The sequence below is a fragment of the Melospiza melodia genome, chromosome 8 (genome assembly GCF_035770615.1).
Source record: "Melospiza melodia melodia isolate bMelMel2 chromosome 8, bMelMel2.pri, whole genome shotgun sequence".
Lineage (NCBI taxonomy): Eukaryota > Metazoa > Chordata > Aves > Passeriformes > Passerellidae > Melospiza > Melospiza melodia.
In genome coordinates, this window is record NC_086201.1 from 30,234,695 (window position 1) to 30,351,557 (window position 116,863).

Consider the following 116,863-nt stretch of genomic DNA (forward strand, 5'->3'; position numbering starts at 1 on the left):
TTGTGTGAATGCATGATCTGAAAGGTCTCTGACCAAAAGCCCTGGGGAAGGCAGGCTGTTCACATGAAATGACTCAGGTTACAGAAAAGCAAAAAATTGTTTCTCCATATTACATAGGTGTTTCAGTCCTTCTCTGGGTTTGCCTGCTGTTTGAGAGTGAAGAAACAGATTTGCTTTCTGCTTATTTCAAGTCTATTTCTGCTCTCAGTGATGTCCCTGGAAGACTCTACTGCAGACCTGAGCCTTTACTATGATGTACCGAAGCTGGCACGAGGAAATTTCAGCCTGTGTCACTTGTTTTCAAGAGCTGTCAGCTGAGCCTGGCCTGAGAAATAACAATGTGAGGATTGTTTGTCAGCACAGTAATAACCAGTTAGCAGGCATGAACTGGAATTTTCCCCATTCTGTTCCTCAAACCTTCACAGACTCGTTTTCCCTTAACCTTCACAGGCTGTAAGGATGCACTCACTCCCCACACTTACAGAAATGAGATGCCAGCTGTCAGACCAGCAGAGGAAAAGACTGGATTTACAGCAAACCTGGAAACAGCAGCATGGGACATGATGAAGTACTTGTGCCATTTATTATCTGGTCTTGGTCAGCTACTCTGGGAGCTCTCAGAGGCAAATGTGAGGCACAAATTAATGTTTAACTAGGGCTGAACAGGTGGCACACAGAATGCAGCTGAGCTGCTCCTGGAATCCTCCTTGAGAGCAAGAGCTCCCACATGCTAAAGTTACATGTTTTTCTGGAAAAGAAACAAAAAAAATCCCAGAAAAACCCACCCAAACCAGAAACAAAACCTGAAAACATCTGCTCAACTCTGCAGACCTCCTACAGTCTGCAAATTGTTTTCTCTTTTCAAACCTGCTGAAGGTGCTGCCAGGAAACTTCTCCAGGGGGAGGAATTACAACCTGCTTATCCTTCTGGCTATTGCACTTACACACTCTCAGTTCCTGGCTTGGTCCAGTATTGTGCAGCCCTCTTTGCCAACAGCAAAATAATCCATAAACTCCCAGGTTAAAGATCATCTCATTCTGCTCATTCTCAGGCAACTCCATTATTTTCACTCTTTTGCCACATCCTACTTAGAAAAGTCTTTTATTTACATTTTAGAAAGCATTTTCACTTGGATATTCTGAAAAAAATGGGGTGTGCAGGAGGACTGTTGAAAAATAAGATGATATCTGACGTGCTTTTTGGACAGGATTGCAGTCAGCTAAATGGCTGTGAAAAATGGCAATTTTCTAACACTTAGGAATCCTCTGCCCCTAAAAAAACTGTAGGTAAATTCAGGCCAGGAAAGATTTTAAAGAAAACATTAAATATAAATTCAATATCAGCACCGTGGAGAGAAATCAGTAGTTGTCTCAAAGCAAGGCTTGTTGTTACTTCATTGTTTACAAAGGAGGAGGCCCACTTGTGTCCTAAATCAGACCTACAGCTGGAAGAATACAAAGGGTTTACACCATTACTTACACTGAGGACAGGAGGAAAAGAGATCAAAATCAGCATAAGTGAAAGATGAATCAGATCACCAGCTTCTGTTTTGGACCCCCAGAAGCAGACATCCCATACAGTCATTCCTGATCACAGCCTTACCCACGTGCAGGTGGAATTTATTAGGAGATTTCCAGGGCTCTCAAATAGCCTCCACCTGCTCTTACCCAAGGTTAGCTTCCACACACCCATGTCTGCATTTTCACAACATCACTAACAAAGAGATTATCCCACAGAAAAGTTCTTTTTGTATTTGTCTGTAAAATGTAGAGACTTCCAGTCACAGGAAATGAGAAACAAAAATGTTACCTGCTTATCAAACCCTCTAATTAGTAATGCCTGGATGAGAGCTGCAGAGTTATCCTCAAAAACAATTTTAAAAATAATTATTTAAGTCAGGGTTCAGGTTTGCCAACTGTGATAATTTGGTGTCATTTAGCCTGGTTTAGATTTAATTGCATGGCACTTGATATAGTGCACACAAAATGACACCAATAAACTGCATCATTGATTATCATATAACCTGTAGGTGAAAGTTTGAATAGTCAGAATCACCTAATGAATTCTTGCAATTAATCAGTTTGCATAGACAGTCTCCCAGTGCCTGGAAAAGCACCTCTTGTCCTGTTCCCAGTTATTTTTTGTTCACATTGTACAAGACTGAAAACTGAGACTGTGTTAATACAGAAATGTTCTGTATTCTTTTTTTTTTTTTTTTTTTGTGCCTATTTAGCTTGATTAAAATTTTTACAACCAGATTTAATATACTCTGAGAGTCACTGCAACGGAAATGCCAACACAGATGACGCTGATGTAAGCAGGGGCTGAATCATTTTAGAAATAAAGAGCAAGGTTGCCCTCTGGAGATTTCTCTAGAAGTGCTTCTGAGAGCTAGGACTTTTGGTTGTTTTTTTTTCTTTTTTCTTCCAGCAAAATAAATGTGCTAAAAGATTTTAAGATTTTTTTTTTCTTTCTTTTAAATTCAAATATGAGTCAAGGCAGCTGATGCTAAGAACTTGTTACACCAAGATGTGATGAAGCTACATTTCAGCCTAATGCACTGTATTATCATTTACCCCATGGTTCATTGTGTCTTTTCAATAGCAGTCTCATGTGTCAGCCTAAAAAACCAGTCACGGAATGGTCTTAGTTACTGAAATCTAAGTGAATTTTGCATTATTGACCCCTAGCGTGAAAAATTCTCAAGTGCCTTAATATTTTTTTTTTTAAAAGGCAATTTTCACAGTTGCAGTTTCTGAGTCTATTTATGCTGAAAGCACAGGCTGTGTTTGGGCTCACCGTCGTCTGTAGCTACTGTTGGGGCAGTAAACGTGCTAGCTCTAAATGTAAATACACGTTCTCCATGTATTTACATTTACACAAATACATGTTCTCCATGTATATACCTTCACGGATAAGCAGTTCTTGGTGGGATGTTAATTCTTAATCCCACCTCACCCGCTGCCCGTGTGTGAGCAGCTGCGGGGGCAGTACAGGTTGCCTGGTGCTTCAGGTGCAAAAGGTGAAGAGAAGCCGGGAGGGCAGAAATTAAGAAACCAGTCTTGCAGCTGGAAATAATAATCAGCCTGCATGCAGCTGCGGTGCACGAAGGCAGTTTGGCAATGCGAGCTTTCCCCACCTTGAGCAGCCAGCCCCACGGCTGATGTTACTGCCGCCACACACGGCATTGCTCGCTTCACCCGCAAAGCAGCTGCACCTCCAGATGCCCTCAGACCAGCCGGCCGTATCCAGCACGGGGAGCAGCTCCCTTTCCCTGCTCCGGTAAGGATCTGCCTTGCTTAGCGCAAAAGGGCTGCTCGTGGTGGCGAGCGGGCGGCCGCCCCTCAGGAGCCGCTCCCGGTGCCCCGGAGAGCGCCGCGCATGCGCCCCCCCGCGCTGTGCCGTGCCGCGGAGCCGGTGAGGGAGCGGTGCCGCCATGGCGGGCCGGGCGCTGCAGGCGCTGCCCAGGTAACGGGGGCCGCCCTGAGGGGCGGCAGCGGCGGCCGCGGGGAGCGAGGGGAGCGCCGGCCGAGCCGGCCGGGGATCGCAGCCCCGCAGCTGCTGCGAGCTGTAGTTCGGGCCTAGATCAGCCAGGCCTTCGCTAACTTTCACCTTCAAAAACAAGCGTGCGATTAAAAACCAGCGTAGTGTACCGCGGCACTAACATGACACTAACTGGAGTGGGCTGGGTTTGTGCGCTGAAGTGGCTGAAAGGTGAAGTTTCTCACTCCAGCTCTGCTTCCTCAGTGGTCATTAATAAATTACAGCCTCAAAATTAACCAATTACTGCTCAAAACCAGTGGCGTGTTCACCAAGTTTGACAGCCTGGGTCCCTACTGTCACCCACAGAAGCAAAAGCTCTTACGCAAACCTTGTGTAAATGTATGTGAAATGTGTACGCACGAGGGCGAGGTTGTGTCATTGAAGCTTTTGGAAATAGACGAAGGTTTTGACATGAGGTTTTTTGGTTTTGATTTTTTTTGTTTTGTTTTTTTTTTAATGTTTAAGTTTAATCATGCTCGCAAAAAGGCTGTCACGTACAGTGTCAATTGTATCCCCTACCCCTCTGTCCTGGTATTTTTCAGGTTCTCCTAACTTGACCTAACTTGAAAACCTGAGTAGCTGACACTAGTATCTGCTATTTATTTACTAGTAAGCAAAGAATTTCCAACTGTTTCAATAACAAAATTTTGCCCTCATTTAATTGATTCTTATGAGGTGAATGTCAAGCACTTGTGTTTCCAAATTTTTCTGCCACTGCTTTGCTTAATGTGGCAGTCAGATATTTGGGGAATCATGTGGCAGGTTTATGGTTATAACTAGTTTTTTAATTTTTTTTTATTTTTTTCAGGCTGAGGGCACTCAACAGACTGCAAGTAATATTTCAACATTTGGTAAGGACAGCATCATGTTTGACTGAGTTGGAAGCTTTCAGGACTCTTTAACCCCCCTGAGGCACACAGCACATGCAACTTCTAATGTGTCTGCACACAGTGGTTCTCAACTCTGACATTTATTGCTCAGGCAATTTATTGCCCACATCTCTGAGCACTTGGTTACAGGTGTCTATTATACTGTAAATTAAAGCTTAATTTTTTGGCTTTACTTTATAGATATTTCTTTAATTTATAAATCGTTTCTCTGTTAGCTTCTGTAAATTCCTTAAATATCATCCCACTTGAGTGTGAAAATAGTTGAGATCTTTTCTACTGTTAAAAGTTACTTGAAGACAAAGCAGGGTGTACATTTGGGTTTGCAGTGTCAAACTACCAATAAGGATATGCTGTTCTAATTTTTGCAAGTATTTTCAGAATGTCAGTTTTAAGGAACCATGGATTTGTGTTTTATTAGTAGGGTGGGGAATTTTTTGTTTGTTTTATTTGGGTTTTTTTTTGTGTTTGTGTGTGTGTCTCTGTTGCAAATTTTATTTAACTGAACTCAAAATGTTACTGTGAAAGAATGTGTGGTCCAAAAACTTGCCTAAGTTCTATTACTCTGAAAGACTCAAAGTAATTTCCAAAGAACTGTTTAGGAAATGCAAATAGAAGTTCAGAGGGAAAAAGTTAGCATACAATTCCAGAATGCATGTTTTGTGATCCTAGGTAATGTGTTTTTTGAGAATATATTTCCATAAACACTTTGTAACTATGTACTCGAGCTACCTAACTGATGACATTTGCTTTATTTTTTTGTTTTTGCATGAACAGAAAATGTCTAAGCAGGCAGACTCAGCAGCAGAAGTGTTGTTGGAAAAGAAAGGAGGTGCAGGAGTAATAACTTTGAATAGACCCAAGGCTCTCAATGCACTAAATCTGCCTATGATCCAAAAAATCTATCCTCAACTAAAGGTTAGTAGCTCCACTTCTACCCATCCACTATATATGTGCTATTTGAAACCAGTTCTAAAATGCACTTTGACACTTCTTAGTGTAGTGATTTAAAGCATGAAAGTTTGTGTGAGTACAGTGAGCTCAGATTTATAGCATGGGAAAAACCAGGCAGAGTCAAGCAAGTTAGAAAAAGACACATCAAAGATCAGGCTGTCAGACAGAGTTAAATTTAGCATCTTCATAGGTAAATGCACACACATGTTAATGCCAGGACTGAATTTAGAGCAAGCAGTGCTCACCATTTTCCATCAGGAGTGCAGTACCATTTTCATGATTGAAAATAAGATGCCAGCCCCTAGGAAGCAGGGGGCTTTCAGTGTCATTCCATAAATGAGAACTCATGGATTTGCAGGCACTGTTTCTACAAGCTAGTGAAGTACCACGTGATTTTAAGCATGAAAATAGTCTCTTTTAATTTAATAATGCTATTTATCATATGCACAGAGTCAAATTCAGTAGATACCAATATTTTTTGGATAATTGTCTGATGCCTTTTGATGTTTATTAAATATTTTTGAAGCACAGCCTGAAAAGGTGTCAATTTTTGATTTCTGTCAGGCCCTGTTTTGTGGGTGCTGCCTTTCTCCAGAGGCTGAGAGCTGTGCTCAGGTGTTTTTCTGAAATAGGAAAGGCAGCTTTGCTATTCTCTGCTCTCAGGGTTGAATAGGATGCAGAAGTGGCAGAAAGACATTTAGATTTCAAACTTCAGTTTAAGACAATCTATTTTAAAGTATGGTTTGATCTGCTTTTTGAAAAAGTGAATTGTGTGTTATAGACACTAAACAGATTTTAATCTTATGTGGAAATATTTACTTATTTTTTAGACATGGGAGCAAGATCCTGAAACTTTTCTAATAATTATAAAGGGAACTGGAGGAAAAGCTTTTTGTGCTGGGGGTGACATCCGAGGTAAGGACTATCCTCGCTTTAACATTTGATGTCTTTCCCAGTCATCACTTTGTGTTGATTTCCTTTGTTTACTGTGTCTTGGGTAAGCAAAATCTTGCTACACAAGAGTAAGAGATCAGTTGTGCTGACTCTTAGGACACCTTGATTTGCAGATGCTATTCAGGGTATTTGTCAGGAGACAACTGTCAGGACAGTGTGTAAAAGAGTAAAAATTACATTTTTATTAATAAATTATTATACCAGCCAGTCATTCTGGGAGGAGAGGGTTCTTGTCTCTACTTTTCTCTTCCCAAATTTTCATTACTGACAGTCTCTTTCCAAGAAAGGGCCCTACAGGTAGCTCTGATAGTATTGGGTAATTTGTGTCTAGTGTTTTAGATGGCTAGATACAGATCTGACAAGGGTGATCAATGTATCTGTGATTATTTGTTAGCAGTGTACTGCAGGAAATCTCCAAAGTGTCAAAATTATCAAAATTGTTGTAGACTGTAGGTAAACAAGCAGCACAGGTTATTGTTATTACAATATATGAAAAGATATTTTTATGCCATGCTCTAATTTGCTTCTCATTTTTAGTATTTAGAGTCTTCAGAATAGTCAGTTTTAAGTGACTGTTCTAAATGTTGGTATGAAAAATATCACAATTGAGTACTAGACATTAGGAGGGGTTGGAAAATGGACCATACTCTCACAAGTATGTGACAGTGTCCAGCAAAATACAGTTAAATAAAATCTGAGACTTATGTACATATTTAATTTTGAGCAAATTTTCTCAAATATAATAAAACAGGATTAAGTAGGTCTCTCTTTGCTGTAGGAAAAGACCCAGCTTATGAGGCATTATTTTCTTTTACTTGTATTTTCTGTTAAACTTACAGTAATCTTTGGAATTTTTGTTTCTCTTAAGCCATCACAGAAGCGGGAAAAGTTGGAGGTAAACTGATACAAGATTTCTTCATAGGAGAATACAGGCTGAACAATGCCATTGGTATGTTAACAGCAATGTCTGAAACAGTACAGTTCTCATAACATTGGCTTCAAATGTAAATTCATCTCTTTGATGATCTATTAAAGACTGTGGTAACATCAGAGAAGTAGTAATTTTTTTTTCCAAGTTCAATAGCAGTAATATAACATATCCCAATTTTACACCTTGCATGCAGAATGTGTTTCATTTGTTTGAGTTATTGTGACAGCTACTTTATCCCATCCCATTGTTCTGGTTAATTCTCTTTCCTCTGTGGGAGAATTAGTTTTAGCTGTAGATGCTGCAATTCTGCCCTAAGTATCATTGATCTGCTTCAAAGAAGACCTGAGGTAAAAATAGATGTGTGGAAAATCATTAATATTCAGTTAAAAAGCAAAAGATTAAATTATATGAATGCTTTCCATTTAAATAGACTGCATGAAAGACTAGGGCTGCATAACTCAGGAGTGAGCTGCCTTAGTTTATTGCAGAGACACTGGGTGAAGTATATTAAAGAAAGATATTAATTCCTTAGGGTAAAAGTGAAGAGTTGAAGGTTTTGATGAGAAGAAACTACTCCAAACATATTTTAATTGAATACAGTTTTAGTTTTAAAATATGGTATCCTGTCTTAGTCACTACAGGAGGAGAGTTGCTGTTGCTTGCATTGACAGAAGAGCACAGCTAATAGAGTAATTCTTGAAAAGTTACTTTTGCTTTGTTTGACAGAGTTTCAGGACTGAGCATGCTTGTCATGTGCCTTTCTTTCCTTCACCAATACAAAGCAGAAAAATAGTTTTAGGTTTCAAATAGTTGGGGAAAAAATAGTATTACCTTGCCAGTTGAACTTGATGATGATTCTGTTGCAAGGGTACATAATTTAAAAGTCTGTTTCCATATTTTAATTTTTTTTAATAATTAGCTGTTTAATATCTCTAATGCATGCATGTAATTACAAAACCTAGATTTTTGCTAGCTTTAGTATGAATGTATTCCTTTAAGCCTGAGATTTCTGCTAAAAATATTTATTTATATCTTATACTTCATAACTAAAAAATACAGCAGGAAGCTGCTGTCACAGCATTGCAATGGGAAGGGCTTGCTGCTGTAGAAATTTGGTTCAGGGAGTAGCATCTACAGCCCATGCATTAGCTTGGATGTTTATGTAAGAACAAAGTTCAAAATACAATTCTCTTAACATTTTGTAACTACTGATTTGAAGGATTGAACTGCCTTTTAAAATAGTTTATTTTAAGAACAAGGCTCTGTATAGTTGTTACAGAAAAACTCACAACATGGTTGCAGGGGATACCTGTATCTGCAGTAATTCTGACCTGAAAACACTGAATACAGGGCAGCTGTTTCATTCACAGTCAAGTTCTGAGTCTTTCCATGAATGGTAATTGAAAGCATTGGGATTTAGTTTTCTGCCTTCTAAAGGGGCCAAGAGATGAAGTTGGCAATTCAGGACATTGTCACTGAACCTGCCTGCACCATGTTCAGGGCTGTGTGCAAGAGCTGCCGTGACAGAACACGCCTGCATTGCAGAATTTACAGTCACGCTGTGGCTGAACCCACCCATCCTTCTGGCTTTGTAATAAAGCACTGAAGGGCTGGAACACACCCTGTGCTCCTAATCCAGGCTGTGAGAGGGGGTGAAAGGGCATCTGCTGTGTCCCAACATCAGACAGAGCTATTTGTGCTGGCTGAACTGTCAGGTACTCAGACAACAAGCAATCCAATGTTTGATAGTTGTACAATGTTCTCTTACAACACTCACAATCCAGTAAATCAGAAACTGCTGTTTCTTTTCATTACTTAAGAATTACATTAGCTACCTTCATTGTAAGATAATATGATTACTGCTTAAATTCCCATTTATTTTCTGCTGCTCTTGCTGAAGTAAGTTGTAGGGAAACCTGTCATGTGGCAGCTAGGCACAGGTCCACTCTTGAAAAAGATGAATGATTGTTTCCTTTACATTTTTTACAGGCACCTGCAAGAAGCCATATGTGGCACTTATTGATGGCATTACAATGGGAGGGGTAAGTTAAGGACCTTACCTGATTGATTGATTGTTTTAAAGTCATCTCATGTTGTGTCTGAGTTGAATGAAGCACACACAAGGCATTTCCAACCTATGGATTGAAGAACAAACACCAGAATCAATCTGAACCTTTGTCTCTTGCTAGTCTGGGTACTCTGCTGCCTTTGTAGGACCTCTGCTGTTCCTTGGTAGCTAGTGCAAGTGCTTCCTCTGGGAAAGGAGCAGAATCCCCTCTCAAAGGTTCTAAGAATCCCCAGGGGGAGTTCATATACTATACAAAAATCTGAGAACAGTTCTCCATTCTAAGTGTATTAAAAACAGAATTATATAAAAATACGTTTAAAGAGCAGCTCTTTGAGAAATTGAGAATTCTAAGCTACACCTTAACAGACATTCATGAGTTTCTATATTTTTCCAGCAAATAATCTGGAAATGCATTTACTTTCTCACCTCTGTAGTACTTTTAAATAATAATTTGTGGGGTACTGATTCCACACAGGGCTGCACCTTATTACTAAAGCATCACAGAGAAGACTCCATCATATTGCTAGTTATACTCAATGTTAATAATTTTTCAGCAGTTACTGTCTGTAAGCACCATAAGTAGATAAAAGAGCAATGCCATGCTTTTTTTACATGCTAAAATACTGTTCTAGTGAGTTTCACATCTGTAGGATATATTTGCAGCACATCAGAGAGTGGATTAAAATAATCTTCAGTTATTTTTAACACTGAGTTTAACGATGAAGCCTGTCTGCCATGTCACTGCTTAGATTTGTATTGTTCTCTGGCATGTCCCTATGATATGGGTGTAGAATCTATTTAAATAAAGTTTGTCAAAGATAAATATAAGTGGAACACTACATGATCCATGACCTGTCATGACTCTTTTCATCTTTCCTTACACATTTCATTTGTCTGTTTTGCTCTTCTCAGCTTTTGATCTAAACACACAGCAGCTCTCTTTCCCTTTGCTTCTTTGCTACCAAGTCCCAAAGATCTCAGCTAGAGAGCCATTCCCCCCAGCCTAGCATACATCCATTGTTTCCAGCATAAAGGGCACTTGTTCTGTAGCCCTTCTTGCAGAAAAACTGCTTTATTGACCATAGCAGTCCTGAAGGTTTGTAGATAAGAGATAGGGAGTCCATTTATTTTATGGACTTTTGAATAATAGGATGGAAAGCTATGAATGAGCAAAACTGCCCAGCAGCCAATATCTTTTAAAAGGTCCTGCAGATGGTTTGTTATGACTGTGGCCTGAACAGGAATAGAATTTTGTCCTTTGAAAGGAAAATGTATTTTTGGACTGAAAAGAACATAATGGAGTCAGATGATCCTGCATTACTAAGATTCTTTATGAATTCTCTTTCCTCTGATGAGCTTTTAAAAGACAGTAGTTAGTCTGAAACTGTATTTTAGTGCAGGATAAACCAAATTTTAGTGCAGGATACCCAAATTTCAATGGGACTGTGACACAATTTAACTGCCATTAGGGTCTGAATCATAACTTAATTTGCTTATCATATCCTAGAAGTAGCATCTTCACTTCAGGGTAGGGAATTAGATTTTAACTCAGAAAATATGCAGCCTAATTTAGTGGAAATAAGTAAAAAAATCACAGAAGTGTCTTAGAAGATCAGTTACTATGTGCTTGGATAGTAAAGGTTGCTATTGGTGCACAGATGCCATAGATCTGTGGTAGTGAAACCTGGAATTTTATCCAAAAAATGAACTGGTTCTACTTCCATTATTGGCTGGGCTTGGGAGCTTCATTAGCCAACAGATGGGGCTGTGGAGCTTGTTCTCAGCACCTTCTTGTCTGTTCTCCTGTAGTTCATCAAAAATTGATGAAATTCAATATAAATATATCTTTTCATCTTTTTGTACTTATTTGGAACAGTAAGTTCAGATTTGTAAGACAAATTTGTTAGAAGCAAAGGTGACTGCAGTTTACTGAAAAATAGTGAAATGAGTTACAAATACCACATTTACTGCTAAAGGATGGGCTCTGTTGAAAGGAGCACTGGGCACACACTCTCACATTGCTAAAAACTAGTTCAGATTTATCTGATTTCTATCTGTAAATTTTCTTTTTCTTGAAATTAAGTACCCAGACAGTTGGCAAGAAATTCAGATGTTTGGGGCTTTAAAAAATATTATTGTCTGCAAATGACATCCTAAGTTTGGTCTTTGGTTTTAGAAAAGTCACAGTCTTGTCTTTAGTTCTCTGGAGATGAATATAGATGATTTATAAGATCAGGCCTAAGCTCTGGTTTTAAAAAAGGCTTTGGCACAAAGTAAATTACTGCGTCAGATACTCTCTCTGACAGACAAAAAGATCCATAAAATTGTTTTGAGACCTGTTTCAGAGCCAAATAAAGCACTCTAGACAGACTGAGTGGTGGCTTTTCAGTGATTTGGCTTGGAATTCAAGGAGAATATTTGACAGAGGGGAAAAAAAAAGAAAAAGTGGGCATGGACTTTGGAAGTGGTGAAGATGGTCAAGGTCACTGGAATAACTTAATACAGTTCAAAAATCTGTAAAAAACTTCAGTAGCTTTGCAAAATGAGAAGTACATTTTCAGGAGGAAAGGCCATTACTTGCAGTTTACAGAAGAATCTGTAACAGCATGAATGAAGAACCCTTTTTTGTAGTATCATATTCTAGAGCATTCAGGATTTAGAAACTTGCTGAGCCAGGCTGTATTTCAGAGCCACAGTGCTAAGTAACCATCAGTGGTCACACTCACCTCTCTGTACCTCTCATACTTTTGACGATAAGTAGGCTTGCTGTTCAGAAAGGCCTCACATTTCAAAGCTGAAGGTTGTGCTTTGTGAAAAGCAGCTTGTTGCTCTTTCAGGCCTGTTGTCTAATGCTTATTTTTTTACTGATTAGTAAAGAGACTGTTGCTCAAACATGAGAATTCTTGGCTTTGGACAACTTTCTACAGGATTCAATCCTTTAGTCTGGTCTTTTATGCAACATATTTACTAAGTTTGTTTTAGCCTTGCTTTGAAAATTTAGGCTTTTAGTTTTAGGATGAAAAAAATCTTCCTGTGGGGGAAGTAGGTTTTAACTTTAACTTACATTTAAACAACATTTTCAGTGCAGAAATAAGTTTGGTAGAATTGCTAACTGTCTTAAATCCTTTGCAAAGCACTGTACTTTGAGTTATTCCAAACATCTTATTTTCCAGTCATTACATTTAGGAAGATTAATGGGAAGGTTTTTCTTTAATATAGTTTGCAGTCTGATCAAATTTCCATCTCTGACTCCCTCAGATTGTGGGGCCCAGTTTGTGAGGGCAGTATCAGTGCACAGGACTGACTCCTCTAATCTTCCCTCAGAGGAGGACCTCAGGAGTACAGCCTGGGAGAAGAAAATAGCAACCTATGACTGGGTCTTTGGGTTCATGAGTGGCTTTTCTTGAGTTTTGTCACCACACCTGGGTTTTTAGGCAAGGTCTCTTATTTACACTGAATCAACATCTAAGTTATTTACTTAGTTTCTTTAGGGTGACTGTTGGACAGTAGAATTTTCTTAAGAACTGTTTGAGTGTTACTCTCTTGTGTAATATGAAATAAGTTAAGCTTTAGACTACACAGATGTGTAGAGCTGGGAGGAACATCAGTATTATTCCTTTGCATTAGGGTTAAGCAAGTACAACTAGATGACTGCCTAGCTGATTTTCACCTGATGCACTCAGAGCTCTCCAACAGCAGGAATGCTGGCTTTTTCTAGATATGCCACCTGAGTGCTTAGTTATTCTTTCAAGCTTGGTTTCCCTGGTGTCTAATGTAAGTCTTCAGTGTGTGTAATCAACACATTCCAGTCTTAGTCACAGCTCCCTATGGACATTTTGAGATACTTGCACTCCTTGCTCCTAGTCCTCTCTCTTTAAAAGGGATAAGGATAGCTATTCAGCCTTTCTTATAGATTAAGTCTTTTAGTCCTCTTGCAATCCCTGGAATCTCTCCCATTTGTGTACTTTACAGTTTATTGCCAGAGACCAGACAATATTTTAGCTGGAGGATTCATCAGCACCAAGTAGAGCAGAATAATTATCCTCCCTATATTACAGAGATATTCTGTCACAAATAGTCCATGTAAATAGCAGTTTTGAGCATCCAGTCCTAGGAGGCCACCACTTCTACTTACTCCCAAAATTTTTACTGTCACCTCTTTCCTCATTGCCCAACATAAACTTCCATCACAGTGTATTTCTTTATTGCTTACCTTTTACCAATTTTAAATCTTCTTCCTTGAACTGAACTCATTTGTCAAAGAGTCAGTTTTGCAGAGCCACCCTTTTCTTCAAAGACTGCAAAGGAAAAGAAAGTACTCCTTTTCTCTGAATTCCAGGACCCTGAGTGCCTTATGAGGTGGCCCTGTGCTGATGAGGCTGCCCAGGTGTAGGGAATCCAGGCTGAGTGTTCTCCCCTCTGCTCTGCTGCAGTGTGATACCTTCAGTAGCTCCTTTCACAGCAGCACTGCCTTATTTGCACTAATTGCATGGTTGCTGTAAACTCCTGAAAGCATCAAGGCATTTATTCCATAGGAAGCACACTTACCATCTCTGTATTTGATTACACCTTCCTAAGTGTAGTTATTTTCATTTTGTTAGTTCCTCCAAAGCGAGATGGTTTTGAATCTTGCCCTTCAGAGTGTTTGCCTTCCCCAGAAGTCAACTGTGAATTATAGAAATCCTGGTTACTTCATCATCCAAGCAGATAATGAAGCTGTCAAATGAAGTTTCATTGATGATTGGCTCAGTTTTATTGCCAACTGCTGCTAACACTTTATATTGTTTCAGAGGATGGTGCCCTCCACTTCCCAGATTACATCTAGGTTGTGCTTCCCTGGCTAGTTTGTGAGAGGAAGCAATGCAATGATGGGGAGACATCACAAACATTGCAATTTAAAATATGAAGCCTTCTCAGAATGCTTAATGGGTGATGTCATTTTAATCAAGGGGTAATGCAGGTGTTCCTGCAGAGGAACACATGCAGCCAAATTCCTGAACCTACTCCATGGTTTGGAAATACTAAATCTATTGTGCATCTACCTGTGCATTTTCTCTTCTGGAATACAGTGTCAGAATTACTGAATCCATATTGCAGTAGAAGAATAAACTCAGTACCTAATATTTAGCTGTAGCACTTTTTCACATTAATGCCATTTCATTTTAGCAAAACATTCCAGATGCTGACATTGCTAGAGGAATCTGCCTTTCCTTGTAAGTCAGATCTCAGGACCTGATGGCACATCTACCAGTAGTTACAAACATCTACATTTACACTTCAGCAGGATTTGGTCAACAATCCTTATTAAACTAATATTTGTTATCAAGTAAATTGGTAGTGATGTCATAAGCAGCTTGTATGTTATCCATTTTTGTCTACAGAATTTTAGTACACAAAGGAGCTGGAGTTGACCAATAACTGTCTTTATCCTGTCCCATTTTTATCCAGATTGTGCAGCTGTAGCTCTTCAGGAATGTTTCTTTCACTACCAACACATATCTAGTCATATAAGTTGTGTGCATGCAACTTCTACTCAGAAGTGTAGATAACAGCATTTGACACTAACATTCAAAAACTAGGAAACATTAGGATTAAACAATCTATAAAGCCTCACTTCTTTTGCCAACTGTGATGCAATTTTTAATTACAGGAATGTGCATTTACAAGTGGATATTGCCCACAGAACAAAGCTATTCATTTGTGGTGTAATTTGGGGTGCAAATTTTAGTGCACATCATGGAAATACTGCTTAATATTTATCTATATCTATATAGATGTATATATACATGGGGCTTGGGCTGACTAGCTGCAGCATATGAAACCTCACAAAATATTATTATTTTACATAGTACTTCTCTACTGTAATGGACATAATCCATAATCACCCTTGTAGGCCTTTGTAAAGCTAGGAAACTGGAATCTATGTCAGTACTTCTTGGGACTTGTCCTGATTCTTATTCTTTTTCTTCCTTTTAGTAAGCATGTCATGCCTCTTGTCAGCCATCACGCTCTGGAACATCTTTGGTTTTGTTTTAATTTACACTCTAAAATCTGCCCTGGAGTAAGAGTAATTGTCATACTAAACCTAGATAAGCTGCTTTCCTGTCCTCTCTCTGCCTGTCCTCCTCCCCCCTCGTGCCTGTGTACCACAGAGAAGCTTGTGGCCTGTTTTATTGCCAGTGCTTCAAAGCTGAAGGCAGCTTTTACTGTGAAATAGAACACAGATTTTGCAAGTACCAACAAATAGTTTTGAGATTGCCTTGTGCACCACTTACCTCCTGCAGTATGGGGTGTTGAAAACTGAAAATGCTGAGGCAAGCCTAAGGAAGGGTTCACTCCTTGCTGCTGTTGCAGTCCCTCTGCCATCTGGCCACGCTGCTGTGCCTGCTTGGCTCTGGTGTGTGATCCCAGGGATAAATGGTGCTCTTCATTCTGTGGCTAATCGGACTGGAATGGCAGCAGCTCTTGACATTGAGCATTCAGTGCTTCTTTCTGTTAATCATTTGCACATGATGTTATTCCCCAAAGCAATCATAAAGCGCTGTCTTTAATACAAGTATTTTAAATTATAGCTCAGTTCTGGTACAGTAAGTCAAACTCCTTTTCTCTCCCTCTCCTTGCTCTACAGTGACTGAGATTTTTGCTGGCTTCTGCACAGATTTGTTCTTTCCATTTAACACCACACTTGCATGCTGAAAGTCTCTCTTTTTTTCTCTAATTCTAGGCCTTTGTGTACCTACCTAGCCTCCTATTGAGAGTTATCTCATTACTTCCCTCCCCTTCCCTTTATTATAGATCAAAGAGTTAAATCTTCTAAAGGGAATTATATTTGCCTGCTTCTCCATCCTTTCATATTTCTGCTCATTTTCCTCAGTTCCTGAGGAGTTTGAGTGCTCATTTCCTCCTTGAGTTGTAAGACTTTCAATCAGCCTTACACTTTCCAAGCACATCTTTCAGCTGAATAGAACATCATTGCAAAAATCCTCTGGATTCACTCCTGCTGTCCCAAGTAACTGTGCCACTATTTAAATAAAGTTCTGATGCACGTACCTGTCTTGAAGAACAAGAAGTGTTTATTCCATTTTAAGATAAAACCTAGAAGCTCAGTTATGCACTGAACCTGCTGGAACAGGTTCCCTCCCACTTGCCTGCCCTCCCTGCAGACATCAAGACTTGATGAGCTGGACACAGGGATTTCTTGCAGTAGCTACATTTTTAGGTGATACAGAGGGACAATTCTTCCAGAATTTTAGGAACAATAAAAAAGCTGCATTTGCTATCTTCTGACTACACATGGCCAGTTACGTATAAAGAAACAAAACTGGGATAAAAAGAATATTTTCAAATGTGAAACTAGAAAAAGTTGCACTTCTTACCAATTGAGAACTATAGGCTTTTCAAATCCAGGTCTTCTTACATTTTCTCATTTCTCTCTGTTGCAGCACAGGTCTTGTGTCCATAAAAAATTGTGCAGATTATGATAGCTGCCCCAGGAAAAATTGTTTGTGGTGACTGAAAACTGGGGCTCTTAAGAAGTCAATTTAAATCTGGTTGATAAAGGACACTCACTGTAGCAGCATTGCTGCATAGAATGGCCTATGTGTCTTTTTCCCCAAGTTCCCTTTTGAGAAGAACCTGACCTAAATGATTACTATTTATGTAGTTGGCTCAATTTATTTAAATACTTAGGGGTCAGAGGAACAACTCTGAGACATCCAATATTACTAGAGATGATCTGTCTCCAGTCAGCTTGTTGTGCTTCTGTGTCTCTGTAGCAGTTTGGACTGAGACTCTCTAATACATAATCAGTATATGGAAATAAATCTTTTATATTTAAATTATATAACATCAATATTTTATGTTTGACAATGCCACAGTAAATTATTGAAACATTCACAATACCCACTGTTTTAAAGATATTTTTAAAACACTTGTATAGAGTTGATTTTTATGTCAGCAGCCAAAGAAGGTGATATTCTGTGTCCAGATTGATCTGTCACACTGCATTGCTCTGGCTCACCATGTCATCTTGTCTGGTAGTATCTACAGATGAAAATGGATTATACTCTTTGGAGTGGGCCATAACATTAATGATAAACAAAGATTAATTTTGGTTCAGTTTAAGATTCATTGTGTCTGGATGCAGGGGGTAATGCTCTTACATCCATGATTTTTGATCCACCGTAGCTATAAGCTCCTGCTGCTTCCTGAATCAATTCCACTCACTCCCTCTGCCTTTGAAAACATTTTTGCTGGCTATTTTTGCACATTTGTTTGCAGACATATTTGCCCTTTGTTGTGTTCTGCTCAGTTGATTGCTACATTTCTTTTTGGTTCCAGCTCTACCAGAAGCTGTTCTCATGCAGTTAAAAATGTAGGAAATTAAGTCACTGATGGGAGCTGTTACAAAAGGACTTTCACTGCAGTCAGTATTGGCATTATCATAACACTGCTTACTCAAACAGCTAAAGATTATTTACCTGCCTGGTGAAAGTGACACAAGTAACATCCCTCAAGACCTTTTCTATTTATGTTTCTTTTATTGTGTTGCCTAAGCATTCCTAGGCAGTGATTCCTTTACAGTGTGAGATGGATTATTTAGTAAATAGCCAAGTGTAATGTGTGGTTTTGCTGTGACACAGGTCTGCTTTTCTATATGTGAGCAGGAAGGGAGTATTTATTTCTCTCTGTGTAGTTCTCTGTTGTGGTGGCCCTCAATTTTTGAATAACTTGTCTAAATTCTCTGATTTACTAAATGTTGGTCGTTCTCAATTAAAGATAATACAGCCTTTGGGACACAAAAGGGCCACAGTAGTTGTATTTCATTTCTGCATCTGCTGGTCATGTTGTTTTTCATTAGAAAAATACTTGTAATAAGGTTCTGTATCCATCATGAGAAAAGAAATGGAAATCAGTGATGAAGTTTCTCTACACAGTCACATAATGACTTCTGAAATACAGCATTGAATGGGCAGTCTTGTGTGGAAATAAAATTCAGATATTCTACATTCTTTTTTATAAGTTTGTTGCTTGTTGATGAACTCCAACTGAACTGCCTGTAAATTGAGGTGCCTCCCTGAAGTATGCTGAGACTAACACAACGCAGCCCCATGCTATGAAGAAGCTACTGTGAAGAAAAAATCAACTCTATCTCAGCCAAAACCAGCCCAGTTGTTTAAATCGGTTGCTTGTTAATTTCTTTATTCTCCTTAACTCCTAGTCTCGTTCTCTAAGTACCCTTTACAAAATTCAGCTGTCAGTGGAAAAAAAAAAATTCCAGCAGTAAAAGCCTGTCTGACCATCAGGGAGTGTATTACCCTGGAGAATTCTGAAGGAAGAAATCGGCTTTAGTATATAAGATCATGAAAAGTAGAACCTTGGAAGTGCAGAATAAAGTGTATTTTAATAAAGATATTATAGTTTTAAGACTTGTATGTGTAAATGCTGGAAGTACCTGGTGAAGTGAACACAAAAGATTTTTTAATGGTGTGAAGGGCCTTCCTAGGGGGAACTCCAGCTATGTAAGAGTTCAGCTAAATGGAAACAAAATAAAATTAGAAAATCCAGAAATGAAAGAGGAATGCATTTAGACCTTTGTTCTTTACACAGGATGTATTAAACTAATGAGTATTTGTCCTTTGTGTTAGATCTAGAAGGTTAAACATGCAGTGGTATGCCAACCACTTGGGAAGTTACAAATAAACAAAAAAGCACATGAACACCAGTAAAGAAATTACTGGGATTTTGCATCATTAACTAATTTTTCTTTCAAAATCTTATCTCAGTACTGGAATATTTAGAAACGATCTTCAAAGAAGCAAGAACATATTTGCACCTCTTTCTTTATAATGAATAAAAAGAAAATACAGTTTAAGTCTCTTAAATATACATCAGAAATAAGGCTGTACAAAACTTGGAGGCTATCTAGAAACAAATCCAATTATGGCTAAAGCACTTGAGAAAGTGAAATCTGATTTAATTACTTCTTTCAACAGAAAATTACATCTTTCAACTTTCTATTATTAGAACCTGCCATTTATTTTTATCACTCCAAAAAAAGAACAAGCTTGGAAGAGAAGCTCCCTTCATGGAATTCACACTCAAATCTTTGGTACTTAATACTCAAGCCAAAAATTTGAATCCTTAAACAAAATTCTGATTGTCAAGAAAACAAGCCAGAAAAAACGCTTTGAGATAGATGGTTTTTGTATTTTTAGATATGGGATAAGAAAATACTAATTTAAGCATTAGAAAGACCAAAATGGACATGATTGTTATTTCATTAGCTTTAGAAAAAAGGCAGAGTTATTGCTGAACATGCATCAAAATAACAGCAGGCTTTACTTAATGCAGTGAAAATATGCTGTTATGACATTAAAGAAGTTGGAAGTGATGAAATCACATTTCCATTTCATTAAAGAGTTCTGGAGCTGTTTTAGGAGTGAAGGCAGCTTTGCATTTCCAGGACAACTAAACACAGGCCCATCGCTCTTGCTGCTGCACAGATGAGATCTGATCAGTGCTCAGAGAAAGGGCTAAAGGACAGATAAGGGGTGAGACACAGGGTTTTCCCTGTGCAAATAAGATTCAGATGTTTGCTCAGATCCCATTTGCCTCCCTGGAACAGCAGTGCTTCGTGTGCATACATTTGGCTTAGTTCCTGAATATAAAATTGAGTTTGGTAACCACTCACCCTATGGGTGCATTTCTCAGGAAATTAAACTGGAATCTTAAAAACTTCATACATCTATATTGGAACCTGAGAGTGGCAGATAGTCATTACACAAAGGAAACGTGAAAATGTTTTCAGATTTAGGTGTATCACCATAATGGAATAAATTATTTCTTCTTGGGCAGAATTGTAAGAGAGGCCAGGGAAGGGTGAGAAGAAATTTACTTTATATTAAATTGAGAAAGCTTTTAAAAATTTTTGACATAAAACCCAACCAAAGATCTCTGTAGATAAGCAAAGGAAATAAAGTTCTACTCTCACCTTAAAAACCTTAAATATATATTGCTTGTCCCAGGGAGTATAATCCAGTTAATCTCACTGTTTTTGATGGGAAGTATGAAATACTGTGAAGATATTTGTGAAGACTAATAGCCTTAGTTGGGTCAAGTGCCCTTTTTCTAGTATTTGAACAATTAAAATTTTTATTTAAAATGTATTATATCCTCATCAGACACTGGCTTATTTTGGCCAATGATTTTTAAGATGTTTTAGTTTTAACATGAAACATGGATGGCTGGAAGGTCTGAGTAAAGGGAAAATTAACAGTGAGGAAGGGAATTAAACTGAAATGGTGGAAAGGATGAAAGAGAGAATATTTGTGTGAAGTAACTACTTGTGAATTATTCAGCAGAGGGTCTTGTCTCCAGATAGGATCAAACACACATTTCTATTGACAAGAATAATGTAGGTAACCTTTGAGAATTGAGACCTCAATATGTATGTTGTGGTTGTACTCTATAATCTAATCATTCTTAGATTACATTGAATATTTTATTTATCAGTCTGCCTCTTGCAGATTTATCTAAATTAAATTTATTTTATGCAAAATGATTTTTTTTTATTTGGGACTTGCTGCTGCTTACTACTTAAATGCAAAAATATGGCATAGACAACACCAGAAACTCTTCTGCTTTTGAGGGAAGGGTTTCATCATGACAGGCTGCTAGAGAATTGTGCTAGATACTCAGAAATGTGAGTTCTGTTACTGACTTGGTGAGCACGCCAGCCCAGTATAAAAAATTAGTTTCTAACCATGTATTTTGAATTTGAATCAATAATGCTGAAGGCTTTTTCTGCTTGAAATAATTCTATGTTTATAATGTAGGTAATTATCACATTAGAAGAATAGTTAATTATTAATTATTTTGAAAGTATTAGGATGACAACTTTGTGAAATTTATGTATTTTTCAAAAGTATTGGGTTTTTTTGGTGGTGATTTGAAGTAGGTGCAAAAATTATAGATGGAGTAACATTAGCAAAAGGATGTCAACTCCCTTAGTAGTCCAGTGGAAATAACAGAGTCACTCATGGCTTTTTGAAGTTATTCTCTGTATGACTCACCCATCTTTCAAAGCACAGAAAAAGCTATTTCAGCCAAATGATGAAGATATGATTAGTGTTTGAACCATAAAAGGCCTTTTAATATTTTGTTGGGCTGCACATGGTAAATCTAGTATTATTTAAATTGTAAAGCAAAGCAAGATGTATGCTACATAGAATTATTATTTTTATGGTTATTTTTATGATTAATCATTACCATAATTGTGGTTATGATTATTTTTACCAGTAATTTTATAACTGTGTCCTTTACCTGTATAGGGAGTTGGTGTCTCAGTCCATGGACATTTTCGAGTTGCTACAGAAAAGACTGTTTTTGCCATGCCAGAAACAGCAATAGGTAAGTGTTTTAAGAAATTATCACATGTTAACATGTTTAGAGCTTCACTGTTTGTGTCATCAGGGTGAAATGTCTTTGAATGCTTTGATGGTAGGGAAGGAATTTTAAAAGGGAATTGGAGATGATCATACATGGAAAGTATTTTCTGCTAAATTACCAGAAACTTCTCTGTGTTCTGGGAGTTGATCATTGAGCCTCTTAACTGTGTAGACTGACACAAAGGCTGGCAGGATAAAACCATTTTTTAAAAAGAACTAAAGTCTTGCTACAGATGGGGGCAGATAAGTCTGAAGCTCCCAGTGCAGGTACACCAGCTTTACCTTAGGAACTCAGTATGAGTCAAACTGGGTGTACCACAAGCTGCTCTGCAATTTCATAGAAACAGATTTTGGAATTCCAGCTTTTCTTGTAGATTATTAATGTAGACCCATTACAACTGTGCAGAGATTGTGCCTAGGCAAGATCACAGTGTCTTCAGTGTCACCTTTTTTTTTTTTTGTTTTAAACAGCAACATGTACCTTGTGTTTTCTGATGTTTGATCCTACAGTTTCTTTGTCACTTCTGACAAAATTTCTTTCAAAAAATAAATGTATCCTAGAGCTACATAAAGATACAGGTATGGCTCAAGAAAAATGAGTCAGATTAAAGGAAACTCTCCTGATGCAGCTGTCAAACACAATAAAGCATAATAAACCACCCAAATGCAAGCAAGCTCGTTACCATTTTAATTCCAGAGCGAAATATGAGAGCAATTCCTGCTAGCTGATAAATGTAATGTAATTTTTCTGAACAGGTAAAGTTGGGATGAAAAAACCAAAACTACTTCAGCCCTCCAAGTATTGTTTTATTGCTGAAGAAAAGCTTAGTAAACTAAACTTAAGCTTTAATATAACACGAGTTTTCTAAGCTCTGAAGTTAATAATTAGTTGATGTATATGAAAACCTTTTGATGTTAACAATTTGTATTTTTTTTAACTAAACAGAGGTTCATTGGTGTATGAAATTATTGTAATAATAAAAGCACCTTCCCTTTCTTGTTCAAAGGGAAAGATATGAGTAGTTTTATATTAACAAGAACTATGTACTTTACACAGATTTATTGTGTTGACAAGGACTTATTTAAACAAAAATAGGCTGTGAAGACGTGAAGGAAAAGCTTAGAACTTGCTTAGGAAATAAAGTAATTAAACCCCTTTTAGGATCACTTAGAAGTAAAACCACTGAAATCTATTTGGATTTAAAGGCTTAGCTGTTTTGATCTCTGTGGGGTATGTTTAAAATATCTGACTCTCTAGATACTGTATTGTTTTTTTTCATGTGTTCATTTATTTCAGTAGGCATGACACCTTTGCTGTGAAATGAAAACAAAGCATTCATCCAGCTGCTCTGTTTTCACACAATTATTCTGCATTTGTACAGCACCATACATAAAGGGGTATAGATAAATATGCCACTTAGCAAATCGAAAGAAAAGGCTGTTCAAGACTGTAGGAGTTTGCCATAGATAAGATAAAGCCCTGGAAAGCAGCGCAGAAGTAGGAAGGTGTAGAAAACCACTGGTGGGGAGAGCAAAGGATGGAAGTATAAGGTATGGGCTTTGGGGTGAGGTTACACTTATAATGGATACTTCCTTGCATATCCCTGCTAAGTTTTTAGCTTTCTAGAAGTCAGTACTAATAAATTCCCAACCCTCTCTGCCAGACAAGATAAGAATGTAGCAGCACTGCCTTTCTCCTGCCTGGGAAATGCAGAGTTGCACCTTTGGGACTACAGCAGAGCCTGTTCCATCTGTGTGAGAGCAGACTGCAAGTCAGCAGCACAGGCACAGGCTCATGGCCTGGGCAGCCCAGCAGCTCTTCTCTAACTTCACTAATTGAAAAATGATTGCTAAATGCTAACAAAAAACCCCAAAAATCAGGCATGGAATACATTAAGAGAACCTCAGCAGCAAAGAGAAGCATGTGAAGTTTTACTGAGAGAAGAGCAATATGTAGAACATGAACAACAGGAGTAAAATTATAAGAGGAAAAGGAAGACAGGAACATTGAAAAGGATACAGTAGAAGCTATAGCAGACTATGCAACCATGTAAGTTTAAAGTGGATTAGGTAGACCTTCAGTAATCCTGTTTGTAAATTCCTTAATTAAAGAAACCTTCATTCAATTTAGGTTTATTCGCCTCTAAAGCTACTTAAGGCTAATCAACTTCACAGTTTATTTAGAACTGATTTCCTGTGTATAGCCAAGTGGAAGGACACTATGGATCCCAGTAGAGAGATGTTTTTCCTCTGGAAATGTGCTGGAGTGTGGGGGAAGCAGTAGTCCACCATCAGTATGATTTGAAGTATAGCAGAAAGTAAAAAATATTGTTGCTATTGTTGTTCTGGTGGATGGAGAGAATAATGTAATTGCCTTTTTGCTTTAGAGGGCATTTTTAAGATAGGTTTTGCTTTTAAATGAGGTTGGGTTTGGTTTTTTTATTGCAGTAGAAGGATATCCAAGGGGAGACAGATGAATAGAAACATAAAACTAAATAGAAGTCTTGGCATCACTGTTGTGATAGCTCAAGCTGAGAAGGTAAAATGTAGAATAGACTATTTGAGAATGTGAGTACAGATAAAAAAAAGGTAAGTGATGAATTGGAGTTAATACAGCTTAGGGCTTTTAAAGGGTATCAGCAAGGCATTCAGCATTTCAGAAGAGTTGTATGTCTCAGTGGCCTGGGAGATGAGGGATAAATCAATTAATGACAGCAGACACAGCAGTGGGAATTGAACACTACAGCTGTAACTGATAGGCAGTGACTCCTAAACCCAACCTTTTGATGTAGTAGAAGCAGCAGAACAAAAAGAAAACCAGGAGGGAACCAGAGTAAAAAAGCTGAGATGGGTTAGATATTGAGATTGTTAACTGGGAAACACTGAAGAGCAGCTGTCTGAAAGAAACCTCCCCTTGTTGCATCCAAGAGGGAGAACTGTTCAGGGACCACTAATTCCCCATGTCTCAAAATACTTGGAACAGGGTCTTTCTGTAATACATACATTGACTGTTGTGAACAAAAGCAATTACATGTGAGTGAAAAATTACCATCTTCTATCAGAACCCCATTTAAACTCCTTAGGTACAACTGAATTTTCCCAGTTAATATCTCTTTGGCAACAGCCTTACAAGCTTCTTATTGCTCATTTGTATTCTGTTTTATGTGTTTTCATGAGTCATTTGATTCATTCTCTGAAATGCAAAAAAAATTAAGTCCACCACACCTTTAATTTCTTCAGAAGACTACAGTTTCATGAATGCACCATTGGCATGATTTCAAGGTAGTAACTGGACCCTGCTTTTATGCATTCAGATTTCTGAAACCAAGACTAAATACTGAAACCAATCTCAATACTGAAATCAATAGCTAAACTAAACTTTTTTCAAGTTTAAGTACGTTTAAAAATATGTCTAAATTTATTTTTGTGAGCAATTTATATAGCAGAAGGTAGATACTTTCCAATACAACTTTTAAAAGTATTTAAAATTCTAGTCACAGCTTTAAATTCTTTAAAAAATTACCCTAATCTGTAGATTTTAAAAAAGTATATAAGAGTGTTACTAAACTGGAGAGTTTAATATTATTTTTTAAAATTAGCTTAGTCACAATCCTGTCAAAGAGCCAAGTACTAAGTCAGCATCTTGTGCCTCCACCTTCAGGAAGACCCTATCAATATTGTCGATCTATTATTGAATTCTTAGCCCCAAAATTTGTTCAAACTAAGCTGTGCAAGAGGCACTTCATCAGTGTTTAATATTTTGATCATAATAAAATATTTCATTGAAAAAGCAGCATTCATTCTGAGCTTGCACAAATTATTTCACAATTCTTTGGGTCACTTCTATTTCCTTGCTGAGAACACACTTGATTTTTCAAGCACCTAAAATTGTCTCAAGTTGTTGGCAAATAGAATAAATATTCTTCTTTGGTATATGTTTGTGAAGTATGTGCCAGTGGAAGAGATGAAGTTTGGAAAGTGTTCAAGAGTTTGCTTTTAGGAAGGATTTTGATGCCAGAAATGTCAAGCCAAGTCAAGGAGAAATTTGGACAAGGTTGCTGTGCCTATGTAAGGAAGATGAAAACGAGACAAGAAAAAATTGCTGCTAGTGATGATTAGTACAAGATCTCCCTTCACTTTTGTTTTGTGTTGTTTATTTCAGGCCTTTTCCCTGATGTAGGTGGAGGATATTTCCTGCCAAGGCTCTCAGGAAAGATTGGCTATTACCTCGCACTGACAGGCTGCAGGCTGAAAGGAAGAGATGTGCTAAAGGCTGGCATTGCTACACACTTTGTAGAATCTGAAAAGGTAAGGTGCCAGCAGTGCTGGCCAGGGCACAGCCCACAGCCACATGAGAGCTTTGGGGTTTTTGCACCCCAGTACCTGGTACCAACACCCCTGTCTGCAGAGGTACACTCCCATCAGCTGCCTGTGCCCTGCAAACAGGCATGGTGGGACACTCTCAAGCTGTCCTTCTAACACTTGCCAGCTGGTGACAGCTTTGCTTGAAGGAAGGAGCAAATGGTGCTGTTTTTACAATTCCACTCTTGGAAGGGCATGAGCTACTCAGCAGAATGGAGCTGCTTAAAAAATTGTGCAGTTTAAACAGCAGTGTATGAAACTAGAGGTTTATACAACTGCAAAGTTTGCTGTGAAGGTGACACTCCATTAAAATGGAGTTCTTTGCTGGTCACTGCAGATATAATTAAATTGGGGTAGTTCAACACTGACACATGAACTCTGTCTCCTTGTGTTGTTAGCTTTGTGCTTCTTTAGGGTCTGTCAGAAAGTTGGGGAGGATGAGGGAGAGTTTATATATGTATATCCTACTATTACCACAGTAATAACCCAAGCAGTGTGTTTTGTTTTACTTACTTGTAATTAAATCTTATTTTTAACAGCTACCTGCCTTGGAGAAAGACCTGATAGCACTGAAATCTCCTTCAAAAGAAAAAATTGCAGATTTATTGAACTCTTACCACATGAAGGTAATCTGAAATTACTGAAATCAAGCAAAATTGTTAAATAAATGTAGACATTATTTTTTTATCCATGTTACTGATTATCTTTTTCTATGTTTGAAAAGAATGAGTTTGCAAACTCATTGCACTCTCTCCATAATACTTGTGTTGGCCCCATGTAACAATGGGCATGAAAATAAAAGGTTTTGCCTTCCCAATCAGTGGCTATTTTAACTCTTTTGATGTGCATTGCAGTTCTCTTTCAAAAGAAACCTCTAGAGTCAAACCAGTATTCAGTGTTACTCAGTCAATTACTCTGCTGTTGTTCAGCTTTAAAATGAGCTGTGTCTACTCTTGTTATTTCTGTTTTGTAATTACTAACTTCATAAATAAGATTAATTGGAAAAATAAATGGGATAAGCTAATTTACATCATAGCACTGATTATTTTGACAAAACAGAATGCTGTGCAATAGGAGTGATTATATGTTGCAGTATCCTGCTTTACAAGACTACACTGAATGGAAAAGGAAACTGTATTTTTAGTTATCAGAGCTGAAATGCCAGGGAACCTTTTCAGCTTCAGCTGCTGTTCCTGAACATCTGCTTATGTCCCAAACCCCTTAATGCCAGAAGATGTGAAACATTTGACAGCCTTCCCACAGAAGGCCAATGGATCTATCACACACTTTGTATGTCTAAATAAAATTTTGTTAAATGATACAGAAAAGAGAAGGAAGGGAAATGCCTTTTTTTCCCTTGGTCATTAAAAAAGCCTAAACATAGGCCTGTATATTTTTAAAGAAAACGAAAGGTTGTTTTTGAAAACAATCTCTGATTCTTGAGTAGATTTATCTGCACTGAATTTCTTCTGTGCATTGCACAGAAGTGTTTTGATGGAATAATCAGAATTACTTGTGTACAAGATAACCACCCTGACAAATGTGCATCCATTGTAGCTCAGACAAAGCACTGCAGTATGAGGCAACATATTTAACATTCACAGGATAGTGCCCAGTTCATATATACACACTGCAAAATTTTAATTCATTAAAAATTGCACTGTCTTATGAACATTAGGTGTTCATTTATGATACAATATTTCTGGAACACAAGTCACTGAAATTTTTTGTACTGATACACTTTTCAGTCTAAAATAACCAAGTAAAATACGTATTTGCTTTTTAAATAGTGCACAATTGATCAAGAAAAGGAGTTTTCACTTGATGAACATATGGAGAAGATTAACAGGTATTCAGTAATTTTTCAGATTCTTTTATTCTTGTGTGTAGAGAACATGAAGTTAAATCTAGTTACTTTATTTCACAGATAAGGTGAGAGAAATCACCTCCAAGTTTAAATAGCATTTTGTCTTTAGGGAGCATTATCTGGAGCTAATTAAACATTTCACCCATCAGTACATTAAATACTTGGGCAAAGTAACCTGATTCATAGCCAGTGGCACATTGAAATGAACATTTTCTGTAGATATTGGATGGGAATTTGTGAGAGTAACTGTTCCATTGCACAGGAAATGTAACCTAACACATTTACAGTGCTCATTGGGTAAAGGCCAATGATAGCTTGGAACTTAAGGAAAGGAGAAATAAATGAGAGTGATAAGAAAGAGCTAAATCTCTGCAAGAAGGATGGCAGTAACTACATTTAGAGATAAAAGATGCTGACAGCAAACCAGCAGAATGGAGCTGATAGCTAAAGATTTACTATGTTATAAAAGCACAGCTAAGACTGATGGTAGTAATTGAAGTTTATAAATAAATACCAGAGTTTCTTAGTAAGTTTTATTGAAATACTAGAGATTTGTAAAGGAAAAGGAGATGCCTGAATTACTTGAAACTGAGCAACATGGAAGACATTGCTAAGAAAAGCCATATCAGCTGATTATGCTCTGTTTCTAACATCCCTTCAAAGGTAAAACAGAAACTGAAGCAGCTTGTTAACTGATTTTTCTTCTAGTCTTTTTTCAGCAAATAGTATGGAAGAAATTGTTAAAAAGTTAAAGCAAGATGGTTCTCCTTTTGCCATGAAGCAGCTAGAGGTAAAGCCTATGTCATTTCTGTTAGAGATTTTAAGTCTGGTTTTATGGTTTTATCCTTTTTTTCTTATCATAGGGCAGATTTTAGTTACCCTGTAGGGCTTTGGACTGAGAGCCTCAGGTTCTCACTCACAGTCCTGAGGGATTCTCAGTAGTTCTACTCAGACAAGGGTATTCCTCTAAGATCACACAATGTGAGCACCATCATGTGGTGCATAAAATTGTAATTTAGTAAAAAACCCCAAACTCCCCTTTCTTTTCCCCTCCCCACAGTCAGGGGGCTGTTGGGAACAAGTGTTCCCTTTATAGCTTCTCATTATATTGCCAAGGCTTGGAATAAAACAGTGCCAGAACAGTGTTGTTGGTTTTCTTCCATTCCAGATATCTCATTTGGATAAACAGCAAAAGAAATTTATAATCACAAAGTATTTTTTGATCTTTCTTATGCATTTCTGAGTGTTGGATGTAGTCACTACTTAAAAAACATGCAGCAGTGCTACACACATAATTCCTACTTCAGCCTCAAGAGCAAGCAGCAACTTATATTAATGTATAAATAATGTGTATATTTTCTTTTGTTCCTTTGAAATATCTTTGTTCAGATGACTTGTAAAAGTTTTGTATGGAGCTAGTGAAATATTCCAGTTGGATAGAACTGAAGTATTCCTCCAGCAAAAGGGTTGTTTTAACTTTAGTTACAGCTCACAGAAGAAATCCTCCTTTCATAGTAAAATAAAACATCCATCATCTCTGACTTTGATATGAGCAGAAGGAATTTTATAAGGTAGTATTCACATTAGGCACCCTGTCACTTTAAAAAAATTAATTCAAAATGTAACACATTGTCACTGGAACTATCAAACAGTTTGTGAGAAAGGAAGTTCTGAGACTATTTTTGTGCCAACCAGTACATCTAGTACACTGCAAGAAGTTTAGCATATGTCTTATAATAGCAAAATTGAATACAAGGGAAAGCTGTTTTTTTCTCCTACTACTACAAATTTCATCAGATAAAGCAATCAAATGAATTGGTGCCAGAATAAAAATGTTATCTGTTCATATTATATTGATTAGGTTCAGTGGGTGTTGAAAACAACAAAGAATTATTTGTTCTTTTTCCTTATTATGATAGTACATTTCTTTAAGAGTTTTAATTCAGAGCTTAAAACTTAAGTTATCTATTGATGACTAAGTAGGGTCATCTACTTCAAAGTTAGGATTCTGTGTAACTGATTTTTTAAATTCCCAAACAACAACAACAACAAGGGCTATTTTGTTGCTTCTTCAGTCCTCATATGTCTTTAATAGGACTTTATAACAACTTTTTTCTTTCATGTGATTCACAAATGAATGTCCTTGGAGTTGACCAGAGTTTCAGAACAATTGTCTGTTCTGTTCATGAGATAATACTGTGCTGGTATGACTTGCTTCAGTCCATGCAGAAATTCGTGGGAAAAGCCCCATGAAACAAATCCCACATTTTCTAGCAGATGCAAGACTTAGTGTGAACAAATACTTAAATTTCAGAGGAGTTTCTGACAGCAGACATGCTGTGCTAAGCAGTAGGATTGGGCAAGGTTGTGAAACCAAGGTTTCACTTTAGTGTCCAGGTACAGGAACAACAGCAAATCCACCTGAAAAATATCATATCAGCTGATTCAGTAACAGCAATATCTATGGTTATCCTCCTTGTTTGTTCTTGTATTTATAATATGTATAAGCAAGCCTATGGAATAAGCCCTAACTGAAATTTTAATACAAATATCCTAATTTGGAGGTCCCACTTGGTGCACCCACCTTGTACCTTGGATCAACAAGGTTAATAAAATGGAACTCCTAGTTCCACAATAATCCAGTTATGCTGTGAGCCATGCTATCCCAAGTACCCTGTTCTCATTGACCTACAGTACTCCTGCTTTTTACTTTCAAAACATGCCTGCTTGGCAGGCTGTCACATACCTGATACTGAAATATTGTGTGAAGAAGAATATAAAGTTAAAATTCTACTTGAGAATGACTTAGTGATTTGCATCACACTTTGAACTTACACTTAAAACTCAGTAGTTTTCAAACCTTTAACTTTGTAGTGCTAGTTTGTTTTCAGGCTTTACATGAGCCAAAAAGCTTTAGTCTGAGGGGCAGGTGTGCCATTTCTAGTGGGAGGAAGTAAATGCAAGGTCTTAACCTGAAAGGCATCAGATACTTGACTTGGTTTTCACATAAGTAAGTGATGGATGTCTTCATCTATTGCAAGGGGAGTCATGGACCTCTGTGAGGTTTTGGGGTTTTTAGTGAAGGAAAGTCACCATTCCCACTTTTATGCTTGTAAGGGAATCTGCTGTGTCAGTGCCACTTAATTCAGTCACCTTCTGTTAGCATTTTGTTGGTGTTCAGTCTACTGCAAATTCAGCTTAGAGCTTTTGGGATCATTGTGTCAAAATCAAGATGGTTTGAAAGATACTGGAATAGATGTCAAATACCACTATGAAGACTTCTTTGCATTTTAGTACTCCCCACTCCAGCCTATCCTGTCTCTTTTTAGGCTTGTTCCCTAGCACCAATCCCCTCCTCTTTGTACAGGGAATGTATTTATAGCTACACTGGTGACTCATATTTCTGCAATTACACCTACCCATTTTCCTGCCGTGTTCCTCTTCCTCCAGCTTGATTTCTGTCAGTACCTCCTCCACCTTCAGCCTCATTGATATGCCAAGATAACCAGTCTAGTGCATCTAGTAGCTGCCTTAAGTGCTGTTTGCAGATCTTCCCCATTCCAGTGCTTGCTTTGACCAGAGCTTGCCATGACCATTTCACCTCTGGAGCCATCTGGCCATACCATGCATGGCATTTAACCTGGTCTGAGCAAAGACTTCCTAATCTAAATGACAGAATGTGGAACTTAGAGGAGGAAAGGTCCAGCTCAAAGATGAGGCCAGCAAGAGCATCATGCAGCAAATTAGGGGTCAAAGTTAAAAGCTGCCACCCATCTAGAATCTACACAGTGATGTAGTTGGAGGTACAGCAGATCTCTTAATCTGCTGAGTCTCTCATTGTTGGAGAGCTTGACCAGAACTGAGGAACTGTTGGCACTTGGAGCCAGTGTTGGCTCATTCTTTGCCAGCCTCTCTCTCAAGCACAGTGATCACAGAACGACAGAGCCAGTGCTTTGAAGGCACAATTCCACACACTCCTGCTTGTGTAGCAATCACATGTTTTCCAGCTTAACTAGGCAAAATGGGTCACTGCTGTATCAGCTGGTGTCTGGAGGGATGAAGAGTAATTGGGAGCTAGAAAAAAAATGTTGCTGCTGATGACTGGAAACCTGCCATTTCAGGCTGTGGTAAGGAGCCTAATGTCTGCAATGAAAATAATGTAAAGAGGCAAATCATACCATCTGCTGCTTTTTAATAGTGATGAAAATGTCCTAATTATCAGGAAGTGTCTGTTGTACCATGAATGATACATATCTTTTATTTGGCTTTACAGAGAAGGGAGGATTGTGTTTAGAGTAAGAAAACAGTGATAAGCAACAATAAGATTTAGCTCCTTTTCCCCATAACCCCATGAAGCTTTAAAGCTCAGTTCTTTTCTCTTAACTAGGATTTTTGTCTTTCTCCCCACTTTCCCCTGCTGTTTACTGGTGTGCAGTTCACCAAAGGACACTCCTGAGAGCCAGATTTACAGCATTTGTTTGTGTGCTTTACAAGAATCCTGTCTGTGGCACAATATTTATAGCCTGTGCTTCAGTCAAAAAAAGGCAAGACCTCCAAGCTTCCTATCAGCAGAGTAATTTAAGGCTGAACTACTTCAGTATCTGTTAATACTATACAAGAAACCTGGATAAATATGTTTGGTTTATTCTAACATTTTTTTCCACAGATTTCTTCTTTGCATATCGTTTGGTCTTTGCCAATGATGGTGAAGCAATGACTTAAAGTTGGTTGCCAATCTCTCTATTGTACCTTACTACTCTGTTGTACCAAATAAAACTTACATGCTAAGCAATACTAATATCACCTACACCTAATAAATCTGGGAGTAATTCACACTAAATATATATATGATATCCAAAACCAAAGTATAATTGCTTGTAACACTTGCCTTCACTTATCAAAGGATTCTCCTTGAAAATGTCTTTCAAACTACAGTAATTTCTCTGGCAAGCAGTAATTTTATCTCAAATGATGGGACCTTAGGAGTTCTAGGTTTTCCACAAGTGATGGCACACATCCCAGAGATCTTGCTGATCAAAGCTTATGCAGGAAAGTTCATTTAATGTGACAGCTTGGTGGGAGGGAGCAGGAGGAATAGGTGTCACAGAGGGAGCTCAGGGACAAGAGAGCCATCATTTACTTCACAAAGTTTAAAATGCACAAAAGAGACTCTCAAAAGTGTCCACATTGAAGAAAATAAAAACAATGTTACTGTCTTCCCCAGACTATTAACAAGATGTCACCCACATCTTTAAAGCTGACTCTCAGACAGCTGAGAGAAGGAAGTTCCATGAGCTTGCAGGAGGTGCTCCGGATGGAATACAGACTGAGCCAGGCATGCATGGTGAGCAACAGCTGAGCCCCTTGTCCCTTCCCAGCCACAGGGGGGAAAAAGGTTTATCAGAGACTAAAAGTTTTATGTAGATTTCATCAAGAGTTTATAGGTTTTAATTTTCAATATTGTCTTGGTGTGTTGGTGAGGCTGTCAGTTTTTTGATTCATGTTATCATATGGAATGCAAAGGACACTACGTTAATGATGGCCAGGCGGGAGTGTGGAAGACTTCAGTTAAAAAACATGAAGCATTAATATATAGATATTTTCATATTTGGATTGTAATTTTAAAACTGGTGTTCTTGAACAGGTTTTCTCTTCAAATTACTTAGCCCTCAGTGCCACAGTTCCCAGCAGCAGGGTGCAAATAGTTGTTTATCACTGCCTTTGAAGAGTGTTGTCTATGAAAAATTTATCACAGCAAGAGATTTTAGTGCTATTTGTACTAAGTGCTGAGGACTTGGATAGCATATGAGAAAGTGATCCTTGCAGTGGAACAGAGCTGCTAACTGAATTACCTGAAAAAATGCCTTACAGGGTTTGCCATGGCATCCTTATTATATTAGTTTTGGCACATTTTAAAATAAGGCTTTTATGTGTCCAATTAAATTATTTGTGACAGTCAAAGTAAGTACTTAAAGAAGTGAAAATATGTCTAATCCTGATGTTCTAATGCCTGACTAAAACTAAGATTGTGGCTCCATTACTAATGAAGCATGCTTAGGGATTTAAGTGTTACATTACCCTTCTTTAAAAAAGAATTGGATGTTTACAGGATTCCATTTCCCTGTAAAGTGTTCCACATAGGCAGAATACATCACAATTCCTGAAGACTGGCCTTTCTCAAAAGAATTTCTGGTACTACACACCTTAGCCTCATTATGTGAACCTCTTTAGAAAAAGATCTGAGGTGTTACACAGAGAAAACTTGACTGTGGCACAGCTACAGGTCAGCAGACTGATTTTAAGAGATGTGGCTGCATTTAAGCAAGAAGATACACAGCTCTTTAATAAGTAAAGACAAAGTAGGCCTAGAAAAGAACAGAACAAGTGGGATTTAACTGAATCTTGAGAACTTGCATTTCAAGCAGAAAGGATAGGGAAAGATGGGATAAATAGAACCTGTCATGTTACAGCTTTCTTTTTTATAATCTTTCAGAAGGGCCATGACTTCTATGAAGGGGTTCGAGCAGGTAAGTTCCCACACCAGAAACACTCCTCAAGCTGATAGCACACACATTCACAATTGTGGTGCTTCTTTGGAAATTACTACAAGTGCATGCAGCAACAGCCCAGAAAAACTTCCAGCTTTTTTGCCTATTGGACTTCTGTGTGGCCAAAATTTGTTATTGTTCCAAAGCACAAGAGCCGTGTTGTTTCCTTTGTGCAATCTCAGTTCCCTAACGTTGTTTATCCACCTGGTTGCACCATTTCTTTCACCTTTAACATTGACATTAGTGAGTAGCTGCATGCATCACTTGTGTCCAGGTTTAATGTTGCCACAGAGCTGGTTCAGCCAGCTACACAATGCTTTGAGACTCAAAATCAAAAACAACTGTTTGTATAGAAAACTGTTAGAACAAAGATTTACTTTCCCTCCTGTCCAGAATGTCTCTGAATGGAAGTGTCTTACTACTAAACAACTATATATGTAAACTTAACAAAAACTAATTCAGCATTTTAACCATTGGTCAAGAGAGGTAGAGGTAAAAGCAGAGCAGTGGCTCAGCAAATTCATCCATGGGACAGACTTGAAGCCTGTCCTTGATCCTATTGCTGATTCACTGTGCAGTTTTTCAAACCCAAAGTCACATCTGTTGGGAGCTGTAGCAATTATTTATGTACTGTTCATCACGAGATGAAATACAGCACAGGCTTTTTCCAAGGAGCTTACAGTACAAGGCATTGGGATGGATAACTTTTGGTTGGACTTTTAATTCACACATGTTACATCCTCAAGTATTATCACCTCCTCCTCATTGTTTTATATCTGTCTTTATAAAGCAGCTTGAATTCCACTTGAGGTATGGATATTAGTTAGAATGGCTGCTATTAGTAACACTGTACTAAAGATAGCCTGGGGTGAGAGATGCAAAATTTATTCATACAGCATGGGGAAAGTTTCTGACTTTAATTAATTAGTCTTTAGCACTCATTAGCAGACACTCCTTTGAAGAATTTACCACACATGTTGAGAAATGGTTTTCATTATGTTGGTAATGGGTACCCTAAAAATACTGTTTCTGGGATATATTCTACATCAGCAAATAAGCTGCTGAAATGTAGTTATTCAGGAAGTGACAAACTCCAGGTCTGAGAGTCAGAGGAACACAAACTGAATTTCTCCTTGCAAGGCACAAGGTCAGGAAACCATCTGGGACTGCAGTACAGTACAAAGGCAAATCCCTTGTCAGTATGGCCAGGAAATGCACAGACTGCTTGTAAAGAGAGAGGCTGCAAGAACAGCAGTTGGGAAACTTCTCTTTTCTACAGGATGATGTAGCAAAAGTTTAACTATATCAGGAGAAGGGAAAAAACAAACCCATCAAAGATCTAACTGCACTGAGGGGATTGCTCATAATGATAATTTGTTCCTGAAGCACTTTTGTTCTCTGCTTACTGCATAGATCTTGTTCTCAGATTTTCACTCTTAGCATTGTTTCTCTTGTTGCAGAGGAGTGTAGAATCTGACTCAAAATCACTTTTGTAGTTTGGTCTAATTCCATAAAAATCATTATCCATCAATGTGCTGAGCATCCTTTTTAACAGGAAGGGAGATTATTAAGTACCTCACAGGACCAACCATTGTGAATAAAATTGATAAAAGTATTAGGTATCAGCTTTCTCTTTCCTAAAGCCTTACATTACAAGCATTTAAGAGCCAGTTCTTGACCCCTCTGTACCACAAAAAGATCTACCATCAACAGAAGTTGAGTTACAACAATCAGATTTTAGTTGAAGAATGTTTCTCGGCAGCCAATGGCCACAGGTCAGGTTTTACTAATACCTTTCATCTGCTTCAAACCATAATTTTAAAAGGCTTTCTAGGGAGTAGTTTTAAAGCTTTTTAAACCTGCTTTGACCTGAGGTCAAAATTTCTTTTTTATTTTTAGCCAGTTTTCTTTCAACCTGAAAATCTGCTGTGGCAGTCTTCCCTGTTTAATCACTCCAATCACAAGAATCATAAAGAAAAGCCAAAACTCCTAAACTGTAAAACACGTGGATCATATTTCATCAGCATTTACCTATAAAATGGTAATCGTGGACTTGGAACACATTAGGTATCAATTTTTCACCTTGATTAATAGAACAATATGTCAACTAAGAAATGCATAGGTCTGGGTAGTTGCCAAGAATTGTTTTTCAAATCTTACTGCCTAAGAAAAGTGGTCACTTTTGGAGTCAGTGCTCAAACACATCCAGGTAGGATACAATCTCAGCAGCAAATCTCAGGGACAAATATCTGTTAATTCACCCTCCTAACTCTTTGTGCAGGAATGTGCACTTGAAATGGAGCTGTAAAGGTCTCCCACATCTTGCTGATGCTGCAAAGATGATATTTGTGTGCAGCTTCTGCCACCTCCCCTGCAGGGCTGGCAGATGTGAGCTGTACCCTGGGCACCCCAGGGCCCTGCACGAGCTGAGAGATTTTATGGCAGCAAACAGAATGTCAGGGCCTTGGAAATAGCAGAGTTTAGACTGTGCTGGAGGAAGCCCAGCAACAGAGCACTACCTGAAGTCTGGTAAAGTCACTGCTGCTGAACAGAGGGGTTTGGGGGTTTGGTTTAGAAAGGTGAAACACAAGATCAAACCCTTAATGTCTGTGCTCAGTTACTTTTATCATAATGAATTCTCTTAGCCTACCTTAGAAGTCTTCAGAATTTCTGTTTTCTTAATGATTGATCTCAGGCTGGAGAGATACAAAATGTAAAGAAGTCAGTGCAGAAAGGGAATATTTTCATGGTTCTACTAGAAAACAAATATTTTGACTCATGCAAGATTAAAGACTCCACTAGAGAGACCATTAGGAGCATTGAGTTTATCCTCCAGAGTAAAACTGGCCACAGATCCAAACAGAAAGATGGACTTGAATAGACAGCAGTACCCTGGAGTGGAGAACTGGCAGCACTTACTGCAGCATGGCAGAGGGGAAGCTGTACTAACAAACACATGGACACTTTTTCCTCTCCAAACCATCTCTAGTCAATGTTGACTCTTGTGGATAACATTTAGACTGTGAACTTCAACTAAAATTGAAGAAAAACTGTAGATAATTTTTATTCTAATGGAATAAACATAGTTGATTTGGGATAATTACATCTTTTCACCCAAGCCAATCAGTGTTTTCAGTGCTCAGAAATACCCTGCAAGATCACAGCTTTTCAGTAAGTTACCCAGTTGAACATCACAGTAAAAGCACTCTTTTACAGGACTCTTCTTCTAAAGAATTGTCCTCATAGATTCTGTTTTCAGTGGAATTGCAGTTTCCCATACAATGGATTACCTTTTACAATTTGTTTCTAAGGAGTCCTTAGTTCCCTGTTTACAAGTAAATAGGTGCAGGGCTCTGATTTGCCTTTCTCTGTGGGGATGTATGCCTGTGTATCTTCAGCTACAGAAATAGTAATTAGTGCCATTGTCATTTGAATTGTGTGTATTTTCTAGCCATTTTCAACCATTGGTTAAAGACAGAAAAGTTAAAGAGAAGCTTTCAGGTCATATTTTTTTTTACTACAAGTTGGTGGGCAGACCACAAGGCCTGTTTTTTTGATAAGCACAGTCTCTAGGTAGGTATTCTTTTAACTGAACACAACATTCCACCCCCTTACACATTCCTCATCTTGGATATTTCTAGTTCACTCAGTAAGAACAAACTAATTTAGAAAAGCATAGCAACTTACCCAAAAATAGTTGTTATTCTTGGAAATATCTGTGAGTGTCATAGTTCACCTGCCTTTAGAACCAGCCTCTTCTAAACTCTTTATCAAAAAGCAAACAAATAAAAGCCACTCTCAGGAGAGAAATTGGAAATGTACCCCCTCTTCCTGCCCATCCTCTCTTATATGCTGTGGGCTGTATTGGTCAGAAGCCTCCCCCAGGCCACAGGTGCATCTCCAAATCAGGTGCTGATCTCACTCATCTGAAGGGAATTGGTAATCAGTCCATCCTTGGGAGCCACAGTTCTTACAGCTGTTCTTCTTTAAATGATAAAAATGTCACATTTTCAGTAGCACCTTTATGGGTTTCTTTAAGCCTGAAAGGTACCTGGAAGGATGCCCTGGAATTTCATTAATACTAGTAATTTTTACACACAAATTAACTCCCTCTTGTTTTACTGTTTGCTAATGCAGCCATTGCTGACATGCCTTCAACATTCCTGTGACACAGGGAATGTTCTTTGGGAATTGGCATTTTCTTGTTAGCCTTTTACATGTGATTCACTCGGTGATGGTTTTTATCTCCAGTGCTGTATTTCCCAGGCTGCAGCATAAAGTCTGTGTACTGAGGTGATACAGATTGTCACAGTTAAATGTACCCAGGCCTCAGCAGCTGTCAGTATTTACAAATAAACACCCTCAGTTCCCACAAAGACACCCTGCTTTACTCTCTCCTCGTGAGTTATTTCATTATTAATGTGATGTGTTTAAATTAGCTTTAGGCACTTAGCACCACTGAGTCATCTCCTGTACTCTCCCCAGAGTCAGATTTTGCACAGAGGTGTGAAAGCCTTGTCCAAAATCAGCCCTGTGAAGTGCCATTTGCAGGCTCCCATGAAGTGCAAGTCAGCCACGAGTGGCAGGTCTGACTAAACCACTCATTTCAGGGCTGTTCCTTCAAATCTTGGGCTGCTCTGAAGGGATTCACTGTTCCTTGTGACAGGGACATCTCTGGGCAGGTCACAACTCAGGAACTTTGATTAGAGTAGAAACATCTGTGTTACAGGAGCTCTGCCCTCTCCAGAGCACACACATTTGTCTCCCCCATGGAATCACTGCAGTGATCTGTCTTGCTGCAATCTTAAGTCACTTTAATTGGAGGAAGTTCATGAGTAACTTTGGTGTTTCCCTGTTCCCCTGGCAGTGCTGATTGACAAGGACCAGTCCCCCAAATGGAAGCCAGCTGCTCTAGAAGAAGTCAGCGATGAATTTGTGGACAATTGTTTTAAACCACTGGGAAACGATGATCTCAAGCTGTAAAGAACAAACCTGTTGACATCTTACCTATCTGCTTAGTTCTGTGATACCAAAATTAACTGCAGTGTGATCAATTTGGACAAAACTTTTTAGCTAGCTGAGATTCACAAGTCTATTTTTCTTTCTTTTTTTTTTCTTTTTTTTTTTTTTTTTTTTTTTTTTTTTTTTTTTGCATTCAGGAACATTCTCTGTAATGAGAAAATAATTGTATCTCTGGTTAATAATGGGAAAAATCGCTTCAAGGCAAATTGTTATTTTTACTGCTTTACAGAGTGATTAACATTTAATTTTTTGCATCAACTCTTAGTTTAGGAAGAGCCCTTGGGCAAAAGAGCACAGTTTAAGGGGTGACCTAATAAGCAAAAAGTAAAGAGACCTTTTGTGTTCTTTGCTTTGTCACTGATCTGGTAAATTGGGATTGTGCCACAGATTCTTCTGTGTACAATGAAAATAAAATATGGTTAAACCTTTAATGCAGTCAGAGCTACAAAGGAAAATGCAAGACAGAATCCATGGTGTTAAATATCCTTTTAAATAAAAGCTCAGACTGATATACTATTAGTCTGAGAACAAGAAATTGTTCTATTGATTAAACACTTGTAATTTTTCAGCCTTGCTGTGTGATGTAAACATTGTTTCAAATGTGGTAATCTTGCCAGAGCCTGAAGCACACTTCTCTTTGCTTGCATAGCCCACTTTTTAAAATGTCATTATGTCTGATTCAACTGCATAATCAGTATTTCACCATTTCAGAAAATTGCTGGTTTTTCTTGGTCTTACAGTGGTGAAGAAACAAGTGCCTCAGACCTTGCTGTGAACACCAAGCAGCAATTTCCAGTGCATTAAAGGTGGTGGGGTTCTGATGCTGGTAAGACATGAAGTTACACAACAGAACCAGAACCCCTTGATACAAGTATTTGTGGGAGGGAGATAATTTTGTCTATTGTATGCAGACAGCTACTAATCTTTCTTCAACATTACACCTTCTTTTTTATGCTTCATCAGAGCACATAGCAGTGTTTCTTCCTGCTTACTTCTACACTTACAGGCAGGTCACAAGTACAAATTCTGGCTTCTCTGAAGAAAGAAAACTTCTGTTCAAATGCCATAGTCAGCAGTGGGGAATGAAAAAGTCAGAGCTGCAGCAGAACCATTGTGGAGTTTTCAACATTGGGCAGTTTTTATGACCAGCAATGGTCTGCAATGGCTTAAGGCTCCTTCCTTTCTAGGAGCTGGTGCCTGGAAACAAAGTCCAGGAAATTCAACTGCCAAAAGTGACTTTCAAAAAATCAGAGGTGAGCCAATGGAGAGCTAAATCAAGAAAAAATGGCACCTTGCTTTGGCACTAGAGTCTCGTAAGATAAAATTATTAAAATTTCAGCTGTGAGTTTATGTTACTGTGGACATACTTGTTATGGGACTGTCCTTGAGTTTAGTTCCAAAAGTAATTGAGATTTCATTAAAACCTCTAGATAAGTCTGAAAGTGTCACAAGACTTTCTACCTCAAGCTGGTCCCATAAGAAGTACTCCCCCTGTATTATTTAAAAATTTTATATGTTTTACATTAATAAACAATTGCTATTTTTAATTTATTTTTTAAAGATTGGTTATCTTAATAATTCCATTATTTTTGTATAAAAGGAGCAATATTCAGCCAACTATATTAAATGAAAACCACAGTAATTCCCAGGGAGCAGGGATCATGGCTCCTCTGATTGTACAAGATCTTAGGAAGAAGATACTTTTGAGTTAATAAACTTTGACTTGCATGTTCAAATGCTTCCAGAATTCATGTGAACAGGAATTAGCCCAAGCTCAAGGTAACAAGATCCTGTCCAATCTTTGCAATCCTGTGTTTTTTTCAAATAAAAGGCATACAAGCAGATGGTAAGTTGAATTTTATTTGGTCCACAAGAAAATATTTTCCACAAAAAATATTGTAAAAATATATTATAGTGTGTTTTATTTGGGAATACTGATGTGCCTTAGTCCGGAAATGTCAACTGTACAAAGTTGTGCTGCAGTTAATTTTTTGAACCATTATTAGCATATCAAGTCAGTCACATCATACCCACTCAGATTAATCTTGTTTCCTGGAGAAAATATAAAGCAAATGTATTTTTAACTCCTAAATAGAAGTAAACAGTTTTGCAGAGTATGCCAGTCCCAAACTGGAGTGCCTTTATTACACAAAATGAAGTCAAAGAATCAAAGGTAACTTAGCTGGAAACCCACTGTCAGTGGCTATAAAACTCTAGCACAGCTTAGCATAAATTTATTTTGGTGAAGAAGTCTTTATTTTTACAATGTATTAGTATTGTGCCTATTAAATGTACATACAGCAGAGCTCTGGGGAGTTATCTCCCTCCATCTCTTACCACACTGTAGCACTGCACAGATTTATTTTCTATTAAGGGTAAGTGCATTATTTATAAGGACAGCATCCTGTAAAAGAGATGATTTTCCTGGTGAGAAGCCGTCTCCCTGTTGTTTGCTTTCCATTTGCTGCGTGCCTTCCCTGAAGTGCCAGTGTCGTGGAAAGCATCCTAAAGCAGCTGGAATTGGAGTGCCAGTGTCGTGGAAAGCATCCTAAAGCAGCTGGAATTGGAGTGCCAGTGTCGTGGAAAGCATCCTAAAGCAGCTGGAATTGCACTTGGGCCACTCTGGAGCTGCTGGAATCTTCAGGCACCAGCGAGGGCCGAGGTTGGTGGCTGCAGGTGAGGGACTGGCTGGGCCACCAAGCAGCTGGTGCTGAGTCACCCCGGGGGCAGCTGTGGGGCAGGCAGGGCAGCAGCCACCCCACAGGGCAGGGCAGCATTCCCAGGGGCACGTTCAGGGTGCCTGGGTGACCCTTCCTCTGGGAAATGCCGAGTGATGGTCACAGGGGATGCTCTGGTGGAACCTCAGCTGTGCTGTAACTCTCTCTGCCTGCTGTTGGACTGTGCAGTGGCAGCCTGCCAGCTGGGAGCTGCTCTCAAAAGGGCATCTGATGTTCCTGAAGAGTGGCAGGTGCTAAGGCTACACACAGAGGAAGGATTTGAGACGTGGCAACAGGAAGCACTGCAGCACCTCACTGCCTGTGAGTGCCTTGTACAAGGGCCAGGGCAGACCCACCTCAGGGTGCTCTGACAGCGAGTGCAGCTTTCTGCCTGCCCCTCACCTGCCTGCCCAACAATGGCTGTGCAGCTTTGGCTTTTTAATTTTATTTACTATGGTTAGCAGTGTTCACATTCTCAAGCCCACACTCGTGTTAGAAAGTTTGGCCCTTTTGTTTATTTTTTGTAATAAAGCTTTATTTTAGCTCTAATAAGAATATTAATATTTTTTAATACTGAGGTTAAGCAATATCCAATTGATATGTACTGACTTGATTTGTGTTTTGGCTTTGCTTTCTAACTCCCACTAATATATGGAGGTATTTTAGAGTAAACAGTATGATCAAACATGTGCTGTAGAATTTGAAGGAGTGTCACTTATCAGGAGAATTTAAGTGAACCATAAAGCCTTAGTCCCACTTTGCAAATGGCTTTGAAGACAACTACGTAACTTCAAAGAGGACGACATTACAGCATAAGCTGATTTTGTTCCCTTTTCCAGCAAAAGCCTGAGAACAGCCTTAATAGCAGGTCACTGGGAATCCAGTCTGGTCCCTGGGATTTAATGGCAGCCTTGTGCTGTGTCACAGAGAAGCATTTTTCTCCCTCCATTCCTGATAAAACCACTTCCCCATATAGGTTAATTTCAAATACCTAAGTTTATGTCACAACATTTGCAAAACAGCTCAAATCATAGACTGTTTTTCTACAGCATTTGACATGGTCCTCTTTCTGCTTGCTTCCCATTGCTTGAAAAATCATGCTTTGGATCATTTACTAGAACTATGTGTACCTTGTAAAAATAGTAACAGCTTTAGCCAGTATGGAAAGCATTTCTCTATAAAATGAAAACAAAATGGAAAACATTTTGATCTAGGAAAAATAACTATGTCTTTTCTACTGGGCATCACAGAGAAAGGAACAAACAAGTGGTAAAAGCCAAGCTGTTAGAAGGCCTTCACTTTGTATAAAACATCAGCAACATTGTACCTTTGGGATGAATGCAGCAATCCATCGGTGTCCTGATGTGTGGTGCACTGTGAGTGCAGTGGCTCAGGCTGTGAGCCCTGGGCAAGCAGGGAGCTGTGTGGGGATGCCCTGGGGAGAAATGCAGCCCCTGAGCTTTGGGCCTGAGGCTTGGTCCCCAGCTCTGCACTCAGGGCACTGCTCAGGGCTGGGGCTCCTGTGGCTCCTGCTGGCACTGCCATGGACAGGTTTTCCCATGGGGAAGCAGCAGCCTGCAGAAGCTGAAGGAAGGTGTCCTATCCCAAGGGTGGTGCTACAGAGTGGAATTGCAGTGTAATGCAGGCAGAGCTGCCGTGAAGCAAACTGTCCTAAAGCACTGCCACACCTCTGAAGGTTCCTTTCACTGGTTACCAGCAGCAGTGTTTGCACATCTCTCTGGGCTACAGTAAAACAACAAAACCAAATCCTTCCAAACTGGCACCCTAACACAAAAAAACCCCAAACAAAACCAAAAAACCAAACAGCTTTGGTCTGAACACAGCACCAGATGTCATTAACCTATCTTACTGCAGGGTTTTAGAGACAAGCTCTCAAGCATTTACAGAAGCATCTGTTAATGATAATGCACTGCTTATCGACACTGGCACGTTTCTCACTGGTTCACTTCAATGGAAGGTGAAGAGCATCATCATTCAAATGGCTCCCTAAATACTACTGGGGTTTGCAAAGCACTTCCCATCACCTTCATCATTTTGTGATTTTACAGATTTGGTTAGGTCACAGAATCAAAAGTAAAATTTATGATAGCAGTAACCTTTGCTACATGCACACCTTGATTTCACTTTAGCAAAACGCAGACAAATCACCAAGCACAGAGAGTTCATCTCACCTACAGACAGACCACTGATCTTTTATGCAGAACACAGAAATAATCCACATTTTGTCCTCTGTGGCAGTGCTTGCAGAGGCGCAGGGCAGCCACAGTCTTTTCATCCTCCTTTTAACGCTGATTTTGCTCACATCCAACACATACGAAGACACAGTACACTCAACACACGGCTGACAAGGAGTGACACTCAATGGACAGGTTCTACTGCGATCCAGGTGGTTTGTTAGCAATCTAGGCTGAAAGGCAGATTTCTCAGGCTCTCCCTGCAGACACCTCCCCACGGCGGTGCCCAGGGGACAGCAGGGGCTGTGCTGGCAGAGGCTCAGGGCACGTCGCTCTCGATGAAGGGGATGTCGCTGTACTTGCTCTCGGTCACCGCCCACTGCTTGACCGCCTGCTCCAGGATCTCCCGGGAGAGCCGGTGCGCGTAGTCCAGCACGGCGGCGCTCGAGGGGCCCTTCTCCTCCGCCTGCACCGCCAGCAGCGACGACTTCTCCCCGGCACAGCCCTCGCCGCCTGCCCCGATCCGCTCATCCTGCACGGCGTTGGAACCTTGGAAGGCAGCCTTGGATTTGATGCATCCCATGGTACATTGGAAAACGCAGCTGCAAAAGTCAGTTCAGCAGCATGCTTGGATAACCTGGAAGTGGTTCCCTTGTTCGGTGCGGCGTCGCTGCTTCTTGCTGGTGGCTCCAGTTATTTTCAAAGAACAGCACATCTCCTTTTGTGCTTCTTCTGAGGAAATCTGTCAAAACAGTGTTTCATATAAAGGCAATAAATACGTTACCGTTCTCAGTGAGCTCAAAGGAAACGTAAATTCACTACAGGCGCTTGGAGAAGCGGCTTAAGTAAATCTCTGCCCAGCGTGCGTAAAATGTTTTTATCAGTAACATCCATCTACTACAAGTAGGCAAAGTTTGACCTGAATTCATACTGCCTTTGAATGCAATTCCCAGTACGGGATGTAGGCCATCTAGGAATGTAAAATCTTATAAAAAAGATAAAGTCTGTTTCTTCCAAGCTGACAATGCGTTACCTTTCTCCTGAAACTGCAAACAAATGCTGTTTCTCTCCAGGGACTGGTGCTGCTGGAAATAAACACCAAAACCACCCCAGAGCAGCACCACACAACCACCATAGCCAGAGTCCAATGTCATGGCTGTCACACGCCCTCTGGGCACAATGACACTAATTCCCAGTGTCATTCTGCTGTTGCTGAAGGAGGCTGGAGCAGGGCAGCCACCAGAAGGTATTCACAAGGAACAAGAGCTGGTTTTTTTTTTTTTTTCCCTGGAGAGGGTAGGCAAACCAGCAGCAGCCTGCTGTGATCAAGGCAGTTCCAACAGAGCCAGAGCACCATTCTCACTAGAGCAGGACGACTTTACACCCAGAGAAGGGAAAGTGACCAACAAACCACCTGGCAGAGTCCTTTTCAAGCCCTCAAGATCCAGAATTGGTCAACTCTAAATATGGGTTTTTGTTTACTGGCCTACAAAGCTGTTTCTGGGGCTACTTCCTCTCAGGCAAAGCAGAATCTCACGCTACGCCTGACTTTGCCTGGCATGCGCTTACCCACTTATCAGAGTTAACAGACTGCCAGCCAAAATAAAGACTGCACAGCACAGAAACCAACTGTTCCCTGCAGCTTCACCCAATGACGTTGTACTAAGGTCAGCCAAAGTTAAAGATTTTTGTAAATAGCCTTTGAAAACACAATCATGGCAAAGATGTTAAGCCTTATTTATTTCCTTTATACAGTGGAGGAAATAGGGGCTCCAATCCAGTAACCTGATCACAGTCAAATATTTGCAGAGGAAGTCAATCCCATTTGAAAGCAAATGGTGCTTCACAGGTAGGATGGGACTTCCCCAGTCTAGCAGTCGCCTCAGGAGAACCAGATCCCTGGGACAAGCTCCTGTCCTCTCTTTGCTGCTTCATAAAAATCACTGCTACCTGTTTGTAGGGCTGAAGTGCAGCACAGAAGGAGTGGCTGGCACTCCTGGCGGGAAGTCAGCCCTAAAGGGCTCCAGAAACCACCAAGTCCACACAAACAGTGCCACACCTCTGGCTGTGTAGCAGGACATTTCAGCACTGTAGAGGAAGGTTTGCAGGCCAGCTCAGTGCAGTTCAGTGAGTCTCTTTGTGCACACTGACCTGTGCAGCACGTGCCCAGTGCTCTGGGATGGGCACTGTAGTCCACAGGCCTGGAACACAAACCCTGCTGCCAAGGGCTGACCTCTACCTGCAGTTTTACCCAACACAGAGGAGAGCCAAGCTATCAGATTTTTATTTCAATATCTCATCATTAAATGTGTAAAGACTGGATGGATAACTTGTTATTAGATGAGTTAACAGCAGGATTCCCTTATTACACAAAAAAGTACATTTATCCCTATGTCTATACCCATGTCTGTTCATAACATACACTGATCAAACTTACCATGCCTCCAGACCAGAGGCCAAGGAGAGGTCTGAAAGCAATTCAGGCAGCTGAATAATTCAAAGCTTTAATAGTAATATCTTGTGCATGTCTAATTTCCATATTTACCATCAATAAAACATTAATACTAATCACTTCCACTTGCTTTTCTGGACAAATCTGTAGATCCAAGAACATGGTAAAGAATCACTGGCAGCAGGTACCACCCAGCACTGCTGATGCCTGAAAGCTGCAGTCTTGATCCAGCTAAGGTAATACACAGCTGCAGTGTATTTTTATCAGACTTTTCAGATTTGGATGTTTTTATCCAAGTCTGGAGCTATAGTTTTCCTTTTTTTTTTTTTTTAAGTTTTTTAAATGGAGGTCTGTTAAATAGAAGCTATCTTTAGTTAGGATTTTATCATTGCTTTAATGTTTCCCATGTGCAGGTGGAGATTTCTGTAAGGGGACACCAGCAGATGAGTTAGTGTCTAATGGAAAGGACAGAATGGAGTAGAGGGAGGATAAACTTCTCCTTAAAGCAGGTAGGGAGAAATTCCCTAAGGTGAGCATCTTCCTCTGCAGAACTCACCACCTCTGCCTCTTCACCTGGGCCAAGCCAAACGTTCCTGGGACTGTTCTACACAGAGGACAGGTGGCTCTGAAGCTTGCAGACAGCAAGGCAATTCACAATACAATTCAACTGTTCCAAATCAGCTGAGCTTCAAAGCCAAGTTATGGACCCTAGTTTAAATTCTTGCCTGTTGCTCATTTCATTCTTTACACAGCTCAGTACTTTCCAAGTCACTGCAGTGAGTGTTACAGTGCCTGGTCTACTGGAGTTAATAATTGTTGGCACAGAAATAATTGCAAATGAAGCTGCCCTCAACCTTCTGGCTGCTTCCTTGTTTTGCTGACAGTCCTTGCCTGCACACACACGGTGAAATGCAGTTTAAATCCTCTCTGCCTAACTCATCTCCAGAGTGTTAAGTTCTGGCAGATTTTAACATCTCTATCTTTCCTCACAACGCTCATACCCGGAGAGGGAAAAACCCAACAAATCAGAGCAGCTCATTTTACTCCCTGCTGCATCCTGTAACTGCACAAGGCCAAACTGTGTGACAGGAGCCTGCTTCTGTCAGTGCCCAAGCCCTGCTCTGTGCCCAGTTGTGCCTCAGACATCCCTGCATGGATGGTTTGGGGCTCAGGCCAAGGGCTCTGCAGTTCCTCACGTGACAAAGCCGCTGGGCTTAGCTGGAGCCAGGGTCAGCGAGCTCTGCTTGCTCTGCTCACCCTCAAGCAGGAGCTACAGCAGCACCATCAGAAACCAGAACTCATCTTCTCCTTTTAGAGACAGATTTTACAGTAGGTGAAATGCTGATTTATTCATCTGAAAAATATAGGCTACTAGTTGTGCTCCATTTTACTGGATGCACAGTCAAAATGTTTTTAAATGCTTCATTTAACTTCAGCACAACACTGTGCATGACTTTAATGGAAGTCTTGAAAACAATCAATTCCACATTGGAATTGGAAGTTCCCAAGGATAAGTTCAGATGTTTTTTCACTAGGAGAGAGAAAATTTTGAGGGGGTGGTAGCTGAACTCAGCAGGCACACTAGGGTTAAGCAGTCTCTTTGCCAGCCTGGCAAAGTGTTTCCTGCCAAGGTAAATTCATTTCTAACTACTGAAGGAAACAAAAAAAATGGTGAAAGGATGCCTGCAATTCACTATTAGACAATATGAAATAGAGGAAGAAAGCATTAATCACATAACTGCCATTAAAAAAAACAAATAGGATTTTTAAAAGCATTAAAATTCTCAATAAAAATAACTGCAAAAAGGTAAGTGTGCAATATCAAAAATTAAGGGTTTCACTGGCCTCTGGAATTCACCAGCATAAGATGAAAACAGGCAGAAGAGCAAGCATTTTGCTGTTATGCAACATCTGTAGCCATCATAAGCAGGTAAGTTCCTGCTATCATCTACACGTTTTCCATCCATGAGAACCTCAGGAAAAAACCTTGAAGTTCAATATAACGCTATAAGAAACTGCTTTCTACAACACCTTATGTCACAGCAGTCACCAGATTAAAAATAAGCCAAAGTTTTCAAAACAGCTTCAAAATGTGCAGCCTTACCCAGCTGAAGGCAGCAAGTAATTCCTGCTGTGACAGAGCCAAACTTTTTGGTTCAAATATGATTCCTCCTCCAGCAGGGAGCCTTTCAGCTTTCCCCTGGGTACCTGCAGGAGAAGCTCAGAGTGCCACTTACCAGAACCACGTCTGCTTCTAACAGGTTGTCCCCTCGTCCCCAGGAGAGCACAGACAGCTTCACCTCTGGGACTCTGCAAAGGGAACCCAGGAACAGAGCTTAGCACCCTCCAGGGTGTCAGGGGTGCACAATATCCACCAGCAAGGTGATGAATCTGTAGTGCTGGCCTTGCACAAGGCTGCCTGCCTTTTCTCCCAGAACTCAGAACTTGACTTTGACAAAGGTAAAAGGATGATACAGCACTTAATAAATTAGATTGAATGACAGGCTGCAACAATTTATACACAGCACCTAATGCTGGGCTCAGAGTGGGGCCACTGCTTGGGCAAGTGGCTCCTAATCATATCGAGGATGCCAACCTCCTCCCACAGCAAGGCCAGGTCAGGGGGATTTCAGCAAGGATATGGGAAGGGTATTGTGCCCCATCTGTTGCCTAACCTCAGAAGTTCTCTCTTGTTTTCCCTTCTCCCTCTCAAAGCTTCTACTGAGACCTGGATCATCCAAGGACTCAGGGAGAACAGTCAGACAATGCCAGTGCTGCCATTAGCATGGAAACAATAAACTCTAGAATGAAGGTATTCAAACTGGAGTTTGGGCAGGTGACCTACCTGCAGAGATAACCAAACAGCACTCGGGCATCTGCACCTCTGAACTGCACCCAAACACTATAAATATTCACACTCTCCATGTATAACAGAGAGGGAACCCAGAAAACCCCTTCTCCCTACCAAGGTGGGCTCAGGAGCACTCGTGGCACTGGCCCTTGGATCCTCTCAGCTGTGAGCAGAGCAGCAGCTCATAACTGGCAAAGGCATGAATCATTCACTCAGGGCTCAGCATCCCCTCCATCCCTGCAGGACTCTGAGCTCCCTGTGCAAAGCAGCCCCAGGCAGAGGCTCCCAGAGCAGTCCAACCCACCAGGCCTTCAGTTCTGCTCTCCTGAACATCCAGCTTCCTGCAAATCCTACACAGGAGATGCACTGGCTGACATTTATTAGAACAACTCATCATAGGAAAAGGAAGTTTTAAACAGCTACAGTTACTTTAAGACAAGCACAATACCAAAGATTCCGCTGCCTCAGGCAATCACTGATACCCAAATATCCCAAAACAGCTCAGGACATGAAAAGCACAAATGGAGCTCTCATTGCTCTCAGAGCCATCCCCTCCCTCTCCTGTCGCTTAGTGCCAACTAGAGATAAGAGCTACAGATTGGAAAAGGCTGCATGCAGCAACTGCAAACAACTGCTGTGCAGGATTAGCATGGAAGGGAAAGTCTCCTGGTTATCTCAAGGAAAGTCCTGGAATTTCAAAGGCTTGGGTTTTTCCCTCTCCATGGCCAGAATTGATAAAGCCTTTCCAGGCTTCTAAGCCAGTTTCTAAATGAATGGGAGAATAATACATTTGCTTTTCCAAATCAGGCAGACCTCTAGTTTACTTTAACAGGTTTTTCAATAAGAGCACAGCTGATCACAGAATCAGAAATCTGGTTTGGTTGGAAAAGGCCTTTCAGATCAAGTCCTATCATTATCCCAGCAGTGCCACGTCCACAGCTAAAACTCATCCCTAAGGGCCACATCTGCACATCCTGGGCACCCTCTCAGTGAAGAATCTTTGCTAATACCCAACCTAAACATCTCCTGGCACAACCTGAGGTAATTTTGTCTGGATCTATTGCTTGTTACCTGAGAGAAGAGACTGAGCCCCACCTGCCTACAACCTCCTTTGTCAGAGTACTGAGTTATTTAATGGAAGCAATTTCCATGTCAAATTTCATCTCTCAAGCACTTTAGCAATGCAGTTAAGGAACATGAAAATCTTCAAACTAGAGGGAAAAACAAGAGAGAATAAAATGTTTCTTTTTATTTCACTTTATGACTTACATGCACAGCGCAAGTGAGGTGTTTTTGCTGCTAAATAGTACAGCTGTGTCAATGTGAGTTTTATGCTGACAAACTCTGGAACTCTAAAAGTAGCACTGACTTAAAATAAAAATTAAAAAAGGCAAAAGCCCCCACAAAATCAAGAAACAGTCTGACCCCTCCCCAAGACACACAACCACAGAAACCAGGAACAAAAACAAGTGCTTTCTGCACTGTTCTAGCAATCTTACCCAAGCTTTGGGAAGCAGCAAACCAAGATGAAATACCAAAAGAAACCTTTGAGTGAAAATACCAGTAGTTCAGAGAACAGCAATGCCAGTAGGTACAGCCCTCAGCAGCCACAGTGTTATTCCCCATGCAGGAAGAAGAAGTCTTGTTAAAAGCAAAGAACACTGTGTGCTTGGTAGCTGTCTAATTTCATGAAAGTAAAACTGTACCCAGTCGGCCTGTCCTGAAATCCTCCCTCCAGTGCAGCAGTTTATTCACCAGAGCTGCACACACTGTGTGAGTGCCCCTGCCCAACAACACAGCTCAGGGGGCAGCCCAAAGGCCATGGGAGAGCAGGATGCTAAAAACCTCTTACAGGTTCTGTTCATATTTTACCTCAGCTGCTTGTCCAAACAGCTGTATAGGCTGCTGTTAGTCCAAATTTGGACAGAAATGCTTACAATGTATGGATGGATTTCCCCCAATGTCTCAGAACACATGCATGTACCAGTACAGACTCTGCCAGGGACAAGAGGGAACATTAATTTAACTACCCCCACAGGAGCAGGAGAAGGATGCCTACCATTGATGGAAGCCTGTTTTCTAGATGGGCAACAGTGAACCAATGGATTTCCTTAGCAAGAAAGGCCTTGGAGTGAGGCTGGAGAAGAAAGGGCATGAAGAAGATTCAAGGCTTCTCAGAAACTCCATCTGCAGGAAGTTTAGTCAAGGTTTAAGGAACCCAACTACGGAAACTATAGAGGAATGCCTTTGGAAGGGAAAGCTAATAGTGATAGAGGAGATCCAAAGTTCTCCAAGATCCCAAATACAAAATAATGCTCAAAACTGGTAAGTGAACAGAAACAAAATACCAGAAACAAAGTTTTTGATCTATATGTACAGCTTTTTCCTTGCCCTGCATCACACCAAACGATGCAGGTCCAACACTTCTTTCAGCAAAGCCCACAGCTCTTGTAATTATCAGCCCTTCCTATCTGTTCTAGCTGCAAATCCACGGTCTAGAGACCATCCCCATGGCAGGGGAAAACACAAAGCACACCAGCAAAGGTGTCAGAGACACTGGCCAAGTCCTACACTGAGGTCAGACTGCTGTAAGGCACAGCCCTGGGCCCAGACAGAGCAGCCTCTTTATTACAATGCTGCAACACTGTAACCAACTAGAGTGGAAGCAGGAATTTTCCTACATATACCACAAAACTTCATCCCAACAACTCCATTATGCAGTCACAGCCTCCCTACCAACAGTCCTCTTCAGGAACACATTGAGACATTGAGCTGCTAACTCCGAGACTAAGGCTCAGGATCCAGCCTGGTTTGTAAAGGTGCATTACTGTCCTCCACAGGTGCCTGGCAGAGACAGAGCTGCAGACAATGAAAAGGGATGCACAAATCCTTACGAGCAAGAAAAGCCCCTCCTGCAGCTCTTGCTGGCTGCTGCCCAGCCTGGGGATCCTGCCAGCAGGAGCTGAGGAGCAGCAGCAGCAGCGAGAGCAGCCGATCGGTGTCTCGGGCTGACAGGGTCGGGCTTTATTGTAGTGGCTGTCACAAGATTCAACCACCAACATATGGAGCTGCAGAGCATAAGGTATGAATGAGGGACACTGCCTGCCTTTGTGACAGCCTCAGGAAGCTGAAGGCTCCACTGGAGTAACACAAATGAAAGTCAGAAGGAAGGAGACGGTCAAGATCTGCCCAAGATGAACCACAGAAGAGCACAATAAAGGCAGCACACAAGCCCATTCTGTTCTTTAATCTCCAGAAGCCCATTATAAAAAGGGAAATGGGAATTAGTAAAGCACCAGGAAAGCCATCTTTCCACATCTCTCACATAGGAAGGCACAGGAAAACACAGCCCCACATTTTAAATCACAACTATGTTACCACTGACTCACACAAACTAAGGAGTAAGAGGACAAAGTGAGGAGCAAACAACCAGATGCTCCAGCTGCACAAAAGCTGCCCCGAATTGCAACAAAGAACTATGTCAGCCTTAAAAACCACTCTGTCTCACGGCTCTCCCCCGGTATTTGTTTCCTTGAATTCCACCCCTCCTGATGTGCCAGCTCCTGCTCCCAGCATTGCCGCCTTCGCGCCTGGCAGCGGGAAGGGCCGGGAGCCAGGCGAGGCAGCCGTGCCCGCACAGCCTGGCACCGCTGCCAGCCCTGTCCCCCGGACCCTGCCCACGGAAACGCCTTGTCCCCAGGGACAGGAGCGTCCCGAGGCTCTGCCCGACCCCTCGGGCAACTTGTACCAACCAAGGTGATTTTAAAGCAAGAATGTGCCCAGCAGAACGTGATGTTCACAAGAAAACTAATTGGTATGTACTTAAAGGTTAAAAATGCCACTTTGTTAAGCCTACAGGATAAATCTCTGCATTTTTTCCTTTTTTAAAATGACTATATTTAGAAACCTAATTTGGACTGCTACTTACTGAACTATGAGAAAGCATAAAATATTTCTAAACGTTTAAGAATTTTTGCCATGATGGGTCTTGCATTATTAAATCTGTATTTTACAACACGCCAGACGAACGTAACCTGCTCTGTATAAGAGTCAGTGTGGAAGCCTGGAAAGATGCTCGTGGCAAAGCAGGGGCTGACAGACCCTCACATCACCTCGGCCGGCAAACACAGCAGCCGGAACAGCGCTTGGAGAGAACCAGGCACGCCGTTCACCTTCCCACTCCGCATCTCTCACCGCTGTCCGTAGCACCACCTTTCCTCAGGGTGCCCAGCGGGAGCGGCACCTCCGCTTTGCTCAGTTCGGAGGAGTCGGCGGGCGGCTCCTCGCAGCGAGAGGACGGGAGGAGCAGGGCAGCAGCACCGCCGGCTGTCCTGGCAGACCCCGGCTCTGTCTCCCCGCGGCCAGCGCTGCCCACGGCCCCGCGGTGCGGCCGCGCATCCCCGCTCCCTCCCTCCCTCCCTCCCGGCGCGGCTCGGGCCGATGGAGCCGGGCACATACCGGCGCGGCGGGGCGGTGTCCGTGCGAGCAGCGTGCTGGAAGCGTGGCCCCGCCGCGCACGGTCCCCGGCCGCCGGGCTGCCCCTTCCTCCGGCGGTGCCCGCGGGATCCGGCCCTCGTCCCACCGACGCCGCCGCCTCCTGCGGGCTCCTGCGCGGCAAAGACGCAAACCCACCGTCAAAGTCCATGCTGGAGCGCTCCCGGCCCCGCCCGGCCCCGCGGCGCTCGCACAGGTAGCGCCGGGAGGGCCCCGCGCCCGCCGCCGCTCCCGCCGCTCCGCCGGGCGCTCCCCGCCCTCCCCGGGGCGGCGGCGGCGGGGCCGGGCGGGGCCGGGGGCGGGAGCGCAGCCGAGCCCGGAGCGGCGGTGCCGCGGCCCCGACCCGGCCCCCGCCGGCACCTGAGCCCGGCCCGCAGCCCCCGAGCGCCCCCGGCCTCGGAGCTCCCGCCCCGCCCCAGCGCCGGCCCTGCCATTTAGAATAAAGGAAAAGGGGAAAATCACCCAGGCAGGAAAGGCGCCGCTCATTGGCTTCTCCTCCTTTAAAGCCTCCTCCCTCTCTACTCGGCCCTAGTGAGGCACATCTGGAGCGCTGTGTCCAGGTCTGGGCTCCTCGGTACAGAAAACACCAGGAGCTGCTGGAGAGGGTCCAGCAGAGGGCACAGAGACGATGAGGGATCTGGAGCACTCTCTTACAAGGAGAGACCGCGGGAGCTGGACCAGTTTAGTCTAGAGGAGAAGAGATGGAGAGGGGATCTCATTAATGCATATAAATAACTCAAAGGCAGGTGCCAAGAGGATGGTGCCAGACTCTTTCCAGTGATGCCCAGCAACAGGGTGAGAAGCAGTGGCCACAAACTAAAACACAACAAGTTCAACCTCAACATGAGGGAGAACTTTATACTGAGGGTGTCAGACCACTGGAACAGTTTCCCAGCGAGGTTGCAGAGTCTGCTTCTCCAGAGACATTCCAAACCCATCTGGGTGCATTCCTGTGCCCCTGCTCCAGGTGACCCTGCCTTGGCAGGAGGCTGAATGCTCTCCAGAGGCCCCTTCCAACAACCCTAACAGTTCTGTGATATGTGGAAAAGATGTTCAAAGAATGGAGTTGCCATATAAAAACTTGGGGCCATCACCACTGTGTGTTCCCCTCAGCCCTGGGACAGCTCTGAGGTGCCAGAACACACTGAGCACCAAGGACTGGCGAGATTTAAAGCAAAGAAAACAGTGGAAAAGACTGGGGGAGAGGCCTGGGTAATGCTTCTCTGATTTTATCCTGTCAGGCAGCATCAAATCATGTACCACCACAGAGAAGTAATAATTACACCAAAGTTTTTTAGGAAACAGCCCCATTCCAAAGGAAAGCTTCCAGAATGAAAGCTGAGCAAACTAAAATAGCATTTTCAATTTTTCAAAAATAAAAGCTATGCTAAAAATGAAAACTATTTCGTAAGAGAGGCTGCGCACAGACACCCTGGGTAATGCATTCCTGCTTTGGGGGAGTTCTTGACACCCAAACTACTGTACAATACACACGAGCATGCCTGGGCATCCCCTCTGGGAGGCTGTCACAGAGCTCACACCTGGCTGGGGCTGGCAAACAGCACCCAGGACTCACAGGAGTCCCCTGGCCCTCATGGGGACAAGCCTGGGGACACAAGGCTCATGCTGGGCCTGGCTTGTGCTACAGCAACAGGCTAAAAGCCAGGGGTGCTGCAGGGCTGGGCACTGTGCTCGAGCCCTCACTGCAGTCAGCATTCACTTTCAGTGCCTGTGCTGGGCTCTGGCTAGGTCTCCCATCTATTTAGGTAGGTTTTATAGAATCAGGGAATCATTTAGATTGGAAAAGACCTCCAGGGTCATCAAGTCCAACTGATAACTGGCACTGCCAAGTTCACTACACCACTAAAACATGTCCCTTAGTGCCACACCTATGCAGCTTTTCAATACCTCCAGGGATAGTGCCTCTACCACTGCCCTGGGCAGATGGTTACAATGCTTGGCCATCCCTTTGATGAAGAAATTTTTTCTAATATCCAACCTAAACCTCTCCTGGCACAACCTGAGGCCATTTCCCCTGGATCTGTTGCTGTTATTTGGGAGAAGAGGCCAAGTCATCTCACTACACCCTCCTTTCAGGTAGTTCTAGGGAACAATAAGATCTCCTCTGAGCCTGCTTTTCTCCAGGCTGGACACCCCCAGCTCCCTCAGCCCCTCCTCACATGACTGACCCTCAGCCCCTTCACCCAGCTCTGTTGCCTGCTCCTGGGCACACTGCAGCACCTCAATGATCATTGCCAAGCAGCTCTCCAGCTGTCAAGTAGATTTCTAACACATTTCCAGTCAGTCATTGCCTTGCCAAGGAATTTCTTGCAGTGCTTTCAAAGCCAAAGAAAACACTGCACTGGTAACATTCATCAAGAGAAGCACCACTGTAACTGTAGCTGCTGCTCACAGATTATCCATTGCATGCTGGAGGGGCTGTGCAGGGCAGACAGAGCCAGGGGATGGGCAGGTACTCAAAAATAAGAACAACATCCCTCTGCTCCTCCAGTGGCTGGGAAACCCTCCCTAGCCTGGAAAGCTGGGGGACAAGGAGCAGGCAGCCACCCCTGCACACACCACCACAAAATCCAGCAGCTCCTTGTACAAAAGCACTGCTGCTACAGCTGTTGTGACCACCCAACAACAGCACACAATATTGCACTCATTACTTGCAAACAGTCCACCTGTGAATTAAAAACCCCTCATCTTTCACTAATTACTGCCTTGTGGCCTGGAGAAAGCGTTGTGCTGCCAAGTGCTGGGTACAGGGTTTGTACACACTGTCTGTGCTGTGTCATTTCATCCAGCTCTAATGGGAGCCCTGCTCCCTCAGAGACCAGAGTTTCTGGGGCTGGGGTGCAACAGAAGGCCAAAGCTCAACCCTTAGCAGCAGTTCCCAGGGCTTTTCTTTAAGTGACAAGTTCCCCAGACAGTATTAAGCCCCTTGGGCACTCAGCAGGGGCTGCAAGGATTTGCAGGGGCAGGTCTGAGGAGCTCGACCCAAAATCTGTTAAATTTGGTGACACTGTGCCCTCTCATTTCGAGGAGCATTGACTTGGGACCTGGGCAGATCTTGTGCAAATGTTTTATTACTGTTTTAGCTCATCTATAGGTGGCCAGAGGAGAAAATCAAACTCCTGGCCATGAGAATTAAAACAAGACCAAGTACTGGAAAGGCACGGTCACCTTGCATTAACACAGTGGTATTGCTACAACACTGACTTTTAAACTACATCCTGTTTTTAAACAAGAATTTTGTAACTAAATTATAAATATCTTTGTATAGGCTTATGCCTACTGTGCTCTTTATTATTCTAGCCTGGTTTCTAATGCAAGTTTCTACTTTTATCTTCAGCTTTTAAATGAATGCAGCTCCCACTGAGCAACTTGGTGCCGTGGGGCGGACATTCCACAGGCTGCAGGCACAGCTGCTGCCTGCCTGGATCACTTCACTGCATCCCAATAGATAACAGTCTGGTCTAGAGCACTGCTCATCTCCTGTGCCACCACCCAACAACAAGCCTTGGCCTGAGCAGCAGCACCTCAGTGTCATGTGGCAGGGACAGGGACCTAAGGAGAGGGAGATACATGTGACAAGAATCTCAAGCCCATATTTATTTCTGGGTGCCAAAACAGATTTAATATTTCATTAGCTGTGGAGTTTGCAAGACAGCTGATTATGTTGGGCTGAGGCAAAGCAGTCAGTGTTTTTAAATGCAGAGCATCCATTTGAAATGACTACAGCCAGGCACAGGCTAGGCAGACAATGAAATATTTAGCTGGTAAAACATTTCAGTGTGCAAGGCTGAGGCCAGACATGGGTGCTGTGATGTTGAAAACCACAATACCCAAATCTGAGGTGCCCCAGCCCTCAACATGGAGCCTCAGAGGTGCAGCAGTTGCCCAGGGAGTGGGGCTATGTGGCTTCAAGGTCCCCACCCTGCACCAGGGTGCAGGAATCCCTGCTGGGCATGGACTAGGCTTGGGAGGGCACAGGCATCAAAGCCTTTCCTGCAACTCAACTTGCCGGATAATGCTGCCTCTTGCACCCTTCTCCCAAAGTCCAGTGAAAGCATTTTCCTGTAGGGGTTAGGAAGGCACTCTCCCCTTCAGAAGAAATAGTTTTAAAGCAAGTTTGACTTTTTGCTGTCATAAGACCTTGTATTTATTTTATTAGCTATTTTTATTCGTTATTCGCTTATTGAAGTTTGCTAGTTTTTCCTATAATATTGCCCAAACCCTCTAAATTTTTGGCATGCCCTGCTCTGTGTGCACATGTTCACCCCAGAGTGATGTGGATGCAGCACCAATCCAGCTGCAATGAGGGAAACTGGTGCAAACTGAACCACAGAAGTCAGGGAATGGTGTTAGCACTGGAACTGCTGCAATGGTACCCAGACTGAATGGTTCAGCTGTGCTGAAGCTTCAGAGGAACCTGGGTAAGAAACTGCTAACCTACTCCTTTTGGGTCAAAATTTGTCACTTAACAACCTCTGCACCAGATGGCAACGTTTTAATGAGTTTGTCCAAGGGTAACAGGATAAATGAAATCTGGTTTCTCCCTCCCTCTGACACAATTTCACAGTTCCTGCCCTTGCTACCCTTCACAGTTCCTCCACATCTGTGAAACCCTCTCCAAGCCTTCAATTCCTCTTCTCTGTCTCACACACCCACAATACCCTACTCTGATTTCTGGACTACTCACATGCACTTCTGCCTCAGCTCCCTCCCATATCACCTGTAAATTGTGCCCAATTTCCAGTAACCCCAGCTTTCTTCCACACCTTCTGACCTGAGCTGTGTGGTTGGCAGCAGTAGCACCTGCTCAGGTTTTGCTATGGTGCTGCTCAGATGCTCAGTCCATCAGTCCTGCTCACCACAGATGCTGGGTCAGATTCTCCCTGCCTTTCCAACAGAAATCAGAGAAAACACAATCATTTTTCCCAAGCAGTGCTTAAGTTCATTTAAGAACCCACTGACAGCCCACTGAAGTGGCATTCAAAAAAGGACTACAAAACTCCATGAATTTATCCAAATCCAACCACCAATTCAATCCTTAGTCAGAGGTCACTGGTTGAAGCACTTGCTCTGTTTTCAATTAATTTTTTAACTACTGAGGCACATATTTCTAATTCAGATGAGGAGTTAAAGGAAGCCATGACAAGCACTCTCTGCCCCAGGAGCTCCCCCAGCATGCCCACAGCATCCCACGTGGTGACTTTACCAAATCTATTTTTACATGCAGTAATCCACTAACTGCATGGGTTGGAAAATGTTGCACAGTCTGACAAGAATCAATGTAAAGTATAAAGAGATATAAAGCCCTGAAAATTTTTGTTATTGACTAAAACCTCCTAATAATCCAAAAGCCTTGAAGTTGTACCTGATGTGCTGTGAATACCTTCTAATAAGCACTTTGGTAGAGTTTCAGAATCAAGCCCATGATGCAAAGAAGGTCACTGCAACACAGCATTATAGACTAAGGAACCACTATGCAAATAAAGGCTCTATTTTCAAAAACTTTGTGCATGGGAAAGGTGTTCTTTTCCTCAGCTATGGATTTGTCTTTTGTTTGCCTAATTCTTTTTTCATTATACACCACTCTCAGCTGCTCTTGCTTTTCCACACACAACCAAGGTTTACCAAAGCCTTTTCTCAGAGCTTTTATTCTCTTAAATATTTCCTTGCAACCAGGTTGATGAAAAGTAAGGACAAATATGATTGCAGGAAGTTCCAGCACATGCCATGGCAGTCCCTCAGTGCTGCCCTAGTTTTCAACTCTGTTACTACCAAAAGTACATGACAGTGGGGATTGCACGACTGCTCCAAACCTTAGGGCACAACATTGATTTCTAGATCATCGTTATTTTTGGAATGTCTGCTCCTCCTGCTCTCAAAAACGGTTTGATAGCTTTTACATTTAAGTTAAAATACAATAGAATATAAAGGTAAATTCTAATTACACTTTCTTGTATGAAGAGATCCTGAATATTTAAAATAGGTTTAACACATTTGCTATTAGTTTTACTTCTTTGGGTGTTAGCTGAATGTGCATATACTGCTATAACTCAAAGGAAAAACACAAAATCAGTGTGTGCACTGAACTCTGTACCCATTAGAGAACTACCAGCACTTTGTGATTATCACAATGAGTCATTTGGGGAAGGACTTGGTTTGCTTTTGTTTGTTTTTTTTTTTTTTTTTTAATGATAAAATACCTCATTTAGCAGTAGAATTTGAAGAACATGCTCAGTTTCACTCATGTACTTACACTTCAGTGTGTCCTGCAAAACTTCATTGGATAGGGGCTGAGTTGCAGAAATTAATTTCATCCAGTCAGCAACACCTGTACAAAGATATTTAGAACTGCTTAAGTCACCACATTTGCAAAATTTTCCAGGAAAAAACCCCAACATTATCTACTTAGAATTTATCTCAGATGTTTAGATGCTTAAAAATGTGCTAAGAAGAGAATTATGACAAAGTTGCACTATAAAGGCACTCTGCTCAAAAAAATGAGATAGAAAAAAATGCCCACATATTCTCTCATAGAATAACCTATAATTAGCATCAAAGTAAAAAAGAAGAAACCAGAATCACAGAATGATTTAGGCTGGGAAGCTTCTAAGCTAATCAAGAAGAGGATTAAAATAAATGACACATTTCTACACAGCACAAATGTTTATCCAACTGAATGTAATAGTTGTTAGATCCCGTTGTTTCAATTTGTGTAATTAATCCAGAAATTCTTAATAAATTTTTAATGGAAATCTACTTGGGCAAATTTAGGAATCTTTAAAATGAAATTTTTTCTTTTGGGGCTTTCAAGATTTTGTGTCCTGGAATGGATAGTGGTGCTGACTCAGTGGGACTCTCCAAACTCTCCCGAAGGGCAGTGAGGTCAGTGTCTCTGAGTAAACCCAGAGCAAAGACACCCAAGGAATCCAGAAGCAGACAAGAAATTGGGAATTAATTCTGACTGGAGATGACAGTTTTCCAGAAGAGGGGAATTTCTTCCAGCAGGGGGAGATTGCAGTGACCTGGGCTCTGCCCTGCCAGAGGAGTGCAGCCTGCTCCCCTGCTCACACTGGCCTCGGGTCCAGGGCTGATCTCGAGGCCACAGCAAGAACTGGGGTTGTTTTTCCCTAAGAAACCTTTCTGCATGATGGCTCCTTCTGTGCTGTCCACAGAAACCAGGTGCTAAATCACCACAGCAGCCCTGCACCTTCATTGTGGAGCAAAACAGAAAGAGCAGCAATAACTTCCCTCCCTGGGAGCTCTGTCTGGGGAAGAGGCAGCTACAGCTTTTGTTCAGTCTGTTTCTGGAACTGCAGATTGTGTTTGGCAGGAGGTCAGCAGTGAGCCTGAGCATGCAGAGGCTATGAGAGGCAAAGTGCACACCCAGGGCCCAGCAGCAGCCATGGTGTGCTTTGCACCAGCCTGTGGTACAAACTCAGGCACTTACCTCCTGCTCAGCAGAGACCATCCCTATCCCATGGGCAGGGCTGGAAAACAGAAATAGATAGAATAAATACCAAATCTTATTCACTTTTTTTTTTTTTTCAAATAAGGAAGTATATCAGCCACAGAATATTCCTAATTTATATGCAAGTCCTCTTTTACTTCATTTTTTATCAGTACCTAACAGCACTAAGGCATGAAGCCTAGGCAGACATGCAAACTGCAGCCCTGAAAAACCTAGGCAGCAGCACAGCAAGAGGATTAACCAAACATGAGGCATTAGAATATTGCAAAGAGGATCAAAAGAGATTTGTGACTGAAAAGCCACCCACCAGAATTACAGTCAGCTGAGAAGCTGGTCTGAGAGAAAGTGGGTAAATGTTTTGCATTTAGATGTCTCCTAGAATAAACTTAAACTTTAGGATGTGCACTGCAATACAACACCAGATCAGGCTCCCCTGCAACAGGGAGCTGCAAACAAAGCCCCCTTCTTTCTGCACTGAAAATCAGAGCTTTGTGACAGTCAGATATTAACTGGAAAAAGGCAAGAATCACACTGAAATATGGTCGCTGGCATGCCTAAAACAAAGAGCCCTGAGGGCAGCAACAAAGCAGTAGCTGAACAAAAACTGCCATACAAAAGGAAACAATACAGAGAAGTAAGAGGAACTTAAGGCTTAATCTTGCCATAACAATTCCTTCTCCAAAATAAAAATCACTGTTGGTTCCTGCTCCAAAATGATACTAAAATTAATTATTAAACAGGAAATGGCCTCCCAGCAGAGATAAAGACAGACATCACTGCAGGCGAGGTTGTGGATCAGCAGAGCAGTGACACTAAAACCCTGCTCCTACCAATTTTGTGACATCTGTGGACATTAATGTACTTAATGTAGGGAAGCCATGTGTTTCAGAGCAATGTTGTACCCACGTCTGCATCTCCAATTTTCACACTGAGATCAACATTATTATGAGCAACAACTCCTTCCTTTTCCTCCTCCTCTGCTTTGCTTTCACAGCTTGCTTTGGCTGCACCTGCCTATCTTTTTGTCCATCCATAAATCTTTCCTTCCTCCTCCTTTCTTCAGATGCAGCAGGAGAGGGGAGGGCATGAGCAGCCAGGTGGGTGTGTGGCTGTTAACTGAGCTTAACCCACCACATTATTTTATCCCAGCTTGGCTCAGAGTAAGGCATCCTGCCCCTAAGAACTAGTTCTTCATGTGTTTTTAAGGACAAGGCCAAAGATGATGAATGGGTGAAAGGCAGAGTTTTTCCTAGTACATTAAGTCCCCAAACCACCTTTCTCTATCAGATCAGTTTCTCCATCTTGAAAGATTACAAACATGTGGAAGGGTTTCACTGCCATGAGAGCAGTGGGGATGGCTTTTGCTGCTTTAAGAGCCTGGCCCACTTCTGTCAATGCTCCTGCAGGGCAGGCCTGCATCCCCCCTGGCTCTCAGGGATATCACAGGCAGCCCGTGGAGGGAGCACCAAAGACTGTTCTGCCATGCAGAAGTGGGCAGTGTGCTCAGGAGGTGGGCAATAAAATAAAACTGGCTCCCTTTGAGCAGAGGGCAAATGGATTTTCCAATGAGCCAGAAGAAATGAGCCAGAGGATGCCTTAGAAAGAAGCTGGGGTAGTGACTCTCTCAGAGGATACATTAAAGCAAAGACAGGGGACTCAAGGATACAGATGCTGAGGAATTGCATCCCTTGGGGAGATTTATGGGTGACTGAATCTGAGCTATTGCTGCTGCTGCTGAAAACTTCCATTTCCTTAAATTGCCTTGCAGGCTGAACTCAAGCCCTCTGTACTTTTTCTCGTACACCAACACCACCTTTTGCAGTGCTAATGGCAAATAAATTCCTTTATAAAGTCACAAAATTACTTAAACTGTCACTGAAATGAGAAGATAAATTTGAAATTAATTTTCAGAAGAGTCTAATTTACCAACAATGTCATAATGATTACCTCACATAATAAATATTTTGATATCTCTACACATTATTCAATACCCAAATGATCTAATTATCTTATCTGAGATACCATCCAATATTAAATGTCCTTTCCACTCTATCATGAGGTTTTTCAGCTGCATCATCTTCATATCAGAACTCTTGTACACAGGGAAATTTATGACGTTATATAGACCAAATAGAAAGGTGCAATAATAGTTGTTGGAGGTCATAACTAGAAATATTACCTATAACCACATAATGGCAAAGAAGAAAATAACAAATTTCATTCATGCATCATAGGTAGATGCCTATACACATAATTTTGCAATCTGATTTCAAGAGAAAAAAATAACTTTTAACAGGAGAAAAGTAATTTATTTAGGGTAACAAAACTATCTTGAGGACAACATAAGCAAGTAGAACAACTCTGCTGAAATAATGTTAGTTATGGACACTTACTCAATGTTCAAAGGAGATTCAATAGAACATGAGTTTACATTTCAGGAGACCTTTTGGACAGGAGTTCTGCTTCAAGTCTTGTTTTTCCCAATTTCTCGTTAATTTTGTGATGTCTATTCCTACCTCAAGTATAGCAGTGGAAAGACTATTTCAGTTGGAATATGGAGCTAGATGGCAAAAGATTGCTACACATTTACTTCATTAAGTCAGGGCTTTGAAGAAAAGCTAATCTTGAGTGCATGTAAAAAAAAATTTATGACTAAAAAGACTCCAAGTATTTGATCTGTTAATATGCATCATTCTAAACAGGCCATTGAAGCTTAAGATCATCTATTGCTAAAAAGATCTAAAAATTGAGAAAGCATGCTTTGAATAGTAAAGGGTTTGCGGAATAAGCTTTGGGATGGAATAACACCAGGATGAATACCTCAGTTTCAGTGTTAATGGAGATCCAGTGCTCACCTTTGACAGGTGGTGGGTGCACCTATAGCTTTGGGACTGGCAGAGGCTGCTGAGCTAAGCCAGGGCTGGAGCTCGGGGCAGGTCAGACCTACAGCAAAAATAAACATCCACAAGTACACTGCCAGTGTGCCCAGAGAAGTGATGCCTAAGCATTGGGTTAGGCAAAGACAAATAGGGTTTAGGCTGGAAGAAAACTTGGATCTAAGGCAAAATCTTGTTTATAGAAGCCTGCCAAAAACCACCAAGGTTACAAAATTTATCCATGGAAGTTGAATGGCAGGAGCTCCAACATCCATCCATTTTCCAGCCATGTCTGGCTTACAAAAGAGCATACCTTGGGCAGTATGAACTGATGCCTGGTTTTGTTATCCAAGCAGAAGTGTACGTGAGAAAAATGTCATGAGTATTACATGAGAATTAAACCTCTTTGGATAAGCCTCTGGCTGTTTTAGGGTGCAGATATCCTGTATCAATTTGGTTTGGAATGTGGCTCTAAGTTTTAACAAGGGCAGATATGCACAGACAAACACATACACACACGGAGTTTTGTTCCCTAATAATCTATAATCCAGTAGCTCCTAAAACTAGAACATACCTTGCAGGGGTTTTCAGCATGATTATATAGTTATGTTTTAATAAAGTAGTTAACGTAAGAAAATAAAGTAATCTCTGAGAGACAAATTTACAAAAACCCCAGGAAGACCATTAGATCCCAGGTAATCTCTCAACAACCCTATAGCTTAATATTCACTTGAATAATTTCTCCTTCTCCTTCTGGCTGTCCCTTTCTCCCCTTTCCCTCAAGTCAGAAGCCTGCTTTTTGATGTCTGAATGAAAGATTGTTCATCTCAACACAGTTCAATGTTCAAGATCCTGCTTGTCTGTGGCATGACCTCTTACTAGCTGGAAAACTTTACTCAAATACAGGCTTTGTGATGAGAGGCCAACAATTGGATGCAGTTTCCACAGCAAAACTTGTGTCACTTAGCTTCAAAACAAGCCTGCATTTAGTGAACTAAAGGAGTTGTTCAGTGGCACAGCTAAGAGCTCACAAACACACACAGTCTGACAAATTCTTTTTAGCCAGCGTCAACAGTATCCACAGACAGACAGGCATTTCAAGCCTCACTTCTTCTGAATCACAGAGGATGAATCAGGATGAACAGTTCCAGGCAAACAAGAACATTTAGAGGTTTTATGTATCTCAACTAGGAACAGCATCACATAGTACAAGTAAATAAATAAATAACTAATCCACAAATAAATAAATAAATGACCAAATATGATCCTTTGAGCTTCATCAGTCACCTTTTTCTATACCAAAAGAAAAAAGATCCTAGGCCACTCTACCTTGTTTATGGCCGTGAACAATTTCTTACCTATTTATTATTGCCTTGATTTTAATTAATAAAGGAGTTCACAAGATTTTTTTCTTCTGAAGTCTTTGGACAGAATTGATGTAAAATATATTAGACAAAGACCTGCTATAAGTAAAAATAATTTTGAACAAAGATGTAGCTGCTGAATTCACTTCTGAGATTCCCTGTAGGCTTACAATACAGGCACTCCACTCCAAAGAAAATGACAGGCACAATAAATTAATGACTTGTATTTATGAATATGACATTATTTCATGGCTGGCACATACATGCTGTTATCACATCATACTGTCATAATATTTGTTTGATGTTCATATAAGGGCACAGTTAAGAAGAGAGTGTTCATCACCTTTTTATTAAGGTGACAAAAAAATGAGAACCATCTCTCACTTGGAAGAAGCTTGTTTGGAAATAATTTGAAACACTAGCCCTCTCAGGAGAGGCAGCAAAAATATCTCTTCTATCATCTTACAAGAGTAGCCTGTGAGCCACGTTAATCATCTTGGACTGAAATTTATAACAACATATGGGAGACTTGCCTCACTATTATTAGAAGTTGCAAGTTTCATATGTGTTCCTCAACTAATTTAAGGGTCACTCCTGCTTCGAACATTACACCCCAAGTAATAAGTGCTATAACAGGTCATTTGCATTCAGGAAATTATTTTTGGAAGAAGCTCCTGCTTGATGCAAAAGGGCAAAGGACACTGGAAACTAAAGTCTAGAGTTGACTTTTCTTGGGCCCTGATCCACACAGCTTTTGCAAGTCCATGTGATCTTTTAATTAAGTTTCAAAGGATTTTGATAACATCGCCTTTGGAATATTTTGTCCTCTGTGATATTTTGCCAGGTTTCATTGGTATTTACTCATGGCTTTGTGTATGTGCTTCTTAAAGAACAGAACTGCACACAAGACTTGATCTCTACAATCAACATTGTGACTTTCTTGTACCTTTACCATGCTTCAAATGTACTGTTATTTCATCTTTAGAAAGAAGAGAGCCACTTCATGTTGTTACACTTCTGTCTTGGACTCTGTCTGTATTATAAGAATGAATAAAGAATTTAGTGAAAAGCTGTCTGCATCCTTTTGTGTATTGATACAGTTTCTCAGTTCTCCCTAGCAGAAAACTGCAAGCAAGGTTCTGTGCTCCCCCCTGCAGTGAATTTGATGGTGTTGGAAATGTATAGATAGGCACATTGATGGTGACACCATTGCACTGCAATTGTATCCATGCCCTACAATTCTCCCCAAAATCAAACTCCTCCAAGCTCAGTCCTACAGCCATGAAAACCCATTTTGGAAGATTCTCAGCCAATTCCAGAAGTCATCACTGTGCATCAGTCAAGTGAACAAAGTCTGTTTATTTAAGCTCTGAAACACTTCTTTTTCCTCATGAATTTCCTTTAAATATAGCCATGCTGCTCCTACACTCAAGCATACAGCAGATGGAAAATAAATTTATTCTGGCTTATTTCCTGAACACTGAGCATGCAGCAGGCAAAATCACAGGTGGTGGTGTATACACTGGCTGCATGATACACCACTGGGTAGTAGTAAAAATGATGTTACATTTTACTTTTACCCCATGAGGAAAAGTACATTTCAGATCTTCTAGAGGAAATAAAATCTTGTCTCTGAAAAATTTTTGGTTCTTATCAGCTGTTAAATTACATTTAAGGAATGTGACTGATAGAAGTATTTAGAATTCTAATTATCACCCCAGTAAACTTAAGTGCAGTATTTAAAACTATTACATGACTTAAAAAAATTTAGTATTACATTGTTTGCATGAATCTAACCTATGCAAATCTGGTTTCACATTCAAGACATGTCCATGTTACAGAAGTAGCCAGAACCACCCAAAGTGGAACAATTTAGTGCTGCTTTTTAAGAGCCACAGTTCTCATGAAGTTTGGCCATAGCTAAATGGGAAGCACTTTCAGAAAAATGCTTTCATTCTGCCTTCCAGTCAGACAAACCTGTGGAGCAAACTGCTCAGCTGGGAGTACTCAGTCAGCCAAAGGAACAACTGAACTACCTGCAAAGCTTACAGGGTTCCATGCTAATAATTCTTTTAAAAAACCGTTATTATTTCATGAGCATGCCACTGTGGATAGCTTAATTAAAAACTTCTCTTCAACATGCAGGTGCTTTTTTTTTAACTTCCAAATAGTGGTGTGTAGAATATAGGACAGCTCTATAATGAGTAAATATAGGACAGCTCTGGTTTATCTACATCTGTATAACCTATCTTACCTTGCCAGAAATACTGTAGACTTTTGCAGAATATTGTTGATTACTCCATCTTCAGAGAAAGAAACTCCTTGCAGTGTAACCCTAGAGAAGGGAGACAAAAATGATACAGAGCTGAAGCACCAATACCTAAAAAGCAGAGCTATTTACTACAGAAAAAAACCCAACAAAATAAATTATCTAAAGTTATGCAGAGAAGAAGGATAAAAAAAAAATCACTGATTTTTCATAAAAATAAATAATTTTTTAAAAAGGGTATAATAGACCATATACTGGAATGGAAAGAAAAGAAACTCTGTAGGGGTTAAAAAAACAATACCTAATACATAATGAGCTCATAAGAGATGCCACCATTATAATGGATTTAGAGCACCCAGATTTACTGCAGTGTACACCTCAAAGCTTGGAAAGGGTTTTTGATCTCATGCTTTGACACTAAAGCCAGCCTTTAGCAGAGCTCAAGGTGTGAGGTGGCAGATTCTTGTGCAGGCTTGCTGAGATTCCTTGAGGATTGTGCAGTTTCCTAGAACCCATGGTTTTGGTAATATAAAAAAGGACCTGGTTATACTCAAACAAGCACAGGTTATCTCTGATTACACAGCTTCAGCCAAAACTGATGAGGTATTAACTAAACAGCAGAAAACAGAAAAGTACATATCTCTTAGAACATACAGCTTAAAGACAGTTTCCATGGAAAACAAAAGACACTGGTGAAAACCAGAAGAGAGAATGGAAAGGTGAAGGGGGAACAGCAGCTCAAGTAACAAAGTCTACATTCCCTGTAGCCATGTTTCCCTTCATACATCTGGATAAGGCCTCTTAAATCTGATGAAAAAGAAGCCTATAAATTTTAGAGAATTAGCAATTAGTAAGCACAGAAATATAAATCAACTGAATGTTAATGCTTAGGACTCTAAATGGCTGAATTAGATCAAAGAATACAACCCTGAGAGTCAGCAATGAAATATTGAAAAGATATTTGCAGCATATCATTACAAAAGCAGAGAAACCCTACCAGGCTTGTCTGAAGGGGAATGAAAGCAATCTGATTTCCTAGCTCCCAAGGATTTTATCATGTGGATGCAAAGACTGCTCTGCAGGCCTGAGACTCCTCAGACACTCGCAAGAACTGCCCCAACCCCATTAGCTTTTTGTTTGAGTACAACTCATTAAGAAGATTTGTGTTTTATTGTGGTTCTCTATTTAAACACCTGCTCTTACTCTTTTGTAGAGTGCCAAAAGTGATTTTCCAGGAAAACCCCAAACCAAATCCACTCTATTTTATAATGGCTACTGGAAATTTGAGAATGGAGTACCTGGATGAAAATGGTCATGGATATTTCCCCTGTGCTGTGAGGGTCAAATGAATCAGCGTAGGTAAGACAAAAATTATTTCAGTTCTTTAGCCATGTCTCAGATCAGCCTTCATCACCAGCTGAGATGAGCCAGTGCCAGTGTATTTGGGCAAGCTGGTTCCAGGTCCTCATTTTTGCCCTTGCCTTTGGTTCCCTTCTTGGCACTTCTCAGGAATAAAAAAAAATGTGAGGAAGTGTCTCTCAAGGCAAAGCTGGAAAATGTACTTGTCCTTCAATAAAAACTGACTTCCTCCAAATTAAAGCCCAAATAATACACTCCAAGCTCCATTCACTGCTGGAAGATGGAAAAATATTTGTCTAGCATCACCACAACCTGCAGCTGGGAGAAGGGGAGCCACTATTCCCATGCTCCATAGCTGTTACTTCACAAACCAGGCCTGGGAATGCTTGTGCTGTGTTTTCTTGGGCTGTCTGCTTTTATACTGAAAGAGAAACTCCATGGAGGGAGTTCTGTGAGAAAACTGAGGTGGAAACACCCCCCTGCACCATAGGCTGATTTTTCTTATTCTGCACAGAAAGAAGAAAGTTTTGGCCAGGCCACCACAACCCTTCTTGTGTGGGGTGATCCTTTGGTGTGTTTCTGGTAAGGGTGTGCATTCCCTGATTGGCCTTCTTTCCAGCACAAGCATCCAGCCAGCCACGTCCTGCTCCCAGTGCCTGGTATTTTCCCAAGGAAGAAGGATATGGGGAAGGTTGACTGTGATTGATACACTGCAGATGGCAAACACGCTCATTTGAGAGGGAAGAGGTGCATAAAGCATGACGGGTGTGTTGTAGCAACTGCATTTTAATGCCAGCTCCCAAAGAGCAGCTCAGCCCCAATGCCTGGCTCCAATGCTCCAGCTCAGGAAGATGGCTGTTTTCAGGCATTCAAACCCTTTCCAAATGCTGCAAACACTCAGAGCATTCTGGGGCTCTAATAATTTATAAGCTAACTAAAAAGAACACACCTCATACCTTGCTGTATGGAGAAATTACTGACACATGTGACTTTCTCACTGTCTGCAAACCACAAATTGCACCATTATAGTGAAAAACACTTTTTCAGTTAGATTCTCTCAAGAAAATAAAAATTAAATTCTGTGCTATGCAGTGGGATTTGCTGGTATTCTGTTTCACTCTGGGCTAACAGCTTGGGGGCATTCAAAGAGCTTCTTGAAACACAGCACATCATAATGCAAAACTAACATCCTTTCCCGTGTAATATGCTTGTTTCAAAATTACTCACAGGAGAGGCTACAAGACTGCTTACCAGCTTTCCTCTTCTTATTACTCTTTATTAATTCTAAATAGCTGAAAGAACATGAAATTTAGCCCTATTTCAACAGTGATGTTGAAATTTAAAAAAAACCCAGAATCTGTTAATCTGAGTTGCTATTAAATATTATTAATTTATATCAATATCAGCTGACTCTAAATGTTAGCCCAAACTGCAAGATGTTCCTATCACTGAATAATTAGTGTTTCTAAGCACAGCATTATTCCTTTATGAACTGTAAATAAACATTTAATGTCATTCCATATCCATAATGAGATAAGTAATTCGTTCACATTATTTTGTTTCTGTAAGAAACATACAAAATTTGTCAGGTAGCACAGCTGTGGAAAATATTTTGGGCCATTATGATCCCCTAGCTAATGCCTGATTGACTGATGTGAAGAAAGGGCTGTACAGAAAGGAAATCTCATTTCTCAAACCAGCCAGTGCAATGAGAAAGCTTTTGAGCACAAAGTGCTCTTTCCCCTGAATGTCTAATTAAACATATCTATGTGGAATATATGCACACAAACCTATAACTACAGGTACACCAACAAGTAACTTTTAACACAATTTAGGATCTAGTGCAGCAATTTCTCTCTACCAAGTTATTACAGGGATGTTGAAATTTACCACACTGCTTTCTCAGAGTTATTAATATAAATCATTAGATACATCAATTAAGGTTTAGAATTAGCAAAGCAGGCAACTGCACAATTCAATAGTTATTCATTAATTTTCCTTTGTTCTAGAGGCTTTGGACAAAATGACAAAATGCTTCCATTTCTTAATGTTGAGCTACTTCAGTAAATTGTAGAAAGTAATTTGATGTAGTCAATTTTATTTCCATTTTGCATTGCATTCCTAATTGTACCATCAATCTTTTTTACTTGTATGCTCTGGATAGCCTTAAGGTTAGCCAAGGGGTTGTATTTTTAATTGATCATAACTTCAGCTTTGTATGCAGCAAGTCTTTTTTTCTTCTCAAAACTTCAGAAGCAGTTGTGAAGTTCCTCAGATTTATGTACTGGAAAAACCCTGGTACAAAGTTCACTCAACATAAAAAAAGCTTTGTGTAGTTATCACAAAGTCAGTAGCAAACAAATAACTCTGTATCCGTTAATCTGGGTATCCATGGAATATTTTTCTCTATTAACTCTTCCAGATCTACTCACTAAAAGCCATTCTCCAGTCTTCATTATGCTGGGACATCTTAAAACTAAACTTTGAAGCAACAGCCACTGTAACACTTTCAGATTTCCTATGTGAATTCCAATCTTTAAGCATCCTTTCAATGATTTGCATAATCAACACAGTATAAAATCTTCACATGGTTTCCACAAGTGTAGGGCACATAGCCATGGATACAGCAATAGTTGCTGTGAAGAGTTAATTCTTAAGCTGTTTTATATCTCTGCAGAATGGTGGAGGGGGTTTTGAAAGTCTGTTACTGAAGGTAAAAAATCCCCCAACAGGCAATTCCCTTGTGGTTTATCCTTGTTTCCTATCAACCTGTTAGTTAATGATGCCAACTGAAAGGCTGGTGGGAGAGAAAAACCTGAAATCCCAACGATAAAAAACAAAAACCAAAAGCAAACTCATAAATTTTTAAAGCATCAGCCTTTAAAATTGTTAGGAATTGGAAGTGTCTGCTAGAGCAGCCAGAGGCAATTCCCAAGAGAAAAGGGCAGCAAAGAAAAAGCTTTAGCCAGTATAGGCAGCCTTCCTTCAGTTGATACTCTTATGTGATGCTTCATAATAGAGCTCATAAATGGGAACATCTTTACTGCATCAGCAGAGAGTGAACAACAAATAAAAAAAGATATAAATCAGGAGGAGGAAAAGCTGAGTTTCTTCTTGGATGCCCCAATACCTTTAAACAGTTGTACTAGTCATGTGAAAATCCTTCAAAGGTACCTAATTTATTTCAAAACCTCAGCATTTATGTTCTTTTCCTCCAAATGAGAATCAAATACATCAAGAAATTTTACGCAGTCTCTGATCTGCTCTTTGTCTTCAAAAACCCTAAAGCAGCTTATGTGATTTCCTGTCTCTGCATTATTCTGTACAGGGGTTTTCATAAATACCTGATTCTTTGGGGTCTACTTTAACAGAAGCAGCTTCCTCAGAAACCACAGCCTTTTGTGCCTGCTTTTTCCCGTGATACACTTATGACATTAAATGACTTTGTAGGGTTATATGTTTGTAATATGTTATATTTCATAAGAAAATAGCTGATTAATTTTTTTTTCTACAGGGTTATTAAAAATTTACATTACCAGGGTTGAATCAGGTAGGCCAGCTCTAAGTTGCAAATTTGACCTTTGCTGACGAGTATGCCAAATTCAAAGGCCTTCTTGGATGACTGCAGATCTGAACGTTGCTTGATTTCTTGGAGAATGTTACCACAACTTTTTATTCAATCCTAGTGACATTTGCCTCAAATTAGCCTGTCTAAAGCTGACCATAGACCAGCACATGGCAGAAAGGAAAGAAACTTAATTTTGCCATAACTTCATCCTACTGATGGAATTCACCTTCCTCAAAGGTCTTTGCTAATAAGCCAGCAGGGCTGATTGAAGGAGCTTTGAACTAGACTTGAAGGGAGAGGGGATAACATCAGGATTGGCAATAACAAGTTGTGGGATGACGTGCCAGGGTTAGGGGGTTGGGATGCAAATGAGAGCCTTGAGTTGGTGGCTACAGGACACACTGGCTGTGCTGGAGCTCACTTGAAATCTACAGAGATGAGCCAGGGGACTGTGAGGTGATTTGAGCCAGGATGGGAACACCAGAGAGTTTAAACCCCTTATGTATTAAAAAAGAAGAAAAAAAAAAAAAAAAAAAAAAAAAAAAAAAAAAAAAAAGAAAACAGGAAAGGAAAAAGAAACAGAAAAAGCAAAAAGACTTCAGAGCAGCAGCCCTCGCTTCCCAGAGCTGCTGTTCCAGAAGAACCCAGCAGAGGACAGGCCACTCACACAAAATCACTGACCTCCTGCGGTGAAAATCCCCTCCGAAGAGCTGTGCCCCGGAGAAAATACAAGCATTCTTGTAGCTAGCGATGCTGAGACAAAGTATTGTGGTATTTCAAGCACTTTGATTGTGCAAAGGCACAAGCGGAACCTCTCCAAGCACGGTAACAACTCTGGAGAGGAATCCAAGGTTTCCCATCAGCGATGCAGCGGCTGATGCAGCTATTTTAAAAGATAGTGAAGATGAAAGTCAGAATTAATGTCAGGAATTTTGGGTAAAAGCAGAAAACCTACAACTGTAAAGAAAAGAAAGAAAAGACAGCATCCTTCAAAAAGGGTAGAACCCTTAAAATTAAGTAGATGTTTGACAGGGCTCTTTTACAAGATATAAGATATATAGGCACCATAGTAAAGAAAGCACAATAAAATCCTGAATACAAAATAACTCAGAAAAACTCAAAGCTTTCACTATAACTGCATCCTCCCTTAAAAGCTTTGAATGAACTTAATGTACTTCCCTATCTGTTTCTAGGTTTCATTTCAACTATTGTATCAGGTTGGTTCTGGAGCAAAGTGTACTGGAACACGCAGGAGAGGAAAAAGCAACAGGACATTTTTGGCCTGATTCCACAGGCACAATTATGCATGGCAACACAAAAGCTGCAGGGAGGAGGGAGATGGCCAGAAGCTGAAGGTAACCCTGTACAACTTCCCCAAAGCCTACATTCAGCAGCATCTCTTGGGCAAAATGAGAGGTGCATCATGGGCTGGAATGGCCACAGCAGCCCTTTGCCACCAGTTTTACCTATTTCCCCCATTTTATCCCTGGCACAATTGCATACCATGGCTTGTGAGACACTCCTTAGGAGGCAGGACTCACCAGTGCAACACCCACAGCTCTTGAGTGGAGGAAATCAGCTGCCATTTTGTCCTGGTACTCAAACCACAGACCCAAGTACACCTCAGGGGAGACCACTCAAAATCCCAAATCGCTGAATGTCTTGGGCATCCATATCCTGAGCCACACCTGCTCTTCTCCTGTGTGAAATAGCTATCTAAAACTCAGAGCTGATAAAACCAATGTGGATTTCTTTCTTGGTAAGCTGAGGGAGTTAAATATTCATACCATCAACATCTGTGAAGTTGACTTCCAGTAGCTGATACAGCAGAATGTTTAGGAGGTTATGTATGACTGCTTTTTTAGGGGAAAAAAAGAACTATAGCAAAGGACAAACTCTTTCAGGCCATTTGTTCCAGAGCAAGAACTCACATGAATTACAGCTTTCATATTTCACTTCATGGTAATAAGTTTAAAAGTGGCTGTGTTTGCCTTACAGAGGATGCATTTACATAATGTAATTGGGATGATGTTTCCATAGGCATTTTGTTATTGCAAGAGCTCTTTCTAGGTGTTTTACAGGCATGGTCTTATGTCTCTGTTTTGGTTCAAAATAATGCATTTATCTTGTGATTCAGAGGGCAAAGAGAAAACACTTGGTGAGCTGGACTCATAGTTAAGCACTTGAAACACCCTAACTCCAATATATTTTATGATATGTCTGAATTTTTCTTTTCAAATTTAACTGTTCCAAACAAAATAACTGCACAAACATTATTTCCAGCTTTTAGCAGCAAAGAGAGAGATGAGTCCAATAAGATAGAAAACTCCATTTTAAATCTATTTCATTTTGCTATTCTTGAATTTAGGCTTTGTGCTGACAAAAGGGAGAGAAAAGCATACTCAATTAGTACCTTCCTCAGCAGCTCAGGAGGAATGTTATCTCTTCCTTATAAGCAAATCAGGGAGAGAAGCCAACTGGTTCAGAGGTAGGACTTGACATCAACGTAAATAGCAATCACAGATTAACAGTGCATTTTGTAACACCTGCTTTGTTTCTTCCAGTTCTGCCTTCTGAGGTGAATCAATTATGAGAACTATTTCATTTAACTTGAACAGCAGAATAAAGAAAAGTGATTTTCTGGTCCTGCAGGCTGTAAGGAAATGTTTGAAAATGTAGCCCATAGCAGGATGAAGTCGTCCAGTTACTGGCAGGGTTATAACCCATGTCCCTTTCCTCCCCTGCCAGGAAATCAGCTCCTTCATCCTCCTGTAAGTCTCCCTTTTCTCAGAAATGTCCTGGTTGCCTTCCATGTCCGTTTGGTCCTCCCCCAAAACAAGCAGAGCTCTCAGCTGGCCGTCCCTGGGCGCTGCTGGCCGGGCAGGGGTGACAGGCTGCGGATGCTCGGGGCTGGCGAGCAGCGTGCTGAGCGCTGCCGGGGGAGCACGAGCTCCCAGCCTAACGAGAGCCTGCCAAAAAGGATGGGTAATGCTTGGGCTCTGCTCGCCTTCTCCTCAGGGAGGCCATTAGTAATCTCCTTTTCCTCTGCACAGGCACTGTTTTTCCACATAACTTGCAGTTACAGCATGTCTTTGAAACCTCTTTATCAAATTTGTAGGGGTGGGTTTGGTTTCTTTTCCCTTTTTTCAACTTTTTTTTTTCAATTTTTTTTTTTTAAGGTTTTCCAAAAGCTCATGGTGGAATGGGGAAAGTAGAGGAGAAGTTGCCAGGTAGACAGATGTATGCCTTTTTCCTTTACAAAGGAACATTCTTGCAGTGCTTGATTTTGGGGGCCTGAGCCATGATCTTCGCATAGTCAGGATTGGGAATACTATTCACTATTGGCAGGCACAACGGGTAGAATGACACAAATCCCAAAGATAATATTAAAATGCCATAAAGTTCAGTAAGATGTGCATTTCATTTTTAACTCTTCTTTAGTTTTGCTAGTGAAATGTCTTAGGGTTTTGTTGTTGGGGTTTTTAAAAAATATTTTTTTGCCTAATTAATTTTAGAACAACTTCTACCTGGTCTCTTCATCACTTATTTTTTTTTCCCTTCTATCACCTACTTCTGTGGTCATCACTTTTCATCACTTGTAGTCATCGCAGTTTTTCCAAAACCACTACAATGCCAGTCAGACAGAAAGATAAATCACACATTCTATTATTATTATCATCAAATAAATAAGATCCTTCAATAGCTCCTGATCAAGTGCAACTCTTTATGCTCTTTCCTAAATTCTCAAAATTTCAGAGAAAAAAAAGAATAAGCCAGCAACCAGAAAAGATGAAAAATATTTTACTAACAGCCTACAGTTATTCAGAGTAAATATGAAATGCATTTTATGAGGGAGATGGAAATATTGCTCTCTGTTATGCAGCTGCTGGGGAATTCTGGGGTGCTTTTGTCACCCCCAGTCCCTGTGCCACCACTCCAGCTGCTATTGCTGCCTCCTAAACAGCGGTGCTCAGCAGGGTCTGTTTGTCACCACGTGTCACCTGAGCCCTTGCTCTGAGCTCCCTGGGGATTTGGGCTTACAGGAGAGGGCCTTGGCCCTGCAGCCATAACTAAACGCTGCACAGAAAGGAGCAAAGGCACTCTTGCTTGCAGATTAATGGACTCTGCTGGGAAAAGAACCTCGAAGCTCTGCATGTTCATGCTGGCCAGCCAGAGCAGGCAAAGTCCCAGTGTGGCTGCAGAGCACCGCCCGAGAGGGTCACAGTGCTGAGGCACTGCTTTGCTGAGCACCTTTCTTGCCCCTCTCCCTCATGAGAAGGGCAAGAAAGGTTTTTAGCCATGATTTTTTAGCCATGGTCTGCCAGAACATTGAATTACTTTGATATCAATGACTGCATCATTATTTCCATCATTATTGATGGATCATATCTTAAACTGTTTCTGGTGTGAAACCTGGTACCTGTCAAACTTTCCACTTGGGGTAGCTTCCCTTCTATAGCCATATGGTTAATTTTAAAATACAGAAATAATTAAAAATAATTTCATTATGACATTAACTGTAGAAATAGTAAACAACCCCCAACTTAAATCCCCCCCCCCAAATTCAGCACTTTTCAGAAAGATTCTTAGTGTAAATCATCCTATGCTTCTTTCACAAAAACACATTTCCATCACTTGAAATGCAGTAAGAGTCTGTTTTAAAGATGTTATAGGCATGGCAGGCAGTTTCTTGTTCCAGTGAACCATGGCCCATTTGTGTTACCACATGCTTAAAGTAGCTGCCTTGTCTCTGTGTAAAAACCAAATGCTCAGGAGCTAAGGCAGCAAACTGCTTGCTTTAAACATGAGTTTTGTTTAAAATCAGAATATCAGAGTCTGACCCTAAAGCTATGTGCCTGCCACATGTGAGCATGACACACAGATCACTTGCATCAACTTTACATCAGGGCAGGACAACCAATTTTAATTGAATATTTATGATTTATAGCACTGGTTATGAGCTGAATATTAGGCTCAGTTCTGTGGTATACAGTAAACTTGCATGCCCTGGAGAGATGATACAAAAAGAGTATGAATGACCAGGCAGAAAAAAAATTTTTCAAGAGTTCTGTCCACATCTTTACTTGTACCAACATTTTTCCTATATGAACACCTGCAAAACCCATTGTCTGACATATTTTTAGGAGTACTCAGAATAGGAAAAGAAACTCTGTGAGAAACTGAAAATTCAGTCCTAACTTAGGCAAACTTTGGCATATTGCATGAAATTCCAGGATTTCCCTTTGCTGTAATACAGATTCCAAATATTCCAATATATACAATACATACCAATTCCAGGGTTTCTGTTGGCTGGGACATGCAGCCTGCGTTGAGCAGTAACCCCCTGACCCCCCCTCACTAAGTGTGAGTTCCATAATTATTGCTAACAGCTCATCAAATGTGAGTTACATTTGATTTTAACATCAAATCTAAGATTTTGTAAGCCTTAACATATGCAATCACACAGAGATATATGTCTCTTATGCAGAAAGCATATTAAAACTGTATTTTTTAACATCTAAGCAGGACATAAGAGAATTTCTAAGTATTTGAGTAGAAAGTAATAAATCACAGAGATATCACTTAAACTGACATAATACAGAGACATTTTGAAGAGAAATAAAAGGTTACATGGAAAAAGAAGATAAATAACCAGTAGGGATTTAAATATTTTAAGCCTTTTAATGCTTTCACTAATAATGAAAAAACAAGTCAAACTATTCCCATGTAATATTAGAGTGAGTAGCTAGAGATATTCCTTAAAAATACCTTTGCTACTAAAGATACTTAATTTACTGCCCAGAATTCTGGTGACAGCATGAGGAGGGGACAGAATCATTTTTCATTACTGACTGTTAATTCAGTAAAGGATTTGTTCTGTGGGTTTTGATATATGCTAAAGGGGTAAACAAATAAGACATTTGCATAGTGTCACATATGCACAAAACTTCCAATACAGCTTTAGCTAGTGTCCTGGAAAGCGTCCTAGTAAGGTTTTCTGAAATAGGAACTGCTGAATATATCTCAGTTGTTGAACTACATAAATTAGTACTCACTGCAATCCATTTCTGAAGTATAATTTTGCTGCCTGCTAAAAGTAACCTCAGGATTTCCTTGTAATTAGAACAAACTTTCAACTTAGAAAGATTGGTAGAAGCCTAAAGCAAGTTTAGAGCAAGGTTACTCTTGATTCATAGTATAAGTACACAGTTAGTATAATATTTAAGAATGACAGTGCTGTCTTTCAGTACTGCTGCCCACAATACTTGGAAATATATCCTTTCAGAATGTGAAGGCATATCCTCTGCGAAGTACCCAGATAAATCAGTTCACCCTTGGCTGTAACTAAACGCTGTCTAGTGACTTGTGATCGACAGGGCTTTACCCTCTGACAGCCAGATTCATTGTTGGGACAGCAACCAATCGTCGGGTTTGACGACATGAGCCTAATCAAAGTTGGAGTATAAAAAGCCCCCTTGGAATATATAAGGTACACCAGTGTGGCAAGCTGTCTCTCAGATTGCATTTGCTTTCACGGATCTGTTTAGTACTGAAAGGGAAAGGGGGAGGGGGAAAAAAAAAAAGAAGACAAAAGTGCTGCACTGAATGTGAGATCATGCAAAAGCTAGTGCTCTATGCTTCTATTTACCTGTTCATGCTGATTGCAGTTGATCCGGTGGCTCTTGATGACAGTAGTCAGCCCACAGAGAACGCTGAAAAGGACGGACTGTGCAATGCTTGTACGTGGAGACAGAATACAAAATCTTCCAGAATAGAAGCCATAAAAATTCAAATCCTCAGCAAACTGCGTCTGGAACAAGCTCCTAACATTAGCAGGGATGTTATTAAACAACTTTTACCCAAGGCTCCTCCACTGCAGGAACTGATTGATCAGTACGATGTGCAGAGAGATGACAGTAGCGATGGCTCTTTGGAAGATGATGACTATCATGCCACCACCGAAACGATTATCACAATGCCTACAGAGTGTAAGTAACCCTGCTTCTTTCGCCTCCCACTGCCCCTCTGAGAGAGTTGTCTCCCTGCTGTAGAGCCACACAACTCCTCCTCAGGCTCTCCCAACAGGCTGCTGGCTGAAGTCTGCTGGAGGGAGGGAGGAGAGCGTTATTTCTAAAGAATTTGAGCCAGGTTCAGATGACTGTGTGGCGATCCTTTGTTTTACTGTTCGGTTTTCAGCTCCTTATAATGTGTGTGCCCTGTAGCACTTAGGATTTGCCCATTGCCTTAGAAAGCAAAGGGAGATCTGTAGTTCAGTCAACTTCGTTATCTGCAGCACTCGGGGCATTTCCTCTCACAAATATAAAGTACAAGTGCAGATAACGAGAGAACTAAATTTTTGTGAGGGAAGTTTCAGTGGCCAGTATTTTTAGAAGGAATAGGAATCAACAGAAATGCAGCTTAGAGCACTACACCTACCTAACTGCAACATGCTACAGCAAGTGCAAGCAGAGAGTTAAATTCTTGCCTCTTTGCTGATCCCATAAACTAGCACCACCCACCTCGGAGTTAAAACTATATATTTAAAGCAAATATGTGTGTAACAGATTAAATGTAAAAATGTCCGTCCTACAGCAATCAGCTCATGTAATCGTGCCAAGGAAGAATGAAGGCATTTACTGAATGAGCAGATTTTGAGTTATCTTCTGAGTGCTAAACATCTGCTATGCCTCCTATCAAGTATCTTTTGCACAGCTAATACTGTAGTATCTTATGTTCTTCATCAGCTTAAGTTATTCGACTATGGCAGCTGTTTTTTTAAATAACACTTATGAATATGTCAAAAAGGAAAAATATGACAGGACATATAAGGCATGTTAGCAGTTAGAGATATCATTATGATATGCAGACTAGAATAATATCTGCTGCTCTCACCAGCTAAAAATGAACCCACAGATTAAAAAAAAAAAAATTCAGTGAAATGTTTCAACTTAATAATTACTAAGATGGGCACTTAATACCATTATTTTACTGCAGCCTTATAACAAAGATGAGGTCTGCCTGCATTTTCATTCCAGACTTTTATGTTCAAGAGTTTATAACTATTTTTAATCAAACTGCTACACGTTTACAGTGACTGAAGAAAAGTCATTGTATTTCACTGCTCTGAGTTCATTTCCTACTTATAAAAAGCCCTTGAGCTATTTTAAATGCACTAAAGAGACAGGTATCTTAAGTGATGAGATTTATGAACGTTAAAGTCCTGTACCATTTAGGATTAGTACTACCCATTTTATCCTGGCATGGAAAGATCTTGCCATGACTAGGTATGACAGCTGCATCGTAGGCTACAGGAAGGAGGAACGCAGCACTGCACGTGACTTTCCTCTAATAATACTCAAATCAAAACAAAATGATCCTTATATTAATCCCCTCAATTATTTTCTTCCCACTGAGAAAAGAAATGCAAGTGTTTGTGCAGTTTGCCCAGGGCTGTATGGTCTGCAGCAGGCTGAGGCTTTGGAGTAAATTAGAAATAGCTGGACCACCACACACGTGTTGAGTCAGCTTATGTAAAGTTGCTATTCTGCATGCTTTATGAGGGTCCTCGGGAGGTGACCAGCAGAAGTGAATTGGTAGTAGGTGCTAGAGTATTTTTGTTGACATCCACTAAAGTTGCTGTAGAGTGTAAACCATAGAAAATGAATTAACTTAAATCCACTTTGTTACTGGTAACCTTTATAACATATTGTAATATTTTTTATACAGTCTGAAAAAATAGTCAGGTTTATATACGCGTTTTTTCTTGTTCCCTGTTCAGTAATCTGTTCTTTCCATTCATTTATAGCTGATTTTCTTGTACAAATGGAGGGAAAACCAAAATGTTGCTTCTTTAAGTTTAGCTCTAAAATACAATATAACAAAGTAGTAAAGGCACAATTGTGGATATACTTGAGGCAAGTCCAAAAACCTACAACGGTGTTTGTGCAGATCCTGAGACTTATTAAGCCCATGAAAGATGGCACAAGATATACTGGAATTCGATCTTTGAAACTTGACATGAACCCAGGCACCGGTATTTGGCAGAGTATTGATGTGAAGACAGTGTTGCAAAATTGGCTCAAACAGCCTGAATCCAATTTAGGCATCGAAATAAAAGCTTTTGATGAGAACGGACGGAATCTTGCTGTAACTTTCCCAGGACCGGGGGAAGATGGATTGGTAAGTCTATTTAGAAAAATCCCATTTCATTGAAAAGCATTTAAGCTCTGTTTTAAAGATAAAATGGATGCATTGTTTAGTGAATGGAAGATAAAAGTTCTGTGTATCCAATTCTTTCATTCTTTGCTCTCTGATCATGCCAACAAATCAATAGCTTTCCTCTGCCTCCATTTCCCTATCTAAAAAATTGAGAGAAATTGCAGTATTTCAGAGAGACATTGCAAAGCATTAACTAGAAAAGGTTTTGGCAATTACTGATAGATGATGCTATCAAAGTAACATTGTTTCCAATTTTGAGAGCAAATGCAGCTTGATGAGCAGTTATTTCACATAAAGAAAAGTCTTTAGAGTCTTTCACTGGTTAGGAAAGTGCCTCCAATATTGCTGAGAGGCAAGGGAGTTCCTACATACTCTCTATGCATATATTTTCTATTAATAACAAAAAATATCTCTCTATGAAGGTGAGAACATATCTTCTTCATAATATTAAGTTCTTTACCTTTCAGTATTTGGTAGAGTGTATCATTCTACCAATTAGAAGCACCTGAATAGAAAAATTCTGCTTGATACAATTATTGAGTCATGATAAGAAAGTGCACAAAGTAACTGGTTTGTTTTTATATGAAGATATGAACAAATTAAATCTGAAATGTACCTACAAGTACACCTGAAATAAATCTGAAGTGAAACTACAGCATTTCCATTGCTATTCATTTCTGTAATCACTATTCATTTACAACCTATACAAATTTCTATACTTATCACAACCAAGTGATACCTTCTTTTGCATAAAGTATGAAGAATATTATTCTACTTTTACTTCTATGTAGTAGATGAACCTGTTGATCATAGAAACAGAAAAATTTAGGTTGGAGAAGACCATGGTGTCCAACTATATTTATGCAACATTTAACTTCACAGCAGTATAATATAATAAGTGTTTTTAAAATAAAAACTCTTGAGATATCCTAATTGTACATCCAATATAAATGTGGATCTCCTGTATTTGAAATAGGCCAGCTGGATATCATGATCAGGAATGTCCTCACCACCTCCATCCATACAAATGATGATACATACAGATAACCCATGGCTATCATCATTTATAAATAAACATTTCAGTGGCAGAGCAGGGTTAGAGGCACAGCTGATAATGGGAGAGGAAATCTCTCTTCCCCCAGCTCCTCCCCAGCAGCTCCCAGTATAGGGGTGCTCCTCTTACCAAACACCTCCCCATATAATTTACCTTTGGAAAGGGCCCTTCCAGCAGCTCCACAGCTTGCAGGGAAACAGCTTGAGAGGGAAACCTGCATAACAAAGTTAGCTGGGCTGTTATTCCTGAGGAATGATCTCCATGGGATGGCCCCATCAGTGCCAAACCAACTCACGGGGCAGAAATCATTGTGGGGAAGGCAGCAACTTTGGGAACTGAAGTCGCAATTGTGGGGGCTGCAATTTCCTTCTAGTCCCAGTTGGTGACTGTGGAAACACACCTTCCATAGGAGGCATGTGGCTCAGGGATCTGCCAAAAGTACATTCCTGGCCACAGGACTCTTCCAGGAGTAAAAATATTTAGCTGCCCCTCCAAACTCATTCAGTCATAGAGTCATTCAAGTATGGCAGCAAGAGAGGAGCAACTTTTGTCCTCCTTGGTCTGGACAAAAACTTTCCTTGATATCCAGAAAGCCTGAATTCAATACGATTTTCAGGAAGGGAATTTCAGAAGGACTCACGAAAGCTCTTATTATGGAGTTAAAAACAAAGTAAAAAAAATCCACATCAAAAGTAAAAATCCAGCATCCTCCAAATTTCTGAAATGTTCTTACAGCAGTTAAAGAATGTTAGCACTGAGACAGTGGTGATTTCAGGGACAAATACTCAGGTATTAAAGCTCTGTATAGAGAAACAGCAGGGAAATGCAAAGAACTATAACAGAATTGCAGGTCAAATTTTGTTTGCAAACATCACTTCAGAATATCAATTTGATACATCTACATCTGAAATATTGTTTGCATGTTTTTAGTGAACTTGGGCTTACCTCAGAAATTATTCCAATTGCTTCTCCTCTTCTCACAGAACCCATTTTTAGAGGTCAGAGTTACAGACACACCAAAACGGTCCCGCAGAGATTTCGGTCTCGACTGCGACGAGCACTCGACAGAATCCCGGTGTTGCCGCTACCCGCTGACGGTGGATTTCGAGGCTTTCGGCTGGGATTGGATTATCGCTCCTAAACGATACAAAGCCAACTACTGCTCTGGAGAATGTGAATTTGTGTTTTTACAAAAGTACCCCCACACCCACCTGGTGCACCAAGCCAACCCCAGGGGCTCGGCAGGCCCCTGCTGCACGCCCACCAAGATGTCCCCCATCAACATGCTGTACTTCAACGGCAAAGAACAAATCATCTACGGCAAGATACCAGCCATGGTTGTGGATCGCTGCGGGTGCTCCTGAGATCCTCGCTGGATCCACCGCTTCACACGTCGTGGAAGCTACCAAAAGAAAAAATAAAAAAAAAATAAGGAAAAAAAAAAAGAAAAACCAGAAAAAGTTATACCCCCTCACCAGTCTCTCAAACTGTGAAGTTACATACACAAGGCATTGCTGACCTCCTGCGTGCTACCAGCAGCAGTTACAGAGCATGAACTAAAGGACAATGTACCTGATGGCTGCTTGTGAGCCAGTAAAAGAGAAAAGCTACAATCAAAATCACTGGATTTAATCCACAAAGTTCTTACATTATGAGGGAATCAATATTCAGTCATTTGGATGCAAATTTACATGCAGGTTTCAGTACACATTGGTAATCAAAAGCAAGCTCCTTCTCACCTGAGGACAGAAGGAGCAGGCTTTTAGGTTCCTTTCTTCACAGCTTCACTTAATATCATATTTACAGGAACATATATACCACTACACAATACCACCAGAATCTTCCTTAAACACTTGAATATATAGTGCAGACTTGTGAAACGTATCAGATGAAATTCCACATAAATGGACAAACCCTGAAATTAGGGATGGCATAGTGTATTTAGCGTGTTTCCATTCCTTTTTCTCATTAGTATGTTAGTAATCAATGGCAATGGTGCTACGTAAGCAGGCTGAGTAAATAGAAAGATAGTTATATAAGTGAAGGAATTTAGGCTTAATAATGAATTTGCCCTATCCTCAGGTACACTACTCAACATTCTCAAGAAATAGATATTTTTTAAATGAAAAGGAATAGTTTTCTAGACATAGAAAAACAGAAGGCAGCAAAGAAATCCAACATTCAAATTGCAATCCCACATTTTAACCTGCCTTTGCAACATTACCGTTTGCACTATGGTAAACCAATGCAAATAGTTGGTTGCTACAGATATTGTTTAAAAACCACTTTGATATAACTGACTTGTGTAATATGTATGCATCAATATTTTGTAAATAAATGTTTATTTTTTAATCACTGTTGGTATATGTTCATCACAAAAAAGAATGGCTTTAACCTGTACTTTAGTTTAATAAACAAACCCCAATATTCTCTTCATAATAAATTTTCTGGATTTTAACACAAATAATATGTAGGAACAATGCAACAAAGTAAACCATATGTTGAGAATTATTCTACATTTTATATGTTTTTTACATTGGTATGAGCCATCTAGCATAAATGATGGCTGTTGACATGTTTATAAGGTTCTTTGGGTTACTGTTTTTATGGTCATTTTGATCCACAACTGAATTTCCATATTTTGAATGTTATGTTCATAAATAATAATGATATCACAAAAGATTGCTATTAAATGCATTTTATTATATTTAAAAGTTTGCAGCAAAGTATTTCCTGTATTTGAGTAAACATAGTACATGGATTTTCACACAAATTCTGTACATTTTCCTTATAGTAAAAAATTGTTAATTGAAATTAAAAAGATCTATTTACTATAAAGTCCATTTTATTTCACATGTGAAATAGAACTGATAAACCAGGTGTTTAAGACAACACAATCACTGTTAAAACATCTTCATGTTAGTATTATGCACGTTTTTGTTATATTTCAGAAATCAGTTTTGAATTTTCCTTTGTGTAAAACCACCCTTAAATTGCAAAACTGCTTGATTTTCTTCCCTTCCTCTTTTATATGTTTTCTGCCTCGGTGGTAAATATTTTGTACTGATTCTTTTTTTACTTTTTTAAAAAATTTGTATGTAAGGACATTAAAACTTAAAGTTTGAGTGATGAGGTTTGAAATTTAAAAGCAAACAGATTTTCTGCAATTTCTTTTGAATGATTAGGAGTTCTGCTAAAGCTGTGTCCAGGCATCAAGCAGATGTTCAGCTTCTCCCGCTGCAGTTCACCAGAGCAGGTCCCTGGGGCCCTTAAATACACTTTCAATTTAGTTTCCCACAAAACACCATCAGACTAAATAAAAAATCTGAAAGCTTTTGGAATACAGACTCTCAGCGAAGCCAAAAGAATTAGAAGTACAACACAACTCCCCCTCCTAAACAAAGTCACAGAATTAAGGGAGAAATCCTCTGTTTGTTAAAGTCAATGGCAAAACCTCCACTGGCTTTCACAGACCACTGGCTTTCACCAACCTTTTGCCCTCTGACTTTTAACTCGTGACATTCAGGCACCAAGCAGTGCCATCCTGCTCATGTGAACTATCAATAGCATCTCCTTGCATGAGGCTCTTAAACCATTCAGAGACTTCCAATTAACTTCCATATACCCTGTAGCTAAACATTCACTGCTTTAATTGGGCCAGTTCATATAGCAACAGCTGCAGAGATGCAGCACCATGGATTCTGCAGATAGGGAACAAAATACATTCCCAGTCTCCACCAAAGCCCAGTTACAACACCTGCAGGATTGTTTTTACTCATGATAGGTAAAGCTAATGTCAATTCATTTATCTCCACACAAGTGACACCATTGGCTGCCTGGTAATAACTGTACCCTGCACAAAGGCAGCACAGAAGTGATGGAATTTTTTTATTCCTGGAATCAATGAAAGCAAAATTAAAGCAAGAAAATAAGTAGCATGAATTCCAGAAAGCATCTACTCCAACCAGCATCCCATCTTGACACTCAGACAAATTTAATTCCTTGCAAATTTTATGCAGTATGCATCTTTTATATTTTGCCAAACTTGAAACGATCATAGAGCAATTATGGCTCCTGTGATTTAATATTGACCTTAGAGATAAGTGGCTCCTCATGGAACATGCTTTGATCTTTATTTTAGCTGCTGAATAGTTAATTATCAATGTGTTTATTGACAATCAATTTAAGATCTCAATGATTCCTTCTGTTCTTATTGTTACATCATTTTATTTGCAAAGCTCAGGTCTGAGAGACTTCAGCAGCTTTTCTGAATACTTTGTACAGCTCTCAAACCTCACTGTTAAGCTGTATATTCAGAATAATGAAACTATCCAGTGAGGGATGATGTGTGAGGAACAGCAACATTTCCTTGCCTGGCATGCCAAGAATCCCAACGGGAATGAACCAGGTAGAATCCAGCTTTCCAAGGCAGTGTCCAAGTGCCCCAAGATGCACATGCACACCTGAAACAGGGCAGTTCCTCATCTCTATACTGCTCCAGTTCTTCCTCTTGGCTCTGCTGCCCAGCCCTTTCCCTCCCAACATGAGCCAGCCCTTTTCCAGTGCCGTTTGACTCCTACCTCCTACCCAGCTTCAGTTACAGTGTAACTCGAGTAGCAGTTCCCCTCCCATTTCACACAGCATCTCCCATCCCATCCCTCCCCAGACTCTTGCCCTGCAGCCCCTTTTGCAGGGGGAACAGCCCCCTGCAGCACTGCCCTCCTGTCCCTTAAGCAGATCCAGTGCATCCTGCTCCTGCTGGAAGCTGTGGTTAGGGGAGAAAGCTTCCAATGTGCTCAACAGAGCCTGTGGGGAATTTAACAGCTGAACACAGAAGTCATCACCACTAAGCATAAATGCACTGCAATTTTTCACAGATGGACTGTTTAGCTAAATATTAGCAGATTTCAAAGGAAGAACTAAAGGCCAAATCCATTCATAGCTTTAGGTAGCTTTTCCTCAACTCTGTGGAGTTTAGGTTTGGGGTTTGTGGTTGTTCATTGGGAAATTGGGGGTTTTTGAAGGTTTTTATGTGTGGTTTCTTTTTTAATCAGACCTTGGATGCGAATGACCTATTTTGGCTAAACGTCTCAAAAAATAAATCTGCTTGAGATTAGGTTTGGACAGCTCAGTCCAGGCAGATAGATTTTGTTAAAGCTGCAGTATAACAAAGCAGGTTATTATAATCTGAAGCACTGATGGACAAACTTCAAAACCAAAATATCCTACCTCAACACATAAAGTTAGTACCTTTCAATAAAAATAAGTTAGGAAACAGTACATTATGGGAGGCACAAGCTAGAGCTTTACAAACAATGCTGCACCTATGTAACTCAGCAAAATTGTCAGGAAGAACCTTAGGGAATGTGTTTTAACTGACTCAGGTTAGCTCTGTGCTTCCACTTGAGCTTGCTCCCAACAATGTCAACTGCAGCAAGTAGGTATCTATACATTGATTTAACACCAGCAATGAAACCAGTAATGCAACTGCATCTGCTTTTCTGTCAAGGCTTCCCCTGCAAGAAGTAAGACTACAAACTCTGGCTTGAAATGCAAGTGTAATATGTTTGAATCCATAAAAATAAAATGTTAACAAACTCTGGAAACACTAAAGCTCCAATTCTCCCATTTAGTTTATAAAAGCCCTGACAAAATTCAAAGGAAAAAGGGCTACAGGCCAATTTCTGAATTTGAATAGGCAAGAAGTACAGCTCTGCTCACTCTTGGCCACTTCTAAATAATCTCAAAAAAAAAAAAGTGATAGTGCTAACATCTGCTGTAGCAATCTTGCAAAACAAAAAAGAAAATGGAGAAGTGCAAATGTACAGCTCATTTACCAGTGAATGACTCAAATTAATTACTAGGTGTATTGATAAATTAAACAGAATTATTCTCTTTGGTGGCTAGACAGTGAATTTGAGGGATGAAATACTACTGCAGTGACTATAAACCAAAAAAGTGCCTGTTTATATTGCTCCAGAATATAGATGAGAACAAGTAATGAAGCCCTCTGTAGATGAGGTGTCAAGATCAGCAACAAGCCTTGCAGCATTTTGGGTGTAAGTCTGGCTAATTCTCACCAGCCTTAGCCACTAAGGCTCTCTGAGGCTACAGGAAAAACTGTTCCTTCCTTTACAAGTGGACATAACTCTCACACTGTACATGCTTTCAAAACAGTGCTTTCAGAAAATACAGAATAGCTTAGTGTCCATGAGTCAGCTTGTGATCTTGAATTTGTGCTCTTAGAGACTCTGTGCTCTAAACCTTATTATGAATCAAAAGTAGTCAGTGGTCCTAAAAGCTGTTACAATTTCTCCCCATAGAAATTCCTTCCACCTACAAGTCAATAATCAAGTAAGATTTCAAAACTGTAGCTTTTCCACTATATTTATCATACTACCTCTGTCCTAGAGAATCCCTCAAGAGCTGAGAGCATTCACCTTGAATGAATCCCACCTGTGGAAAGGCAGAGGAACAAGCCCTGGCTCGGCACTTCCTTTCCTGTCACTCCTGATGAAGCCTGTATGGCCTTGGGTGAGATCTTATTAGCAACTAGTTAGGAAAGAATAAAAAGGCTTGGTTTGGGCATTATGTTTCATGTTTCACCAGTAAAATTACCAGAAGCACTTAAAGGTTATCATGGTAAGGGAGGAATACCTGGGAAAGCATTATGGATCCTAAACAGCTTCCATTAAGTTTAAAAAAAAGCAGTTTGGGAGACAGCTGCAACACAGACAGGACAATATACTGAAATCATGTAAGGTGTAACAGTCATTGTAAAGCAGTCATGTGCTAACAGTGGTCTGCTTCTATGCATTTCAAGGAGTTGAGTACAATAAAAAAAGTGAAATTTAAAGCAGTTAAATAATTTAAGGGATGTAACCAAGGCAGCAAGAAAGATTTTATCTTCCCAAATCCAGGATGATATTGAAGGCATTTGCTAAACTTTTACTCCTCTATCTTAAGAATGCTTAACATGAAAAGGTCTGCTCTTTGCCAAAATTAAAAGATGTTTCACAGCAAATATAACTTAAGTATAATCTGTTGCATCATAATTTGAATATGTAGCTATCCAAAATATGGTTATTCATGACTTGGCTAATAGCTTGCAGTTAAGGCTCACAATTCATGCACTCTTTCTGCAGAAATCCTTATTAGTTTTTCACCTAGGAGAGGAGCAACTGCTCTCCCAACCAAGCCATAGTATCAGGGACTTTGAGCATTATTTCAGGGCACTTTGTGGCATCCAATTAGGCATTCTTAAGCAGCATGAAGAGCAAAGATTTTTCTTTACTCTTGAGCATCTGTGCATTTGAAGAGGAGGTTTATTCTGATTCCAAACAGCAATCATCTCTCCTACTAACGTTTTCCCCATCATTTCCCCCCGTTGTTATCCCTCAACCCGGCAGCGCTGCCATCCCCGAAGCAGCAGAGCGAACACCTGGCTGTCACGCATTATGGTATCAGGTTGCAGCGCCAGGTGGTCGGAGGAGCGGGAGGCACGTCAAACACATGCCTTCAGGCTGAGCTCAGCTGCCTACTGTATGCCGCTGTCATGTGGGAAAGCTCAGCCTAGGTGCTGGTCCAGGGCAAAATGCCCATGGCTGTGCTGCGGTAGGTGACACCTACCTCCATGGCTGCTGGCTGGCCAGAGCTCTCTGCTCGCCGTGCTGCTCACCCGCTGCGGGGTGGGACCACAAATCTCACAGGATTCCACTCATGATCACTGTGAGCCCAGAGGCACCAAAGAACATGGGTTATTCTGATAAACAGCATAACTTCATCATAATTGAGTCTTTTCCTTCTAGAAAGGACTTAATTCTAAGAGTACCCTAAAACTGGGCTTTTCCCCAAGGCAGAAGTGTTCCTCTCATCATATCATGACATGCAGTTGCAGCAACGGAATTTTATACTCTGACCTGCAGTCAGACCTCACAGACCTGAGTCCTCACAACAAACACCATGTATTAACAGTCACCAACACACTTCATAAATCAAACTAATAATATTTATTGAACCTGATTTTTGATACCATCCCATTTACAATTACACCATTTGCCTAAGATGATCGAAAAGGCAGCTACTCAAAATATTCTTTTTTGAGGCCACTGTGTTATCTCTGAAATACTCTCAGCATACTTGCCTTACTTGCCTTTTTTTTTAATAGCTTGTGACTTATTTATTGTTTTGTACTGCTGCACAATTTCTTTTTACTGCTGTATTTTCAGTTCTCCAATACCTTACCAAACCTGGGAATACTACCAAAGCATCCTCAAAGAACCCTCCTCTGTTTTCTAAGAGCATCTTACTCTTATTCCCAAACAACTATGTCAACTTTTCAACCAACACAAATCTAGACACAAGCTCTAGTTATCACAAAATTATAAGCCCAAAGCTGACTATCCCCTTAGGGACTAATTTACTGATTTATGTTTTAAAATTACAGTCTAAGGAGCATTTTAAAAACTAGGAAAGGTATTTTTTTCAAAAAAGCACTTTTCCATCCTAATCATTATTTTAGCAGGGTATTGCTCTGGAAATGGATCCTACACCAAGTTTTACCACAACTTTCTTTCATCACAGTGATATCCCTAATGTCTCACTTTTATCAGTTTACTTCTGTGAAGACTACTGGCCTTAACAAAATGATTCAGAAATCTGTAGCTGTCATTGACTGCCCACTTCTTTACACCCACTGCACTTGTACAAGACCTCATCTGAACAGAGCTGTAGTAATTGCTACATAAACACAAATGACAATCCTCATGGATAAAACAAATCATGTCTACAGGAGGCACAGTGCAATCCTCACCACCCATTGTTTGGGCTGGACACGGCTAAACTTCAGGTCTTCATTTGAAAAACAACTGAAAATTGGTTCCACAAATTTCTCTTGACTGTGATTAAGAAGGAGCTTAGTTACAACAAAATGCAATTACTCAGTTTTGGCCACGCAGCCCTCATGAGGCTTTTCCAGATCCGCTCCCACGGACCCTAATTCTGGTTTGGAAGCCAATTGTTCCTTGGCAGCGTTGCCATGGATCTCACTCAGAGATTTAGCAACACATTCTCCACCAGCTTACAGCAAACACCAACGTCTGCAGCTCACCCACAGCTTGCTTATACCACAATTTGGAAGTTATCCATATTAGAGCCTGCCCATGATTCCCTTCCATGGGGAGGGTGGAATGCTGTGCCACATGAGACTGAGTTCTGGTAGCTGTACCTGACATTGCAATTTCACAACAAGAAGTTGCAAAACACAAAGTCATACACAGAGATAAACAGGCAGGAGGAATTGGGATTTTCCAGGCATTTAGAGAGCCACTGGGATCAAACTGATGTCCCCACTAAGGGAGACATCGTGGGTATCTGTTATGGAACCTCTAAGCAGGAAATCAGGAAGCCTCTTTTAAAGAATGAGATGAAACTTCACAATTCCATGTTAACATGGAGACTTTAACCACCCCCAGCACCTGCAGGAAAGGCAATGCAGAGGGCACCAGAAATCCTAGAGATTTCTGAAGGATGGCTGGAACAAGAGACTTTTCACTGGGACTGCTACTCATGCCTCAGTAAGAATGTGGTGACCCAGGGTACCTGTTCTGTCCAACCCAAGCCATTCTGTGATTCTGTGACTGACACAGTAGGGGCAAAGGAAATGAGGGAGGCAGAATAAGAGGAAAAGCTTTAGCAAAAATAAGGTTCTGTGGCATCAACATGGACATCAGAATCAGGCACCTTGAATTGCCAATATTTTTGATTATTGCCACCATGATGACAGAAAAGTGTTTAGTGGATCTGAAAAGCTCCTGTTCCACTGGTTCTCCGACGGCACTGAAGCATCTCACTTTAAACTTGTATTCCATAGAGAAATATATTTCTGTTTGCTTTCCTCTTTGTTTTGTTTTTTCTAAGTATGGGGAAGTTTGCTAAATTCTCTATTTCTTTCCTTCTGGATGAATGCACTCTCAAGCTATTGGAGAACTCTCCTGATAAAGTACTATCACCTAATGTGGATAAATAATTAAATAGTTCTTCGGGTGATGGGAGAATGGCACAGTCTCCTTCAGCAGGGTGGGGGAGGAATATTATTTTCATGCTTTGCAATTTATTTTGAAATCTTCTCTCACCATTCTTCATTGGCAGAGATCATGAGACTCCCAACAAGCACCCCAACTCTGTGAGCTGTGTGGACTTCAGACAATAAAAAAACTTATGTAATTTTTTTGTAAAAATAATTACATTCTTTAAGGATTTTTAAAAAAATATTGAACTTTTTGCAATAATGCTTGACCAGCATGAATAACTGGAAGAATTATTGGCATTATTACTAAAACAAGTCACAAAAAATTTCTTTTTTCCCCTCTGCCCAGATGGTCATATTTAACCAAACAGGGAAATAATGAATAAAAACTCTTGGACTCAATAAGAAAATCCTGGACTGGAATCTGAATTTCATGACCATTATTTTACAAGTGAGACAAAAGTCTTAAATACCAGGTTTCAGTTGTGCTAAAATACTCAAGCAATCTTTATTCTATATATGTGGAAAGAATGTAAGAGAATATTGCCATTAAAGGGTTGGTTTAACTACAGAGATTATTAAAAAGAGATGTATTTTATCCCAGGAATTGTGGGGAATACCAGGAAATCCACATGAGCAAATGGATGGAAACATCCAAACATTGATTTGGACTGCTATTCAGAAACCAGGAGCCCAGATTTCTGGTTGGATTTTTTGTGCATGTCTTAGCCCCTTTTCCTTTGGCTATACCTGTTAAAAACAAAGAAGTTCCCCTCTCACTGTTAGGAAGACAGTGGAATTTGGCTGCTCAGAGGCAAATTTTTAGTTGGACATTTGGAATGCTTTTTTATATCTCACATATTTGTGTTTAAAGGACAACTGACCGTGAATAAACCTTTAGGTGAGAAAGTGGCTTTAACACACAGCTCTGACTTCAGCATTATTCCATAGTTTCATTACTACTTGAGAGTTCAACAGAGCAGGCTATAATTTATAGTAAATTACACTTAAGACTACAAAATTCTGACAGTTTTACTCCTGTGTTGTTCAATGCACAAAGTGACCCTATCATGAGGCTGTTGACCTGGCACCCTTGGGAAGTACAGCAGATTTTTCTCAGCTAATGCATGGCCTCACTCAGCAGGACAGGGCAGGCTTGCTCTAAAAAAGGGCAGCACAACAACCCCATGTTCCTGTTACCAGAACTAATGCTACACAAATGAAGAAATGAGAAAGACACAGCAATTGAAATAAATATTGGAAGAAAATTCTAACATGTATTTGTCCCCTTGAACTAAGATTTGCATCAAAACTGTCTATCATATAGCAGAATGATTACTCCTTAATTAAAACCATCATTAGCTGTGTATTGAAAAAATCTATTTTTCGTATCATTGTGAGCATGAACTCTGACTGCCACAGACTGGGACACATATGCACTCTTACAAAGGGATACCCTGTTGTCTCCCTGTGCCACTGCTCAAAAACCCCAGACTGTTGCCAGATGCTAAAAGCAAACTTCATGGCTTGTAGTAATCATAGCAGAACCACATGAAATACCATACAAAGAAACAGAAACATAATTAAAAAAAAACCACAGATGATTTCACAATATTAATTCCTTTATCAGTAGTTAATCTAATAATTTCCCCATTGATAACAAAAAATATTAGATATACAAATTTTAATTCATGTATACAATATTTTTAAATGACTTAACCAGAAAGTCCATCCTCCCTAAATGTGTATTGTAAATACAAATACACACCACCAATCAGAAGATGGAACTAACAAAAATAACCTTAATGAAAAATCAAAGCGTAAAAGAGCTTCTATATCCGGCTGAAGACTTCACAATGAAATGAGGACAATCCTACACTAATGGTACAGTCTCTGAAATATTTTTCCATTCCTCTTTTCAGGAAACCCAGTATAAAATGCTGAGATCTGGAAATGTACTTCTGGCTACGACAGCTATTCTTAATCCCATCAGTAGAGTTATGAAATTTGAAGCAGCCAACCTTGGTGTTACCCTAATTCACACTTCAATTCCCAGTTATCTCCTAAAAAAAACTATGCAAAAGTCTACCTTCAAGACTAAATTATAAAAACATTTAAAACTACCATGACCATAGAATGGTGAAAGGTGGTTAGAAGCTAACCCATGTTCCAGACTTGCTCTTTTGGGGTGACTGTGACACTGGGGGGGGCACAAACAGCCTTATCCTCCTGCAAGGTCAGGTAGTACACCCCATGTTTTCCTGAGTAATGTGAACTGACTGCAAGCCTCATTGCTCACCCCCTGAACTGCTGGGAGAAAAGGCAGAGAAAACTGGGAGGGAAGTTGAGCCTGTGAAGAAGGGAGGGCAGGGGAAATGTGTTTTTAGGATTTGTTTCCATTTCTCATTGCTCTATTCTGATTTGATTGGTGGTCAATTCAGCTCATTTTCTCAAGTCCTGTCTGTTTTGCCCATGACTAATAACTGTGAGATCTCCCTGCCCTTATGCCAACCCATGAGTCTTTTATTATATTTCTCTCCCCTGTCCAGATTAGGAGACAGAGTGAATTTGATGGGCACCCAGCATCCAGCCAGGGTAAACCCACCACAGGTATGCAACACACTCAGATTATGGGAAATTCTAGAGACATAAATATTAAATAATTTCTCTAATTCCTAATATGCACTACTTAGAGCATATATTAGATTTGGGAGCTTTGACTAGTCCAATAGCCCTGGATTAAATCAAGGTCCTTACTGAATGTGCACACTCCTATAGCAGAAGGACCCTACACCACCAAATGCCTTTGAGAAAAAAAGAAATTTCCTACTGAATGAGAAGTGTAGAATATTTTACGTCTTTCAGTGAGGATACACTAGTAATGGAAATACAGTTTGCTTTTGAAAGTACTATTCCAGAAGGTGAGCTGAACTCCAAAAGCAGTAGGAAACACCCTAAAACATTTTTTCCTCCTCTCTCCACCATCATAGTTTACCACAGCTAAACTATTCTGTAGAGCCAATGCATCAGTGCACAATGGGGACCCCAGCTGTGGAAGTCCAAGGTCCAAACAAGCAACCTGAAATAATCATGACAGGGACAAGCCCAGTACTGAATCTTTAAGTGCTACATCTACCCTGAGCATAGCACTGCAAAGGTTTCCCCAGGATTTGCTCTGTTTCTGAACACTCCTCTGTGATTTGGATAAAAAGCTGCCAGGGTGTTTCCTCGGAGACTTCACATCACCTCACAAGAATGCTGTTGACACCTAATCTCACAGCACAGAGCCCCAGACATTTTCCAATCTGTCCATTTCGCTGAAGCTCTTTGTCACCAGGTGATTACCACCCTATATTCAACTGGAAATTCAATTTTCATCCCTAGAGCTAAAAACTTATCAGGTGATAAAAAGCCAACTCATTGCTTCAAGAACACTGTGGCAGGTGACTTCCCAATGGCAGAGAATTAGTGCTACTCATGAAGACGACAAACTGCTAACACTTCTTCAGTGTAAAACATTATCAGAGAGTCATTTCAGAATAACCTCTGCATGTGGAAATTTTTTTTTAAAGAACGGCATATGTTAATTCTAGAAGAATTATTCCTTTCAAACATAACATATAGAAGGGAAGAATATCTAGCATATATGAATCAACCCTTGATGGGACAAGGATGGATAACACATCACCACCCACCATGACCTACCCTAAGAGCAGTCAGGCATGTTTTTGGACAGCTGCCAGCTTCTTAGCCTTCCTGCAGAGCCTTCATGCAGAGTTTGGTAATTCTTGCCTTTCCACAAGGACACACAGTTTGTCTTATGTTGAGCACTGATAAGACACTCAACTGCTTTTAGCTTTTCTTCATACAATACCTACTGAAATTATTTGAATATGGTTAACTTGGGAGAAGTTTGCATGGTTTTATCACTACACTCTGCATAATGAAAAAGCGACACTAAAAAACCAAACTAAACCACATCAGTTTTTAAATCACCAGCAGAAAGAAGCAACTTCCCAAAATAAAATTATTTGAAAGAGAATGCAATTCTGCTACACAAGTACAGAACTCCAGTAAACACAATTTTACCTCATTCTTTCAAAAGTTTGTTCAAAACCGGTAAAGGGGTAGGAAGCAGAGTTTAAAGATTCTCCAAAGACCCCCGTGTCCTTCTAAATCCTATTCCTGTAATGGGAAGCCTTCCTCATGAAAGGGGACACCTGCTTTTCCATGGTGCACAGTTCCCCTATGGGCCATGAATAATCTGATACATTTCAACAGTGGTTTTCATCCTCCTGAATCCAGTGGTAATCCTATTTAAAATACAGAACGGATTTTCCGAGGTAATAAATTATCTGTTATTAACATAGGATTTTTTGACAAGTTTGGCTTTACAAAATTAAGTACAGCTTTTTAAATACCTGGATAATTGGCTGGTTGTATTTTGATATCCTGATTTCTCAGATTGACATTCTACTATTCAAGCAGAATCACAACTCAGACAAGGCAAGGTAATATCCTTGATGATGTTTATATTTAATTTGTTCACATCATTACATGTTGAACCAAACATTTAGAAGCAGCTAAGAAACTAAAAAAATGGGTGGAAAGCTGAACCACATTATATATTTAGCACTTGAAAAGTCATCTGTTTCCCAGGTCCAAAAGTTCAAGGCTAGAAGAAATATTTATGATTAAGAACCTCTCTTAGATGTTTAAATCAAGTGGTTCTATTCAAGTTTGCTTATGTAAGATATACTGAACTTTAAACTGTAATCCTCAGTTAGCCAGTGATGTTTTTGCTTTCTTGCTTTTCTTCTAGCCTCAGGAATATCACAATCTCTGCTGCTCAGGTTTGTATAAGGCTTATATATGCTCAATCATAAAAATAGATGCTCTGAATATAAGGAAGTACAAAAAACCCAAAAACTCAAGTCAACATGATGATCTCACCAAAACTGAACACCTTTTAGCATGAACCTAGTGAAGTCAAGAAATGCAGTTGTGAAACAAATTATTGCTAATTTTGTAATTAGCTTTAGTCAAGCAATTATCCCTATCTGTCCTATATTAGGAGCAGCACCTCTGCTGAAAGTTAATGCAGCATCTTCACCAGAGTCCCAGTGCAGTAAGAGCAATACCAGAATACAATAATGAGCTGCTATCACACTGCCCTGGTGAGTGACCCACTCCCAAACTCCACTTGGCACATGGGAAAAGCAGCAGAAGCTACAAATTTGGGAGTAAGTAAAGCCTTTTATAGCTGTGGCTCAGAGTTTTAAACAGGTTTAAAAATATTACCTGAAAACTCATTCAGCAGCCCAGAGTTCTTTAGAGGGGTTTCCACAAATATACATTATTTACAAAGAAAAAGAATAAAATTCAGTTTTGCAAAGCTTTTTGCAAAGTCTGTTTGATAGGTTTTAGTGTTATTTTACATGGCTATGTTCATTTCAACCACACTGAATTGATAATGAAAACCACTCAATATCATTGCCTTTCAGCTGTAGTTCTAGCTGAAATATTAAGCTATCATATAACAGTGGCAGCTCTCCAGGCAGGGGAAAAGTGTTTTGCACCTGTTTACAAATGTATTCAGGCATTATTCATCATTACCTTGACTCTACATCTGATTAAATACATTCATGCAAGACTCACTTTGCTTTATGCCTGCTTCAATCCCATTTTACAGCCTTAGGTCTTCATTTTGTCAATGACAGGGAACCCCCAAAAACTCTTTCCTGCATCAGCATGGTGGGTTGATCCTGGCTGGATGCCAGGTGCCCACCAAATCTGCTCTGTCACTCCCCTCCTCATGTGGAAAGAGAAGACAAATGTAATACAAAATATAATTAAAGGTTCATCATCTGAAAGGCAGGAAGAGATGACTCCTCCATTGCCATCACAGGCAAAACAGGCAGGACTTGAGGAAATGAGTTGAAGTTATCACCAGTCAAATCAGAGTAGGACACTGCAGCACCCCCACTACCAAGACCATGCAAACCCAATCTTCTGCGATTCAAAGAACCCCTAATAGGTGTTAACATTTCCTTGAAGGCCTTTGAAGCAACCCTTCTGCTGACCTACACCAAACATACGTAAGCAAATTTCTCTCAGCTGCCCCTTCCAACAGAAACCTCATCCCTGAGGATTGTCTGCTCCTCCTGATCTTACTCCTCAGTAACTTATACAAGCCATCATTCCAAGTACAGGCATGAAGGCAAAGGATGCCAACGCTCACTAATCCCTCTTCTCATTTTTACTATCACAATTTTTCTTGAAGTTTCAGTCAGGCTTGAGCTGTTTTGACAGAGTTACACAACTTGGGAATTGAAATCAAAAGTACAAACCAAACAATGACAAAATTCATGTATTTCAGAGCCATGACATGATGTAAGGAACTACTGGGAAAATCAGAAACTGGTAGAGTTCATTTGCTAAGCTTTGTCCAAAATATTGACATCACTGCTTAAAAAAAAAAAAAAAAAAAGATGGGAGATTATTTGAGGAGCAAATTGGACAACAAGGAAAATGTAGGAATTTCACCCCAAGATTCTGATCAATTCCAGTCAGCATTTACCAACTGTGATCAATCTAATTTCCCCTAATTTTTCAGAATATCTCCTGTTCTTATGGGAAGTGCTAAGAAAAGCTCTAAATTATTTATAGAGAAATAGATCTTGAAAATGTTTTGTTTACACTGACCTGTATAAACTGTACATTTGCTAGATGCCTGCAATTAGATTTTCTTGGAATTAATATTCCTTTGGGTGTGACTGTACCTTGTTTGCCCTCCCTATTGCTTTAAAAGGGTAGCAGAGCTTTAACTGCACTTCAGGAGGTTTGGCTGATAGGTTAAAAACTCTGAAGTTAAAAAAGTCCGTTCTGTTAAAAAAAAAAAAAAATCTTTCTTCACCTAATTGGGGTGATGAGGCAGGGTGGGGGACAAAGGTAGGTAATCATATACACAAATTTACTTTGAAGGTAGACACATGTTTCAGCATAAATGAAATTTATTCCCCACAGACTCTCATCTATGGGATTCAAAGGCATTCTACACATTGAGCTTCAGACAAAACAGTGGAATTTGAAGACTGAAGAGAGCAGACTACAAATCCTTTCTACAGTTCTGCATCAGTAGGTAAAAATTTCATGAACAAATCTGATTCTAAAGAGCAACACCCAAAAAAACTCCAAGGAACTGCTGAAGGGAAGCAGCATGGACTGTCTGAGCCTCAGAGGAATAGGACTTTAACACGTTCCTTGTTATTTGATAGCTAGTCTTAATATAGTTAGAAGAGTCTGAAACAGATGAAGGCTGACTTTATCAAGACAAGATTGGTAAAACTTACTACTTTTATGGAGTAGGCAAAAGACATGGAGGGTATGAAGTTGTTCTAGGAAAAAAAGAAAACTCATTTTTCTCTGCATTGAAACACAAAAATCTTTCCACACAGCAAGCACAAAATTAGCATGGTTCAGAAGAAAGCAGGGGTTTTGAGGGGGGGGGGGGAAGATAAATAATTTGATTACAATGAAAACCTAAATCTATCTCTGACAGAAACTTGAGAACATACCTAAATCTCATCACAACATAGGATATGAAATATTTTCCACAAGATCCTTTCCGTAATATCTCTTTCATTTGAGGCAATAGCCCTATAGAAGACCCTACTGATTTAAAATTCCCAGTAGTGGGTAGGTGGTTTCTCAGTCCAGGAACACAACAGACAAGTGAGAGTCCTCACAGGTTGCCAGACTCTGATGGAGCTGTAGCGTTCCAGAGAGCTGCCATTGGGAACATCTGGAAAGGACAAGGACAGCAGGGACTCTGTCCTGAGCAGAGGGTGAGGAAACCACCAAACCAGGCTGAACGGAAGAGGAGATGCATTCAGTCAACATCTCCTTTAGATGCTCTGTGGGACAGAGACAAAAGAGTTTGCAGCGCTAAAAAGGAATTTGGAGCTAGTAAGGCAAGAACAGGACCATTAAGGAGATGATCAGACCTGAGAGCAAGGCAGCCCACAATATTCTTTGCAGTGAATGAGCTTTTTGAACAAGTCACTTAGCCAGATCATCATCTTCATAGACAGTCAAAAGGAAAAACACCCACCCAACCCCTAAACCTGACAGCACTCAACAGTGGGAAAAGCTAACAGGAACACAGCAGGAGATAATCCTGAATGGTAACATCTCCATCTTAGCAATTCTCTTTAGGTGATTTTCTGAGCACAGCAGCTCTGCCAAGGCAAACAGGGAAGATGGCACAACCTAACACAGTTAAGAGGTGTGTCTGGTTTTGCTTCTGGCCACACAAGACGTGGCTGTAGCTTACTCCCCTTCCCAGGCCATATCCTTTAGCTGAGGTCCCAGCTTGACTCCAGGATAGCCAAGAGGGGGGTAAACCTCCCCAGTCTGTGTCCTGCTGGGCACTGGTCAGCACAGGAGCCAGAAGAGCCACAGGGGAGAGAGGGAGGTTCCTGCTGCCACTTCTGCCAGTGAAGGCTTTGCCCTGTGGCCGCTGCTTGCCCTCAGTGGAAAGTTAAAACTCCAGAGTGGGAAGAAACAGGAAGGTTTTGCATCAGGCTGTTATTTGCCATGCCAACAACAGCCAAAACAGATTAGTCGGTGTCCAAATTCACGAGCATGTCCTTCAGAGCCAGCTCCCCAGTTGTTCACCATTTATCTACTCCTCATCTCCTCCTAGGAGAGTGTTAACTGTTTCAAACCTTAAGTAAGTCACCCTCAGATTATTCATCTCAATTTCAGTTAAAGTGAGTATTACTGGCATGGCTGGTTTCCCCAAGAGCACAACAAAATTTTTGTGTAAAAATCCACCTGTCTCCACAACCATGTTAACGAAATACTTGTTAAGAAATGGAATTTAGAGCAGTCATTAAAGACAACATCCCATAATGATGATGAATTTTTGGAGAAGCTACAGATACTGCTACAGTTTCACTCTAATGAACTGCAATAATAATCTATTATTCTGGGTAGACTACCTAATCTCCCAAGTATGAGGAGGTTGGGGCTCTGAGAAAATTCACTTCAATGCTTTTTCTGAAACTTCTCAAGTATGTTTCCTGCAATGACTAGGACACTGGTACCGAAAACTATTTACAAAACCCCAACAAAACAAAAAATAAAACAAAACAAACCCCCATCCCCTTAATGCAAATTCACTTATTTTAACATATTTTGGAATAGTTAATTATCAGCCACAGAAGGAAATTTGAGTCTGGAGTACTAAAGATACAGGTTGAGAAAGAAGAAAATGGTAATCAATGAAGGAAAAAAAAAAAAAAAGAAAAAGAGATAAGAAATAGGTAGGAGACTGGGTGAAATAGGAACAACCCTATTTCTTTCAACCTTAGATATGAAAGCTTTTACTGAGTGCTATAAAATTGAATTTAGAGTGCAACAAAAAGGAATTTCTAATTAAAGTTAATTAGGCCAGAGAATGCTATGGGGAATGAAGCTGTAGATTGAGAGTTTAAAAAGAACATGCAGACAGTTGTGGGTAACAAAAGGAAAGAGCAAAAGTTATAGATGAGTAGGAGAAAAAAAGAGCACATTCCTCCTCTATAGAGGGAGAGGATGCAAGAAGGAGTAACAGCCAACAGAAAGCAAACTAGAGAATTTACTGAAGAAAAACAAAGTGTGATAGCTTTGAGGGGCAATGCACAAACAGCACAGACTATTTGCTGAACGAATATCAGGATTAAAAAGAATTCCAAATACAGACTGATTTATTAAATTGGTTTTTGATATTATGAAAAATTAAATTTGATAGTTAAATTAGTGGAAAGCAGTTGCACATGTCATGCAAGGAAACAAATACAAAAATACAAAACATAAGAGCTAGAAAGATCACAGACGCACAAAATTATGGTTTATGCACCTCTGCAATGTCCTGCTGTAAGTCACCTTCCATCTAAAGAAAGCCTTTGCCACCTTATTCTAACAGATTACCTAAAAACATGATTCAATAAATTAAATGTTCCTCAGGTATTAAAATACACAGATTTCTTTTTCTGCATGAAAAGTTTCCAGCAATTTGTGTCTCATCTTGGCAACAGACTCTAGTATAAAACATAAAAGGATTTGCCAAAGCTCTTACAAATAAAATAAACACTTCAGAATGCTTAGAAGATGTGAAGACATGCGAGTGTAGATGTGAAGAGTGAGTACAGAGCTCTTGTGCCTGTCAGGAGACAATCAGTGTGAAAAAAGCTATTTATACTTAATTACACAAACTAACTAAAAAGAACAAATTTCCTTCTGTGATATATTTATTAATGTATAAATAAATAAAACTAAATGTATTTTTAAGTGTGTTGGTAATAGCAACTACAAAGCAACATATGAGAAATCAGATCACAGCTGTATTTCATGCAAATATTTACTATCACACATTGCAATTAGAAAAGCACATTGCCATTTAGAATGCAAATAAACATTTGTGTAGTTTTATTACTGTAACCAATCTGTTTTTAAATAAGAATATGTCTGAAGAGAGTAAAGGCAAGAGAAGTAATTGTTTTATTCTAAGTTAAAACCCATTAAAGCCACATTGAGGGGGATTACATAGGTATAGCTCATAGGAACATCTGGCTGTGTAGTTAGTGCAGGCTTCTTTCTAAGCAACAAGCAGTAGAGCACACTGAGCTAATCCTATTTTCAAATATTTAAATTTATTTTAGCATTTTTCACAGATCAGAGAGAAAGATATGTTTGTGATAGTGCAGTTTTTCACTAAAACACAATGGAAGACCTGGCAAGGATATCTTAAACTTCAAGCTTTCAAACTATCTGTATTGTATTAGACATGTATTTTTTTTTTTTTTAATGTAAAGAAGAGTTTTTTCAGTTTCTTTATTGGCTGCTCTTACATTTTTAAGCTTCCTCAGCAGCACCAGAAAATGGCTGGTGGAGGGTCAGTGCAGATCTCCAAGCACCCTGAGTCAGAAGGCAACAAAAAGAATCTCCTCAGGAGCTCAGAAAGTGCATCACATTCATGCGTGTGTGCTCATACATTGATTTTTCCCATCTGGGACTGGAAGTACATTTCTTGTGCTACCAGAAAAGTCCCCTGCAAAGCCTTCACCTTGCCCTCTAGCATGGTGAGCAGCTCACCTTCAGGCATGTCTCTTAATTAGTGAGAACATTACAGCACAGATCAACATTGCTCTTTCGTTCCTATCTTCCAGTGTTCTAGGAGACAAATAAATATCTGCTGTAAACAACCTTTCAGGCTGTTAGACCAGACTAAGTGACCTCTTGAAAGAAGAGTTTAGCACACTCAAGCTAGCATCTGTACAAAGGCTTCCTATGTAGTACAGTTAAGCTTAGTATGAGACACCCCAAGAGTGGAGAGAAACCAGTGTTAAACTAAACAGAAAGAAGTCCCCCAAGCACACTTTACCCTAATTGCATTGCACATATCTGACATGCAAATTCCATATTTAGAGAATACTGTAGCTGAAATCTCTTTGTATTTGGCACATATAGATATTCCCCACTATCTTGTTAAATACTGAGTGCTAGCTACATATTTTTTCTGCTTATATGCAACACTTAAATTTACACGAGTCTACTTACAATTAGGATGCAATACCTTAATGAAAATGATAGTGTCTTTATAATAAAAAGCTTTTCTAGTATAAAAAGGGGTAGAAAAAGAATAACTGTTAGAATATTAGTTTTTAGTTGCTGCTCTTAAGGTTACAACAGAATTCCTAAGGAGGAGGAATGTTTTATCTACATATATATACTTTAATTTGTGCTTCAATTGAAGCAAAAGTCACATTAGTCTTTTTATATAGCTCATATTCTTCCAATTTTGTAATGAACCCTTTAGAAAAGCTTCCTATACTATTAATTTGGTCCTTTACCTTTTTTATCTAAAAAAACCTCTGGGAAGAAGTTCAACAAGGAATGAGAACAGTTGTTGATGCTTTCTCATTCCAGATCTGTTGCACACAGTTCACACTCATTCAGGGCTCAGATTAACCCAGTTCATTTTAAACAGGAGATAATTAAAAAAAATTAGGCATAATAAATTATATTTCATCCAAAAGGCTCTTAAAATGCTTTATAGACTCTACACACAGATCACTCCATCAGTCACTGAAAGCAAGTACCTCTGGGATGAAATGCAACAACTGTTCCACGGGGCACGGCAGAGGAGAGGAAGTGAGGAATACCAGCACATCGAATTGCAATTGCAGGGGGAATTTAGGTAGGAAGAATGTAATTACCCCATTTGGAGCCTGGCCAGACCACGGGGGTTAACATCTTATAAAGAGCCCTCTGAGAATTTTAACAACCCCTAGTGCTCAGGACCTTTAATTTATATTAGCCCTCGGGAGCAAGGCTAACTGCTCTGCTCAACTGGGTTTGTGCGCTGCAGGAAACGGGGAAAATCAACTTCTAGCTGTTCTCTGCTTCCACCCAACTACTAAGAAGATTAAATGCTACTTAGGCTGCAACTTTTCATGAAAATGCAGCAGAAGGCAACAGGAATGAAAAGTGCACAGAATCAGAGCTGTTCTTAATTGATCTTTTTAAAGCTATAGAGGAACAAAAATGCTTCCTACTCCAAAACATCCTAACTCCTCATAAACAAAGCACTCAAGATCATCTCAGATGGTATAAGAAAAAACAAACATTATATACAGGTTAGGAATACAACACCAGAAACACCAATTCCCTCTCCAAATCAGCTTCTGAGAAAGAGCATGAAACTCAAGCACATGTACAGATCAGTTAGTTTCTTAAATGAAATGAACAGTTGCCACCAATTATTCTAATAAATCTGATGCATGTACATTTTCATTTTTAAGAGAAAAAAAAGTAAAGGCAACAATGAAAATAAGAAAGATGAGTAGGTAAAAGAAATAAAAGCATACAATTCATCTTACTTTTCTGCCACTGTCACCTTAAAGCAATTTTAAAAACAAAGTAGACTTGCTTCCAGGCATCTTTGCTCTAAAATAAAATATCAGGTGAGGCTGTAATAGACTGTGGCTTTTCACTCCCATTGAACCAAAAGCTTTTGGAGCCAATTCTAAGAGACTGCCAAATACTTTTTCAAACAGTTTATATTACGCATCCATACCCCACAGAAGTGTCTTATTTTTCAACTAGGTTACACACAATTCAGAGTAATTTAACTTTTTTATTGTAGTCTAGTGTAAGGTCGCACAGATTTTTTGACTTCATTATTTTTAAACTTCTGAATGTCCCCAGGGTTGTATTTCCTTTGCCTTTAAGCTGATTTATTTTGTTCACTTCAGACACGCCTAATAAAGTATAATGATATTCTACATTATTTTCTCTTAAAGCCTCTTATTTGTTTTATCTTATAATGAGAAACTGAAAGAAGAAACAAGAGGCTTCTCCAAATCAAGCAAAGCACAACCCTTTGGCTTGTAAATATTCCTTGGGCAGAGCAGAGATGCTGTATATCACACGGACAACACAATTGCTGCAGGAGCTTTGTGATTTATGCTAATTAGCAAAGCCACCTTGACCAACAGAAAACAAAGGGCAGAACAGTTCACTGCTGATGCACATTTCCAACATTAGGTTTAAGTTTCACAGGAAATACCAAAGACCAGTGGTTACAGGAATCTCACAGTGCTGGTACATATCTGGGAGTCCTGGCTGGAGGAACGTCAGTCAGAGGCACAAATCATGAGTGATTTGTATCATGCAGTCTTATCCCAGACTCATCAGCTCTGGGGAAGAGTGGACAGCCCCTGCTTTTTTAAGAGGATTCACAAACCATGACTTTTAAGTACAGAAAAACCTTTGAAAAAGCACATCCTTCAATCTTTTATGTAAGCCCATCATGCAAGGCTGCTTCATATCCCTGCAGTTATAAGGGAGAACTTGTCTTGCTACAGGTGTTTATATTCAAACAGGTCTCAGCACGGGATTGGTGTGCTCCTCTTCCCCCCAAACAGCTCTGGTCTATTTCTCAAGGGTTGTTTAGGAACCTAATATTTTTCATTGAGTCTTAAGATTACATGATCTTTTTTGAGTCCCTAAGAACTAGATTTCAAAAAGCATTCAGGCACATGAAACTCTTCTCATGTGCTCATCCCTGACTTCTGAGCATTTAGAAAAACTCCAGTGCTGGTTGAGAATCTGTCACCTCTTCTTATGTTCAAAGATGACCAAACTCAAAAGAGCAAGCTTTGGATATCCATAAAAGGCAGAAATTTGTAACTCAAGAACTCAGAATGTGTTACAGAGTACAGATCTGCTCTGAGGCCTGAGTTCATTCCATGGACATAGAAACTGATACGAATAGGTAGGTTACTTTTACAGATGGCATGTGCAACTTTGACCACGTAAAGAATTGGTCTAAGTTAAAAACTAACTCCTTTTCAAAATCTACAACGTAGAGGTCATGTCAGCTTGTTGGCAAATAAGAGCAAAAAGCAGTGAGTTGAGACATGGATTTATCCCTTTATAACGATCCCACCTTGCAAATAATCATGTACATAAATTAAGCTCATGTTTTCACTTTTTACTTAACTAAAGCATCATAGGCCACGGAGCAATTTTTGGCCTCATTATTACTAGAAATGCTGTCTCTCCCAGTACCTCTAAGGAGAAGACCTGTAGCATACACATTCTTTCAAGCTATTTGTGCCTCACTTTGAACATAGTAATTGCTACACAAGCAAAGAAAATGCTACACAGGTAATTACAAAATGTAGAACACTCTATGTAGACAACTCCAGGTTGGATTTAGGAGTTGTTCCAATTAGGTTCCTGTGCTGCAAACAGCTACTAAGTGTTCCTCTGAATATGAAATGAATCATTAAAATAAGACCAATTGAAAAATGCATCAAAACACACTCTGGCTCAAGAGGTTTAAACTGCAGAAATATCTAGGCCATCAAAACCTAAGTAAAATCTTTTCCATGCAACAACAATAAAAAAGGAGCACTTATGTGATTTGCAGGGTCAGCACTGCTAATTTATAGCAAGGCCATGGTGAACTGAGTACCCTTTTTGTATTTCTCAAAATACATGCTATCCTACAGATGCAGCACACTGTGTCACACATGCCCAATAATTAAACAACACGGACAACTTCATGTAGTTGTTTGCCATGACCTATTGAAAAACTAACAAAACCTAGCAGTTCTTAGGCTTAATACAAGGTGCAGAAAAACAAGGACTGTATTTTGCCCCATTGGTTAAGGGGAACAAAAGTGGCCATGTATCTTAACACCTGGGAAAAGTCAGGGCATGCACAGCTGGCCGCGAGCTGGTCACACATTCCTGAGGTTACAATTACAGCTAGTGTTCTCAAACCAGCCTCACTGACAAGCAGTTGCAGATGGCCAAAATGCTTATGTATGGAAAGAGCTTTACTCAGCAAAATCTTAGAAAAATAATGTATCAATAGAAGCACTTGTATCTGTATATGGAGCACTTTCCCAGTCATGTTTTCCTCAGTTAGCCCACAGGTCATGTCATAGAAACCCCCATAAAACAGGAAAACTTTTGTGTTGCACATCATATAAATAATTTGGTGCCAGCATATCATTTCCCCCTAAAATAGAGTCCCCATGTAGCTAAAATGGGGAAACTCTATCAGTGTGTTCAGCTAATCACCAGATTTGCCAAGAGCCAGTCACATTGCCAATCCTCTTCCCAATACTCCAATTTGATGAGGGGACCAAGGGGCATCATAAGGACCATTTGTGTACACAACTTCATTTGTGTACACAGCTTCACACTTCTGACACTTGGGTGAACTGCTAGCAACATTGTAAAGAATGAAAACATGAGAAAAAAAAAGAAGTACTTTTTTCTACCTCTTCAGCACTGACATTTAAAAAACACACCTACATGAAGCCTTCTCTGAGGCTTACTGAAACAATCAGAATTCAAACATGATAAAAACTGAAAAATTACCTGCTTAGATATGAGAAGCGAAAATGAAGGTTTTTGTTGTTTGCAAAACCATCCTTACAAGACACTTGTTTAAGGATGGGGTGATCACATGATTGGGTGCAATTTTTTGTGATGCTGAAAGCATGGATACTCAATATTAAACAATCTACAGCAGTTATTACTGTGTTAAAATACAGGAGGAAAAAGATATTTAAGTTAAATATCTAAGATACTTTTAATTAGTAGCCTTCAAGCTCCTGGAGTGTCTAGCAAAATTTATATAAGAATTGATATAATAAAAATCATTAGACTTTACATCAAACATGGCCAGAGCCAGCAATCAGGACAGCAATAACAACTGAAATTTGAACTGGGGCACTGATGATTATTTGCACCACTAAGTTAAAACCTCTTTCATAGGAAAAGAAGTGCTATCTTTTCCAGAACAGAATATGCAAAAATTGCATCAAGGTCTAACCTTTTAATTGCAAAATTTTTTCAATTAAAAATGCAGTAGAAGAACAAATGCACAAAAGTACTGCTTGTGCCTGCTGTTCCCTAAGCAAGAGCCCTATTACTGGGATTAGTACAGGGCACCACATGAACATCCTTCTGCACATGATCAGCAAGACTAAAAGGTCACTATGGTTTTAATTTACTATTTGCTATAAAACTCATCTCTTAAACTGACTTTGCATATGTTTCTCAGTTATCACGCATACCTTGACTTCAACAAATCAGAGGTTAGATTACAAATCACTCAGAGTAAACTTGTATTCATACTCTGTCCCAAACCAGCTGAGAGTAGAGGAGACCTCTCCAAAGCTTCTGGCTGTCCTTTTTATTGGGCCTTACTCTGCACTCCCTGAGACAGGGATATGTCCCTCTCTGAAGGTTAGGGAATTTTGCCAGAGTAAAGAGTACAGGACCTGACCTCTTGAACAGCAGTAGCCACACAGATCTCTTAAAACTATTAACATTTGCACACAACAAAACCTCATTGTTAAAAAGATTTAAAATAAAGTAATAAGTTTGACACTCAATTTTGTAGGTTCCTATTTGTGAAAATCCCTAAGTCTCCTAAAAGAGAATTTGTTGTGAGGTAAATTTTGAACCTAAATAGTCCCTTCTGCATATTGAGCTTTTCAAAGATTATTTTATTCAGCTTGTAACTACCAGCACAAATGCTGATTCTAAATATATCTGCTGAACTCTAAATGACTTCTGTTTATAGAAATAGGACATAACAAGCTATTAAATCTTCCTTACAACAAACTGCAATGCCAAAATACTCGCTCCAGATTTCTGAGCTAGAGTTAAAAAGACTTAGACTGGTAACCAGAAAAAAACTGGCAAAAGAGTTATTGCACTGTATTTTGTCATTGAAACCTTTCTTTAAATGGACTTGATTTTTATTAGTTCTGCATAAACACAGGCTTAAAAAAAAAAAAAATCTCCTGGTGCTTGAAACCTTCATGACTTGATATGATTAAGGAATTTAACACAACCTTTGTTGTTACAGAACACCTAAATAAACTCGCAAGAAGCAGGACACAACAATAATGAAAAATGCATAATGTGATGACTTGGATTAATATAGAGTAAGAAATTATATTGAGAACGCCACAAGAAGTTTGCAATCAGGCAAGAATGAACTGCACACATCCATTAAACATTAGGTTCATGCTCATCCTAGTAAAAATACAAGTGTAAATCTGAATTGCAGCCTTTGGAGTTTTCACCCTTGTAAACTCTGCATCCCTCTCATGGCTGACTGAGCTCTTTCTTCAGTTTCCATAAGCTACAAGTGGCTGGTGCAACTATTAAGCATTTTCAGATTCTACAGTGAAGATCACTAACAGCATAAAGCACTATTATTGTAAAAGGTCAGTATCCATTTTATTGCTGTTATAGTTGATGCATAATCACAGTTGCTCATTTGCAAACATAGATCAAAATTGAAATTTCAAAGTCACACTTTCTCAAGGAGCTGGCAGCATTTTCAGTTGCTCAAAGGTCATTGTAAATAAAGCATAGAAGATATGGCTCTCCTAAATGGCAATGGGAGCTGGGACAACCACTTTTCCAAAAGGGCATTTTGAAGCTCAGTGTGAAGCCTCGGGGAAAGGTTCTGTAACTCTCTTGTTGGAGAAGTAACTGAGTGAATTCCTCTGATGAGGGAACAGTTTCCTACAGTTCCACTTGTTTTAGTGGAATGGTTTTAAATGGTTCCTGTTCTAAATTATACACACCTAAGGTATCAGGGAGCATCAGGAATGTTAACTGAATAAATAATATTTCTACTCCGTCTGCTTAAGGGAAGAAGAGACCTCCAACAAAATATTCCTTTGAAATAATCTATTTCCTACTAGTTTGTTTTGGCAAAGTCTAACAAGAATCATACCTAGAGACTTGCTCCTCACAAGCTGGAATTATTAGCCCTTCGAAACTAATTTAGATAAAAAACTCAAATTATTTCACAAAGATTTTCTCTTTCCATTCTATTAAAGTGAGATGACAGGAGTCTTAAATTTACTTAATGGACATGAGAGGGTTTTCCCCTACTCTTGCCCTTTGTTTTTTTAATTGAGAAAGTAAACTCTCTTACCTTTCATCAGGAACATCTCTAATTTATCTAATATAAGCAGTACCAAGCTAATAAGAACTAAGGCAGACATTCCCTTTTAATTTTGTATAATTTTAGATATTTTTACCTAAGCATCTTGAAATCCTCCAAGAATAGAGTGCCTGACATTAGAATTAACACAGAATCTTATTTCTACCAATGCATTTTCACTACTGCAATGACCTGATGAGCAAACACATAAATGCTTTATAAAGCATTCCTCTGTCAAAATGTTTGCCCCTTGGGAATATAGTAATTTATCAGGCATTTCAAGTGCTGAAGCAAAAAATATCAGTGATCTAAAATATGTAAAAAACGCAATGATTCAATTAATGCTGAGTTACGCCATGCATGAATGAACAATTTGACCTGGGCTTGAATACAGTATTTTTAATAATGCAGCTGCCATATTCGTTGCTGTGTGCATTTCCTGAAAACTAATCTGCCAGACAAGTCACAGAGCATGAATCTGCTGCGCTTCCGTTCTTCGAGGGGCACTCGGTAACGCTCCCCACGCACGCTGGGTCACCGCAATGCCGCACGCTTCAGAACACCCTCACACCCTGCCATTCCACAATTAAGACATGAATCCTCCAGTTGAAGAAGTCCTACTGTCACCTCTGAGCATCTAGTGGACAATACAGGTTTTTAGGAAACTTCAGGTCTAGGCATTAATTTGTAATTATTTTGGAATATTTGTTTTGGTTTTGTTTTCCAAATACATTATATTGTGTCTGCAGTTTAGGTATTTCTTTCCAAGAGTCTGTCAGATTCATAGCTTCTCTTTATAACTGAGGCAGCACAACACATTTGAAAATAAATGAACTAAAACTATTTTCACACAAACCCAAAAGAGCCCCCACCCTCTCCTGTACCACCTAACTGGTACTATTCCAGCTGCAGTGCTTAACCTGAGTATACTCTGGGAAAGCTTCACCTATAAGCAACTTCACATGGAGTTCATACAAAATTAATGTGCTAGGCTGGGCCCTGAAGAGCAATTCCCCCATCCCACCCCTTATAAACATAGCTTGTTTCATTTCAGGTGAAATTTCAAATACAGAAGTAACCTCTGAGCAAAACCACAATCAGGGTTATTTTGACTGAGCTCAGTCCAACGAAATCACCAATAAAATTACTGATGTGAAAAAACAATTAGGCTGGGTTGATGAAAGACTATAATAACTTTGGATAAACATCTACAACTTCAGATAAAAAGTGATTTAAAAAGTAAGTAAATATTCTTTAACTGCAGATGACAGCAGCAGTACAGTTAATATTTAATCAGGACATTATGAGAATATTCAGTAGTGGAAGATAGGATTAACATATTGCTTTAAAACATTCCATTACTTTCTGCATCTGTTTACTGATAATAAAAGAAACAGCTGTTCTAAATGTAACATTAACAGGTGTAAACCATTCATTTGAGATTTTAAAACACTAATTCTCCTCTGTTTCCTCCTTAGCTATTCTGAAATGACATTACAAACACCCCTCTTATTAGCTTACACAATTAACTCATAATTGTTTAACCTCTCTGCATGTCCCCAAAACGTATACATGTGGAGTTAGCTTCCTTCTCCTTTTGGGCAAAAGGCTCTGTTCTCCTGCACTGCACATCCTGAACTAATGCACCAGATGTGTCCCATAAAATGGTTGGTCACACTGTTCAGCAGCTTTCCTTTAGCAACTGTTCTATATCAAATTTACTGTAAAAAAGCATCGTAATTATGAAGTAACACTGTATCAAATTCACAGACTCAATATCTCACTATGCTCGGTTAAACTATGAATGATAATTGAGCTTGAAATTGTATATTTACTTTAAATAAGTCCTCCAAATCATCTGCAACAATGTGTGTTTAATTCGAAGCCATTAACAAAAGATTTAACATTTCCACATTTATACTCTCCATAATTTCAGATATGATACTCCATACTTACAGAGAGAAGGGGAGAGATGAAAAAAATAAAAGTTCTGGTAGCCTTCCATTTGCAAAATTAAATGGATGTACCTGAAGTTTCTTATAATTGCTAACCCATCCTGTTAAATGCTGGGTACAAATGAAACAAAATTCTCAAGAACCTTCCTATATTCTATTGCAAATAAATTCAGAATTATAAATTTATTTAGCAAAAGAAACCAAACCTCAATACAAACCCAAAACCTGACAAGCTTTATGGAAGATAAAGCAAACTCTGAAGATCAAATATTACAACCCTTTCAAAAACCTAAAAGCTTGTTTGCTGACGTTAGCTTTCATGAAGACCTGTAAGTTTGCAGGAGGAAAAAAAAGGAATGAAATCCTTGAGACTAGGGAATGTTTGCTTGTATAACTAAATAAAGTGGTTGGGAATATTGTTCCTATTGACAGATATTTTAAATATTCCATACCAGAATACGAAAATAGAGCAGAGTCCATTCTAACAAATCCCAGACTCCATCATCTAGATTTTACTGTTGCCAATGACTGCTAGGTGCTCCTGAAATAACTTCAATGTTCCTCTGGTTTTGCTATAGTTCTCTGAACTATACTATTCATGATAAAGGGAAAAAAAACCAAACAAGAAATAGTGCAAACTCCTTCACAAACACACTGGTTAACTGGAACAGAAACTTCATTAGTAAGATTCCTACTACAACCAGAAAAGACACTGTAAAAGTACCACCTCAATTTCATGTTCATATCCGTAGTTACATGCAAGGAAAAAGAATTGGTTTTTTCCAATGAGATTTTCCTCTATTTATAAAATCAAATTTATATTCAGCTGTTTCCTACTAAAGGAATGTGCAACTTCTCAAAATTTGGGGGAAGGAGACACCTGAGCTGCAAACACACTACCAGAACCAAACCCGCTTCAACCAATGATCCTCTGTAAAATGTAAAGCTATGTACGACCAAAAGGCTTTGGAAGTTTTCCTACAAGTCTGGAAAGCTCCTGACCCTCCCCTAGGGAACACTGCTACCTGCCCCAGGTGTATTTTAGGAAAGCAAGCACGCACACCACGAGGAGCAAGGTAAGCACTAACGCTTTCACCTGCTGGGGACGCCAAGGAAGGAAGGAAAGAAGGAAGGAATGATGCTCATACACTGTCAGCCCCAGACCTTAATTTAAGTCCAAATTGTACAAAACCGAAATGCCAGCAGAGGGCAGCGCAAATACGGCAAGTCCCTGGAATGCCCCAGCCCGGCCACTCGTGGGGAAGCAGCAGCGTGGGGGACAAGGAGGTGGCTGCCACTCGCTGGCCGCTGGGACACGCACCCACCACGGCCCGCTCCGCAGCTCTCCGTCCCTGGAAAGGTCAAGGACGGCAATATGCAACTCCACCCAACGTGCACATTCAGGTTTTCCTCTTCCTTTTAAACAAAGCACCCGCGGAGCTGGGGACGGACTGACTGCAGGCAAAGGCAGCCTTTGTGTGCTCTCCCGAGAGCCTCGTGGGGTTCACTGTACAGACCCTCATGCTGATAAAATGGCAGAATCCTTCTCCAGAACTCCTACCTCAGGCACACCATTTAACTGCTTCCAACTTAGAAACCTACAACTGGGGTATTTCTGTTGCTTAAACAAAGAATGTAAAATGGATGCATCACTAGAGGCATCAGTAAGAACATCTATAAGAACAGAAAGTAACATTTCTTTTTGTTCACACTGGATAAAGCAAGGAAAAACCTCCACCCTGCCCTATCTAAAGCCATCTCCCACACCAGCAGAACAACTCCCAGTTTCAGCTTGCAGTCCCAACCATCAGTGGTGGGGGGACACCCAGACTTACAGCTCCAAAGCCGTGCTCCAGCAGTCACTGCTGGCACCCAGCCACACAACATCCCCCAGAGACAGAAAACAAACTGTATGGACACATACCTAAGGAAGAACTCCAGAGCAGCTCTCAGAGGTGCAAGTCCAGCAAACACAGTGAGGAAAGGAAGGAAGCCCCAACTCATAAATACCTAACCTGGTGCACCTGCACTTAAAATCCTGATGCTAATTTGCTTCCATAGCAACTAAACCCACCCTGGCACCTGTGAATACCATTAGCCAATCATGTTTTGTCCTCAGTCTGGGGCCTGAACACCAATTAACATTTGTCCTCTTGATGTAGACTCAAGTGTTACAAAAGATACTAGCACTGGCTTCAGTATATAGGATATAGCTATCTTACCTTTTGGAAAAGAAGCAGCAATTATTAATCTCATTAAATACTTTATGTTATACTCCAAGCTGACTGAAAGTGGTGCACCACATTAATTTAATTTCCAACAACCTTAGTCAGGAGATAAACTTCCATTCTTCAGCTTGCTTCTGGCTTTTCTAACTGTAATGGCACCTCCCTAAACTCTCATAATTTGTATTCCAACAAGAATAAAAATAAACAAACTATAACCTTCTATATCCCATGCAAGGCTGGGATCCTGTTTCCCCATCAGAGCCAAGGGTCATGTCTCCTTTCTCTATCTCCATCCACCTTCTCACTTCGATTCTAAAAATTCACATCTTCTGCACTGAGTGACATTTAGAGCCAAGTGTCCAGTCTGCAAGTGACATTCTCATTTTGTACCTTGCTACCTTTAAGCTTGGAAAGACATCCTGCTTATGCCCTTTGATCATCCTTGCTCTTTTTGAAAAGGACAAACTTGCTTTAGTGGCATAAAGAAATAATCATAAAGGTCCCCTGCAGTGAGCAGGGACATCTTCACTAGATCGAGTTGCTTAGAGCCCCATCCCACCTGACCTTGAGTATTTCCACAGATGAGGCATCCACTGTGTGTCTGGGTAACCTGCTCTAG

The 116,863-nt window shown here is 40.1% G+C and overlaps 3 protein-coding genes across 10 annotated transcripts; 2 read left to right on the forward strand and 1 right to left on the reverse strand.

Moving 5' to 3' along the window:
• The first annotated feature begins 3,393 nt into the window (after positions 1 to 3,393).
• Positions 3,394 to 41,430, forward strand: HIBCH (3-hydroxyisobutyryl-CoA hydrolase). Its single transcript, XM_063162514.1, has 14 exons — positions 3,394 to 3,469; positions 4,353 to 4,395; positions 5,209 to 5,349; positions 6,216 to 6,300; positions 7,208 to 7,288; positions 9,260 to 9,312; positions 21,671 to 21,749; positions 25,950 to 26,095; positions 26,689 to 26,775; positions 27,940 to 27,998; positions 28,725 to 28,806; positions 33,241 to 33,360; positions 34,510 to 34,543; positions 39,432 to 41,430. The coding sequence occupies exons 1-14, from the start codon at positions 3,438 to 3,440 to the stop codon at positions 39,545 to 39,547; spliced, it is 1,158 nt and encodes a 385-aa protein (XP_063018584.1). The 5' UTR covers positions 3,394 to 3,437; the 3' UTR covers positions 39,548 to 41,430.
• C8H2orf88 (chromosome 8 C2orf88 homolog) lies at positions 41,427 to 79,992 on the reverse strand. 8 transcript variants are annotated; one of them, XR_010028603.1, is made up of 8 exons: positions 79,870 to 79,992; positions 73,902 to 74,103; positions 68,279 to 68,359; positions 64,640 to 64,727; positions 61,764 to 61,803; positions 60,570 to 60,644; positions 49,188 to 49,260; positions 45,092 to 45,240 (listed from the first exon to the last, which is right to left on the reverse strand). XR_010028603.1 is itself a non-coding variant. In XM_063162516.1 (3 exons), exon 3 carries the CDS (start codon positions 45,079 to 45,081, stop codon positions 44,818 to 44,820), a length of 264 nt encoding a protein of 87 aa, XP_063018586.1. In that variant the 5' UTR covers positions 45,082 to 45,240; positions 49,188 to 49,260; positions 54,434 to 54,511; the 3' UTR covers positions 41,427 to 44,817. The 8 variants fall into 8 exon arrangements, 4 of the variants coding, with proteins under 4 accessions (XP_063018586.1, XP_063018587.1, XP_063018588.1 ...); XR_010028602.1 differs by lacking the exon at positions 64,640 to 64,727; XR_010028605.1 differs by lacking the exon at positions 73,902 to 74,103 and having other exon boundaries at positions 79,870 to 79,985.
• MSTN (myostatin) lies at positions 79,706 to 85,998 on the forward strand. Its single transcript, XM_063162515.1, has 3 exons — positions 79,706 to 80,209; positions 82,027 to 82,400; positions 84,477 to 85,998. Exons 1-3 carry the CDS (start codon positions 79,837 to 79,839, stop codon positions 84,855 to 84,857), a joined length of 1,128 nt encoding a protein of 375 aa, XP_063018585.1. The 5' UTR covers positions 79,706 to 79,836; the 3' UTR covers positions 84,858 to 85,998.
• The last annotated feature ends 30,865 nt before the right edge of the window (positions 85,999 to 116,863 follow it).

Bases quoted from the DNA above. Each gene is read 5' to 3' on its own strand.
- HIBCH (XM_063162514.1), top strand. From the start codon at position 3,438: ATGGCGGGCCGGGCGCTGCAGGCGCTGCCCAG. The intron at 5,350-6,215 runs GTTAGTAGCTCC...CTTATTTTTTAG, and splicing joins AAATCTATCCTCAACTAAAG to ACATGGGAGCAAGATCCTGA. The intron at 27,999-28,724 runs GTATTCAGTAAT...TTTTTCTTCTAG, and splicing joins CATATGGAGAAGATTAACAG to TCTTTTTTCAGCAAATAGTA.
- C8H2orf88 (XM_063162516.1), bottom strand. From the start codon at position 45,081: ATGGGATGCATCAAATCCAAGGCTGCCTTCCAAGGTTCCAACGCCGTG.
- MSTN (XM_063162515.1), top strand. From the start codon at position 79,837: ATGCAAAAGCTAGTGCTCTATGCTTCTATTTACCTGTTCATGCTGATT. The intron at 80,210-82,026 runs GTAAGTAACCCT...ATTCATTTATAG, and splicing joins TATCACAATGCCTACAGAGT to CTGATTTTCTTGTACAAATG. The intron at 82,401-84,476 runs GTAAGTCTATTT...CTCTTCTCACAG, and splicing joins GACCGGGGGAAGATGGATTG to AACCCATTTTTAGAGGTCAG.